Genomic DNA, 121,614 nt, shown 5'->3' on the forward strand with positions numbered 1-121,614 from the left:
AAACAGAAATCGAATCAATCAATAAATCACACAAAAAGACACAAAAAGCTAGGCGATCAGGAATAAATGCGGAAAAAAAATTATTTTACAATTAAAAAAAAAAAACAAGGAAAATTCAAGTACACATGATTAAAAAGTCTGGAAATTCATTAAAAATTATATTTTTAAATTTTCGAAAAAAAAATTTCAAAAAAAAAAAAAAATTTTTTTCGAACCAAAAATTTCAGAATTTCCAGACTACTGATGAAGATGGCAATCTCTAATACTATTAATGAATACATTCGAATGAAACATACTGTACCACTGGTACACCCTCTGCCACTCCTGATCCGCCCAATCGTATTCCAGCCATCGCAGTCGTGTCTCGCACAAGTACAGCGGTTTTCCACGTTTCAGATTTCTGTCTTCTTCTTTGTGCGCGTCGAGATACACCGTACCCCAGATGGCCGATTGACGTCCACGTGACACCAGAATCATTGATGACGTCAGCGAGATGAAGAGTCCTGATGAGGAGGAACAGCATTCGGCGTGCTGGAAAAAATGAGGGGAATTGAATGAGAGATTTATGGGGGGAAACGCGCTAAAGGCACGCCAGAAGAGAGATGGTTTATTGATTAGACATGGGAAACGGACATCTGGACATGCGGACATACAGAAAAATAGAAATATGACTCCGCCCCTTTTCGCAATTGTTCATACTTGTCAAGGCCCAAAGGTCCGGCGCCAAAGTTCAAATTCAAAACTTTGAATTTTTTTCAATTTTTCATCGAAAAAGTTCACATTCTGAATTTAAATTTTGGCGCCAACCTTGACAAGTATGGGGGAAACGCGATAAAGGCACGCCAGATTAGATGGGAAAGACGACAGACATCTGGACATGCGGACATACACATTTTCTCCAGAAATGGGCGTGACCTAAAAGTGGGCGGAGTTTCAAATATAAGTTCAACGGACATTTGACAACGGACAGAACGGAAATGTTTCATTAAAAATGGGTGTGGCTAAAAAAAGGGGCGGAGTCTGGATACGTCTATTTCAGTTCAAAAAATCCAGAATTTTTAGAGGAAAACACCGGAAATTCGAGATTTTCAAAAAACTGGGTCTTGGCACGAAAATCGTAAAAAAAAAAAGGGGCGTGGCCAATACGATTTTCGTGACGAGACTTGTTTTTCTGAAAATCTCGAATTTTCGGTTTTTATCCTCTGAATTTTCTGAAAAATCTGGAATACAAATGTTTTGATTTGATCTTTGAACTGAAAAATACTTATCTTACAGACCCCGCCCCTTTTTTAGCCACGCCCATTTCGGGAATTTGAAAAAAGTTCAATTTTTACTACAAACTTTGAAATTTTCTACCCGATTTTTGATTCTCCCATTGAAAAAGAGAAAAATAGAAGGTTAGAAGCGTTGATTAATGAAAAAAAGAAGAAACAGAAATGTTCTTGAGAGAGACACCTTTAGGGACTGTGCCATTGCCATCCAACTAGTTAACCGTACCGATTCCATTTCAGATGTATGCGTGATTCGATCGGCCGACGCGTGTTGTTGCGTCGTTTGACAACAATCGTCGAGACACAGCAATTCGCCACAGAATAGGCAGATGATCGGATTCAGGGGGCTCTGGAAAAATAAAAAATAAACCTATTTTTCAAAATTTCAAAAAAAAAAAGCAAAGTTGCAAGAGCGCTCTATCGAACTGAAGCTTCTGATCGCTCGAGAATCGAAAATATCATACATGTCAACCGGGCCGAAACGGGCCGAAACGGGCCGACACGGGCCGACACGGGCCGGCTCGTAACTCGCGTCAAAATGAATATTACGAGCTGAAAAATATACCAAAATGTAGATCTTGACGAGTTCTATGTCCGTGACCTACTACGGCCCGGATGACTATTCGTTAATATGCCGCGGGCCGGGCTAGAATGGCTTTTTTGGCCATTTTCGCGTTTTTTGCCACTTTTTCAGGGCCCGTGGCACATTAACGAATAGCCATCCGACCCGTAGTAGGTCACGGACATAGAACTCGTCGAGATCTACATTTTGGTATATTTTTCAGCTCATAATATTCAGTTTGAAGCGAGTTACGAGCCGGCCCGTGTCGGCCCGTTGACAAGTATGGAAAATATAAAAAAATTTTCGCAAATTTAAAAACAACAAGTTGCAAGTGCGCTCTATTAATGCACCTATTCACGAAGAAAAAATGCGAATTAAAATGCCACATTTTGCATTTTAATGCTATTCACGAATGCACTTTAATGTGCATAAAAAACACTTTAATTCGAATTAATCTGCATTAAAAAGCGAATTAAAATGCACATCGTGGCGAGATATCTTAATTAATGTGCATGCGCCTTTAAGATTTGTGTGTATTTACGGATTTTCTTAAAGGCGCATGCACATTAATTAAGATATCTCGCCACGATGTGCATTTTAATTCGCTTTTTAATGCAGATTTATTCGAATTAAAGTGTTTTTTAATCACATTAAAGTGCATTCGTGAATAGCATTAAAATGCAAAATGTGGCATTTTAATTCGCACTTTTTCTTCGTGAATAGGTGCATAAACAGATCCGCTCCACTGCACAATTTCTATAAAAGCTCACCTTGGAGCACTTCATACATTCTCTATGATAGTATCTGGCGAAGAGATCCTCGAAATTCGTCGGTGGGCGAAGGATACGACGTGGTTTCCATGCGAGTGGTTGGGAGACACACGGTTGCAGCTGAAATAATTGGATAATTAGAAAATGAGAGGAAAGCGCGCTCCAATGATAATTTTTGAGATTTTTTGTTGGAAAGTCGACAATTTTCAGGTTGAAAATAGTAAAAACTATATTATTGAAATCGGTTTTAAAAAATGCAGTCGTGACCTAGAATCCGACCACTCGGCTATCTCGCCACAAAATTGATGACACGAGTGCTACCGTAATACATATTTTGGGGGCGAATAAATCATGCTCATCTGCAACTGAAGAATCAATTCCATACATTTCGAAATGCAAACGATCTGTTAACATGTCAGAGCAAACTATCCAAGTCTGGACATCCGGACACACAGATATTTATACTGACAGAGAATTTTTACAAAAAACTGATATTGATATTTGCACAAAAAGAAAGAGAGACCGTGTTGACCCCCATGTCCTCTTTTTTGAATCAACTTCTCAGTTTTCTGTTCTTTTCTTTTGTTCGAAACAAGCAGTAAACTACAGTAATCCTGCAAAAAGAGCAGAAAAAACTCCGCGTTTTCTGTCAGAATCTCGGGTTTTGGGCGCCCAAGGCGCGCCTGACATTCTAGACATTGGGATATGGCACCCAAGAGTGTTCGGCATGATTTGCCTCGTTTTTAGTCTGAATTCCTGCGCTAAAAGGAAAATTCGAAAAAAGTGGTCAATCTGTGTGTCTTTTTGTCCAGAATTACTCATTTCTTCACGATTTCTTGAAATTTGAATACATATTTGTTCATCTGTGTGCCTTTTTGTCCTTCAACGCCTCAGTTTTGTTGAAATGACTTTCTATACAGATTTCCTTCTTTAAGCGCTATCATTCACCGAGTTCCAAAAGATTCTCGTCAATCTGTGTGTCTTTTTGTCCAGAATTACTCATTTCTACACGATTTCCAGATAATTAATGTCCATCTGTGCGTCTGTTTGTCCCAACTCAGTCAACTCTGGGAGAAGGATGATAGTGGTCAAAATGACTCATTTCTTGACAATTTTCATCAGTTTGGACAAACTCTTGACTGAATTTCTACTATTTAGTATCTATCTGTGCACCTGTTTGTCCTTCAAATCCTCAGTTTTGTCAAAATGAGTAATTTCTTCACAGATTTCCTTCTTCACTATCAAGTTTCGAACATTTCTTGTCAATCTGTGTGTCTCTTTGTCCAGAATGACTCATTTCTTCACGACTTCCAGATATTTTTTGTCCATCTGCGCGTCTGTTTGTCCTTGCAGGTCTCAACCAAAGTTATAGTTATGGCGGTCAATATGACTCATTTCGGCGCTATTTTTGTTCAAATTTCAACTCTTCTTTTCTCTGTCCATCTGTGTGTCTGTTTGTCCTTCTTCCTCCTGTCTAGTCGCCAAGTCTCCGTTTACATAACCTTCTCCTCTTCTTCGGAGCACCATCACGTGCTTCACCTTCTTCTGTTTCTACTTCTCTCTTGGTGAGTAATTCCTCTCGTCTCTAATTTTCTTGAGTTAAACTCCAGGTGGTCTTCTTCTTCTTTTTACTCCTCTACACGATGATGAATCATTTTGTTTATTTTTGTATATTATGCATCTCTTCGCATGTTTGTATTTGCCAGTCGGTCGGGCATGGCGGAAATCGATTTCATTTTATGCATATTTTTAGGACACACATGTTTCTTTTCGGGAGGAAAACTTGGCGTTGAGCCAACACAGTGCTTCCGGTTTCTATTTTCGTGGGGATTTATCTGGACGTCTGGTAATTTGGTACTTCGTTGAATTATGATCTTCTGGAGACCTAGATTAATTCTGGCTACAAATCTGACCAGATAACAAGATCTGGAGACATCTGAAATAACTAGAACCTCGAACTCCTAAATTGGTCATCTTCACAGGAGCACCAACCAGAAATTCACTAATTTTCTGGTCTTCAAGTTTCTGTGCAACTGAACATTCAGATATTTTACTCGTTCCAGTCGAAGGCACATTGTCTCGGTATCCATATTTCAGTCTCTGAAACTCTGGATACAGATGCGTTTATTTCTGTATCGGCAGGATTTCCGGATGCCCGTGTGTCTAAAGAAGGGAACAGCTAGATGCATTAAAATTTTCAGAACGATCACATATTTTTGTCAATTCTAAACTTTCTGTTTTCCGAACGCCAGGGTGGCCAGTCTAGTTCAAGCTAGATAATCAAATTTCCGTGCTGGAAATCCAAGCATTTTTCTCTATAGTCCGGATTTCCAGATGTCTGTGTATATGGATTTCTGAATGTAGATTAAAACTCCGTTAACGATTTGATTGTTCCAGTAATTTTCGCAGACTTCGAGCCCTCTCGTTCATTCATTAAAATGTTGGGCACTGTTCTAGAACGCCGGAACGAAAAAAAAATCCCGGAACGAAAAAAAAAAAATCCCGGAACGAAAAAAAATCCCGGAACGAAAAAAAAATCCCGGAACGAAAAAAAAATCCCGGAACCAAAAAAAAATACCGGAACCAAAAAAAAATACCGGAACCAAAATTTTCATTCTATTTTTTGAATTTTTTCGTTTTTCTTTCAATATGTGTTTTATAATTTATTTGAATAAGCTTTTTTTATTATAACATGATTTATTTTAACATTTTTATTATAACAAAATGCGATATTTAGTGTTTGTTGGAAAAGAATACAGAATATAACTAAACTTGGGAAGAAAACTGTAGATATAAGAAACAATTTTTAAACTTTTTTGAATTCTTCTTCTTCTTTTTCTTCTGGCTGGAGGATAACTTCTACTTCTTCTTCTTGTTCTTGTTCTTGTTCTTGTTCTTGTTCTTCTTCTTTTTCTTCTTCTTGTTCTGGCTGGAGGGTGTCTGAATCCGGAACTGGAGGGTAGACCTCAATGACATCCACCTTGATGTCACCCTTCACACGGATGTGGGTGACTTTATTGACAGCCATCCGGAATTCATAAATCTTGCTCCATTCGTCATTTACCGTGATCTGAAAAAATAATTTGAAGAAATGTAAAATATAAACGCCCCACCTCAAAAAATGAGGACCGCACAATAATTGACACCCGGATGAATGTCCTCTTTTCCAAAAAGAAGTAGCGCCGTTCTTCTTGGTCATAAATTCCGGAGTCGAACACGGAGTTGAAGACGAAGGCCTGAAAAAGATATTATTCAGGAAAAGTAAGAAGTTGAGTGAAACTAACCATTTCGGAGGGGCGTGCGCATATATGTAAAGGAATGCATAGTTTTCCCTTTTCACAGGCGAGGTCTATATCGAATCTGAAATCCAATACTAATTTTCAAAATCCGGTTATTAAATTCTCACCGTCCCCTAAAACGGCCTTCGACGAGGAACTCCGTGCCTTCGGTATGATCAGCGACATCCATCGTTGTATGAAATTCCGGTGGAGGCGGAATAACTTCCTCTTCCATATGGTTGAAAGGTATCTGAAACAATTGTCTCAAAACTATGAGAGAATCTGCAAAACCTCACCTTTTTATAACGGGAATAAGAGAACCGGCCACGGAACTTCGCATCGGATTGCAGTATGAAGAAGAAGAAGATGAGAAGAAGCGAAATGGAGACCTTATTGAATTCATCTTCCTGTTCAGCTTTGAACTTATCTTCCTGTTGAGCTTCGGACTCATCTTCCTGTTCAGCTTCGGACTCATCTTCCTGATCGGTTTCATCTTCACTGTTTTTCTCTTGATACACTACTTTCTTGTTCCTGTCTTCATCTCTGACATAAATTCCGTCGTCATCTTCTGCGGACGATGCTCCCGAAGGAGGAGAATCTGGAGGAGAAGATGATGGGGAAGGTGAATGTTCAGGAGAGCTTTCAGAAGAAGGAGAAGAGTCAGAAAAATGAATGTCTTCAAAGGAATCTACTCGCCGGTAACTGCCCATTTCAATTAGCAAGCGATTGAGCAGTTTCTCTTTATCGTAGAATCGCCTCCACATGTAATTATACATGTGACCTCCAAGGCGATGTTCTGGTGTACCGAATCTGTAACTCTACGAGTTACGGATGGCCTTCAACAAAGTCACCCATATCCGTGTGAAGGGTGACATCAAAGTTGATGTCATTGAGGTGTACCCTCCTGTTCCCCATCCAGATGCCCTCCAGCCAGAACAAGAAGAAGACGAAGAAGAAGACGAAAAAGAAGAAGAAGAAGAAGAAGAAGAAAAAGAAGAGGTAACCCTCCAGCCAAAAGAAGAAGAAGAAGAAAAAGAACACAAAAATGTTTAAAAATGTTTCTTGTATCTCTAGTTACCTTTTACACATTTAAATCGAATAAAAACTATATATCCTCAAAAATCATGTTATAATAATTAAAAGGCAGAGTGGAGAAAAAATGTATGACTAACTAAATTATAAGAAACATATTGAAAGAAAAAGGTAAAAAAAATTCAAATAATAGAATGAAAATTTTGGTTCCGGGATTTTTTTTTGGTTCCGGGATTTTTTTTTGGTACCGGGTTTTTTTTTTGGTTCCGGGATTTTTTTTTGGTTCCGGGATTTTTTTTCGTTCCGGGATTTTTTTTCGTTCCGGGATTTTTTATTTTCGTTCCGGGATTTTTTTTTCGTTCCGGCGTTCTAGAACAGTGCCAAATGTTGATATCAAAAACTCTGGTTCTTCAGCTTTTTGTGAATCCGGATCCCAAAATATTAATCATTTCGTATTTTTGGTGACTCCGAATGCCTCTATCTCAGCTGAATGTTCCGCCTGGCTTTCCAGGTGTCTGTGTGTTCGGATTTCCAGAAACCAGCTCTTTTGATTTTTTAAGCATTCATGGCCATCCATATAAAGAAAAACACGCAAATTTTGAATCTAGGAACGTAGTTTCTTGAAATTTTGCGTCTAAAATGACTTAGGCTCTGCGGACATTAGGATTATCAGTCATCTGTCCGTATTTTGGTAAATCCTGATTTCTAGGTGTCCGGATTTCCAGAAATCAGCTTTTTTGATTTTTGAAACGTTCTGGACATCCGGACATTCCAAAAAGTTGGCTATGGACGGAAACCAGAAAGTTTTAGAATTCTTTCTCCTCACGCGATCTTTCATCTTCACTAGCCGAATTCAGGCGATCTTAACCGATCTCAACCGATTTTTGTCGATTTCAAACTATTTTCAGCTAATTCCTTGCTATTTTAGTTTAATTTTCCGCAATTAATCTTCTTGTCTGTCTGTCTATACTCTCCATTTGTCCAGATGTCCGCTGGAATTTCAAATTTCAGCACTTCTCGCTATGAGTATACTCCTCCTCCTCCGTCTCCCCATTCATTATCAATTCCTTTCACTTCCGTCTCTGCGTCTCTTCTCCCAGCCTCTCTCTCTCTGTCAATGTGTGTGACAATTGAAATTAGAGAATACCTGAAAAGAGACTCCGAGAAGTAGAGAAATTCTTTATTTGCTCTTCTCGTCACCCTCCATCGACCAATTTCGAAACTTTTCTCTCTCTTTTCGACTTGAAAATACATTTCAGCGTAAAATATTTCCAGAGCCATCATGGCTTCCTACGCCTCGCTGACCTCTCAAAACGAGACATCGTTTCCCGCTGGGGTAAGTTCTTAATGGAGGATAAAATCAAAATTCATTCCGTGTTTTTGTTTGCACAGCTATGCGGTCGACTGACTTTTCGGTCGGCCGGTGCGAAATACAAGCATCAAAACCGTATAACTACACAGTTCTGTTTCTCTCACTCTCCGCTTCCATTCATATGATGTTTTCCATCAAAACATGTGGAAATTATCATTTTGAATCGATTTTATTCGATTTTGTAGAATGGAAGTCCCATTTTAGAGTTTTAGCTGGATTCAGGCAGTGTCTCAAAACTGGCGGATTCCGTCTGACTGTTTGAAATCAAAATATCCGGATGTCCTTGAATCCCGTTTTTTGAAATCTGGTTGGATTTAGGCAGTCTGTAGCTATCCGGATAGCGTCATCGGGTTTTCTGGGTCCCAAATCGTGCATACTTTCCGTAACGCCAGATTTTTCTATCAAAACATGTGGAAAATATCATTTTGTATTGATTTTCATTTCATTTTCTTCCTTTGAATCCAGTTTTTTGAATTCTGGCTGGATTCAGACCGTCTGTAGCTATCTGGATAGCGAAATCTGGTTTTTTGGATCTCAAATCATGAATACATCCCGTATACTCAGATTTGGACGGTTTGATTCCAAATTCTTCAAATTTCCAGAATTTCCATATAACAAAAAACTGATTCTAGCAGATTTTCAAAAATTCCAGATTCAAAGATTTTTTGTCCTCGAATTCCTATTCTAGAATTCTGGCTGAATTCATGCCTTCTGAAGTTTTGATACTCAGAATCTTGGTCTGATTTCAAATTCTTCAAATTTCAAGCAGTTTCTTGCTATCCATATTTCGAGTAACGGATTTTAGCTCATTGAGATTCTAGAACTTCCTGAATCCCGTATACAGCCAATCTTAAATGTCCAGATGTCCACAAATCTGAGACTTTTGAAATCAGTGGACTCTATTAGCCTTGTAACAAAGTCGGGATGCCCATAGATCTGTTTTTGTCTCAAAAGTTATTCGTAGAATCTAGACTCTTGTATCGTCTGTGCTGATGTCTGCGTTGTCCTAATGCCCGAAAACTCCGTGATCTAGGAAACCAGATCCGAAAAGTCCGAAACTCTCCACAAATTCAAATGCTCATTTTCCAGTACTCCCGACCCAACTCGATGGTAACATCCGAACGGATGGGTGCATTCGGAGAAATGCGTCACACACCGTCGCCGGGAACACAAAAGTTACGAGTCGATATGAGCAGTTCGGGGTGAGTCATTGCCTTTAAGATAGCAAGTTATTTCTTCTTTCAGATCGACTCCAATTTCAAAAGTGGAAACACCAATACTACCGTCGAGTTCAATGTCACAACAACATCCGAATAATGCGTTTCCGAGGTAGCCGCATTTTTGAAGGATTCGGTGTCCAGGGGGTTTGGTAGACGCTGATTTCGAAAATCGATGTCTTTTTCAGTTCAAAAAATGATCTTAGAAAAATGTCGGTATTTAACTTTCTGATCAACCATTTCTAATCAAAAATATAATGCAGAGATTAGGCTCCGCCCACTTTTAGCTCACGCTCACTTTAAGCTCAAATCATCGAGATAGAAATCAGTCTGGAACAAGGTTAGACCGATTCCAAATCCGGATGTCCACAGTCGGCGTGAGTATTCAACCGGTCTAGCTGTCTGTTCGTCCGGATATCGGTCAGCCACACCAAGGCAAGGCCGTTCTGATGACATATGACTCCATCCATGATTGTTTAGTCCGGATGTCCACAGTCAGCTCTAACACTGTTAGCACAGTCCGTCTAGCTGTCTGCCTATCCAGGTGTAATGGCAATTTTGGGCGTAGCTTCCGCTTACACGTGACTAAATGTGTTCTATTGATAATCCAAGAGAAATATTTCACAGGTCCATCACTAGAGCGCATTTGCCACATTTTTTCATTTACAGCGGTTTCAGCCGATTTCAGCTTGTTTGAAATTGTCATAGATTACTAATCTCCCATATTCCAGAGGCTCCCAAAGCTACACTTCCACTCGCTCCTCTCCACTCCGTATCAACATGTCGAATCGCAGTTCAACCAACTCTCAACGTCCACTCCTTCCACCACAACCACAGAATCATCCCGTTCGATTTCAACAGAACGGTGGTCAATTCCTTCAACCGTCCGTCTATATGCCGACGACACACTCACAAGCAGACTCATCTGAATCCCGGAGGAAACACGAGAAACTGTCGGATGTGTATTCACAGAGTGGGGATACTGTAGAGTTTGCGAAGAATTTGAGCGATTACGTTAATGAGAAAATTCCCTATCGTGAGTCGTTTGGATAGTTTGGATTGAAAAATATAGAATTAAAAATATAGGCTCCGCCTCTTTTAGGCCACGCCCATTTTCAACGAAACTTATAGCGACAGGAAAAAAACTATATAATTCAGCTATTTTTCAATCATTTCTGATCAAAAATATACCAAAATGTGCAGAATTCTTTCGGCTATAAGAAAATGCTGAGATTAGGCTCCACCCACGGGAATTTTCAGTGATTTCAAGATCATTTTCGATCAAAAATCATCGAAATTCGCGGATTTTCAAACCTAACCATAAATCAAAAAACTACATAATTAGGCTCGGCCCAATTGTTGGCAATTCTGCCGCACAGTTTCATATTGAACAGTGTCGACTGAATTCTGGGTATTTCCGGAGTCAAAAATTATGCTCAGAATGTCAAAATTTGAAGAAAAACACAATTTTTCACAAATTATACATTCACCCAGTCTTTTGCAATTCTGCCGCACAGTTTTATATTAAACTGTGTCGATCGACTGATGGGGACTTTCGGGCTCAAAGATAACCGAAAATTTCACATTTTTCGTTCATTTTGGCAATTTTGTTGCACAATTTTATATTGAGTTGTGTCGACTGATTCTGGGCTCAAAAACGACGCACAGAGTGCCAAAATTCGAGGAAAACTCTATTTTTCACAGAATGAGGCAGTTCCTGATGCATTACGGTCGGAAAATCATGAAAAACCGCTCAAGCACCCAATTTTTGTTTTCGCCGCACAGTTTCATATTGAACAGTGTCGACTGATTCATGGGGGTTTCTGGGCTCAAAACTTATGCTCAGAATGTCAAAAATCGAATTTTTACATTTTCAGAAGCATAGTTGCTGAAAAAACGCTTAAAATTCATCAATCTTCCTTGCAGAAATCAGTATAGCAGTTTTGACATGCTTCAGTCTCCTCGCCTTCCTTCTCATCATATTTGGCCTTCTGAATTCCCCCTTCTGCGCCGTCCAACCGATGATTCCGATCTGGTTGATCGTTGAGGGAGTTCTATTCATCATCTCCGCCACGTTTCGCATCTATTTCCTGATTCCGACGCCTCGGCGGACGGCTTATCGACGGCAACAGAGACAGTTGGGCGCCAGTTTATTGTGCAAAGGGTTGGAGGTGCTCTTCGCACTTGCCAATATTGTATGGCTCATTTTGGGTGAGTACTACAGTAATCCGTTAGATAGATTACTGTAACTAGGGATACTGTAGCGAGTAGTCAGACGACGGTATCCGGTGGCTCTAAATCTGATAGATTCTACAGTAATCTGTTAGTTAGATTACTGTAACTTGAATCCAGAGATACTGTAGCTAGGGCTACAGTAATCCGTTAGACAGGTTACTGTAACTAGGGATACTGTAGCAAATAGGAGGTAGTCTGAATCCTATAGATTACAGACAGGATTTAGGAACAAAACTACAGTAATCCATTGGCAAGATTGATGTAACTTGGAGCAAGAGACATTGTAGGTTACTGTACCCGGAAATTTCGAATCCAGCAGAAAAAATGATGTAATTCAGTGATTTCCAGGCCATTTTCTATCAAAAATACATCAAAATTTGCAGGATTTCCGGGTCTTTCGAAAAATCCGAAATTTAGGCTCCGCCCACAATCAGGTCAGGCACACAATCTATATATATATATATTTCAGGCTGTGTGTGGGTCTACGGTTCGAAGGCGTTCGTCCACTTTAACGAGGGAATGTTCGAACGACATTATTGTGAGCCAATGATCTATTGGTCGGCGTTTTTCGCGTGCACCGCGTTTTTGGTGAGTTTGGGGATGGTGGGAGTGGTGACCTAGGAATCCAAGTGAGTGGATAGTTAGGCCATCGATTTGAAAATCAAATTTTGAGTGAAAATTGACGGATTTTCATCGAATGATATCGGTGGCCTAGAAACCCAAGACTGCAAAAGCTAGGCCACCAAGTTGAAAATCGATTTAAAGTCAATTCAAACCAATTTTATTAAAAGTTCACGGCGGCCTAGAAACCGAAAATCTGGAAAAGTTAGGCCAGCAACCGAGAATTCTAGAATTTGGTCCGATTTTCATCATTTTCAATGAATTATTTCCGAGGCCTAGGATCACGAATTTCGGCCGTGACCAATATTTCCCATTTTTAAGCTCCAAATCTCAAAATTTTCCAGATATTCTACTGTGTGATCATTTTCTTGGTGATATGCCTTCTAATCGTCGGCTCCGTCAAAGAGAACTCCGCTCAGGATCAGATTTTGGACTAATTATTCGATTTTTAACTATTTTTTGTATTGAAAAATAATAATGAAAATTGCCAACTCACATGTTTATTCAAACTCGTCATCCACGTCAAGTTGTTTCTGTACGCTTTCGTCCAATAATGCGCTTTTCCGGGTAGATTCAGTTGGGCGGGGTCTGGAAATTGTCAGTTTAGGCTCCGCCCACAATTAGGCTCCGCCCAGTCACTTTTTATTATAACTGACAGAAAGAAGTTAATTTCAATTAGTTATCGACTATAAATACACCAAATTGTGTGGAATTTTTGAATAAAACAATCATATAATATGAATTTTTATATTCCAAACTGTCGATTCATCAGAATACTGTCTCTACCACTTTCGGGAACTTTTCGGACGTTTCAAAACTGGGTCATTTGGAAACTAGGACACATCGCAACTCACTTATCGACATGATAGCCAACGCGTCGTTCAATGCAACGTCTGTATTATGAACGAATTGGGCGATTTGCGTATCCAGAAGACCACAATGAACAAGAAGTTCAGATGAGAAACGGACAAAATCGAGGAGACATCGTTCGACGGTTTTACAGATTATCGCGTCCGTCGGCTGGAACAAGAAAAATAATTTTTTGCGGTTTTTCCGTCAAATTTTCGGCAATTTTAGTCGATTTTCAGCAAATTTTCAGTATACCCACCTCGATATCAGGCGATGCGATTCTCTCCATTAAATTTTCGAAGAATTCCTTATTATATGTCAACGCCTGACAAATACTCTCAACTTCTGACTGCAAGTAACTCGACAGTCCGTCAATCTTCCTCTCTCCACGACTCAGTTCTCGAATTTTCTGTGCGTCAAGTCTCAAAACGAGACAAAGCAACGTATAGGAGGAGACCCATCCGACAGATGCTCTGATCATATTCTCCGCGATTTCTCGTTGAATTTCTTGGGTCACTGATTGATTATCGATTAGTACAGACATCATTCGGACGAGTGTCGATTTCGGTTCGAGCACGAATAGGGGGATTTTGAGACGGCTGTCTGGAGAGGCGGCAGACGATTTGCCAGGCGATTTCTGCAAAAAAAAATAGGGAGAATTTTAGAATTTAGCAGTTTCCAGTTTTCAGATATTACTGATGCTTTTTTTATTATACCATTTTTTGCAGCTTTATTCTTGTAGACGGATTCAATTTCGCTCTATTGATAATCTAGTGAAAATTCCGGGGATTTTCACGGAAACTTACACTAGATTATGATTAGAGCGCTTTTGCCACAATATCAAGTTGCAAATAGCCAATTTCAAGCGATCTTAACCGCTTTTTGCCGATTTCAACCTACTTTCAATTTCAGCTCAATTTTCAGCAAAAAAGTCTTACTCTCTATGTGTCTATATGTCCAGATGTCCGGATTTTCCAACAACATTCAGAACTATTCACCTAATTGTCACTGTACTCCCGGGTTTTCCGGTTTTTTTTTTCGCATTTTCAGAAAATATCAGTCAATCCATGTGTTCGGGTGTTTCAAAAGTGTTTTTTTTTCAAGGACAAAGGGGATCGGATCGCTTAGACCTTCGCGGAAGGCTAATCTTATCTCAGGATGATCTTTGACTCTCCACATCTCGTTAGCACCTTCTGTATACATCGATAAGACGTCATCAAACTAATATTCACAGAGCTATATTCCCAGAGGGTCGCGCGCGAAATCTATGAGACAGATGTCTTCTTCTCCAAGCATCGTTCATTCTCCTCCTCACACCGTTACACCACCCAATCCCCACCATTCTAAATATGTCTCTTCTCCCAACCTGTGCCACCTTTTTCCTCCCATCCTCCCCTAGAGCCCCTACCGTCCAAATCACTCCATCCGCCACCAAACCACTAACCGCTCTCTCCGCCGAGCCCATCCTCAAGTACCTCTCCCTAGCCAAGCGGGAGCCCCTCGTGCTCCACAGCGAATCCAACCAACTCCAGCGGATCCATACCGCCACGCCATTCAACTGGCGTTGTTGCTCCATCGGTGACAACACCATCGAGTTGGACGTCTTCACCGCCTCCTGGACATTCACACCCGACAACACTGTTATTCGGAATGCACATGGATTCCGGAAGGAGGTACCCTTCAAAGGTCCTCAAGACGAAGTTATGAAGAGAATTCTGAATTACTACATCGGAAGACGTGGCACCAGGATTCAGAAGCTCTATCTGAAGAGCTATAAAGCTGTGCAACTTTTAAGGGAGATGGGGATCATCGAGAAGTCGGATATCGTGGATAAGGATGGAATTTCGCTTCGGGACAATGTCGAATTGGTTCAATTGCTGCCAGGAGATATTGCTTCGAAAATCGAGTGGAGCATGATTTAATTATACTTTAATTGTCTTATAATTTAATTGCAATTCATAATTTATTAAATAATAAATCTATATTTTCAAAGTTTGCCTACTCTCCTCTAAACCCACTGAAACCCTTGTCTCCACTAATTTGGTTTAGCGAAGACCAGCGCAACTCGGAAGACACTTGCTTCAACCTCAATGCTATGAGCTGAAAAAAATACAAAAATGTAGATGATCTCGACAAGATCTATTATTCTGACGTACAGATTGATATGGTGGTCCGGGGGCTTCACGGTATTAAGGGGTTTTTTGCAGCAAAGCTATCAGTTTCACCAAAAAAGCCATTTTTAAGGACTTTTTACAACAAAATATGGTCAAAATCGTTCTCTAAAAAATGTATTCCGCTTTCCGCCTTCTGCTATTTCAAAAAATTGTTCCCATCTAGATAAGATAAGTCAAAATGTGAAGATGTACCCTTTCCACAAATCGCACCGCCCGTTTACTACCAAAACAAGGCATTCTTCCTGTCTTCTCTAAATACTCCAACTATGGCTCTTCCAACCGTTACCACTAATCCTAAGACCCGTCTCCTAACCACCCTCTCCCTATCTAACCGCGACAAGATATCCTTTAAATCCCACCATCTCCACCGTCTCCACACCACCTTCGTCTGGCAGAGTTGCTCCATCAGTGACAACTTCATTGAGTTGGATTCATTCCCCATCACGTGGGTCTTCACAACTGACAACACCGTCATGATACGGTATCCGGGAGGGATTCCCAAGGAAGTGACACTTAAGGTTAGTCAAGAAGACGTTATGAAAAGGATTCTGAAGTTTTTTCGGTTAGAAGCTCTCTCTTAAGGGTAGGAAGGTCGTAGAGCTTCTGAAGGACGTCGGGATTCTAGAGAAGACGTCTAAAATCATTGTGAATAAGAATGGTAACGTGGAAATGGAGATCACCTCGGAAATGAAGTGGATATTGACTTTATAATTCGTTTTCCATATTAATCATTGCCTTCCGATTTACCCAATTATTAAATTATTTTCCCTACTTACCGTCACCATCGCCATCATTTCATCTGAACTCAATCCTGGCACTTTCTCTTGTTGTGTCGAGCTCGACGGCCTTGGAGACGATGATTTCTGTGAGGCCTCCGACACTTTTGCGAAGAGATTCGTCATTGTCGATAGGGTCACGTCGAAGTCGACGTCTTTCGATGTGGCAACGGAGGCCGTCATGATGTGTTCTGCAAATTTTAGGAAAGGTTTAGAGATTTTCCTTACCCGTTTTTTCAACAACTTCCTGCTATTTTAAGCCAATTTGACCTAGAAAATCGCTGTTTCTCACCTGTCATACTCATTCTCGAGTTCTTCCTTCTCTCCGGTGCCTTCATCTTTCTCAACAAACTCGACCTCTCCACAATCGCCACGGCCACCGAAACAATCATTGTACTCGTCGTGCAACTCTCCATTTGTGACTGTTGTCGTTCCGTCCAATCCGCACTTTTCCGGCGACCCTCGTAGAGCTCATTGAGTCCGCCGCCTTCTCGGGTACTGTAGTTTGTCGCGTATTTCACGTTCTTCTCGTCTTCCTGGAAGCGATAGAGTTAAAAATCTGCGAAAACGCACAATTTCATATAGAAGAATAAAAATTTGGGCATAGCTTCCGCCTACACGTGACTAAATGCGCTCTATTGATAATCTGAAGAAAACTATGGTGTTTCTACAATAGCTTTCACTAGATTATATATAGAGCGTATTTGCCACAATAGGAAAGTCATATAGCTTCTTAACACCATTTTTAGCCGATTTCAACCATTTTCAGCCAAATTTATTCGATTTCAGAAAATTTCAACCCACTAATCGATCCCAATATCCTCTTTTCCCCTATCTACCTGATAAACTGGCCCCCTCGCCTTCTGCAACAACACGTCCATTATCTTCCAAACGTCTGAATACGAAAACGGAGAGGGCGGAGTCTTCACGGGTACGTACGGCTTGTCGAGTGATATCGGAATGATCGCATTCGCTGTGTGTCGACACATTGGGCATCCGGCTTCACGTCGTCCGGTGTTTGGGACAGTGTCGTGCTGGAAAATGGGTATTTAGGGAAATTGGGTTTTGAAAATACACTATAGTTCGGCCATCAATTCTCCAGCTCCTCCGGTGACCTAGAAAACCAAAAATGCAAAAGTTCGGCCATAAACTTTTGGTGGCCTAGAACCGAAAAATGCGAAAAGTCGGTTAAAATTATAATTTTCAGCGTTTTTTTTAAAGTTTGCTGGCAAAAACTGGAGAAAACTAAGCCATCAAACGGTTAAATAGTCAGTGGCCTAGAAAACCGTCTCATGAAAAAGTTAGGCGGCCAATTGAAATCTTCTCAGTTTCGGCGATTTCGACGTTTTTAAGCCATCGATTCTGCCTATTTCCAAACAATTTTTTACTTTTTTTTTTAAAAATGATGGCCTAGGAATCTCAAAATCTGTGAATACTCGGTCACTAAATAGTTAAAGGGCCTCGAAAACCGCTAAATGGAAAAGTTAGGCCACAAACTGAAACTTCGGTAATTTCAAAGTTATCAGTCATCGATTCTGGTCATTTTTCATCAATTTACGATATTCCTTTATGATGGCCTACAATTCCTAAAACCTGGGAAAACTCGGCCACCAAATGGATAACTAGTTAGTGGCCTAGAAAAAATCTTTATTTTTCATTTTTCGCGTGACATAGAACTCCAAAACTCTTCCAGCTCACCAACGACGCTCGATAGGCATTGAAGCACTCAATATGTGCAACATGCCCGCACGTCTTCAAATCCATGCCAACCATCGGTGGCACCACGCGTACAATCGACACCGGCTCCAACGTGCTCATCCCAAGTCTCCTCTTATCCGTATAATGTCTGCGTGTCTCCTCTTGCAGGTTACTGTCCTCCTTGGAGCACTCATCATATTCGAGCAACTCTCGAATCGGCTCAATCGACGCGTCGATTTGCTCCTCGCATATGAAATTCGTGGAGAGTTTGGCCAACATTCCAAACGGCATCTCCACCGTATTCGGCGTCTCCTGCTCACCACAAATCGGGCATTCGTAAACTTTTCGATTCTGTTGACTCGGATCCACGGTGCTCACCTCGTCGGCACTCATTCCCTCGGTTTTCATCAGTTTCTTCATGGTTTGTGCGGATTTTTTCGCAGAATTCTGGAGGATTGCCTCCATCCGCCTCTTTGCCGCCTCTTTGGCAGCAGTCTTCGACGGGTCCATCGGTGACTTTCTGGCGTTTGATGATTCTTGTCTCGCAGCGAGTAAACTCTGTTTCGTCTCCTCTCTCTGGAGTTTCTCCTCGACAAGACATCTCGCCGTCGCGCTGATTTTCACGAGAATCGACATGAACCGCCCGAGATACACCAACTTGCCGCCGGTCACTTTCTCACGATCGTACTCACCGGACAGCACTTTTCGATACGTTGGAATTTGTTGGTCGAGTCGTTTCGCCTCAATCGTAAGGAGGCGTGTCATGAAGGAGGAGATTGTGAGGAGATAGTCAAGTTCGTCTTTTTTGTAGAGTTTGAATGGAGTGTGGTAGATGTTGACCATGTGGGCGTGGAGCTGAAATTTGGAGGATTTTCATCCAGAAAAATGAAAATTTGAGCATAGCTTCTGCCTACAAGTTACTAAATGCGCTCTACTGATAATCGATGTAAACATTTTGAGATTTTTAACGATTATCATTAGAGCGCATTTGTCAGATCTGCTAGATTAGAGATTACTGTAGACATATAACTTGTGTCTAGATGCTCAGAATGGAATTTGGTCTGTCTAGGCTCTGGATAACCAGATTTCCAACATTTAGAAGTCCTTTGACGCAATTTCAGCTAGTTTTTCCCAGTTTTCAGCGAAAAAGACACCGAGACAAACGAATTCAACTGAAATTCCATCAAAAGCACTAAAAATTTACCCGAAAACTGAAAAATCGGGCATATTCCATTTAAAAAAACATATATATTCCACACTTTTGTCGTCAAAACTCCTGGATCGTCGTCGTCTCATTAGAAGACGTCAATGAATTCATTGAAACCATTGGGAATTCCGAGACCGGTGACGGCAGGAGCAGGAGCAGTGGAGGAGTCGATGATTACGACGTCAGGAGGCGTGGATTCAGAAGTAGGAACGAAAAAAATCGATTTCCTTTTTATACGCGTGACTTTTCATCAATTTCCAGTACTACGATAAGATCTTGCTACGTGGCAAGATCTTATCACACCCGAAATGATGACAAATAATTCGTATAAAAGGGGAGCCGTTTCAGCGAAGAATTCAATTGGCTCCCCGACTTCGTCATGGTGCTCACCAACTGGACCGATTCTTCTCCTCTTGCCACCACCACCGCCACCACTGCTCCTGCTCCTGCCGTCACCAAAATCGTCGTCTCCAATGGATTCAAAGGATTCAACCACTTCTGAAGGCACGACGACGGCGACTACATCGTGATGTTTCACCTTATGTTCACTGCGGTTTTGATAGAAATATAATAAATTGGGTTGTTTTTTGGTCTTTTTCGTGAAACATTTCAGCATAGCTTCTGCTTACGCGTGACTAAACGCGCTAATCTGGACATCTAGAAAGTTGGCGTCGTCAGGATTCTGAATCTGTTCGGAAAATTTGATAAATACGCGCAAAATGAAAAAAAAATTGGGCATAGCTTCCGCCTACGCGTGACTAAATGCGCTCTATTGATAATCCAATGAAAACTACAGTATTTGTACAGTAGCTTTCACCAGATTATCACTAGAGCGCATTTGCCACTGGTTTTTATAGAGTGAAGGGATTACTATAGGGGATCCGGATGTCTACTGTTTGTCTGTTGGTGGGTCGATCGGTTCAGATGTCCAAAACGTGTGGTTTTGATAGAAAGTAGTGATCTTTGAGTGCTGTTCTCAAAATTTCGCATGTTTTCGGTGTCCAGATGTCCGCAAATATGCTCTTCAGCACAAAAATGTAGTTTTCTACTTTAAAAGTCTGATTTTTTTATAATTGTCAAGTCAAAAACTGAAAATTTGAGCATAACTTCCACCTACGCTTGACTAAATGCGCTCTATTGATAGCCCAGTGAAATCGTTCACAGGTTCATCATTAGAGCGCATTTTCCAATGTCTTATTTTCAGTATGTTACATCGATGTTAGCCAATTTCAACCGATTTCAGCCAATTTTTCTTCGATTTTCTTGATTTTGGCTCAAAATCACTCGCATTTTTGTAAATCTTACCTTCTGATCCCCTCTGTACTGCTCCACATATTTCACACCCAAGGTTAACAAATACACAGCCAACTGAATCGTACAATCATGGAATTTCGCCTCTTGATCGTATTCGCTGGCGAGCACCGCCACACAATGGAGCAAGAATCGCTCGGAAAGCAACATGTTATAGATTTTGGCGATTCCCTCATGCCGCTTCTTCTCGTCGAAATCAATCAATCGGAATGGTACCCAGAATGGCTCATCCGTCGAATGGCGTCCCTCATCCACCGCATTCTTCTTCTCTCTCATCTGCATTCGGGCGAAAACTTCACGGGCGTGTTTGATCGACGTGGAACGCATCATGAAGAACACCGGACACACTTCTGAATCCCAGATGGACGTTTTGAGTTGGTAGGAGCCTTGTTGGAGGTGTGTGGCACATTCGGCAGGATCCACGAAATCACCGATCTGAAAATTTGGAAAATTATGTAAAATTATCATCAGAGCGTTCTTGCTACTCAAAAAGTTTCAAAATCTTCAAATGTCACCGATTTCGAGTTAGAAAATGAAAAATTGAGAATAGTTTCCGCGTACGCGTGACTAAATGCGCTCTATTAATAATCTATATAAAAAATTCACTAGATTTCAATAAGAGTGCATTTGCCACAAGTTTGGATTGGCGATACGTTTCTCTCAGCCAATCCGTAGATCAGGGTGTCCGTATGTTTGTCTGTTTGTCCGGATGCCCCCAGAAGTGCCCCCAATTTTTTGTTGATATTTTTTAAACGTTAATTCTCAATTTTTCAATAAGTTATGAAGTTTTTTTCTGTTTTTTTGGCCTTAGAACAGATTTTAGCACACATTTTTACTATTTTAGGACAGATTTCTACTTTGTGTCTTTATTCGAGTTTCTACTAAGCGTTTTGGTATTTTCTCGGTGTTTTTCTGAAAATTCAGAATTTCTGACCCAGTATCAACTGGTTACAAAACTTGGGGAACTTTAGCTTTCTATTTCTATAATTATAGTCAAAAAATTCAAAACTCGCGCCTATTTTTAGAGTTCAATAGAGCGCATTTGCATTACCCCCAGTTAGTGTCTGATATTTACGTTTGAGTCATCAGGAAACCATAATTTTCCAACTATTTTCTATCAGAAAACAGCTATTTTGTCAATCATCTAAAATCGCTATTGCTCTACTAAAAATTTCCTTTTTTTAGATAAAAATCTCAAAAAATAAAGATTGCAGCGGTGCCAACGCGGGTTCGGTTCCAGGTGGTGGCAAAATTTTTGAATTTTTTTTACACCGTTTCGAATGGATTCTATCAATTTTCCACTAAACTACCATACCTCCTGCAAAATCCTCTCAAAATGTCGATCAATCATTTCACTTCCGCGAGTTCCCTTTTCCGAAATCGCTGATCTCAGTCTCGAGTAGGCTACATTTCCCTGCGCCATACAATTCACCATTTCCGACCGATAATGTTCTTCTGATGTGGCGCCCGAATTGACGCGGACGGCGATGAGTTCGGCGATGAGCTGGAAACATACAAATCTTATTTTCCCGCCAATTTTAAGAGCTCCGCCCACCTTAAACATTCCCCAAAACATGGGATCAATCCACGCTTGTTCTCGAATTACAATCCGTCGCTCAATCTCCTCATCATCGAAAATGCTCGGATCGAACTCTCGATCCATCTCGATTTCTCCGTCTGGCGCGACGCCGGCAGCGGCCAGATGACGTCGAATGAATTCTCCGACGATCGGCATTCGTGGATCACGTGAGTGATCGAATGGCGATGGAATACGGTAGTCGATGGTGAGCTCCGTAGCGAATGACTCGTGTGTCATTATGCTGAAAGTGTTGGAATTAGGTTTGTCCGGATGTCCAGTCGACAGAAAATTCACTCGAAAAAAAAGAAATTTGAGCATAGGCTCCGCCTACGCGTGACTAAATGCGCTCTATCGATAATCTAGAGAATAGTTCCACTAGATTATCATTAGAGCGCGTTTGACACGTGGAATGTTGTCTTTCCGTGCGTCCGAGTGTCCAGATTGCATAATAAAAGCGCTCTACCAAAAGTTCAGCGGTAAATCTTGTTTTTGTTCAATAGAGCGCAGTTATGACATAACTGAAACCGTCGGACAAATAAAAATGAGATTTTTCTTTGTAAAAATTTCCTTAGAATCTGGCATAGCGCACCGAAAGATGATGACCATATGCTAATTCCGAGGTTTTTACATTAGATTATCATTAGAGCGCATTTGCCACAATAACAAGTTCCAAATAGCCGATCTACACCAATGTTCAGCTAAATTTCAGCGAATTTCAGACGATCTTAATTTTTTATTCAATTTCCTACCGATTTTTTCCCAATTTTCGCCAGATTTTGCATCTCAAACTCACTCCATAACCTCCTGATGTCTAGCCTTCTCCACCTCCGTCATCTTCTCCGTATACCCCAGAATACTCCGTTCAATCAGAATCGGTTCCTCTTCAATCATTCGTCGATACTCTTCATACATCATTCTCTTCTCCGGTGGCACCACGTTCCCATCTGAATCTTTCTCCTCAACTCCGCCCAATATTCTTCTCGATTCTTCTTTTGTCTCCACATAATTTCCCCTCTGAATCTCAATACTTTCCGTCAGATTGAACGACGTCGTCAACGCCTTCACAAAGTGCTCCTTATCGATATGGGCGGCACAGAATCGGATCAAATCAATGTCGGGCGTTTGGAATGCGCTGCTCACATTCCATTGTGAGTAGATCAACGCGGACATCCGTGCTTGCGCTCCATTGCGAACCCACATGTTACAATTGATCTCGGCGCGTGCTACTTGGATACGGAGTGGATGGATAAGGAGTAGGCGGATGAGGGTTTCGTCGCGGAGGAGGGTCTCCGAGATGTAGTCGTTGAATTGGGGAATGTCGTGGAAATGTGTCAAGGCGGTGGATATGTGTCTGGAAGTTTCGAATTTACGGTTAGAATATCGATTTTGTCCGAAAAAAAAAAAGAAAATTTGGGCATAGCGTCCGCCTACGCTTGACTAAATGCGCTCTATTGATAGCCCAGTGAAAAATTTCACCTGGTTATCATTAGAGCGCATTTGCCACAAGTCTGAATTTGAGTAAAGGATGTAATCTCATGAAATTCTGTCTATCTGTTTTTCTGTTTGTCTGTTTATCCAGATTTCTAGATGTTTGAGAAAACTTTTTCAGTTTCTCCGGATGTCCAGATTTCTTGATTTTGAGAAATCGGATTTTTTTCTATTTTATCCGTCCAAATTTAAGTGTTTCTGAAAATCTATCCGTTTGTGCGTCCGGATGTCCAATTTTACTTGTCTAAACGTCAAATTGTGTGTCCGAATATCCAAAATTCAGGATTTCGGTGATTTTTCCTCATTTTCCGTGAGTTTCTATCAATTTTCACTCACCTATGCAACGGAATATGAAAAGTGACCGTATACGCCTGCGCCCTCAACACATTTCCCCAAACTTCGCGTCGTTCGTCTTCTGAAGCGATCGGAAGCAGAATATGAAACCATTCGACCAATTTCTCTTTGCAATGAGCGAAAAATCGTCTGGATCCATCGCTACTTCTCTCCTGTTGAATCGCGGCAACAATGTTGAAGAGGGTGACGGCTAGGGTCTCAAATTCCAGTGTGTACGCTCTGGAAGTAAAATCGCTGATATTCAGAAATTTCTAGCCAGAAAAATGAACATTGGAGCATAGCTTCCGCCTACGCCTGACTAAACGAGTTCTATTGATAGTTCAGTGAAAACTACTGTAATTTTCACTAGACTAACAGTAGAGCGCATTGGTCACATTTTGGAACTGAAAAATTCGATTGCATTCGGTCAAGTTTGCTTTAAATATGAATAATCAAGAGGATGTCTGTGGATTCGTATGCAATAACGTCGTATTGCAGAACAGCCTTATGGGAAGTTTTCAAGGTGTCAAGCTTCGCCAACTGTGGGCAAGGGGATGTCTTCAATAAAAACAGTCAATCGATAGACAACAAGGATTACTGTATGTCTGCCTATCCATATGTATGTATGTATGTCGGGCTCTGTTGACAATCCACTGAAAATTCCGGGATTTCTATCAGAAAAACCGCAATTTTCACTAAATTATAGTACGCATTAATCACATTTCTCGCCCCGATTTCAGTCATTCTTTCATCAATTTCCATCCAATTCCTCCATCTGTCCGTCCAGATGTCCCTTACCTCTGCACCTCCTCCCCGGCGTCATGCTCCAGTGCATTTCCCGAAATGATCCGCCATATCGGATTCATTCCTTGCATTTCACACATCATTCTCATGTATGATCCACCGAAACATTCCACATCAAATACCGAGTCGACTGCCAGCGATGTGTGAGTGAGAACGTTCTGTATGTCACCCATGACAAACCAGTAGCCGTGTTGGCTGATCGCCTGGAACAAATGGGCAAAAATTGAATTGAAAAACGAAAATTTGGGCATAAGCTCCGCCTACGAGTGACTAAATGTGCTCTAGTGACAAACTAGTGAGAATTCCGCGATTTTCACACAAGATTATCATCAGAGCGCATTTGCGACATGGTTCGATTCAGAATCCGCTCAACTCCTTACCGCATTTTTCAACATCGTCATAACACTCCACGTCGGGCGGCCATCCATCGTAGTCATATTCAGAAAACGCTTATTCTCTTTGAATATGTTCTGGGGTTCTGGAAAAAGGAAATCGACTTTTTATGCTAAAAATCACTCCAAATTCAAATTTCCCTCTCAAAACTCACTCAAACTAATATCCGAGTCGACGAGTCTCTCACATATCATATATCTTGTCACCTCGAAAATCGTCTTAACCAATTGCACATTATCATTCAATTCTTTGCATAACGAAGCCGATGACAACATTTGAACGGTCACGTGGACAGCTCGACTACACGTTGGCGACACACGATCCTCATTGCGGTGGAGCGCGTTTTGACTGATGCATAGTTCAAAAATCACTTTTCCACAGATCGGATACCATGTGAAGAAACGGTAGGCGAATGCGTCCTGGAAAATGGAAAATTTTGTGGAAATCCGATAAAAAACGGTGAAATTTTAAGCATAGTTTCCCCCTACGTGTGACTCAACGCGCTCTATTGGTAATTGGTGTGAAAATTCCAGGATTTTCCCAGGATTTACACACCAGATAACCATTAGAGCTCATTTACCACATCTGATAGATTGGGGATTACTGTAGACCCATGACTTGTGTCTAGAATGGCATTTGGTCTGTCTAGGTGTCCAGATGTCCGAATTTTCAACATTAAAAAGTATTTTAACTCAACTTTTCACAATTTCAGCCAGAAAAGGCACCGAGACATGTCTATCTGTGTATCTGTATGTCCAGATTTCGAACATTTGGGCATAGGCTCCGCCAACGCGTGACTAAATGCGCTTTAAACATATATTTATCGCTGTCTGTGTATCCAGATGTCCCCAATTCCTCTGTCCATACGGATATCCCCACCAACTCACCCGATACCCCGGTTCCGACAACAAACTCAGTCCAAAATTGACCAAATTCTGTGGGAAAAGTTGTCGATTTATCCAGAATATGAGTTCATCTAATAGTGTGAAGCACTCAATCTTCTCTACAGTATCCATCAGAACGAAGCGTTGAGTTTTCTGCGGCAAAACGGATTCACGGTCGTTTTTGAACATGTGGTAGGTACGCCAGTCCAGTGACAACTCGACACGTCCCGATTCTGAATCTTAGATGAGCGTTGGGAAGAACTAGTGTGCTCTATTGAGAAATAAGCCAAGCCCACTTTGGCAATTTTTCTCCAAGATTACATTAAAATAGCTTCAAATCGTTAAAAATTCCAAAAATTGGGCGATCTGATAAACGAAGATCCGCCACTTTTGCAAGTTTGCCACACGGTTTTGTTTCCGGCTATTTTTTATCCTGAATTGCTTCAAAACCTCCCAAAATGGGCGTAACTTAAAAGTGGGCGTGTCCTACTTACCATCATAATGCTCTCCCGTTTTCTCTGTCAGAGCTTTGTACAAATCCTTGTTCAACAGAATCTCCGAGACTATGAGACGCATCGGACCACCGTAGTTTGAGCATTCCTGGAAGAAAATGAGTTGGTGGTCTAGAATTCCGAATGAAAATCGCTGAAAATTGAAGACAAACCTGCAAAAAATCAATAATATTCTTCGTCCTCTGTGCGTCTGCCGCTGAAAATGCGCCAATGTCGAATTCGGATCGTCGGAGTGTTGGCTCCGCCTCCTGATGGAATTGCTCCTCGGCTCGTTGGAATCGACGCGTCTAGAAAATGACTTTTTTAAAATTTCTGGCTGAAACTCCACATGAAAAATGAAAATTTGAGCATAACTTCCGCCTACGCGTGACTAAACGCGCTCTATTGATAACTATATGAAAATTCCCGGATTTTCACGAAAATTTCACATCAGATTATCATTAGAGCGCATTTGCCCCAGTTAGGAGAACTCGTCGGACTATTTTAGGGGTTCAATCAGTATTGTCTGTCTGTCTGTCGGTTTGTCCGGATGTCCAACCCCGGAAAACCCAAGAATTCTGACTTTCTGGATTTCAAACAACGTCGGTTTTTTTTGATTTTTGAATTTTCTGTCTGTCGATTTGTCCGGATGTCTGAAGGCCATAATAATTTGGGTATAGCTTCCGGCTACCCGTCAGTATTGTTGGGAATTCCAACTTCCGACTTCCGGGCTTTTTTTCACTTCCAACTTCCGACTTCCGGATAAGAAATTTCACTTCCTACTTCCGACTTCCGGATAAGGAATTTTACTTCCGACTTCCGTCATTTCATAACTGTGGAATTTTCGAAAAATATATTTTGCAGAAATACATGGAAAAATGGTCTAAAAGGACAGAAAATAGGCTTTTCTTCAGCCAAAAACTAATTTTCCACTGATTTTCGGCAACTTTATGATTTTTCTCTTGGAGTTTTGGAATGTTTGCGAAAAAATCGAATTCCGACTTCCTACTTCCGATTTCCAACTTCCGACTTCCGGGCTTTTTTTCACTTCCGGCTTCCGACTTCCGGATAAGAAATTTTACTTCCGACTTCCGACTTCCTGATAAGAAAATTTTCACTTCCCAACATCTCTGCTACCCGTGACTAAATGTGTTCTATTGATAACACATTTCAACGATTATCATTAGAGCGAATTTCTCACTGTTTCATTTTCAGTTTGTCTATTTTTAGCCAATTTTCAACCGATTTTTCGGATTTCCTGTCTGTCTGTCCTGATTTCCACCTACCCATCCTCGATAATCCAAAAACATGCGAACAACGAGTTTCGTAACAATATACTCTGCCATACACACATCCGTCATATCGTATTTCGGTCGTTTCGACTCGTCTCCATGCTCCGGACAATTTCCCGACTCCTTAATCACGTCTTGATTTCCACAGTCACAAGCTCCGCCCTCTCTCGAGAAGAATCGAATGTAGTCGTGACCGACGTGTCCGTTGGCGTCGAAACACGCTTCGCACAGTGACATACCTGGGGAAATTACGGTTTTTGGACGCTTTTCGCAAAATGGGGTTTTTTTTAAACTGAAAATGTGACTTACAAGGTGTGAAAGCACACGTATTACATCGATACGCCACCGCCTCGTTCTCCCAGATTGTGTTGCATTTTAGAGAGAAGTTGACTTTGGACACTGCAAAAAATTGGATGTTTTAGATGGTTCAGAGCATACTTGTCAACCGGGCCGAACCGGGCCGACACAGGCCGGCTCACGTCAAAATGACTATTATGAGTTGAAAAATATACCAAAATGTAGATCTCGACGAGTTCTATCTCCGTGGCCTACTACGGGCCGGGCTAGATTGGCTTTTTTGGCCATTTTCGCGTTTTTTGGCACTTTTTCCCGGCCCGCGGCACATTAACGAATAGCCATCCGGCCAGTAGTAGGTCACGGACATAGAACTCGTCGAGATCTATATTTTGGTATATTTTTCAGCTCATAATAGTCATTTTGACGCGCACAGGCTCCCAAGCTTCCAATACGCCAAGCAATGCCAGAAAAAGACGCGTCAATCAAGTAGCTGGCGCAAATTCGGACGATTTTTCGAAAATTTTAGCCTTTTTCGATCTTTTGTTCTGTTACATTTCACGGATTGTTTTTGTTAGAAAGACATTCCTTAGACTGAGAGACGTTCAAAAAGTGTAAAAACTTTAATTTTGGTGGAGTAAATAAAAAGATACGGCCGTTTTCACAGTGAAATTCATGAAACTTTAAAAGTATAGAACTCCTCCTACGCTGAATAAAAATTCAACTTTTTGGGCTTAATAGACTCGAAAAACACTAACTTAAAAAAGTTCGGGAATTGTTTTTGGAAAAATTGTCACAGACACTTTAAATTCCCAAAAAACTGCATTTCAAGCCAAAAAATGGGGTCTAAAATTTGAATTCGCAAAAATTGCGAAATGCGTCAACAAAAATCGGCAAGTGCGCAAACAAAAACACGCGAAACGCGCAACACCGCACCTTGCTTTATCGGAAGCGGGGGAGACTGTGACGCGAGTTACGAGCCGGCCCGTGTCGGCCCGATTCGGCCCGGTTGACAAGTATGGTTCAGAGATGTGGATTTTCAGCTAGAAATTGTAGTTTTTCGACTGAAAATGTTGATTTTTTCAAAATTTTCAAAATCATCAGCTTACAACCGCGCTCTACCGAAACTGAAGACAATTGTGTGCGAAATTGAGAGAGTCGGAGAAAAAAATAAATTTTCCAGGGTATTTCGGTGGAGCGTAGTTGTAAGACGAGATAATGGGATTTTCAGGGGAATTTCCTAATTTTTGGCTCCAAATTAGGGAATTTTGAGATTGGAAAATAAAAATAAATGCTAGAAGTTATTTGGACTGAAAATATTAATTTTCAATGCAGGATCGTGGATTTCTGACAATATTTCCTTGTTTTTAGCTCGAAATGTGAACTTTTAGTATCTTTTTGCAGACTTAAAATTTTTTTTTTCAAATGCGTTCCACCGAAATGCCATTGAAGAATGACTATTTTCTCTGGGTCTCCTAATTTTGCACACAATTTTCTTCGGTTTCGGTAGAGCACACGATTGTAATAAGGTTTCGGTAGAGCGCAGTTGTAAGAAGCGTACCGTTCTAATATAATTTTCAAATTTTTCAATCATTTTCAGCCGAGTTTTTTCCGATTTTTTTTGATTTTTCAATTTTTTAAATAAAAATATCCCCCACTAACTTTTCTCTTTAAACTCCAAATACGGTTTTCCCTGTGAGATGAGAACTCTCAACACTTCGAACTCCTTCTCCTCTGAATACAGTCGTTTCGTAATGAATAAATCCAAGAAATCATCCAACATTCGTGCTTTTTGTCTCGTTTTCTGATCGAATTCCTTCCAATTATCGATTCCTTCGCATATTGGATATGATTTTGATTTCAGTTCCAACGCGATTTCAGTCCAGTACTAGAAATTGGGAAATTGTGTGGTTTCGGTGGGGAAACCGCACGGTGATGCCAGAACTACCTATGCAGACGCGCTCTATTGACAACAATGGTACATTATTTGCGTCACGACGAACATTCGAATTATTTTTCTTCATTCGAAAGTTCACCGTGCCGCAAAAAATGTACCATCGCTGTCAATAGAGCGCGTCTGCATGGGTAGTCCTGGCATCATCGTGAAATCACAATGATTTGACATGGAAATCGTGGGAAAAATATGGAAATTTGTTTCAAAATGCGATTTTTGAGCTAAAAATTGATTTTTTGATGAATTTTCTTTAAAAATCGTGTTTTTCAGTTGGAATTTCCTATTGAAATTGTTAAAAACCCAGGTTTACCGGGAAATCAAGAAAAAAACTCTGGAAATAGCTAAATCAATACTTTTTTCTGAAATTACCGTTATTTTGAGTTCGAAAATTGTTAAAAAAATATCCGGATTTTTCAGTGAAATTTTTTTTTTGAGTTTTTCGTCTGAAAATGCAATTTTTCAGTGAAAAACCCGGATTTTTAATATTTTTCGGACTCAAAGTATCGAAAAATTCGATAAAAGTTTTAATTTTCCATTTTTCAGAGTTTTTTTTCTAGATTTCCAGGTGGAGTTTTACCCTGGTTTTTAGCAATTTCAATTGAAAATTTCAGCTGAAAAACACGATTTTTAAAGGAATTTCATCAAAAAACTCAATTTTTAGCTCAAAAACCGCGTTTTCAAGCATATTTCCACTGTTTTTCCACGATTTCTATGCCAAATCATTGCAAAATTTATTTTCTCTGTTCATACTTTCACCGCCGGGTAGACATCCTCCATCGTCGACGTATCGGCGTCGAAATTCAGAAGCGGCTCCACATACCAATCGGTTCGCTCGAATTTTGGTGTGTACTCTAGATTTTTATTTTATTCAAATTTCAGATATTTTCAGACTTTTCTAAACGCTATAAAACATACTTTGCGACGACTTTGACGACGACCTATCTAACCCATCCTCTTTCTCCGGGCCCACAGGCTCGCCGGGTGGCATTTCTGTCTGGAAATACTAGAAAATTTTAATTGTTTTATCAATAAATTAAATTAAATCAACTATCAGCAATTAATTGCCTAAAAATCCAAAAAGGATGAAATAAGTGGTGAAGGGCAGCAATGAAGAAGACGAAGACCACTCGGGAACGACGAGAGAGTATTGTGGGCTGAAGAGACGGCAGACAGAACAGAGAGAGAGACGTCTCTCTTCTCTCGGTCTGTTATTGACGGGAACACCACACCACCCACTCTACTAGGAGAAGGGGGAAATAGGGGAAGAGAGAAGGAGGAGGAGGTGGAGGAGGGTTAGACAGAAAAAGCTGGAAGAGGAACATGTGATTGTTGATGAGTCTACCTATTAGCCGAGCATTTTTATCACAACTGCGCTCCAATGGAAACGAGAGAGTATCGACGAGAGACGCAGAGTTTTTTTCTCGCGCCAAGACAAAGTTTCACAGTTTTTAAATCTATTTTCGATGTTTTTCATAATAATTTACAAAAAACTTCGGAAAATAGCGAAAATAGGTTGAAATCTGTGAAAATACTCAGGGTCTCGAAAAAAAATAAGTCAAAGCTGAATTTGGCTCCGCCCACAACTAGACCACGCCCACGTTCCTGAGAACACTACACTTTCTCAGACGGATGAAGATGATGGGACAAAAAATGGACAATTTGAAGATTTTCGAGAAGAAAAAAAGAATTCCGACGTCTAAACTACTCTAAAAATGATATCTAAGCTCCACGCACAACTAGGCCACGCCCACTTTTTAGCTAATTTATCGACAAGACTAAATCTCTTCAGAAAATTGAGAATTTTCAACAATCAACAAAATTTGGTGCTTTTAGAGCGTATTTGGAGTAATTTCAACTGCCACAAAACGGTATTTTTCAGGCGAAAAAATGTTCAAAAAAAGTTTTCAAAAAAGATTTCTAAAATTAAAAATAGGATATTTTCAGGGGAATTCGAGTATCTGGAGATCAACATTTTCAGCGAAACAACAAAGAAACTGTGTCTAAGCCACCGCTCGTTTCACGCCTAGTTTTTGGATTTTTCAAACGAATTTTGGGTACTTTTCTGTTTTTCGATGATTTTTCACGGTTTTTTTTACATTATTATACCAAAAAATCATTAAAATACCTTCAATCTCACCAAATTCCAACGAAAATTCAATTTTCGTGGCAAATAATAAAATGTGGAACTTGTCCGAGAGGAGTACACGCCCCGGTCGTGGCGAGACCCAAACCGGCGGGAGAAACAAAAATTTGAATTTTCTCTCAATTTCAGCATTTTTAAAGTTTTTTTGTTGATTTTTGTTGATTTCCAACCGTTTTTTCTGGATTTTTTTCAAAGAAAAAAGGTAGAAACCGTAAGTTTTTTGTCTGGAAATGTATTTTTTCCGGAAAAACCCGGATTTCTAACATTTTTCGGGCTTGAAATATCGAAAAATTGGATATTTTCACGGGAATTCGAGGTTCAGGAGATTAAAATTCTCAATGAAACAACAAAGAAACTCCCTGGAAGCTCTAAAATTCTCAACTTCCACAACCACCACTCATTTCATGCCTAGTTTTTGGATTTTTATTAAAATTTTCTGTTTTTTGTGCTATTTCGATGATTTTTCCCAAATTTTCACATTATAAGGACACAAAATGATCAAAAACCCATTAATCTCACCAAATATCTGGAAATTCCAACAAAAATTCAATTTTCGTGGCAAATAATAAAATGTGGAATTTGTCCGAGAGGAGTACACGCCCCGGTCGTGGCGAGACCCAAACCGGCGGGAGAAACAAAAATTTGAATTTTGTCCCAATTTCAGCATTTTTAACGATTTTTTTGTTGATTTTCGTTGATTTCCAACCGTTTTTTCTGGAATTTTTCGGTAAAAAAGAAGAAAAAAAGGTTTCCAGATTTCAAAAAAGATTCCAAAAATGGCGGCCGAATGGAGAAACTTCGACAAATGGAAAGATTTCCGTGAGAAACAGAAGAAAACGTCAATTGGTACTCAAGAGGAAGAGGAGGGTCGAAAGACGCCGACAAATGTAAGAAATGGGAAAACTCCGCCCATTTTCCGCAAAACGGGCGGTGCTTCTCGATTTCTGACCGATTTTCGAATGTTTAGAGACTTCGAATCGCGAAAAAATCGCTGCCAAATCTCGAAATTATCAACTGGTTAAATCAAATTCCACCTCAGATCGAGCACCACGCATTGCCACGTGTCATCGATTTACCGCCAGAAGACATTCAAAAAGAGAAAAAAGTGTACAATGAGACGTATCGACAGGCGGAGAAGTCGATGGACACCACACTCGATTCGAGCTCTCACATCTCACCGTTGGAGGCGAAAGTACGGCGAAATTTCAGTGGAAAATTGGATTTTTCAGCGTTTTTAGGTCGAAAATAGGGAAAATTGTCGAAAAATCGTTAAAAAATCAAATTTTTTCCTTAAAAATGGTATTTTTTTAGTCTGAAAATCTGATTTTTGCAATTTTTGACCCAAAAATCGGTTTTTTTATTCAAAAAATTCGTTTTTAACAGGAAATCCCATTTTCTCTTCGTAAACTTGAAAAACGACAATTTTTCCGATGTGAAAAAGACTGAAAATCCGTTTTTTGAGACGAAAAACTGAAAAGCTGAGTTCAAAATCCATTTTTTCTTCGAAAACTCACTAAAAAGTGATTTTTTCGCGTTTTTTGACTGAAAAATGATGGAAAATAGCGAAAAGCGTATTAAAATCACATTTTTCGGCTTGAAAAGTATAATTTTTCACTCTAAAAGCCTGAATCTTGTGATTTTAAACCGAAAATCGTAATTTCAGCCCGAATTTTCACCAAAAATCGGTTTTTTGATTCAAAAAATTCATTTTTTAGTCAGAAAATCCGATTTTCCCTTCGAAAACTCACTTTTTTGCATTTTTTGACTGAAAAATGATGGAAAATGGCGAATAGTCCTTTGAAATCGTGATAAAATCAAATTTTTGGCTTGAATTAAAGAAAAATCCCATTTTCGTCCTAAACATCGATTTTTAAAGTGAAGTTTTTAATTTTTCAGTTTGGAACTTATAAAATTCAATTTTTTTTAAATAGGGAGAAATCTAACTTTTTAACTCAAAAAATCATTTTAAGAGCAAATTTTATCGATTTTCTCGCAGTTTTAAGGCAAAAATGCTGAAATCCGTTTTTTTGTTTAAAAAAACAGAAAATCTGAGTTGAAAATCGATTTTTTGCTCTGAAAAATCAGATTTCTCACCAATGAATTCGTTTTTTGACCTTAAATATCTCTAAATCCCATTTATGAGCAAAAAATCTATTCTTTGGCTTTGAAAATCTATTTTTGCTAAAAAAAAAATTAATTTTTGAGCGAAAATTCTCATTTTTCAGCCTAAAAAATTCATTTTTTTGCTCAGAAATCCTATTTTTACCTTCAAAATCATTTTAAAAGCGATTTTTCTCGATTTTTCACAATTTTTATGTCAAAAAAGTGATTTTTCGCTGTGAAATTTACTGAAAATCCGTATTTTGAGAAAAAAGCTAAAAATCTGAGTTCAAAATCGATTCTTGCTCAAAAAATCAATTCTTTGGATGAAAAAACTCAATTTTCAGCCTAAAAATTCATTTTTTTGCTCAAAAAGCTCATTTTTGCCCATGAGGTCAATTTAAACGCGATTTTTCACAATTTTTATATCAAAAATCCCCCCATTTTCAGCTCAACGAAGTGCTCTCCCCACTGGTTCTCCTCGGAAACAAATCCGAGTTAGAGACGAAAGAGACGCAGAGAATTCAGGCGATTCGAGAGAGTTGGAAGACGAAAGGAATGACGGATCCATCAGAGTTTCCGAGACTTCGAGTCCCCGAGAATTATGATGAGGATCCGAGAATTCAGAAGGCAGCGAAACTTGTCGAAAAGGAGATTAAAGTACGGAAAATATGATGGTTATAAGGAAAAATTGAAAAAAAAGGGCCTAAAATTCCAATTTTGCTGGAAATAACATTGGTAAAATCGGTTTTTTGCTGAAGAATTGGACTTTTTTAGACATTTTTTTCATTTTTAAGTTAAAATCGACAGAAATCGCCTAAAATCTGCTGAAATCAACAGAAATCGATGTTCAGAAGCTACATGATTTTCCTATTGTGGCAAATGCGCTCTAATGATAATCTAATGAAAGCTACTGTAAAAATACCGTAGTTTTCACCCAGATTATCAATAGAGCGCATTTAGTCACGCGTAGGCGGAAGCTATGCCCAATTTTCCAACTATTTTCAGTTAAAGAAATCACGTTTTTAGCTGAAAAATTGATTTTTTAAAGAAAAATTAATATTATGTTATTTCGATCAAATTTAGTCCAAAACTGACAATTTTTTAGTGAAAAATCCCGTTTTCCAAAGAAAAAATTGCATTTTTGATCGAAAATTATCGATTTTTCCTTCAGGAATTCAAGGATTCAAAACTGAAAGATATGGGCGGAGAGTTCGGTACGGTAGTCGATGAGCAAGAGGAGTTAGAGATGAGAGACGCAGAGGAGATCATACAGGAGTACGGTAGTGAGGATAACAGATTCGAGGCATCGGAACTCATCGAATACAAGGATTACGATTGGTGTATTTCGTTGAGAATCGATAGGGAGAAGACGGGCGATCCGGCGATTTTCAATGTTAGTGGGATATCAAAAAATCACCGAAGAAAAACTATTTGTTCACGTTTGAGGCCTAAAATTCTAATAAAAATAGATACTCTGGCAAATGTGCTCTAATGATAATCTGTTGAACATTCGTTCACTCAGATTATCAGTAGAGCGCATTTAGCCACTCGTAGGCGGAAGCTATGCCCAAATTTTCATTTTTAGTCTACATTAGACCTTTTTTAACTGAAATTTTGGGCATTTTTCTGAGCTTTTTCTTATTAGTAGTGAAAAATTGCCTGAAATCGGCTGAAAACTGCTAAAATCGGCTGAAACCGGCTGAAAACTGCTAAAATCGGCTGAAACCGGCTGAAATTGGCTGAAATCGGTGTTAAGAAGCTACATGACTTTCCTAATGTGGCAAATGCGCTCTAATGATAATCTAGTGAAAACTACTGTAGAAATACCGTAGTTTTCATTGGATTATCAGTAGAGCGCATTTAGTCACGCGTAGGCGGAAGCTATGCCCAAATTTTCATTTTCAGTTTCAATTTGACCGTTTTTTGACGGAAATTTTGAGCCTAAAATTTCATTTTCTCATTTCCAGCTGCTGATCTACAGCTACAAATGCGGCATCCAACGTCTTCCCCTCTCCCAACAACAAATCGACTCATTAGGCACCTCACTTCTCATGAAATACAAACGGAATCCGGATGATTCGATAGAAGTCCTTCCGATCTACTCGGCACTCCCATCGACTGGATTACTCAGTCTGAAATATCGAACGAATAAGGGAATCGAGTTGAGAACCTACGGAATTGTGAATTTCATCGATTTTCTGAAGGATCCGGATCATTCATCGCATCGGACGATGATTTGGACGGATGCACTCGGACCGATCTATTTGACGTCGGCGGATCGATCGAATATCCGACGGAAACTTCAGATGACCGAATCGAAGATATTCGCACCGCTGAGAATGATTCAGATGACTGTCAAAGGGGATTTCAATTCGGCGTTAGTAAATGTCTCTCATAATGGAGAGCTGACGTCGTGGGGATTCTGAATCGGTTTTCAAATTTCGTCTAGCATCGAAACGGGCGGAGTTACGACGACTTCCTCTGTCGCATGACTCAAGTTTTTGAACATTGTTTACTAGATACTCTGGCAAATGCGCTCTAATGATAATCTGGTGAAAGGTTTTCACTCTGGTTATCAGTAGATCGCATTTCGCCACGCGTAGGCGGAAGCTATGCCCAAATTTTCATTTTCAGCATAACCATAACGTTTTGAAACTGAAAATTAGTAATTTTTAGTATTTTTTTTAGTTTTTAGTGAAAAATTGGCTGTAATCGGCTGAATACGGCTAAAATTAACTGAAATTGACAGAAATCGGGTAAAACCGGCTAATCGGTATTAAGAAGCTACATAACTTTTCTATTGTGGCAAATGCGATCTAATGATAATCTAGTGAAAACTACTGTAGAAATACCGTAGCTTTCATTGGATTATCAGTAGAGCGCATTTAGTCACGCGTAGGCGGAAGCCATGCCCAAATTTTCATTTTCAGACTAAAAGTTCGATACAGATTCAGAATCCTGACGACATCAGTTTTCTTAATGTGAATTCCCATCTCCTAAACGATGAAATTTCCAGAATAATCGCATCAGGAACAATGGTGAAATGGTCGATAGCATCGTTTACGCCGCTCGTCGAGGAATCTCAAAAAGATCCGAATATCGGAAGGAATTTGTGGCCGGCACGCATTATTCGATTCGATGATTTGTTGTTTGACAGAGAGGTGCTTAGACGGCTCGGTTTCAGCGAGAAATACTGAAAATTTTCGGATTTTTCGGTTAAATATGATATATTTTGCATTTTTCTAGCTGTTAGAATCCGAAATTTGAGAAAAAAAATAGATGACTTCGATAATTAAAGTTATTTTTTCAAATTTTGGATTCAGACAGCTAGAATTGCAAAATATATCATTTTTTGAGCGGAAAATCTGAAAAATTTCCGGTTTTAACAGCGAAATCCGAAATTTTTGAAAAGTATCTGAAAACGGCTAAAAACGGCTAAAAACGGCTAAAAACGGCTGAAATTGGCTGAAATCGACAGAAATCGATGTTCAGAAGCTACATGACTTTCCTTTTGTGGCAAATGCGCTCTAATGATAATCTAATTAAAGCTACTGTAAAAATACCGTAGTTTTCATTGGATTATCAGTAGAGCGCATTTAGTCACGCGTAGGCGGAAGCTATGCCCAAATTTTTGAGCACATTTTGCGAAATTTTTCAAAATCCCCCATTTCCAGATTCTCCCACGCGAACGTCACCACCGTGAGAATTCCGACTTCTTCGTGAACAATCCGAACGGCGGAACCCTTCTCCGCTCCCACTCCGAACCCGACATCCAAGTATTTTGTGGTCCAAATCTCACAGGAATTCTGAATTCCGCCGGTCCGACGTACGCGACGAAAGGCATCCATTCGGCGTTCGTCGTCCCATTCTTCATCGACGGAAAATTCGTTTTCTATGAGGCGCTGATCGCCGGACCGCCCCGAGTCGTCATGCTTATCACCGAGGGACGATACCTGAATTACTGTCCGAAGACGTGGCCGCCGACGATTCAAGCGCAACAGAATGCGTATCGAAAAACGACGGTGGAGAAGCCGTGGGTACGGGCGGTGCCACGTGAAATGTCTTTCCCGGAGGATCGACAGAAATCGATGAAGGGATTCGAGGAATTTCATTTTGATTTCAAAATTTAAATTTTTCTATGTGGCAAATGCGCTCTAATGATAATCTAGTGACAGCTACTGTAGAAATACCGTAGTTTTCATTGGATTATCAGTAGAGCGCATTTAGTCACGCGTAGGCGGAAGCTATGCCCAAATTTTCATTTCGATTTCACAATTTTTTCAAAAATTTATATATAGTTGTTCGGTACACAAATTATTTGTTTCTTCATTTTTCTTTTTGCTATAAAAATAAATCTCAATCCTTGACACACTCGCGTCCCTCATTGTCAAACGATCCCTCCAAATTGAGCACTCCGATGTCGACCCATTGATCGTCAGTTGGAGTTCCACCGTGAATATATTTCTTTGGGATGACGAACTTGATCTTGCGGGAGCATGGCTGGAATTTAAAAATCGATAATTGCAGCAATTTTGGGAGCGCGGCCATGAAAAAGTTCGGCCATCAGAACTTTTTTTTCGCTGACGCAGTTTTATTTCAAAATTCGCACAAAAAGTGGTCAATTGCTCCTCCGAGAGGAGTACACGGTCGAGTCCAAGGGAGCGCGCTTGCATTCACTTCATTTTTCACATTTTTTACCAGAAAAAAGCGTAAAATTTGCCATTTTGAGAAAATTCACTCGGATTTCCCAGTTTTTTAATCGATTTTTGATAGAAACGTTCCGTTTTCAGCGGGTTTTTGTGCTGAAAAACTGGAGAAATGGGTTTTAGATGGCTGGAAATTAGATTTATCGTGTTCTTTTTTCAAGCTTGAATTGAGAAAATCATATTGAAATGGATGAAAATTGCCAGAAAATCAAAAAAAATTAATTATTTTTTAAAATGTGTGATATCTCTCTAAAAACAACCTCAAATCGTGTTTTTACCTAAAGATTGATTTAAACCGCTGAAAACCGTTAAAAACTCGACAAATATCAGAATTCCCGGAGGTGGCCGAGTTTTCGCACGGCCCTTCGTGCAAAACTTCGGCAATGATGAATTATACAAAGAACTTTTTGAAAAATCGGCTGCAAAAATTAGCGGCCCACCCCCTCTTACAACTGCGCCCCACCGCAAACGAGCGAGTATCGGTGAGAGAGACGCAGAGTTTTTTCTCGCGCGAACAAATATTTTTACCATTTTTGACCTATTTTCGCTAATTTTAAAAACAAATTGCATAAAAACTTTTGAAAAATAGTGAAAATAGGTCAAAAACTGTGGAAATCATTGTTGGCGCGAAAAAAAAATCTGCGTCTCTCGCCGACACTCTCTCGTTTGCGGCGGGGCGCAGTTGTAACGAATTTGCTCGGCTAATATAGCAGATGGGATAATTCATGGTGACCGAGGTTTTGCACGGCCAGTATTCCAGTTATAGAATTGAAACAACGCAAGTGGGCGGAGCTTCAGGAGAACCGTGCATATTTAGGTTTCCTAGGTTGGAGGCCGCAAATGTTTGGCAAATACTCATTTACTACCTGCTCATTTACTACCACATGCTCATTTACTACCTTACTCATTTACTACTTGAACTCTTTTACTACCATTTACTCATTTACTACCGTTTGCTCATTTACTACTATTACTCATTTACTACTATTACTCATTTACTACTTTAGAGCGATATTCTGGAATTCACTTTTCACCATTCTCTTAGGCTTAGGTTTCTTAGAAATTTGGAAAAAATTGACGAAAACGGTTATTCATCGTATTTGTCAATTGTTTTCCAAATTTCAAAGAACCCTAAGCCTAAGAGAGTGGTGAAAAGTGAAGTAGTAAATGAGCAGTACGGTAGTAAAAGAGTAAAAGTAGTAAATGAGTAAATGGTAGTAAATGAGTTGAAGTAGTAAATGAGTAAGGTAGTAAATGAGCAATTGGTAGTAAATGAGTAGGTAGTAAATGAGTATTTGCCCAAATGTTTTGAACAATTCTTATTAGATACTCTGGCAAATGCGCTCTAATGATAATCTGATGAAAATGTTTTCCCTCAGATTATCAATAGAGCGCATTTCGCCACGCCAAGGCAGAAGCTATGCTCAAGTTTTCATTTCTAGACTAATTTCGACGACATTTATCAAATTTTGAGAACAAAATCTCTTAAAACTCCTTATGACCTAAGTTTTCCACGGCCAGCAGTACTAGTCATCCCCTTTCCCTCTCCCCCACTACCGTAACCATACCGTTTGCTCATCTCTACACTCGTGCCAGATATACAAAACGGGATCGATTGAAGTCAGCTCATGAGTGCTTCCAGTCAATGCGAATGCTCCATCCTCGCCAGTCCTCTTCTCATCCAAAGTGTCATCCGGATCCGGTCCCGTATCGATATCCACAATTCTCACTTTTGTATTATTGGCAAACGCGGTACCGCACTTGAGGACACCCTTCACGGCGACTCCTTGCTTACGCATGGCAACGGCCACTCCTGCCAGCAGGAGCATGGCGAGAACCCACTTCATTTAGCGGATCTGGAAATTGTTAAGGGTACTGTAGCGGAGGAAGGATTACGGTAGAGAGCAAAGGTTCGACACCCGGAAACTTAAAAACCTCTTAACTCCCTTAGAATTCAAAATTTTCAGCCGATTTTTGGCGTAATTTGTAGAGAATTTCAAGGGCTATCTAACTATATAAAAAATTTCCAGAAACTGAATATGCTCGAGTTCCTGGAGCTCTATATAATGCTGAGTTAATGGGATCTAGGCTAGGTCACTGTTTTTCAAATCGCCCTATCTCCCTTCGATTTCAAGATTATAAGTCGACTTTTTACTTTAAATGTAGAAAATTTTAAGGCTCAGTAAACCATTATAAAATTTCGTGTAACTTATGAAAATGTGGGATGGAAAACTGCTCCGAGAGCTCGAAAACGACAAGTTTTTGATATTTTTGAAAAATCACCAACAATCTTTGTGAGGTCTAGATTTTACCGTATTTTACAAAAGGGGTTTAGAAAATTCATACGGTTCGAACCGCCTATAACATTACTCCATTTGTGTAGTTAACAACTTTTTTGTAGTACATCACCTTCCTGGGTTACTGTGCCCTTTCCTGCTGACTCTTTAGTGCGTCGCTGTTCTGAGTCTTCAAATCGACGAAGGTACAGTACCCCAGGGAAGTCTCGTACAGAAAAGTTGTCAACATTAAAAATGGAGGTAACAACTTTATCCAGTTACTGACTGGTAAACGTTGAAAGTCAGCGGATCAGTTCTGATGTTACTGTAACCATCCAAAATGAAAACTGCGGAACTGAGGTTAAAGACAGTCAGCGATTTGAGGATGCTACAGTAATCCATAGGTATGCCATATATAAAAAAGTTTAAAACTATTTTATATAGCCCCCGACCTCATCTTTGGGATAATATGGCTTGGAAAACTGGAAGCTACCAAGGACTGTTTCGCTCAAATCGTTTCGCGCTGCCAGTGCTACAGTACCCCAAGAATTTGTTCTAGAAAAAAAGTCCACGAAAATCTAACAAGAGAAGTCTTCGAAGTGTCTTCTTTCAAACGGCTCAAGAATTCGGTCCATGATACTGTCGAGTCCGTAGATTCCGAATCTGAAGTAAAATTCCGTTAAATCCTTCAGAGAGCCGAGTTATGACCCGTCAAACTTTTCCTATGGTTAAGTTTTTTTTTGCGGAAATGCTTAGGTAGACATTCCGGCAGTAAAAGCTTAACCATAGACAACGTTTGACGGGTCATAACTCAACTCACAGAAGAGTTTAGCAGAATTTTATTTCAGATTCGGAATCTACGGACTCGAAAGTATCGGGGCCCAAATTTTTGAGCCGTTTGAAAAATGACTTTCCTTGTAAGAGTCAAAATTATCTGGTACACTTATGAGCTCTTTAATATGACATAAAACTCTAAAACTCCAAAACCTCAAAAATTTTCGTAAGAGGAAAAGCTAACCGATCGACCGATCAAAACGAATGACTCTCGCCGCTAACAACAACACGAAAGTATAGGTGTTTACTCCCGTCGAGAGAAAGATACAGAGAGAAGAGACATGGAGAAATAGTATGGGAAATTGAGAGAGACGAGACATTGTGTTTCACTGATAAAACGATCATTCGATCGGGAGAAAGGGGGGGGATAGCGCTGTTTTGTTATCAATTCGAAATGTGAATTGGTTGTTGGTTAAGCGGTGTGGAAGATGGAGGGGGAGAAAAAGTGTAATGGAAGGGTTGGCACGTTTTTGATATTATTGGGAAGACGAAGGGTGAAAATAGATAACAAGAAGTGAGGAATCATTGAGCAGTGCTTGAAAACATGGGAAGAAGGTTTAGAAAATATTAAGCGGGAGAATTTAGGCTCAATGTGGAGATAAAGAGCGATTCGTTTTTCTGGAGAAAAATAAGGAAAACAGTACCGCTCAAAAGGTTTCAATTTTGCCTGTTTTTAGTGAAAAATGACTAAGTTTGACAGTGTATTTCGGTGTCACCTGAGTGTCCGACGAATTTTATTTTGTATGGGTTGGACAGAGCAAAAAGAGCGCATAATTTGTAGTTGATCATTTTTTTAGTAGGGACACTATCGTGAAAGTTACAACTTGTCAAAACTCCAGAAGTTTGCTAATATGCACTGAAATCAGTCGGTATCAGGGAGAAATTATTTTGATAAACTGCAACTTTCATGGTAGTGTCCCAACAAAAAAAATGGTCAACTACAAAAATTATGTGCTCTTTTTGCTTTGTCTAACCTATACAAAATAAAATTTATCGGACAATCAGGTGACCCCGAAATACACGGTCAAAGTTGATAAGCTTTTGAGCGGTACTGTAATTGAAACAAGAAATGCTACAAAGACAGAGAAAATCAAAATATACATAATTTCTGGAAGAAGACGTTACACAAGTTCCACTGTATTCTGCTTCCGTTGATGTTCGTTCTCCTGTTCACACTCTTTTTCGAGCTCATCGAAATTTACTCCCTGAAATTGGAATCATTGGAAATTTCAGCACAGGCCACGCCCTCTCAGCTGTTCTTACATGAGCCTCTACAATTGCATGATTCTTCTCAGCCTCTGCCACGTCCGCATTCAAATGATCAGCACAAATGTAATGAACGAATCCGCATCCCATGGAATCGCCAATTATGTTCACAGATGCACGAAGTCGGCCCCTATAAGGAAATACCGTAAGAACTCTATTTAGAGGCGTCGAAAAGATTTTTTTCCGTTTTCCGCCTTCAAAAAACTGTATTCAGCGCAACGCTGTTCATGTTGACCATCGAAATACACGGAAATGAATTTGGAGGGTTTAGTGGTCAGAAAATATGTTTCGAGACTTCTCGATTGAAGTTGATTGAGAAAATAAACTTACAAAAACCAATCGACTGCCAAAATAAGAGAAATATCATCGGCTGGAAGATCAAGAGCAGTGAGGACAATTAGCAAAGTCACCAATCCAGCCGAAGGAATTGAGGCGGCACCAATTGAGGCTAACGTGGAAGTTATGGATACGGTCACGAGTTGACCAATCGATAGTTCGAGTCCATTTATTTGAGCAATGAAGATTGAGGCGGTCGCTTCGTAGAGCGCAGTTCCGTCCTGATATTTTTGTTTGCGGTTTCCTATAGTTCCCATTTGCCGGTGGTTGACCACTCGTTCAAAGTTCCGCCCGGATACGAGAAATGGGTCTTGTTGCGACTGCTGCTGTATTAAAACACTTTTATGGGTAAAGTACGGCAGAGAGCCGCCGTAAATCGAAATTCCGCAACCAGACCACCACACCTCGTCCCCGGACCGAACTTTGAGCGAGTGGTAAGCCAACGGTGAACGGGTAATGGCAAAACTTAATTACGTGATTATCTCTCAAGATTACTGTATCTACTCACCATGTTAACCATAGCGCCCACTGGCAACACAAATTTAGTCACCCTCGGATCGATGCCCAACTTGTTCAAACATCTGAAAGTGACTGGAAGAGAGGCGGCACTTGATGATGTGCCCAAAGCGGTCATAATCGCTTGTCCAAGTCCCTTCAAGAATTTGTATGGATTGTGACGAGTTCCAATGAAATAAATGAGTGGGAGGGTGATGAATGCCTGGAATCGAAGTAATTTGTATATTCCCCGGAAGTCCAGATGTCCAGACCTGAATAGCCAATCCGAGAATGACAGTGAATACAAACAATCCTAACATCCTTGCCGTCTGCCATAAGTCTGACACCTCCAACATTTTTTGGGCTATCAACGAGGGTATTCCAATTGGTCCCAACCACATGATCATCATTACCATTCTGGTGATAACAACGTCGAGTGCGTGGAATAAGTCAGCCAACGGTTTCGCTTCATCCCCTATTTTTGAGATAACAAGACCCATAACTATGCAGAACACGATAATTCCTGGAATAACATAATTAAAGGAGGAGTGAAGTCATATTTTTTTATATCAGATTCTGATACTTCAGAAAATTCTGAACAACTTTCATCATTGCAGCAATGATTTCTTTTTATTTCTCAATTTTTCGTTTTCTTTCTTTTTTCAACAAATTTTCGTGTTTTTTCTTCTTTTTTTACGATATAAATTGAAAAAAACAGGAAAATTTGTTGAAAAAAGAAAGAAAACGAAAAATTGAGAAATAAAAAGAAATAATTTTGTCCGAGAGGACTACACGGGGGCGAAATTTCGCGTGGGAAAACTCTTCCATCTAGGCTCCTTTTGAGCCGGGAAAACGTGAATTTAGGGCATTTAGAGCGATATTTAGCACATGCTCCAATGATGAAAGTTGTTCAGAATTTTCTGAAGTATCAGAATTTGAAATAAAAAAATATGACTTCAGTCCTCCTCTTAAGACTTGATGGGCACAGTAACCTACCCAATACATTCATCCCATCCACATATCCTGTTTTCGGCACCAACTGTTGTACACCATTCGAACTGGTGTGGTTAACATAGTGAGTTTGTACCTGGGCAAACGTCGCTTTCATTATGTTCTCCGGAAACGCATTTCTGAAAAAAAGTCAATGAGAAGTTGACTTATCCACAAGAGTTGCATAGAGTTCCAATTTCCGGTGAAGAAAGTTTCACTTCCATGCAACTCTGATATCTACAGTACTGGTCATAAAGAATGCGGCACTTGCAGTTTTAGTTGAAATTGACTAACTTTAAGAGTGTGTCATGGTAAAACTAACTTTCTCACAAAGTAAATTATATATAACCATACAGAACAAAGGAAGACCTTTATTTTTGTAGTTCACAATTTTTTTGTACAGACACTCCCTAGAGAGTTATGGTCGAGCTCAAAAATCACTCTGTTTCCACTGAAATTGGTCGATTTGAGGGAGAAATTACTTTCTCGAAATGTAACTCTCTAGAGAGCGTCCGTACAAAAAGTTGTATACTACAAAAATGAAGCTCTACCTTTGTTCAGTATGGTTTATACATAATTTACTTTCTGGGACAATAAGTCATACCGTTACTCCTTCTCAAAGTTAGGCATTTTCAACTGAAAACGCCCAAATTGTGTATCTTACTGCACGGAACTGTATCTACCAGAATTGCATAGAGTTCCGATTTACGGTTTAGAAATGTTCACTTATTTCCATGCACCCCTGATATCGACTTACCTAAACAAATCCAAAAACTTCTGAGCAGCGGGCTCATTCGCAGTTGCTCCCTCCTCGATTCCCATTTTCTGTTTGATAGTTGGATCACCTGGATGAATGATCGAAACGACAATGATTCCAAGAATAACTGCATGCGTTGTGGTTATCGCATAATACATGACTGCACGCGAACCAAGACGACCCGAGGTTTTCCCGTCGAGTTGGGAGAGTCCTTCAAACATATTTCTTTGGCTATATTAGCACGACACGCGTCTTACAACCGCGTTCTACTGAAACCGAAGAAAATTGTGTGCGAAATTGAGAGGCTCGGAGAAAAAGAGAGATTTCTAAAGGGCATTTCGGTGGAGCGTAATTGTAAGGGCTGTGCCGAGATAATGCAATTATTTTCAAAAACTGTTGTTTCCTCCTCACCTGACACAATACTTGCAGCAATCAAGGGTAACACCATAACCTTTAACATATTCATGAACAGTTCTCCCGGAAAACCGACATATCTGATAACGTCTGGAGATGGTTCTAGATTTCGAAGGATTCCTCCAATTATGGCACCCATTATGATTCCAGCCATTGTCATTAGTAGTAACATGTTCTTTGTGAGCCATGATGTCCATCGATTCACTGTTTTATTGGTTGACATTCCCAGGAGCTGGAAAAAAGTAAATAAAAAGGTTACTGTATTCTCCAGAAAGATTTTACAACGATTCAAAATGTTAATTTCGCAAATCTTCTCTGCAGAACTTCTGCCGCCGCGTAACTCGCTCAAAATCCAATATTATGAGCCAAAAAATATACCAAAATGTAGATCTCACTACGGGCCAAATGGCTAGTCGTTAATATGTCGCGGGACGGGAAAACAAGCCAAAAACACGAAAATTATTTTTAAAAAACCGTTCTAGCGTCCGTCAACTGTCATAAAAAGTGATGTTTCCCCTCTGGAAATCGGTCGGATTATAATGGAAGGACGACCAAATTCAGGTTCAAAAATGTTTCGGAAAGTTTTCTTTTTTTGAATAATTTTGGATTTGAATATGGAAATATTGGAAGAACGTCACATTTTTTATTTTCATTTCCAAAAATACACATTGTCATCAAGAAAGGTAAAATATTTTGCATATGTAATTGAACCACGCAATAGATCACGCATTGATAAGAAGGTCTGATCGTACCTATTGTCAAAATAAAAAAGTTCCGACATGTTTTCTCACGTCTGAATGATAATTTATAATAATGCGCGCAGTACAAAAAAATCAAAAAAAGAATTGCCCCAAACCAGGATCGAACTGGTGACCTTTAGATCTTCAGTCTAACGCTCTCCCAACTGAGCTATTGAGGCGGTGAAAGAGAGAGACCGGGAGGGCGTATAAGAGGGGGGGAGAGAAACCAAAAATTCGTTTTATTTGCGTTTTATTTCGAATTTTGCTTCAAGAAAAAAACCGTCATGTGATTCTTTATTTCAAATTTTCGTTCCCATTCCCACCTTTTATAGTTTCCCATTATTTATGATCGCGTTCCCAGCCGCCCCCCTCTCAACCCTATTATCACCACTATATAAACCAGAGGCCGCTTCAGTTTTTATCAGTTTCAGACCCCCTTCTCTATATTTTCCTTTTTTGTTCCCAGTATTCTCTACAATTATTTCGTCTGCTATGACTGCCCGTGTGGAGTGACGATGTTCAGTTATGGATACGTGGAAATGAAGAAAATATAGGAAACGTATGCCTAACTGAGTATCATCACTACGCAATATGGCTCTTTTGATTATTTTAAGTAATTTTTGGGAGGTATTGGATAGTTAATTCAATTTAATTGTATAGGATTGTTAATTATAGAGTTACTTACAATTAACCTGTCTCAAAAATCCAGAAAACCACAGAACGTGGAGCTTGTTCCTCTTTTTCTGCTCATCTCGCTCTCCCCGTTGAAGTGTCTGGTTGAAAATTAATTTTTCCAAGAACCTTTCTCTTCTCCTCTAATCAACGGAAAAGAATATGAAAATTCATTAATCTCAGTGTACTTTTAAGTTGTTACTCGTTGTACTTTAACCGGAAAAGTGGCGAAGCTGAAGTCTTCGGGTCCCTCGAGACGTGATTGGTGCTTGTTGATAACAAGAATGCATGTGATTCTCTTTAATTTTTATATATTTTCTGAGAAACGAATAACAAAAAAGTGAATGATCAGTTTTTAATGAGTTATGAAATCGGCCAAAGAGAATACATTGGAGCTGAAGGGAGAATGTTTTGGACTAAAGACAGACTAAAGACTACACCTCCTCCGATTTGAAACTACCGTAATTAGGAGCTTCTGGAGCGTAAGGGAAAATTGTTTGGACCGCCCATACAAGACAAGACTATACTTTCCGTGTCAGACGTTTCAACTATTGTACCTCATAATTCATATCAGTAAGAACTCTGTTGAGGTATGTGCCGCTGGTGAATGTACTGACTATGAGCAACCCTTGTCTTCTCATATAGCCCAGAAGATTTTCAAGTTCGCTCAACTAGACTAAAACGATTTGTCATAAGGAAGTCCGAATGCAGACAATCTGAGCTTACCGTCAATTTGAGCAACTTTCAGACAGTCTAATCGGATCTGAGTTGATTTATACGATTTCAGGCGATCTGAGTAACTCATTGATAATTAAAGCGACCCTGACGCCTGAGATATCCGAACGTGTCCGCTGGTTCACATCTAGACAAAAAACAAGTGAACAGTAAAGAACAACGTTTGGTGATGGTGCTACAAGTGTAGTCTAACTAGACTATTTAACTATTTTAATGTCACCGAGAAGAATCAGCAGAGTCCACGTGTTGAGCTGCAATTGGTGAAATCAGCGATTCCGTAACTCTCCGTTGATTTTGATTTGTTATGGTCAGAAGGATTGGGTCTTTAAGTAATATACATATTGTTTCCCCTGTTTTGTTGAGTTTCTGAGAATCTTAGGCTATACTGTGGAATATCCCTTTAGCCAAGACCATACTTAGGGAGCATCGGGCACTGGTCTTGTGATTTAGGTCATGTGATTTGATATGCAATCTGAGATAAACTGAAAGTCATGAGCGGATTTCAGCCAATCGGTGTTAGACGATTTCAGACAGTTAATTCATTGTATCTTTATTCTGAGAAACAAATAATAACGTGAGCCAAATTCACTGTATTCAGAATATAATACCCATTTCGAGCATTGTCTGCTTCACTCTCTCTTCTTGTGTCATATTCGCTCTGAAACCTCTTTTCTCTCTGTCTTTTCTTATTCCGGGGTAACTTACCTCTTCTTCTCCTCCTCGCTTTCTCCCAACCCGAAATTTCCATTCCATACTGTCAATAAATCAAATATTGATAACCAATAAGTTTGGAGGGATAGTACAAACAACGCGATTCCCCATTTGGCGGATGACCCCTGGAGGTACAATTTGAAGGTGATGAGAAGGCCAGCGATAACAATAATAACGAAAAATAATATGAAGACAGCTTTCAGACAGTTCTTGTATCTCACATGAAATACTGGGGTGGCGGGGAGGGAGATGAAGACGATGATCAAGGAGGATATGATTTGAAGGAATAGGAAGAAGCACATCATCTGGAAGGAATATAGAATATGGATTCCTGGTCCTGGAATCTAGACTCACCTTCATATCAGTCACCAGAATACATCCTGCTGTCATAACGCCAATTCTGACAATCAAATCCATTCCAAACATCACCATCAGACACTTCTTCAACTCCGCCATACGGATTACTGTAGCAACGAGATACAGTATGGCACAGTACCCCATTGTAGCCAGGGAGACGGATTGCAGATAAAAGTTGTCGAGTTGTATGAAAGACTCCATCCCGGAAATCACCAAAAGAGCGAAACCCATTAAAAAATAAAAGACGATCGCAATAATTGAGATGAATTCTCCACATTCTGAGAGGCCCATGACGACCAGTGAATGGGAAGAAAAATGAGATGATGGAGAAGAATGAGGAGAAGTGAAGCACACGGAAAAGGGCCCTTCCTTCACCTGCTTTTGCTAATCCATCAGGTCCCTGGAGGCGGTGCTTGTTGACAACAAGAATGCATGTGATTCACTATAATTTTTATATATTTTCAGAGAAGCGAATAACAAAAAAAGTGAATGAGTTATGAAATTGGGGAAAAGAATAATATTTAACTATTAATGTCCCTCATTTTCTTTGCCCATCGGAATTCAAGTCTCTTCTTGTGAATAATATTGCACGATTCTGATTTTTTTTTTCTTTCTTTATTCTCCCTCCCCCTTGCCCACCTATTTTTTAATTCCTTATTTCCCGGTTTCCTTTCTCAGGTTTAGTCTCGTGAGGGACTTTACCTGACCTCCAGTGACTTTTTCTGTATATTTAAATAGTTAAATAAAATATCAAATAATATGGAGTAGACTGAAGACTACAACTACCGGAATCAACTTTGGAAGACGAGCAGCCATGACTAAACCTTAAGCCAAGCATAAATGTCCTTCTAGAAGTCACATGCCGCGTATCCATCTATCCAAAAATGAGGTCATTTGAACTCTCGAATTTCCAATAATTTCAAAAAAAAAGTACGGTGAAATGTAACAGTTTTCGATGGTTTGGTACATAGGGAGAATAGGACAATGAAACGGCATCCTTTTGCAGGATCATAGTATAGGACGATCCTTCTTTTTTCCCATTTTTTGGACCCATTATCACTAGAAAGCGTACCGTCGAAAACTGTTACTTTTCACCGTATTTCTTGGATTTGTTGGAATCTCGAGAGTCCTTTTTTTTAAGCGTTACCCGTCATGTTTCGAAGTCTTCTTACTACGTGTCATTTTGTAGGAACACTTTTTATATAAAATCTAGAAAGTACGGAAAATTTGAGAGCCGGGATCTCGACGTTCATGATAGATGACTGAAAACGCGTCGGTCACATTGTTTGTACTGTCTTGAACTATCATGGTTTGGAAGCGTTACCCGTCATGATTCGAATTCTTCATACTACGTGTCATTTTGTTGGAACACTTTTTATAGAACATCTTTTCAGTCATCTATGATGAACGTCGAGATCCCGGCTCTCAAATCTTTCAAAAATAGTAGAGATGGTTGTGATTCTCTTACGAGTTACACAGACTTTATAAACAATATTGCTAATTATGAGAAAGAGCAACATTTAAACCAATCTACCCATACACTAACACACTTTCATAGGCCGAGATTCGTCTCAAATGCTCCATCATTCTTACCCCAAACGTTACCGGTCAGACTCGGTCAGGTGATCTGCGAGCGGTCCGCTAATAATACTCATAGAGACAAGTGCGAGCGAGTGATTAATCATAAATGTGAAAAAGTCGGCCTGTGTTCTCATTGTCCTTCTCTACTCCAGACAGTCACCTGACAGCCATCTGTCACTTATCTTCCTGGGAAATCAAATAGATGACGACGAATAGACCACGCCCCCAGTCCAAATGAGGTCAGACCACACTGTCCTATTGTCTCATTAATGCTAACACAAACCACCTGTTCACTTATCTCAATGGGAAATCACATTTTATGTTCTATCCTATTAGACCAGCAGATGGCGGCTTATGTTCTAGACTCCTCCCACTGTCCCCAGTCTCCTCACATTATTTTCTTGGCTCAGTCGTCTACTATTTCTCTGTACTGGATGGTGACTCATCTATCTTCTTTTTTATTGACCATCTTTGAGATATCCCCATAACCATGATTTATCTCGTTTCTCCCTATTTGCTCACTAAGATTACAAATTAGTGTTTTCTTAGATTCACTTTCAGAAACTTAGATTCACATTTAAAATTGATTCTTAGAAACCAAGGTTTTTGAGAAAGTTTTGTCATGATAGTTCATTTGGTTGAAGGCGGTGGGTTGGGTCCTTCGGGACTTACTATAACCTGATGTTGAATGACTATCATAGTGAATTCACAAATTTGAATTGATTCTTAGAAACCAAGGTTTTTGAGAAAGTTTTGTCATGATAGTTCATTTGGTTGAAGGCGGTGGGTTGGGTCCTTCGGGACTTACTATAACCTGATGTTGAATGACTATCATAGTGAATTCACAAATTTGAATTGATTCTTAGAAACCAGGGTTTTTGAGAAAGTTTTGTCATGATAGTTCATTTGGTTGAAGGCGGTGGGTTGGGTCCTTCGGGACTTACTATAACCTGATGTTGAATGACTATCATAGTGAATTCACAAATTTGAATTGATTCTTAGAAACCAAGGTTTTTGAGAAAGTTTTGTCATGATAGTTCATTTGGTTGAAGGCGGTGGGTTGGGTCCTTCGGGACTTACTATAACCTGATGTTGAATGACTATCATAGTGAATTCACAAATTTGAATTGATTCTTAGAAACCAAGGTTTTTGAGAAAGTTTTGTCATGATAGTTCATTTGGTTGAAGGCGGTGGGTTGGGTCCTTCGGGACTTACTATAACCTGATGTTGAATGACTATCATAGTGAATTCACAAATTTGAATTGATTCTTAGAAACCAAGGTTTTTGAGAAAGTTTTGTCATGATAGTTCATTTGGTTGAAGGCGGTGGGTTGGGTCCTTCGGGACTTACTATAACCTGATGTTGAATGACTATCATAGTGAATTCACAAATTTGAATTGATTCTTAGAAACCAGGGTTTTTGAGAAAGTTTTGTCATGATAGTTCATTTGGTTGAAGGCGGTGGGTTGGGTCCTTCGGGACTTACTATAACCTGATGTTGAATGACTATCATAGTGAATTCACAAATTTGAATTGATTCTTAGAAACCAGGGTTTTTGAGAAAGTTTTGTCATGATAGTTCATTTGGTTGAAGGCGGTGGGTTGGGTCCTTCGGGACTTACTATAACCTGATGTTGAATGACTATCATAGTGAATTCACAAATTTGAATTGATTCTTAGAAACCAAGGTTTTTGAGAAAGTTTTGTCATGATAGTTCATTTGGTTGAAGGCGGTGGGTTGGGTCCTTCGGGACTTACTATAACCTGATGTTGAATGACTATCATAGTGAATTCACAAATTTGAATTGATTCTTAGAAACCAAGGTTTTTGAGAAAGTTTTGTCATGATAGTTCATTTGGTTGAAGGCGGTGGGTTGGGTCCTTCGGGACTTACTATAACCTGATGTTGAATGACTATCATAGTGAATTCACAAATTTGAATTGATTCTTAGAAACCAAGGTTTTTGAGAAAGTTTTGTCATGATAGTTCATTTGGTTGAAGGCGGTGGGTTGGGTCCTTCGGGACTTACTATAACCTGATGTTGAATGACTATCATAGTGAATTCACAAATTTGAATTGATTCTTAGAAACCAGGGTTTTTGAGAAAGTTTTGTCATGATAGTTCATTTGGTTGAAGGCGGTGGGTTGGGTCCTTCGGGACTTACTATAACCTGATGTTGAATGACTATCATAGTGAATTCACAAATTTGAATTGATTCTTAGAAACCAAGGTTTTTGAGAAAGTTTTGTCATGATAGTTCATTTGGTTGAAGGCGGTGGGTTGGGTCCTTCGGGACTTACTATAACCTGATGTTGAATGACTATCATAGTGAATTCACAAATTTGAATTGATTCTTAGAAACCAAGGTTTTTGAGAAAGTTTTGTCATGATAGTTCATTTGGTTGAAGGCGGTGGGTTGGGTCCTTCGGGACTTACTATAACCTGATGTTGAATGACTATCATAGTGAATTCACAAATTTGAATTGATTCTTAGAAACCAAGGTTTTTGAGAAAGTTTTGTCATGATAGTTCATTTGGTTGAAGGCGGTGGGTTGGGTCCTTCGGGACTTACTATAACCTGATGTTGAATGACTATCATAGTGAATTCACAAATTTGAATTGATTCTTAGAAACCAAGGTTTTTGAGAAAGTTTTGTCATGATAGTTCATTTGGTTGAAGGCGGTGGGTTGGGTCCTTCGGGACTTACTATAACCTGATGTTGAATGACTATCATAGTGAATTCACAAATTTGAATTGATTCTTAGAAACCAAGGTTTTTGAGAAAGTTTTGTCATGATAGTTCATTTGGTTGAAGGCGGTGGGTTGGGTCCTTCGGGACTTACTATAACCTGATGTTGAATGACTATCATAGTGAATTCACAAATTTGAATCGATTCTTAGAAACCAGGGTTTTTGAGAAAGTTTTGTCATGATAGTTCATTTGGTTGAAGGCGGTGGGTTGGGTCCTTCGGGACTTACTATAACCTGATGTTGAATGACTATCATAGTGAATTCACAAATTTGAATTGATTCTTAGAAACCAGGGTTTTTGAGAAAGTTTTGTCATGATAGTTCATTTGGTTGAAGGCGGTGGGTTGGGTCCTTCGGGACTTACTATAACCTGATGTTGAATGACTATCATAGTGAATTCACAAATTTGAATTGATTCTTAGAAACCAAGGTTTTTGAGAAAGTTTTGTCATGATAGTTCATTTGGTTGAAGGCGGTGGGTTGGGTCCTTCGGGACTTACTATAACCTGATGTTGAATGACTATCATAGTGAATTCACAAATTTGAATTGATTCTTAGAAACCAAGGTTTTTGAGAAAGTTTTGTCATGATAGTTCATTTGGTTGAAGGCGGTGGGTTGGGTCCTTCGGGACTTACTATAACCTGATGTTGAATGACTATCATAGTGAATTCACAAATTTGAATCGATTCTTAGAAACCAGGGTTTTTGAGAAAGTTTTGTCATGATAGTTCATTTGGTTGAAGGCGGTGGGTTGGGTCCTTCGGGACTTACTATAACCTGATGTTGAATGACTATCATAGTGAATTCACAAATTTGAATTGATTCTTAGAAACCAGGGTTTTTGAGAAAGTTTTGGTGGGTTGGGTCGTTCGGGATTAGTGAACTTCGTTTTATCGCGATGATTGAACCCCTCAGAGGATTCTGACGAAGACACCACCCAAGTTCAATCAAGCTTGAGTGTTCTGCGAGAGAAGCCACATTTTGGATCGCAGGTTAAATGTCCCAGAATACAAGGACAGAAAGAAGAAGCTGATGAAGGACCGTCTCTGCATCACAAGGAAGACATCCCATGCACTTCCAACACGAAGTGCATGGGAAGCCATTATTGCTGGAAGAAGACTCATCACATCTCTATGTGTCCAGAAGACATCGAGATCAAATGGGGAAGTGTCAGATGTACAATGAAACATCTTGTACGTGCATCAACTCAAATTATGATCATTCGAATGTTTCAGAAAACCGCTCCCTTTTTGAAAAATTCGAACAATGCAACGACGGATAACGAAATCAAGGATCGGACTCAATGACGAGGACAATACGTCTGATGAAACGATGTGAGGCGACTCGGATACATGGAAATCGAGTTTGTCAGTCAATGGATTCCAGAATTGTAAGTTATTTTGAGAAATAAACTTTCAGACTGAAGTTAGGCTGCAAGAGGACTGTAATTATCCAGGCGGGGGTTTGAATCCTCCCAATGACATAAAAATCTGTAAGGGGTCGTTTGTCATTGCAACAATAGGCAATTAGGGATATATATTCTCCTCATCCACCATAGTCGAGCATGTTCTTTATTAGATAACCAAAAAGTGTTATAAGCAAAAATCATCAAAAATAAATAACGCCTTTATCATCGATTAACTTTAAAGTTAAAGTGGATTTAAAGTGGATGATTGAGCAAGAATTGTTGAACAGCGTAATACATCTGTGGTGCTCTCCATTGTGGCGCCATATGTCCGGCTCCGCGGATAGTAATGAAGCTGAGCCCATCGAAGAGTGTCTTGAATCCGGCGATTTGTCTGTCGAACTTCCATGGAGTCTTCTTCAAAGTTCTACGGAGTCCCAACTGATCGGAGAACTGCTGTCCCATCATGAAGTTGCATGCCATGTCGGTGTCACCGTAGTAGAGGAGAACGCGAACGTGGTTCTTGACGATCTTCTTGATGAATGGAGTCATGTCGGTGTATTGCTTTTGGTAAGTGGTGGTCACCTTGTCGCTGGAATTTAAGATTAGTTCAGAATGGTTTATATTGGCTAAGGTTGGCTGAGATAGTCTGATATCGACTAAGCTAGGCTATGATCAGTTCAGATCGTCTGAGATCGGTTAAGACAGACTAAACTTGATTAGGATTGGCTGAGAATGTGTAAGCCATGTCTGATTTACACTTCCCGGAAGTTAGCAGAAAATGTCTCATATAAACAGAAATGCATGGCTAATATAGTCTATGACGGATAAAGTTTGCCTAAGGTATCCTGATACCGGTTAAGTTGGGAAAAACTTATCTAAGCCAGCTGCAAATTGGCTGAAGCTCACAGTTGGTTAAAGTATTACATTGGCAAAACCATGTTTAGGTGTTGTTATCAATTGAATAAATTAGTCATCTGAGGCATCTTGACCAAAAATATTTATGGTTCCTGCTCACCTCTCATTCAGTAAGCTACAATCTCCTGCTCTTACCTGCAAATATCCCATTTTCCAAGGTTGAATGGAATGTGGATAGCCTTGCGGACCTTTGGATCGTTCATGTAGGAAAGCATCTCGGTGTCGTTGAGGCATGGAACATCGGCGGTCAGTGGCTTTTGGGATTTGTTCTGGAAGTAAAGGAAGGATTTTGGTTTGGCGGTGTAAAGGGTCTGACGATTTTAACTTAGGCATCGTAGATAGCTTAAGATCGGCTTTTTCAGCCTCATTGTAATTTTTAGTCTAACTGTTCTGAACCTTTAGCTTGAGACTTGCGGATCACATACAGGACTAGGTTCTATCTTTCCTAGTCAATAATATCCTGCTTGGTCAGCCGTAAGGATACCTTATCAGACACAAACTGGGCTATCACTTCTCACTTACTATCACTATCTCTATCTTCTATCATCACTATCCCTCAACAGATCTTGTCCGATTTCAGTCACTATCCTAGCTCACGGTGTTTCAATCAGGCGTAAAAATAGACCCGATTTCTGGTTAGCTCGAAATTTCTGAATTTAGACACCAACAACGGAATTCAAACTCGTTTTCAGTCAAATTTTGAAGTTTTGGACATCCGAATATACAAAAACACAATTGGATATTATCCTGACTGAAAATTGTGAGATTCTGATGACTTTCAGACTGAAGGTGTTCATTTTCATAGTTTAAGATGTCTAATTAGTCGATTTCTGTGTTTCTGGATATCCGGATGTCCAAACTGTCGAATTTCAGGCAAACATGTCGTTTTTGACCAGTTTTCAGTCAAAAATCTTTAAAATCTTAATTTTTAGTCTAAGCTCTACCAATTTAAAACGCGCTCAACTTAGGCTAGTCGATCGGCAGGATTACAGATCTCTTAGTCATTATTAGCCAGCCAAGATTCGTTTTGACAACAGAATCACAGATCTCAAATTACATAAATCAATGTTATCTTTTTTTCAGATGATGTTGGCCGATCTCAACCGATCTCAACCGATTTCAACCGATTTCAACCAATCTCAGCCGATGTCCGCCGATCTCAGCCGATCTCAACCGATGTCAACCGATGTCCGCCGATCTCAGCCGATCATAACCAGTCATAACCGATCTCCACCGATCTCCACCAATCTCCTTCCCTCTCACCTTCAAAAATTGGTACAACTTGCTCTTCGTCTGATTCTTCAACTGCTCATCGAATCTAGCCATCGCTGGCGCGACTCCTCTCAACATGTGGCTCATTCTCTTGCTGTTCACCGATGGATTTGGATCACAGTCTCTGTACAAATCATATGGATTGAGACCTCCAAACCACAAGAACTGGAAGATATCCTCGACAAGAGTGGCGCAGTGTCCGGCGACTTGAGTCAAGTCACACGAGTCAATGCATCCAGAGCAGCAATCGCGCTCCAGCGTATTCCAGATCTTCTCATCAATCAATCCGTGTCCATAAGCGAATCGAACAGAGGTGTCGATGTTAAGCTTCTCATTGACATATCCATTTCCAAGTGCCATTCCCTTAAGGTTGATTGGGAAATCCTTTTGGCCATCCACAATACGGGCAGTCAGTGTTGGAACGTAGACTCCTCCATAAGACTCTCCCATAATGAATGTTTGATGATGACGGAATTGTGGGAATTCGGTGAAGAATTGTTTGACGGCTTCGTAGTTTTCAAGGGAGGTCAAGTCATCGTTAGTGGTGATGTTACCATCGGTGGCGTACGAGTATCCGACTCCGGCTGGAGACTCGATATAGACGACTGAAGCCATCTTGTTCCATGAGTACTCGTTCTCTCTAAGTGTCTTTCCGTCCTCGTTCGCAACGTATGGTCCCATTTCGTTGAGAAGTCCGTCGAGGGAGGAGCATCCGGGTCCTCCGTTGAACCAGAAGATCAGTGGGTCGCTGGATGGCTCGTTTTGGGATTCGACAAACCTGGAAGACGAGGGAATTGCGGATAAGGGAAATTATGTTGTTAGTCCTGGTGTGTGTACGAAGCGCTGAGCTTACAAGGGAAGAGAAGCGGCTTTTAAACGGTCTACAAAATTGGTTACATGTATTTTCGACTACGTAGATTTCATTTCTGCAATCAGAACCGGCTAAATGACTCTGGGAGCCGAGTTATGAGCCCTCAAACATTTTATATGGCTATTTTTTTCACATGGATTTCCGATTCGGCAATAGTATACGCAAAGATTTTATCATTTTTCCAACGAGTATTCCTTAAATTTCTATGTAAATGGTTCTTCTGTTTGTGTATCTATGAGTCCTGATTTTAACAAGCCGGTGCATGGTATATCTATAGTACTGACAATAAGTCATATTCTCGACGGACAACTTCCGAAAGATTGGGTTTTCCAGGAAAGTCTAGATATCTAGAAGTCCCAATATCCGGATGTCCAAGGGCCTATATGTCAGTCATCCTACATTCAGGCCTACACAAAATGCCACTCTATATGTGTCTGGCTGTCCGGATGTCTTCCTACTTTAGTCGTGTAGCCTCGCACTGTTGCGTGAAAAAAAAGGATTCCTGGAGAGTTCATAACTCGGAGAAGAGCGAATTCCAAAAGTTTTTGGAAGCCTACTGAAGTTTCATCAAGATCCAAAGGTTTATAATCTTCAGAGTCGCTAATCTCCGCAAAAAAGTCGCTAAGGTGCAGTACTATGCAATTTCCCCAGAACGTTTTAACAATTCCTTGCGTCAACCTGGATTATTTCAACTACGGCCTCTTCCCCCTACCTCAACTCCTAAAAACCTTAGAAATTCTCAAAAACACAATTCTTCTACAGATCGATATGATTATTTTGAGCATTCTACTGATTTTCAAAATTTCTGCGTCCCATCCAGCCCACTCACCAATAATGCAATACATGGTTATCCGAGACTTGGAAGAATCCAGAGTAGTGCTTGAAGTTCGGCTCGAAATCCAATCCTGGCAGATCTTTGATCTCCTCTCCGACGGTCAACCCGACGATGAAGGCAAGAAGGAGTAGGGTCTTCATACCTGCAATATCCTTATGATATGAACCTTATGATGTGAAAAACTAGAAAAAAGAAAAAAAAGGTTTTCCAGAAAATTCTACGAAGGTCTGGTGACAATGTCCCCTCGAGAAGCAAAGTGATGTCTGCTAGAGACAGGATCGGGTGCAAAAGAAGGGGGCGGGGCTTGGTATCCTTTGCCTTCCTCCTCCTTTAAAAAAGGGGCGTGGCTTGCAGGACGGCTAGACAAAGGACATGTCAAGGACACATGTTTGAATTCTACAAGTCGGCGGGACTTAGAGAATAAAAGAAATATCAAACTTCAAAAATCTATTAATCAAAATGGTTTGGTTAGGGCAGAAAGATCGGAAGAGCAATGAGCTGGAGAAAGATGATAGAAAATATGGTGCCATTCTGCAGAAGTTGGTCTCATCGGCCAGTAGGATCATGGATTTTGGTTCATAAACAAGGAAAAGTTATAGGTGACCATTGGTGATTGGTCTTAACAAACACAGATATTTCTTTGAGGTGGTCAGAGTTCTTCTGCTTGATCAGTAGGTTTGGGAGTCAAAGTGTTGGAGACTACAGAACCGGTGAATAAAATGTCAGGCTTTCGAATTATGACTCTGGAAGGAACAAAGTCACATTAAATCCGTTCTACGACTGTCACCAAAATTAGGTACCCGAATTTCAAGCTGATACATATAACTGCAATACCTCAGTACTCCAAAGGGAGAAATAGTGTACAACTTGCAGTTAAATTGTTTGGGGGAAATTAAGGATTAGTTTGAAGATATTCGAAGCGTTATCTATAATTACATAACTGAAAAAACAATGATTAAAAAAATATATTCAGTTTTGGAAAGATAACTCTTGTATTTACCATGATATGATATCTAGAAGTGGTTTCACTAGAAAAATTCAAGAGAAATTGTGCATGTCATTCTCTGGAAACTCAAAAGGGCTGAGCTAGACCTAACTTTTATGAAAATATCAGAGATAGACCCACGTTTCACTCTGAATAATTCCCATGTAAGCTGAGAAAACTAATGATTCCAAATATTTATTATTTGCCTTCTAGGCCTAGTGTTAAGGAACGGGGTCAAATAGGTCAAAGTATGAAATCCATGTCCCTCCCTACGGAAATGCGAAATATATAGCAGCAACTCCCGTATTTTAATAGGTATCAATTGAACATCAAAATTCCCCAGTTCACAATAAATCAGATGCATAAAACTCGCCGAGATCTTGATTTTGGTATATTTTTCAACTCATAACATGGAATCTCGATGTTTTCAATGTCAGAATCTGTTAAAAAGTCAAATTTTGATTTATTTCAGCATTTCCGTCTCTACGCGGCTCCTTTTTTAAGAGTAACTGTTGAAACCCATATTTCTTCCCTTTCCTTCAAAATAGAATTGCGCTGCCTTCACCAGATTTCAATTTCAGATATCTGGTCAACCTCATGACCACTTTCCTTCATTTTTCTTCAAATTCCCACCAAAAAGCTTTTATCTTTTATCTTTCTGAATGTGTTGATAAGAAGAAGAAAAAGTGGGGCCATCATCCACTTTACACAATAAATCAAATCGAAATATCATCATCAAAAAAGAGATAGAATCAAAAGAGAGGACAGGGTTTTTGCAGAGCTCATTGGCTCCATCGAAAACACATTGATAACAGAAAGAAGAAGAAGATATTTTAGAAGAAAAGGGGGACCGAAGTGATTGATTGGGGTCACTGATAGCGACTGGCACCACCACCTTCTAACACATTGCTGTTAGGGTTGACGAGTCGATGGGCCATTGGTGTCCGAGTCGGTGCCGAAAACGACGAAATGAACTTCCGAGGCGGTGAGGATCACGAATTTCTGGAAGAATGGAGGGTAAGGGTATATTATGCAGATTAACATGGGGAATTGGGCCGTTTTCAGTTAAAATTGTAAAACTTTGAGAGTGTGTCATGGTAAAAATCTACTTGATTGTCCCATCAAGTAGATTTTTAATGGATTATACAAATCAAAGGTAGAGCTCCATTTTTTTTTAGTTAACACCTTTTTTGTACGGACACTGCCTAGCAAGTTACATATCGACGAAATAATTTCTCCCTCAAATCGTCTCATTTTAGTGCAAAACAGAGTGATTTTTGAGCTGTCCCCTTAAAAAGATCATAAGGGGACTGTCAGTACAAAAAAGTTGTCATTTCCAAAAATAAAGCTCTACCTTTGTTTTGTATGGTTTATGAATAATTTTTATTTTGGGGACAATCAGTAATACCGTAAAACACTCTCAAAGTTGGTCATTTTCAACTAACAAGGCCAAATTATATATCTTACTACTTACCTGCGGATAAGTCAACAACAACCTGGTACAATGATTCAAGTAGGTAGTGAACAGTTGGTCTCGATATTTTCTTCTGAAAAACTCCCATATATGGTTGAATATCACAAGTTCTAACCCATTAGGTCTCAACTTCCACACCGAGACCACTCCAGCCGCCGTGAGGGAATACAAACTGGATTTATCGCAAGCCACATCGACAGTGTATTCAGATGGTCCAAAGCATAGTTGGTGGGAGGGGTTTCTGAAAGACATCTGGATGAACAGAGTGAAGGATAGATAGACAGATAGATTTGGAGCTGAGCTAGCAATCAGGGGATCCAAAGTAGCTACAAGCAACTGGCAGAACTAAGTCATCCGGATATTCAGACATGCAACCTCAGAACCCAAAAACATTCCCAAAAACGGATGGAACGCAGGGAGTATCAAGTAGACATCCGGACAAACACAGACAGACACACAGAATCTTTACTAATAATATTCAACAGATTCCGTCTGTTTGTCGAAAGCCATAACTCGCACCGTAGTGGACCCCGATTTTAATGAAACCTGTCCGGATGTCCACACGGTCCTTCAACTCACTTCGGTTTATCCGTCTCCCAAATCGAACATGTCTGCGAAGCCTTATCAAATATCATCAGCCGATTTTCCCCGAATTTTTTGATATCTCCTTTTGTGAGTGGCTGAAAATCCTATTTTTCCTATTTTCCAGGTCTGGCGCACCTGAGACGCGTTTTTCTAACCTTCTCCGTCTCATAACTCTCATAGTCCAGTGGTGAATCTGGTGTAAAGCTGGAAATCGATTTGTTGGACACCACGTGGATACGATTTTCAATTATATAACTGGAGATGATCGGGTTGAGAAGAGGAGAGCACTCGAGGAGTCTGGAAGAGTTTTTTGCTTTTGATGGCCTAGAATACCAAATTTCTTACTTTTCCTGCGTCTCTAGCTTAGTGACTATCCCTGATGAGTTCATTGTACATATATTTCCATTTAAGACCATCAGAGACACAATTTCTCGGGATTCATAAATAAGGAGTTTATCGAGGTCGTCGATTTCCATTACCAGGATTTTAGAGGGGGAGAAGAGCTGGAAATGGAGAAATTAAAGATGGTGAGACATCCGGACACTCGGATGCACATATTGACATACAAATAGACATTCTAATAGTCCAGTACTCGACAATTGCAATATTTGAATTTTCTGGACATCCGGAAATCTAGACAGATAGCTACAAGACATTTGGATACCCGGACACACAGACAGATACATACTCTATAACTTAGAAACTAACCGCCACGAAGTGATGACTGGAAAATAGCTGAACCTTCTCTTCCTTGAAAAAGCTGTCCGGTGGAATCTCATGTTTTATGCTTTTCTGAATTTTTAAAATATATTGGAACCGGGAAAAGGTGTGCCCTACCAACAAGTTCTTCAATGATCTCAGTTCTATAAAGTAGCGATTTTGTTCAGGGATGTGTAGAAGGAGAATGAAGACATTCTGGAAACATTGGGTTTTAAATGTGTCAACTGATAGACAGCTAGAAAATAACCAAGAAGTATTACAAGATAAACGAATAGACTTTCTGGACGACATATTTCTAGCACAGAAAAAACGGTAGTCAGTAACAGAGATGCATGGATGTGAAAATGCAGTTCTGGTCAGGAAAAGAAGTATTAGCACGGCACGCATCTTACAACCGCGCTCTACCGAATCCCGAAGTAAATTGTGTGCGAAATCAAGAGACTCAGAGAAAAAGAGACATTTTTCAAGGGCATTTTGGCGGAGCGCAGTTGTAACAACTGTGCCGAGCTAATAGCTTCACAAGCCCGAGTCGAGATGGAGTTACAGGTCAATTCATATATCACTAGTACGGAAATTTTGCACTGATTTCAAATTTTTTTTCCAATTTTGCAGAACGGTGAAGTACTGTGAAAAAAGTTATTCAGGTTTTTGAGAGATTTCAGTACTAGACGTCACGTAAATCGTTAAAAAGTGGATTCAACGGGGTTGAAATGAAGTTCTTTGAATTCATCAGACAACTAAGCTACTGTATAGTTTAATTGTTTGTCCTCGGGACATTCTGTTCTAAAGGTGGTTAACAAGCGGAAGCCGCTGTTGTCTTTTGTCCAAAATCTCAATTTTTCGGGGAAATTGTACATAAAACCGAGAGCTCCATTTTTGTAGTTGACACCTTTTCTGTACGGACGGTCCTTAGCGAGTTATACATCACCAACGCTTAAATACGTCATTTTCTAACTAGCGAGGAACGGGCGGTACAAAAAAGTTGCAAATGGCGCAGGCTTTATAGCTAGTACTGCAGAAGTTCATTTTGACTAAACATTACCTTGTTTATCCATAGAGCGCACTTTCATCATTCACCCAATATCTTATTCTTATTCAAATCACATAATCCTAAAGTATGCTGTATCCGATTTCACGGTATGCAACTTTTCCCTTTTGTCATCCAGAACTATCCCATTCAATCCAATTCGAATTGTCATAGAAAAGGTATAGAAAAGGAGAAGAAGACGATCCGAAAGTGAAATCTCTTTCTCTGCGTCTCCTCGATTCCCCTGCTATTTCATTAAGGAAAGTCTCGACCGAAACGACAGAAATTTGTGTCGGAATATAGGAGGAGAAGGAAACTTAGACTGTCTCGTCTCTCGTTCTCGATTCTATTATTCTGTCTCTTTTTCTTTATGACCATGTTCAGTGAATAGTGTCGACGGTGGCTACTATTAATTCTATGTATCTTAGTACTACTATATATGTATAGTTAAGGAAATTATCGGGTTTTTTAGTTGGTTTTGGAAAATCTAAGAACAGAAAATGAAAAAAAATCAAGGTTCCTCAGTTTTCGAAAGTTCATCTCCGAAAACGTTAGAATATTCGGATTCTGGTGTGCCTATTGGTCTGAATTCGATAAAAACGGTAGGAGACCTGGTTTTTGAATAATTTTCATTTAAAAAACATATTTTTCATTACTTGTGGCTATAATAACTGATTTTCTGCATATTTGTCAGATTTCGGTTTTGTCCTTTGATTTAAAAAAGTTTCAAGAAGATTTACAGAAAATAACATCTGTATGTGTTTCGAACACTCGAATTGAAGCCAAACTTACTAGTTACTTAACAATTGTCTCCTCACAAAATAAATAATTAATGAGTCAGTCATAATTTTAAAATTTAAAAAAATTTGTTCAAACCTTGCCGAAATTCAATAAATTGTGTGGAACCTTCATCGTTTTGTCAAAATCTGGACATTTCTATTGGGAATATATATTTTGCTGCTAAAAAGTCGTCAAGTTCTCCTCATTGTAGCTCAGCACTGTTCTTACAGCTGCGCTCCTCCGAAATACCCATGAAAAATGTCTAATTTTCTCTGAGTATTTCAATTTCGCACTCAATTTTCTTTGGTTTTGGTAGAGCGTGGGTGTAAAAAGCGTGCCGTGATAATATTCAACCTTGAAAAATAAAACTTGCAAGCAGATATTTAGAAATGACAGTGTGATGGAAAGATACTACTATACTATAGGTTTTATAGTAGAAGGACGATAATAAAGCTGAATAATTTTTTTCTGCAACTTCCAAACTTTCCCGTTCCCCTTTCTCAATTTCAAAACAATATCTCTCTCTCCAATAAATGTGTCAAAACTGTTTGCTTTTCCATCCCCCTCTCACTTTCTCATCGCCCCCTTTCCTCAATTCCCTTTTTTTCTCACCGCTTTTCTCTTGCTTTTTATTCATTTTATTCTTATTTTTCTCAAAAACCATAACCAAAAAGCTCTTTCAGTTCGCCCTAAAAATGCAATGGGACGTCTGAAATTCACAGTTCGGAATGTGTTGATTCCTCTATTTCTTGTCTATTTTTTTCTTCACATCGGGGTCACCACATGGAAGTTATTCCAGGTAGATAGTACGAGGATTGGCTATGAGGTAAGATTTTTGGGGAAAAGGAATTACGGAAATTCAAAAAAACCGAGAAAAACAGGGTGGGGCGCCTAGGACGCGTTCTCAAATTAGATTTTGACAGAAATTGGCGCACCTCTAGCGCGTTTGAAAAACCACAACGGTTTTTAATAGCGGATAACTTTAGGTTACTGAATAACGCTGGGGCGCCTGCGACGCATGGCAAAATCTTTTTTCCCAATTTTTTTTCTAAAATTTAACAAAAAAGCTCTATATTTTATCTTTTTTACCAGAATCTCCGAGATGGCCCACTTCTGCTCAAAGGTGGAAGGCCTATGAGAAAACCTGGTGTGATTGAAGCAGTCGGATATGGAAAGTTGTCGGCAATGGGTTTTGGAGGGAAGAGGAAGAGTAAGTTGGGTTTTTTAATTTGAAAATCAAAAACGAAGAAGTTCTTAAAAAAATAACTTCTGGAAATCGAGATGCTGAAATTCAAAACTACTAAAAATTACTGAAACGTTAATAAAAAAACTGTTTTAAAAAAATAAACTAATCAAAAACACTTGCAAGAAAATAAGCAAATTGTCCAAACTTTTAGTGGGAAAGTTTTTTCGAGCGGCAGTGTTGTCCTCTCGGGCACGATATTTTCTCATTTTTTCAAACGAGAAATTGGGAAAAATTTTGTCCAAGAGGATTACACGACCAAAACTATTCCCCGAAGGCTCCTTTTGAGTCAGGAGAACGGGAATTGTGGCGTTTAGAGAGATTTTTAGCGTATTCGTCAATTGAAAAATATGACTTCAGTTTTCTTTTGAGGAAACAAAATGTTTCCACTTTTCACGTTTTGTTACAATAATTTCTAACTTGTGAAAATCAGATAAAAGCAATTTTTTCAGAACCAAAACAAGTTCATCCAGTACTACAACCAAAAGACGAAGGTGTTCCAAAGTTATCGGACAATGTGAAAACGGTAAGTAACAAGTTTTATTGAAATATGAAACATGACCTATATCATTGAAAAGCTTAAAAAACGCTGATTCCAAATATATATTCAGTATTTGCGTTCGAGGTCTGGTATTCGAGAAAAACAAGGTTAAAGTTATGAAAAAAGGCAAAGCATTACTTTTTCAAAACGCGAAAAGTGCTTCAATAAAAATTCTCAGACACCTTTTTGCCGTTTTGGAAAGGTCGCAAAGGAATTTTGACATTTTTCTCGAATTACAGACATCGAGTTTTTCGAATTCCAGACACATATTTAGAATCAGCGTTTTCTCAGCTTTCCAATGATATAGGTCACGCCCCATATCTCCAAACTGACTCCATGGCTTTCCCTGGTAAATCACAACGATTTTTAATTAGAATTCTCACGTTTTTAGGTTTTTAATTACCGTAGTTAACATACATACTCAAATTTCCAGACCCTGATCACCGAAGCCCAATCCGTCCTCAACAAAACCTCCGAATCCTCCAATTTCATCTACGTAGTAATGATCAACAAAGCTTACGAAAGAATGACTTTAAACTGGATATGCAATACAGCTCTTATGGAGGTAGGTCTATTCATATCAGCAACCACGCCCCACCGAACATTTTATATTTAAGAACGTGCACAATCGAACCCTTATAGTCACCATGGACCCGTCGACTTGTCTATCTATAAGAAGTCAATGGGATGAGACGATAAAATGTGTCTCACTGGAGATAAATAACTATAAAAACGGCTATGATTGGGGACGGCAGCAATATATAAATATATTGACGTTACGAGCGAATCTTATGGAATTGTTGACGGCTAATGATATTCCATATGTGTTGATAGAGACGGATGCTACGTGGTTTAAGGTAAGCAGGAAATGCGCTCAATTGATAATTTTTGTAAACTAACCTATACCATCGTAAAGCTGAGAATACGCTGATTCCAAATATATATTCCGTTTTTGCCTTTGGGGCCTGGTTTTCGAAAAGAACGAGGTCAAAGTTTGGACCACCGATTTTCAGGACCCCCTCCACCTGTTCGCCAACAGAACCACCGCCGAAGAAGACTACGATATTATCATCCCAGTCAAAGGTTATGATGGTGGAAGCTGGGATACCCTTGCATTTGACCCGATGTTAGTAGCAACTACTAACGGATCGAAAATGTTTATGGAGGAGATGAAGACACGGTTGAATTCGGATAAAAAGCTTTATGATCAAGTTAGTTTTTGGAGAAAATAAGAAGAATTTGATTTTGAGAGAGTTGGTACCGCCATTCAACACGGTGTTAATAAAATTTTCCTCGACTGACAAACTGATAGCATAAGATATACAGTATCGTTCAAAAATATATCATATTTTCCCTTTCTCAGTTGAAAATGACCAAGTTTGAGTAGGTGTTACGGTATCACTAATTGTGTCACAAAGTAAATCATGTATAAACCATACAGAACAAAGGTAAAACTTCATTTTTGTAGTTGACAACTTTTTTGTACGGACACTCCTTAGAGAGTTATAGTCATTTTAAGGCAACAGCTCAAAAATGACTCTATTTTGCACTGAAGTTGGTCGATTTGATAGAGTAATTACTTTGTCGAAACGTAACTCTCTAGGAAGTGTCCGTACAAAAAAGTTGTCAACTACAAAAATGAAGATCTACTTTTGTTCTGTATAGTTTATACATAATTTACTTTTTGGAACAATCAGATTTATCATGACACCCTCTCAAAGTTGGTCATTTTCCACTGAATTGTATATCCTACTGCACGGTACTGTATAAATTTGAAAATTTCCTAAACATTCAAATGCCATTCCTTCCCCTCACTTTATAAATAATTAACCACCTCCTCCTCCTCAGGACGTCATGAATCAACTATGCGCATCTCAACACAACGGTCTGATCTGTCGACAGTTCGACTACAATGAGGTGGCAGATGGCAAGTGGTCAGTTCCCTCTCTTTTGATCTACCACCGAAAAATTTGAATTCTAGGTACAAGATGGATGAGACGTCGCGTGTCACTCCGTTCATTTTGAACAACAATTTCAATTCGGGGACCAAGAATAAGGAGACGAAGCAGGCACTCAATGGATTCTGGTTCCTGGCGACAAGGACTAATCAGTGTGTCATTTCGAAAGTGACCAAGTTTATGGAAAAGTATTCGGGGAGGTAGAAAGCGAAAATTTCCATTTTAATATTGACAGAGATTTTCTGGTGGTACAATTTTTTCGGGTTTTTATTGTTAATTGTGATTCTGATTATAGTTTTGTGATGATTCGTTTAATAAATGTTTTTGGTTGAAATAGTAGAAAAGGAGCTGGAACTAACAAAAGTACTGGAATTTTCCGGCTGGAAAAATTAATTTACTAAAAACAGTGAAAATTGAGGGTTTTACATAAAAATTTTCAGAATTTCAGTTGGAAAATGACAAAAAATTATTTTTGAATTTATGGCGGTTTTCAGTCAATTTTTCAGGGTTTTAGACGAGATTTTCAGTCTTAAAACGCCGAAATTCAATCTTCCACCTATTTTGAACCAACTTTGAACGATTTTCACCTTAAAACAGTCAAATTGTGTCTGAAAACGCTGAAAACGGATTTCAATCCATTTTAAGTCAATTTTAACCAATTTCAGTCAATTTTTTGATAAAAACTATCAGAAAAAAACAAAAAATCTGACTTTCAAAAATTTTCAATCACTTTTCCGTTTGGAAACGCAATTTTTTCAGTCTTATGACTTTTTTCAGTGGTTTAAGACGATTTTTACTTTGTTTCAACAAATTTGAGACATTTTCGCTCATTTTAAGTTAATTTTTTTCAAAAAACTTCAATTCTTCCAGAGTTGCTTATCAGAATCAGTATTTTTTTAAACATGACTCAAAAATTTAAAAATTTAAAGCCTAAAACCAATCTTCTAGCTTAAAAACCATCCGAGTTACAGATTTTCAAAAAAATTTAAAAAATACATGCAAGCACACTCTCGAACTATGCACATTCCAACAATTATCGGCTTCTAGTTATTTTTTTCAGCAAGATCTCAAAATTCTGCAAATTTATAGCAGAAAACCAGATCTTTAAGTCAATAACTAAAAAATTTACATTTTAACCGCTACATTTTTCAATACACAAAAAATTCCTTCCATCTCACCCTCTCCCTATTATAAACCGCCTCAAAAATCGTCTTCGTCTGCACCGGCTTAATATGAAACGAGGCGTTCCTTTGTGGCTGGTCAGCAAGCCACTGTTGCAATTGTATCCGGTGTAAATGTGCACTCATGTGACGGAGCACACGCTCCAGAGCACTTTCCGTGTAGGTCGCTTCTCGATAGGTAGGTGGGAGGTCCGCGAGGCAGGAGAACGACTTTAAAGGGGGAAAAATATTTTGGTGTTCGGTGGAGCGCACTTACCTCCATCTCAATAAACTCAGTTTGCACCCACTTGTCATAGGTTTGATCTCCTCTTGAATCTGTCTCACAATTCTTCTCTTCCAATGTTTTTTGTCTGAAAATCCGCCAGAATTTTAGAATTTCAGATTTTTTGGCTCCACCTACTTCCTCACATCAACCTCTTCCAGCTCATAAGCCGGTGGAATCTCTAACACAATTTCCGGTTGAGTTGATATAATAAAAAAACATTTGGAGTTTTTAGTGGAAATGTTTAGAAGACACTCCTCGTCGCAGTCACTGATAGAGGAGAGGTCTAGAATAATTGGAGATATTTTTTGGGACTGAAAAAGAGAAGTGTCTTACCCGAGAATAAGTCATCCATATTTTAGAGAAGCAGGATGAAAACATAAGTAAGGCTATGTAGGTCAATCTAAACTTCGGGAAAGGTTTCCAGTTGAATGCGCATAGTTTAGTGGTGTATGAATTAGAAGGAATTTCCAAAATTTCTGTCCATAAATATGTAGGTTTGTTTGGATGTCCTGCAAGCAGTATGGAATTTTAAATTACATCATTGCCCTGAGGGAGGCGCACTTGCATGAAGTAAGTTCAATGGATACGTATAAACAATTGGAGATTTATGTTCACTTTTTCTGTAATTTTCAAAAATGCAACTGTGTACACTGTTTGGTAGAGCACATTTGCATTATACGGGATTTACTTAATTTTCCAGATGTCTTTGTACATATGTCCGGTTGCTAAGTTATCTATATTTTCGTACTAAATACAAAGAAATGATGTGCTTGTCCCAGATTGTTTGGAACTGAAAATAGTTCTCCCTGTATAACACGTTTCAACAAACCTCCAATTTTTAGTCAACATGTTTTATTTGTTTGCAATACAACTCGGAGAAATTAACAATGAAACTTTTCTAACCAACATTTAAAGGTGGTAAATATCATAACAATGATGCTGGACAATAAAAAATATATGAATGAGGAGGAATCAGAATATTGCTTCTTATTTTTGCACCTTCATGCTAGATACTCCTTGAGTTACGTCACCAAGACCGTTGTCGTTGTCATCCTTCTTTTCAAAATTTTTAATGATCCGATGGTACTTAAGTTTATAGTGATGTTTAAATCTGAAAAAATTTATATTTAAAAAAAATTTATATAAAATATAAACTTGTCCAAACATGAATCCGATAATATAACTTTATATTTTCTAGCCAGTGTTATCGCTTGTTCAATGCTCATATCTACTGGTGATATACCTTTCCATCTTTTATTATAACTGCAAGCATCGTGATATTTTCATTGTGAACATCACGGAATAATCTGATCCACTTACAAACTTTTGATATCGGCTGCCTCTCTTGCTGACAAAGAGTAAACAGTATTTATTGCTTTGTTGAAGACGTCTTCATCGTTTGCAAAATCATTCTGCTTATCTTCAGCCCCGAAGCGGCTCTCGATCAGAAACTTCAAAAGCCCTTGTATTTCTTCTGGTGTGAACTCGGGATCTGTTTTCCTTTCAAAACTCACAATGGTTCGGGGGTACTCAAGATTATAGTAAATTTCAAAGCTGAAATTTAATAAAATTCTTCTTAACAGTTATATAAAATATAAACCATCGCAAGCATGCATCCGATAATATAACTTTACTGTCTCTAGCCATTGTCATCGCTTCTTCAATGCTCATATCTACTGGTGATATACCTTCCCAATTTCCCTTAAAACTGTAAACATCAAAATATTCACTTCATAAACATTAGGTAACAGACTGATTCACTTACAAACTTTGCATACTCTCCGCCGTTCTCCCTGACAAAATCCGGACAGATCTTGCACTTTCGAACGCGAGTAATTCGTGTCTAAAATAGTGTTTTTCGTTGTCAGACCCGTAGCGGCTCTCGATTAGAAATTTTAATAGTCGTTGTTTTTCTGCATCTGAATACTTGACCATCACGCTGAAAATTCAAAATGCAATAAACTTCCTCTGAAATTTAAGAAAAAACATAAGCATAAAAGAATAATAAGTAAATGGAAATACACTGCATAGGAGAGCACACAAATAGTGACTTTTTTTACCTGACTCTTCTTTTTATGTTAGTTTTTTAATTGTACGATGACAATAAAACGACATAGGAAGTGTGATTACAACATGTATTAATGACACATTTAACGACGCCTTTGTGTGCAATCCCAAACATTGATAAAAGTTGCGGGAGAAGAAAAAGTTGTTTAAAATTTTTGTGCTGTCGACAATTTTTTCATACTCATAGAAGACTAACTAGGGAAGGCCCTCGAGTCAGTGTGGAGATATGGGTCGTAACCTATATCATTGAATAGCTAAGAACACGCTGATTCCAAATAGTCAGTTTTTGGCCTCGAGGCCTGGTATTCGAGAAAATCGATTCCAATGATATAGGTCACGACTCAAAAAAGTAAACCTCGGCAAGAAATCGTTTATTGAAAGGACAATCGCAAAATTTACAAAAATTCGAATCGTTCAACAACACTTCAAGCGCTAGTCGGCTTTGGTCCATTGTTCGTGAGAGTGGATGGAGCTGGGCCTTCTGGAGCTGGAGCATCTCCTCCCTTATTCTTATTGGATCCCCATGCAAAGACAGTTGGATAGGCGGCTGCAGTGAGGTATGGGGAGTAGACAGATGGATAGGCATAGGCAGATGGGTAGTATGCTGGAACAACGACTTGTTGAGTCGAGAATCCGATCATCATGGTGCAGAGGAGGATGGCGGCGAAGCTGAAAATAAAAATTTAAAATTTTGGGCTCTACATTTAAAAAATATTCTGACTTACCACTTAGCGAACATATTGAACTGAATGAAGCGACTTGAAGACGAAGACGATACTTTCTTTCAATTTTTCTCAACTATATATACCTGAACAACGGATCAAAAACTAATAAATATTACCGGTTACTGTATTTGCACAAGTTGTTGGCACATGCCACTGCAAATATTGGGTGTTCTTCTTGTTCACTACTATGTGTGCTCCTTGCCGACAAGGAGGGGGAGTTGGAGTGTTTTCATATAAAGTTTGTGTCATGCTCGGATATATTTTGGAGATAGATAAAGAATATTGGGTATTATTCGTTCATGGCACTGAGCCGACGGGAGAACAGCAGCTTCTCATTGCAAAAAAGTTCTCACATACTCAACTCGCTTCAAAATGAATCTTATGAGCTGAAAAATATACCAAAATGTAGATCTCGAAGAGTTCTGCATTTAGGTTTAGCACAAGGTCTGGCTTAGGATTCTTTATTATGCCGCGGGCAGAGCTAAGGTCCCAAAAAATGGAGCCAGTTAAACTTGGGTGAGTATAGACAGTTACAGTCTCCCGCGTAACTCGCTTTAATCTAAGTTTTATGAGCTGAAAAATATACCAAAATGTAGATCTCGGCGAGTTCTATTTCAGTGATTTGTAACGCTCCTGAAGCTAGTCGCAAAAGTACCACGGGCCTAGAAAAATGTTAAAAAACCAAAAATTAGCGTGGCTCGCGGCACATTAACGAAAAGCCATCCGACACGTAGTATGCCACAGTCCTAGAACTCGCCGAGATCAACATTTTGTTATATTTTTCAGCTCATATTATTGCGTTTTAAGCAAGCCACGGGTCGGCCCGATTTGCAAATATGGAAAGAATGGTGGGGGAAAGTCAGAAGTACAAAATAGCTTACCAGTTTTAGATAATCATTATGATATCAAAACACAGCGGTTCACAGGTTTTATTCATACTTGTCAACCGGGCCAAAACGGGCCGGATTTTCAGCTCATAATATTCATTTAGAAGCAAGTTACGAGCCGGCCCGTGTCGCCCGTTTCGGCCCGGTTGACAAGTATGGTTTTATTGGTATTAGAATGCCTTTTTGGTTTCAGAACATGTCCTACATTTGAAAAAACTGAATAATCTTCAAAAAGCCTAAAAATCTGCAGAAACGCAATAAAATATCAACCTAGCAATTACCACAGCACAAACCTATTCATCAAGGTATCCCAGCACACAAAATGAAATTTTTTAGGCCAATTCAGAATCCGATTTTTGATCCTTATCACCCTCTCCACTTCCTTCTCCTCTTCCCCCATTTCCTTACCTCACACTTCCCCATATTTTATTCTCTTCAAATCAATAATACCTGAGAATAAGACACTGAATAAAAGAAAGGACGAGGAGAGGGAAAAGTCAGTCGTTCTCTTTTTGGGAAAACTTCAGAATTCAAAATGAAGTTGACTCTGATACTATTCTTATTTGTGGCGTTTGCCAGTCCAGTCGCCGCGCAGGGAATTGTGAGTTTACAATTTCAGTTTTTGGCATCGATTCTAATTTTTTGATTTTTCGAGTCAAGTGTGATTTTTCAGGACTTCAACACCTTATTTTCAACATTCGTAGCTGATTTGCTAAAAACTATTCAACAGATGATCTTGGAACAACTTACAGGAACAAAGGTATGTTATTTTACTGCGCTTTTTTTCAGATCGTTGTAATTGTATTTAGTGGAGCGCGTTCGCCGTCTCAAAATTATTCCAGTCGAGTTTCAGGCTCCCGGAGCCACTACTACACTATCTCCTGCGGTAACAGTAACAGATGTGGTTACTGTAACTACGCCTGCACCGCCAACGGAAGCTACTACAGTAGTAACGGTTACAGATGGAGTAACTACTGGATCCACGGCTACAGTAGGTTCCACTGAATCTGCTGCTACAGTGAATGGAACACCAGCCATCACAGATGGACCAACCACGGAAGCCGCTACTGCAGTAACAGGAGGATCGACAACAGAGGAAGCTACTACGGTAAATGGAACTCCGGCTACAGGAGGCTCTACCACAAAAGAGGTTACCACAGTATCTTCTGCAACCGGTGGATTGACCACCGAGGATGCTACTACGGTAGTTGATGGTTCAGGTTCAACCACTGACACCGCTACTACAGTAAACAAAACACCGGCAACTGGTCTCACAACTGAATCCGCAACTACAGTAACCGGATCCACAACAACCGGGGAACTCACAAGCAAAGATGGTGCTGATCCGAATGAAGGGTCTACCACGGTATCAGGATCTCCAGCTACAGGAGTAACCACTGAAGCTGCTACTACCGTAAAGGAGACACCGGCAACAGGAGGCTCAACTACAGAAGGGCCTACCACCGTATCAGGATCCCCTGCTACAGGAGGATCTACTACTGAAGCTGCAACTACGGTAACAGGAGAACCAACGACAGATGCACCTACTACACTGGCAACCGCTGTACCAACTGGTAGAGACATCACTGAGTTCACAACTGTGAGTTATTTTTGCTCAGATAGTTTTTCTACCAAAAAAGTGTTCAGGAATCATCTAATTCTGCTACAACTGAGGAGCCATCAGATACCACAAAACAACAAATGTGTAGTAAGGTATAACTAACTAGAAACGGTCTTGGGAGTTAAAGTTAAGGGACATGACCTATATCATTGGAAAGTTAAGAAAATGTTGATCCCAAATATATATTCAGTTTTTGCCCTCAAGATTTATTATTCGAGAAAAACAAGAGAGAAACAAAAAACTTTTTATTAATTACAGAAACCTAATGAGACCTCCAACTCAACGTCCTCTGAGGGACCGGATGCCACTACAGTAACCTTGTCTACTCTCCTGACTACACGGGTTGGTAATTTGAAATTACCTGTTTTCACCGTTAGTTATTTCAGAAATCTGGCATGACCCAAAGCAATGAGGTGACAAAAACTCCTGATAGTGTTACTAATAGCGACCCCGAAAATGGAGGTGGGGTTACTGTAACCGGAACCCCTCCAACTGCTGTAACTCAGACTGAGAATCCCTCTGCAGACACCACCACTACCGATAGAGTTGTGAGTTGCATTTCATTAAGCTCCGCCCCCATGCAAATGATTTTTTGCAGAAATGCGAATTGGAAAATGAAGAAGTAGCAGTAGAGGAAGAGATCACTAGACCTCCATCAAAAGCAATCAGAAATAAAAGATCATTACGAGTGAGGGCTGATAGACATTATTGATTGGATTAATTAAATTTTTGCCAAACACGAGAACCTTTTCTTTTGTCAAAATTGATACATTAAATCCAATTAATAAACTCTTTTTACTTTAAGTCAAATACATAGCAAAGAATGTTATAGGAAGAAGACGAAGGAACCGTCAGTACAGAGCTGACAGAAGGAAATGTGGATCCAGTTGGATCAGAGGTTACGGTAAGTTTAAGGAAATAGGAATAAATAACTATAATAAACATGGCTCAGTCGGTCACTATTTTATAAGAGCACACCTAGGACTTGACGCTACCCGATCCATGTGCATGACCTATCAAGCTGTACTCATATTGGGCACTCACTTAAGCTCAAAAACCTAGTTTGTATCAATTAACAACCGAAAAAGTAAAATTTTGGCTCCGCCTCCCCTAGCAGGACTACTCGAACTACTGCTATAAATCCCTGTAGTTGCATCTCGTCCATATTTATTATGTTTTGGAGGCAAGGCCTAAAAACAATTTTTCAAGTCTGCTATGATTACAGGAATCTCCCACGTCATCAGCAGCGTCTGACACCACCACTTCCACTATTAAACCAGCAGAAACAACGCTCTCTCCTTCTCCTTCGTCCTCCGAATCCTCCATCTCCACAATTCCATCTGCAGAAGCTTCAACACAAGCATCAGTCGCCACTACATCAACTGGATCACCATCATCTACAGTAACCACCGTGTCTACAGTAACAGGAGATGTGATGGTGAGACAAAAGAGATGGATAAAAGTGGAGGACATGGGAAGTTAGCTTTATGTCGTCTGAAAATATCACTGACACTTTCTAATTTGATCCTTGAAGCCTGTTTTGTCAAGAGTTCTTAAAAAAACACAATTTTAGACTGGTGAACTTCAAAAAATGAGTAAAAATGTTTTAAAACTTATTTTGAACAAAATATTTCAAAATCTGGGTCTATCTGGGCCTCTCTAGAGCTATTCTAACTCAGTTTTCGTCAAAAATATATCAAAATCTGTGGAGAGTCTCTCAAAGGACAAATTTCAGACAACAGCTTCCACTCCTTTGTCTTCTGCTTCTTCCTCATCTGCTTCATCAGAGTCCTCTAGCTCCGTCGCATCTTCCTCTACCACTGCCGCTGGATCCGTCATCAGTTTGGTTTGTAACTAAATCGAGTTTGCTTTTTACCAATGTGGTATTTCAGTCCACAATCCTATCATCTTCTTCTACACCAATCGTGTCAGTGTCTGAAAGCACAGCTTCCTCTTCTACTGGATCACCCACATCTACCTCTGCCAGCTCTGTGTCTGCTGAATCCACGTCATCATCCGTAGCTAGTTCTGTTTCATCTGGATCCTCGTCTTCTGGATCAGTTACCACCGGGTCTGTTCAAACGCCAACATCTCCAGCGACTTCAGCTATTGTATCGGATATTACTGTAGTAAGTGCAAAAATAAGGATTTGGGAGTAACATGTTCTATATCACTAACGATTAACTGTCAGAAACATTAAGACAATAATAAGAACTGCACCTACTACTACTAGTTTACCATTGTCTCAGTGAAAATTAAGACGGAAGTAAGATTATTTTCGACAGTATGAAACTTAGGACAATAAAACAAAGTTAATTAGTTGTAAAACTACAATTCAAGCATAACAAATTCCTTATATCGGGTACCAGTGGGCCTGAAATCTTTTACAGGTACACTGGTACCAGATAAGGGATTTTTTAATGCTCAAATGCTTTGTCTCACTGTTGTAAGTGTCATACTGTCGGAAAAACTGCTCTGAAATATAATTTTAACTCACTATCAGTTCGTAACTTTTTTGGTATAGTCTAGTAATTCGACCCATCCTCTTCTGTTATCGTTCCCTCTTTCCAGGCCACGCCCACTACCACTTTACCACCAATCACTTATAGCCGGGAGCCCACAACAACTCCAACATTGGTAAGATCCAAATTTTCTAAATTGTTTCCTCCGTTCATCAAGAACTCCTACAATCAAAACATGATTGGTTATAGGCCCCAGTAACTGCGTCAAGCTCACTTGCACCGTCTACTCCTGTCACCTTGCCACCAATCCTCGAAACTTCTGCACCATCAATTACACCAGTTACCTTGGTAATACCAACATTTTTAATTCTAATACAAAACTTCTAAAATGGATATTTTCAGTCTCCAATCTTCGAACCAACGCCAGTCACTCTTCCACCGGTAAGCAACTTCAAATTCCAAATGCCAATTGATTATTTTCAGATCTACCTGACACAGTTGCCACCGGTATATTTTAAACTTTTCTTCCAGACTCAGTGAGAAATTATATATTTTCAGATTTTCAACAGTGTGGAGAAGTCCTCATCATCTTCTGAGTCATCATCTTCGAGTAGTAGCAGTGAGGAAACAGGGGTAAGTACGCTATACCGGACTCTTTTACTTGATTGTCTTCGTCTCCACTCAATTTCTCACACTATTATACCGATCTTCTTATAATTTCGTCATTTTTTAGCAGTTTAAGTCAAAAAGTTCAGTAAACACGTCACATGCACGCCAATAGATTGAATAATGCCCATTAATCCATAATTTGTCCTAATATTTGGACTGAAAATGCCAAAAATGCGTCACAGGCACGGATTCAGAGCGTGTCTCAGGTGCGCCTGTTAGAACGTGACCACCAGGACACTCCCATTTCTTAATCCTGATGTGCTTTTCCAGAATCCCCGCCCACACCGTCCGACTAGACCACCACGCGGCCCTTTCCCAATCCAACCGGACCACCCATTCCCTGTTAAGCCAACAAAACCAAATGAAGACAAGACACCTTTCAAAGTGAGAAGACTTCGTCATAAGAACAGTCAGCACAAGCATTTGCATCACAAGAATGAAGGGAAGAAGGATCAAGATAAGGAGAAGGTGTCGGATGCACTGAAGATTGTGAAATTCGATTTGAAAGGAGGAGATAAGGAAGGTTTTGAGAGATCGAAAAGAAGTGTGGACTTTCCTAAAGGACATTACGTGTCTTACATGAAAGACGGCATGCACTATGTTAAATACACGTTTGACTGAGAAAGTTTTGAAATGATCAAATGAATATTTTAATCTTAAACATACCTTGTTCACTTGGCATTCTCTATGAATCGAAAACAAGGAATCTAACTAGGGAAGATCATAGAGTCAGATTGGATTTTTTTGTAATTTTTGCGTGTATGAAAATATTTTTTTGTTTTGCCGGAGTTTGACCTCGTTTTTCTCGAATACCAGGCCTCGAGGACAATAACTGGATACATATTTGGAATCAGCGTTTTCTCAGCTTTCAAATGGTATAGGTCACGTCATATAACTGACTCTATGACCTTCCCTAGTAAGTTTGATTATAGAGTCTTAAAAATTAGTAAATTGTATGATATCCGACATATTGCTGGCACAGACAGCAGTTGGTAATGTGTCTACCCTCTAAACCAAGGGATCGTTTGCATGGCCGCTTTCAAAAAATGTTACTGGCAATCCTTCAAAACCACAATCGTTCACTATCCTATGTCTGTATATATGTACCTTAATACCCGAATGTGCAGCTGTCCCGATGTCCAAAATACTAAAAATTGGAATTCTGAAGTTCCCAGATTTATCGCCTATCTGTTTGTTAGTATAACTGCTGTACTTAGGTGTCCGTCTAAAAGTTATCAAGTCCAAATGTGAATTTTTAAATGATTCATTAGCCTAGAGCTTGCAACCTGCCGGTCTGTATATCCTACTGCCCAGCTGTCCGGATGTCTAGAGTACTAAACATGGGTGCTAGTACATGATAATTTAGTCAGAATGCTCGTCGGACAGTCTGCACGAATTTCCAGATGTCCAGATGCCAGAAAATGGGAGTTCTCTAAGCATTCTGTATCTACATATGTATACAGTTTCCTCATTCAGAGTTTTAGACTGTTTCGTTCTTTTTTAACTCCTCAACTCCCTAACCGAATATATTTTTCATTTCCACCATCCCACTCCATATCATTTTGTGCCCTTTATCATTTCATATATATTTCAACGCCGTCCATTAATTTGTTATCGTGATGATGATCGTTTCAACACACGCGTGATGATTTTTATGACCTTTTCCTTCTTTCCTCTTTAAATTTCCAAATGAAAACCGTGGCTTCTTGCAATAATCAAGAAACTGTGTGCGTCTGAAAGTCGTAAAATGATTCACACAACATCCTGCTCCGTTTCAAATAATTTCATTTTTGCACAAACATGGTGTACTGTAGTTTCAAGCTCTACAGTATCCGAACCCCTCCAAATTTATTCACAATAGTTCTCAGTATCACACGAGGAGACTTCGCAGACATATCTCTCGGCTACAGTAAACTGATTCACGTTTTGCCATCCGACTGAGATCACGGAACTCGCTTGTTGGTTGAGGACAGCGGGGCTGGTGGAGGATTGTTGAGGGAACCCGGGGTTCCAGAAGCTATCGTTTGAGTTTACCTGAAACTGCAAAAAAGGGTTATGATAAGGAATAAGGGGATCTGTGATTAGGCTTTTGAAAAACTCCGCTAGCTTCAAAACAAAAAAGTTACAGATTTTGGAAAGTTTTCGAAAAACTCAATTTTAAAAAATCCGTTGTATCTCCTCAGGCTTTCAGTTTTACTGGATGACGTGTATATTTTCAGAATCAACTCGTTCTTAGCTTTCAAAAAAGTATAATCGTGCCTAGATTTTGTCTGAATCAGGTGTCGCCACGAAAACTACAGTACCTCATCTGGTTTTCGTGGTGAGACCCAACTTGAAGCAAACATAGGCATGGTTAGACTTTTCTGAAAGCTAAGAACACGCTGATTCTAGAACTATAAGTTTTGCTTTAATTTTGAAAACCGCCCGTTTCAAAACGGTGTAACTCAGCTAGTTTTGATGTTAGGCAAATTTTGAAGAAATTTTCAGAATCTTCACGCCTTCATAACAATGTATGTTTTGTGATTTGTTAGCAGTAGGATGTGCGGTTTAGTCACACAAAAACTAACAATTTCCATATTTAATATAATTGGAAAGCTGAAATCCCAAGGATTCTGAATCTGATCTCAAATTCCTCCTACCATCTAACTCACCGGTACTAACGCATGTCCAACCGGTTGTTGCCAAAAGTATCCACCATTTACATAACTCAATCCGATATGATAGATATAAGGTTCAGGGAACGAGGTGTCGTTTTGGATCAGCTCTGAATAATCGATTAAAAACAGTTTTCTAAGCAACTCCCTACTCACTAAACACAAAATCATGCTTCTTCTGATTGTATTCCGTCACCATGTATCCCATTTGAATCATATTTTGGCACGCGAATTTAGCGGGTGTCCATCCGGCTGTGATAGCGACAGGTCGCAGGCAGACACCGTATTTTTGGGAGGAGGCGACACCGAATTGGTCGCGGTATTGGTGCCACAGGTTGGAGCAGTAGCAGTTGGCTGGAATCATTTTAGGCTCAGACGTTTTCAGTCGGGTTAATAGATTTGATTCGATCAAATTTTGATATAATAGTTAACCTGAAGTCGGCTGAGCTAGGATATCATCGGGCGGTTAAAATCCGCAAAAATCGGTAAAGATCGGCTAAGACTGGTTGAAATGGTCTAAGATGAATTGAGATCGGCTTAAATAGCAGTTTGTATTAGTTGCAAGATGCCATGGTTATAAAACTTCCACAATCTAAAACACGCGCTTCATCGCGCACAAATTGAATGCGGCTAGGTTATAGTCACTGACAGAGTTGGCGGAAGGCGGAAAGCGAAATTCCGCGCAATCCTGATCTCCACCGGTGTTAACTGACAATCACCGACAATCTCAGCCGATTTTAGCCGATTTCAGCCGATCTCTAACGATTTAAGCCAGTTTTAAAAACTCGTAACCGCTTTTGTTGTCAGTTTCAAAATGTCACGGTTTCTAAACGTCCCCCATCCCCACTTACTCTGCACCATTGCCGCCTGCACTTCTCCCACCAAATCCTCATCTTTATTCGTGAAATTAAACCCGGGGCTCGCTATCTCCCCGATAGCCTTCAATATATCCTGATCGCCTGTCTGATCGAAGGCCACTGTCGCAATGTTCACACCGGAGGTCTTCAGCCTTTCAGCTATCGGTCGGGGGTCTCCCATTCCATCATCATTATAAGCGGATGCATAGATTAACACGAATTGTTTGTAGTTTGAGCGGGTGTTGTTTTTGCGGCCAGCGGTGAGCACTTGTTCCGCTGCGGCAATTCCTCTGGAAATAGAAATTATGTGATGGACATCTAAACTGGTCTGACATCGGCTAAGTGCGCTAACAACAGTTTTTAAATTGGCTAATATTGGCTAAAATCGGTAGAGATAGGTTGAAATTAGCTAAGGTTGGCTGAGACTGTTTGAGATCGCATGAGATCGGTAAAAATGAGCTAAAATCTGTTGAGATGGTCTAAGATGGTCTGAGGTAAGCTAAGGTAGGCTGAGATTGTCAGTTAGGGCCGGTTGAGATCAGGGTTGAGCTGAATTCATTCCATCTTTCGCTATTTCAAAAACCGCGTTCCCTTTAGAAAATCCAAAATTGCGATTTCAGAATTAACTGCAAAATTGGGATATATAACAGGACAATAGATTTGAATTCTGGCGTCTTAGATTTTGTTGCATGAATATAAAACTAGTGGTCTCTAGGCATCCAGACATAAATTCTCTTACTTTGCCAAATAAACCTCATCGGAACTGCTCAAATGGGGAAGGATACTGAAGACACTGTTGAACAAATCGTCTGCAGACTGGAATCGGTTTAGGTCGGCTTGCTGAAAACATTATTTGCTGGGACGTTTAAAAACGGTGTCACTCTGGCGCAGCAGTCCGAGACGTAATTGTAAGCTTGCAGAATTGCTTTCCGTCGTTGGTCCCTTACCAAAAAAGACTTGGATGAGAGCCAATTTCAAATTTTACGTTAATTTACGCCTTGCACTGCTGTGCTCTGAGTTCAAAACGTCCTCCCAAACCAATATTTCTTACAATATTCGCCACTTCATTATAAGTGACCAATCCCACTCGCGTCGTCCGTTTATCAGCATAATTGTTCGTTCCGATCCGCGTGCCACCACCGAAAACTGTCACGATTTGGGCAGCCACCTGATAAGTAATGTAATAAGCATTCGATGGCCGAGTTGAGCTCAAAAATCAAAGTAATCTGGTTCAAAAGTTCATTGAAACAGGAAGTTGGTTATCGTTTGAAAGAAGGAAAGTTCTAGATGACATTTTATGATGAAAGAGTTTGAGAAAGCTGTTTTTTTTCAGTTTCAGCGTGTTGTCACTTTTCAGAAAAGTATAATCAAGCCTAGAGTTGCTTTAAATTGGGTCCCACCACGAAAACTCGCTGGTGTACTGTAGTTTTTGTGGTGGGGCCCGATTCAGAGCAAACCTAGGAATGAATATACTTTTCTGAAAGTTAAGTTTTCAGAATCTCCTCGTTATTAGCTTTCAAAAAAATATAATCATGCATAGATTAGTTTCAAGTTGGGTCTCACCGCTAACACAGCACGGATTACTGTAGTTTTCGTGTTCGGTGCAAACCTAGGCATGATTATACTTTTCTGAAAGCTAAAAATGAGGTGATTTTAAATTTCTTTGCTTCATTAAGTAAAATATGAGACTCAGGAAGAAATATAAGGTTTAGAAACTTTTATGTATTCGAGTTTTTCAGCTATGAAGTTGGTTTTAAGGTTGAAACATAGAAAATCAAAAAAATCTACTGGGTACCTCCGTCAACCCCTCCTGCGTCATTCCAATTGAGTTATCCACCACAACCACTACATCCAACCACAAGTTGATCAAGTCATGTCCACAATCTCTATCCGTCGGAGGGGCGGAGCCAATAGATAACGTGGCGAAGAGCAATAGATACGTGGCAACTAAATGCCACATCTGAAAAGCGAAAAGTAATAAAAAACGGAAATGATGTGCGCTACTAAACAATGACAAATTTTTTAGTGGAAAAATGAAAACTAATGAAAATTGAATTGTAATTGAATTTTATGTTGATAATGATAAGACTGAACTGCATGTGCCCACTGACATCATCATTTAATAGTCGCAATTGACAAAAAAAGTTTTTTCAAAATGTCAGAATTTTTTTCCTCCGAATGTCAAATGTGACGACTTAAAAGGGTGGGGCTGACAAAATAACGTTTTCGATAATATCAGTACTTCCTTTCCAAACAATTTTAATGGAAAAAACTCCAAATATTGGATCATCCTATTTGGTGTACCCACTCTCTTACTGATAACGGGCGGCGGAGAATTATGGCTTATCAATTGGCGAGTAGGGAAAACTCGGCATAAATAACGCCCACCGATTGCCACTTTTCATCATTTCTATTATCTATTCGTCGGTTTGGCTTCAATCAAGTTTTAACGGAAATTTCTGCTTTAAAAAAAATTTGTTCGGACAGTCTGTAAGGATGGTCGTGGCATCAGTGACAGTGTTAATTATCAATTTAAAGTATTTTTGCCTTTTAGTACTGTAAATTCTGCACATTTTGAAACCAAAACCACCTCGCTAGCTTCAAAACGAAAAAAGCTACAGATTTTCGAAAATATTCAAAAATTCAATTTTACAAAATATGTTTTATCTCCTCACGCTTTCCGTTTTACTGGATGACATGTACATTTTCAGAATTAACTCGTTTTTAGCTCTGAATCAGGTCTCACCACGAAAACTACAGTACCCCAGCGGGTTTTCGTGGTGGCGCCCAACCTAGGCATGATTAAACTTTTTTGAAAGCTTAAAACAAGCTGACTTTAAAAATAAAAGTTTCATCGTATAAAACTCAAATAGTGAGAAATTACATCAGATTTTAAAACGATCAATCTTCGAAAAGTTTCGGAAATCTGTAACTTTTTTCGTTATGGAAATAGCAGCTTTGTTTTAATATCAAAGTGTGCGAAAAAAAATGGGACTAGTTGTAAAAAAGAGAAAATATTAGGAAATACAGTAACCAAGTGGGTCCCGAAAAATTCAAAGATTTCGAAATCTATCAATTAAATATGAATTTGAAAACTAAAATTACTTTGTGTTTTCATAATCCGTTTTTTTCTTTCCGTTTCTCCACATGCTTTAATCAAATGTACACCAATTTCCAGCCATGTTCAAACTGGTAACTTTGGCGCTGACCTTCACGGCTCTCGTTTCTGCCCAGACTGGATGGACTGATAGCTGGGACTACCCCACCGTAGACAGCACCCTCGGGGCCTCAACACTTCGCCCAACACCCGGAGGTACCAACGTCGATCGTGAATGTGGAGGAGATCTCGCCAACCTATGGCTCGACGTTGTCGTAGTCGTCGACAACTCCAAGGGAATGACAAATGAAGGAATCACTGAAGTCGCTGCCAACATTGCTACAGTTTTCGGAAACGGTACCAGAATCGGAAACCAATACACCGACCCACGATCCACCCGTGTCGGATTGGTCACTTATAACGGAGTCGCCAATGTGGTCGCTGACTTGAACTTGCTCCAGTCGGTCGATGACTTGTTCAACACTGTCTTCTCCACTTTGAGCTCTGTGAGCAACTCGGATGACTCGTTGTTGGCTAAGGGAATTGGAGCTGCGGAGGCTGTCTTGCAGAATGGACGACAGAGCAATGTTAGAGGAAACTATAAGAGATTGGTCATCGTTTATGCATCGGCTTACAAGTGAGTTTGGGTTTACGGTGACATGTGTAGATTTACGGAGGTTGCACGATTAAATTCCTTGTATCAAAAGTGCATTTGACTGATATCGTCGTTTCACACTAATTAAAGTATATTTTGTGATGTTAATCTTTCCTTAATCCTCTTAAAATTACTGATATCAAACGCTTTTAATGTTTTTCGCACTTCAACTTTTCTTACATTTCAGGGGAGAAGGAGAGAACGACCCAATTCCAGTGTCCGACCGTCTCAAGTCATCTGGAGTGGTTATCTCCACCGTCGCTTTCGACCAAGATGGTGATGAGGCTCTTCTCGCCGGACTCGCTCAAATCGCATCGCCAAACTATGCTTTCACCTCTAAGGACTTGAACTTGGTTGGAGAAATTCAAGGAACTGCTCTTCAGAGTGAGTGCGCTCCTTTGCACCGCCTAAATTAGTAATCTAAATGTTCACATAACATCTTAGTGGGCCACAGACTTCCTTAACCCTGCTAGGTTAATTCCAAACAATGTTAACCGATCTATATCAATTTTCGTCTGCCTTAACCGATCTTACAAGGGAAGTCTTTGGAGACGCCACTTTCAAACGATCTATAAATTTGGACATAGGTACATTCGACTACGCATATTCCATTTCTGCAGTCAAAATCTGCTAAATGTCTCTGTGAGCCGAGTTATGAGCTCTCAAACTTTTCATATGGTTAAGGTTTTTCACACGGAACTCCAAATCGGCGAATAGTGAACGCAAACGTGTTCACCTTTTTTCAACGTACGAGTGGTTCAGTGGTAGTGGGTCAGTGTAGGGGGAAGTAAGGCCATGGTTCGGCCCCGAGTAAGGCCATGGTTTCTTTTTTCTTTTTTTGCTTCTTTATTTTATCGCTTTTTTCTCTTTGTAAAAGATTTTTACGGCGAGAGTGATTACCTAATTTTCAAAAAGTATAGAAAAACACATTATCAGTAGCAAATACAGTTTAATGTCTATTCCAGGGATGACGAATATTATACGAAAATTCACAAAGATAGTTTCCATATTATTAGAAAAATCCTCACAAAGTTCACTGCAGTTACTTATGAAGTGAGAGAACGAGAAAATAAAGAAGCGAAAAAAGAAAAAAGTAGGGTCGGGGCCGAACCATGGCCTTACTTCCCCCTACACTGGCCCACTACCACTGAACCACTCGTACGTTGAAAAAAGGTGAACACGTTTGCGTTCACTATTCGCCGATTTGGAGTTCCGTGTGAAAAACCTTAACCATATGAAAAGTTTGAGAGCTCATAACTCGGCTCACAGAGACATTTAGCAGATTTTGACTGCAGAAATGTAATATGCGTAGTCGAATGTACCTATGTCCAAATTTATAGGTCGTTTGAAAGTGGCGTCTCCAAAGACTTCCCTTGTTAAACGTTTCAGCCGATCTCAGACCAGAGTTGAGCGGAATGCGGTTTTTGAAATATCGGAACTGACAATGCGTTGACATTACAGAAATCACGAACCTTAAAGTAGCAAACAGTAATCAGACAAATACAATTATACAATTTTAGTCAGTTTAGCCAACACTGAGCCGTTTTTCACCAGTCTTCTCTGTTCTCAGACGATTTCTGACAATTTTTCACTTGTTTTAAGCGATCTTAGCCAGTCTTAACCGATCTCGGCCAACCTTAGCCAATTTTAGACCACCTTAGACCATCTTAACAGGTCTTAGCGGATCTCAGACCATCTCAGACCGTCTCAACCGATCTCAGCCAATCTTAGCCGATCGCAACCGTTCTTAGCCGATCTTAGCCGATTTTAGACAATTTTAAACCATCTCAACCGGTATTAACCGATCTTAGCCAATCTTAGCCAACCGCAACCAGTCATAGACAACTTTAGACTATTTCAACAGATCTTAGCCGATCTTTACGAATATCAGTCAATTTCAGACTAGTTTACCCGATTTCAGCCGAATAGGTTAACTAGTATTTCAAAATTCAACCGACCGATTAACCAGAAACATGTAACCAAAATATAATTCCAGCCAACTGCTTCTGCCCCAACTTGTGGACTCAATACAAGGCCAACTTCGATGATGAGAACTCGTACAAATACGGAGTGTGCATCCGTGCCGCCACCATCTCCTCATCCTGGACCGCCGCCAAATTCGCCTGCCAAAATCTTGCCCAGAGCGGATTCTTGGCCACTGAATACGATGGACAGAAGCACAACTTCCTTTTCAGTGAGTTTTGCAGTCTTAGCCAAATTTAGCAAATTAAATAATTTATTTGAATTTATTATCTGCTAGCTCATGTTGCCAGACTTCAATGACTACAAACTACACATTTTCCAGGAATCGCCCAAAACAACACCGCCTTCTCAGCACCATACATCTACCACATCGGATTGAGCTACGTGAATGGAGGATGGAACTGGCAACAACCAGCTGGATACCCACTCAGACCGGTAAGTTATCAGTACACCAAATGAAGTCAGATGCTTTATATGATAAGGATCTGATAATAGTCTAATTAGACCAAAAAACCAACTTTTTTCCATTTCTAGTTATCCGGATACACCGCCTGGAACCCATCCTATCCAAAGTCCTTCTCCAGCAACACTGGAGTCGTTGAGCAGCAATTCAGCTCTGATTTGACTGTCGGATGGCAAAACATCAACGGATACAGTGTTGCCGAGTACTACATGTGTGAAGTCGCCTCCTGTGATACTGAGAAATACTGCCCATAATTTTATAGTAGATTTGAATTTTTTTGAATGCTCTTGATGTTGATTTAATTTTTTTAAAGAATTGCTGAATCGGTATGAAGGCTTTAATAATGTTTTTGTGTCCGGGAATAGAGGTAACATAGACCTTAAATACGAAGCACTGCAGAATATTCAGAGGAACAGGTAATAAATTCCTGTAGGGTTGCGTTTCCAGATGCGAGGCGGTCGCAGAATATTCTAGAAAAAATCTTGCATTATGGCTGACTAGGAAAGGTCACGTAATCCGTTTGAAGATATGGAACGTGACCTATATAATGAGAAAGCTGAGAAAACGCTGATTCCAAGTATATATTCAAATTTTGCCCTCAAGGACTGGTATTTGAGAAAAACAAGGTTAAAATTTGGGAAAGTCGCGAATTATTACTTTTTTAGGCATAAGGCGACCCAATGCTCCAAGTACCTTAAAACCTGATTTCTATGGAAAACCAAGACTTTCAAAATTATGTTAATATGTTAAGATTTGGTTGGGTTTGCAGAGAAGATGTACATAATCGCTGACACCACCTGTCATTTCTTTGTGAGTAATGGTATTCCCAGAGCACTCTACAGATAGCTCCGGTCAATTAGCACGTCTCCGCACAACCCCTCCCTCACATCTCTTCAGTATTCCTCCCATTTGTCTCTGTCCTCAACCTACCCTTATTATTGATTTCTTTCTGCCCGAGAAATGTCTGTTATACCAGTACAGTATGACATTTTGAAGCCGATTCTGTCGTACATGAATCCAAATAAACGGTTAGTTATCACTCCTGTTTACTTCTTGAACTAATCAGTTACAGATTTCAAATATCTCTTCGAATGCCTTCAATCAGCTCTTTAGAGAGCAGTATAACGCTGAAAATCGAGAATTTGACGTTTACAAGGATGGATACAAAAGTGAATGAGGTCTCCTACCGACTTGGTGTGTACCGTGATTACGGACGCAACGAAACTCCTTACGATGTCCTCCGTATGAATCAAGGGGGAGGGTCTTCAGATGACATTGATCAATATGGACTCATCATATTTTCCGGAGTGAACAACGTACTTCCAGGAGATATCGATTTGAGAACAGTAGTTCACCCAGATGGTTGGTTTAATACGGACGAATCGGAACAAAACGTAGTCCAACAACTGAGAGTTTTTAAAATGTTGCTGGCTGAACGCTTGAATCAGGAATATATTGAAGATGACGAAACCAGGAATGCCGGAGTTGGTGGACCTTTGAATGATCTTATAGATTCATATCGAGAAATTACATTGAACGCATCTGCAGAACTCATTCAAAGCAGGATTCAATCACTTCAGGATCGGCTTAGAGCTTTTTCCAATCGTCGAAACAATCAGAACCTGCCGTATACTGCCTTGATTCAATTATCCGTATATTCTTCAAAAGGCCGTCAGATACAACGTGTTGCATACAATAAGTATCTTTATGAAGCGAGAAGGACGGTACACACAAAATTGTTTGGAAATCGTGGTTCAAATATATCAGTGAAGAATCTGAAAATTGAGCCGCATTCTCCGTTTTCAAATCACATTCTTCGTTTTCCCGCTGGAACAATCTTGAAAATTGAAAATTTGGAAGTTTCACACTGGAATTCACTTGCATTTGAAAGTTTCAAGAATGTCATTCATCCATCATCTTTTCCAATTCAACGACTCAAAATTTCTAGTAGTATTTCTACTGCAGATTTTCGGCACATCATTGCGAGAGAGCCAAAAAGATTGATTATCAGTAATAATACCAAAGAAAATTGTTCATGGACCCCGATTCTTTCGAATCTGACCAACCGAAGAGTGTACTTGGAGAATGAGAATAGACTGAATCCACCAAATAATTATATGGATTTGATCGAGAATTGGCTGCAGCAAGGGCGTCCGTTTGGAACCTGTTTCTATATGGGAATCAAAAACGAAGAGACCGTGAAGCAATGTTTGGAGACTTTGAGACAGAGAGAAGAAGTTGTTGCATCTTCTGAAAAGTGAGCGTTTCTATCAAATCCTTACGGACTATATTGATTTTTTCAGACAAGTTCAACTCCGAATCAACGCTTCATTGATACTCGAAGTTTGTTATGAAATGGCTGAACGACGTGAGAGATTACAGAGAAATGGCCCATCGAAGTGGTGGCTGAGATTAAGAGTTGTTCGTGGAAGAGATGATTAATCGTCTGCTGTTAAAAACTTCATTTTAATCTTTAAAAACAATTCATTTTAATTGCAAATCCTGGCAATGATATCTGACAAGGAAAACTAAACTATTCAATTTCTTCAAATGGGCGGTCCACTTTTTCTGAGAAACAGGATCTGATAAACATCTTCCCAAATTATAAAATTCTCGTTTCTTTATTGTTATTACATATAGACTCACATTTTGAAAATAAATTTTCGTGATTACTCAACGTTGACTCCTAAAGGCCCTCTAAGACCCAGAGCAAATGTTACAGCGCGATTTCACCAATATTCCAAGACCAGCTCACTTTAAGCGTCACTTATCAATTCAATACAATATTATCAATCCAATACAAAAATATAGACCATAAACAAAGCTAATAAGTGATAACGAGGGAGCTGGGTAGAAAAGTTTGCTGGAGAAAAAATGGTGACTAGTTGCCAGAAAGTATAAATAAGTTTCGTTAGTTCATAACAAGATTATAAAAAAAATAAATAATTTAGTGGCAGTGATCAAAATGTTTTTGAAATATTAAGATTATGAAATATTGAAAACTTTATTCAACACATCTTCACGCATTCTCACAATAATTATCGGTATCACACGCGACTTTTTCACAAATGAAACGGAACTTGTTCGTACAACTGACTGGTGTCCATGCAGTCGTTCCATCCGAGTACTTCATATCAGCAACGCATGCGGAACGTTGTGGTGCAGCACCTGAGTTCGGGTCGAGCTGAAATTCAGAGATATTGGGTTTGGGGTTCAACTAGGTGGTTTGATTTACGGGAAGCATTGGTCTGCCGTCTGGCTGATCCCAAAACCACACGCCGTTTAGGGTAACAAGTCCGTTGTAAAAAGCGTTGACTGGAGAAGCGGAGATTGAGTTGAGGTAGGCTGGAAATGTGTGAGGAATTGGAGAATTCTAGATGGTTTAATTTTTTGAAACAATTTTACTTCTTAGTACTGTAAATTTTGCAGATTTTGACATCAAAACCACTCCGCTAGCTTCAAAGTGAAGAAAGTTACAGATTTTCAAAAATTTTTGAAAATTTTTGAAAATTCTGAAATCTGTTGTATCTCCTGACGCTTTCAGTTTCACTGGATGAAATGTCCATTTTCGAAACCAGCGTGTTCTTAGCTTTCATAAAAGTATAATCATGCCTAGGTTTGCTCTGAATCGAGTCCCATCACGAAAACTACAGTACCCCGGCGTGTGGGACCCAATTTGAAGGAAACCTAGGCATGATTATATTTTTCTGAGAGCTGAAAATGAGCTGGATCTGAAAATATAACTGACTAACCAAAATTATATGCTCTCTTCTGTTGATCCAACTCATTCACCAAATATCCATTTTGGAAGTTTTGATGACAGAAATGTCTCGCGGTCTCCCTATCAGAAACCATCTCATTCGTTGAAATCAGACATGTACCATATCGGTTCTGTGGCGCGTACAGTGGGTACTGATATTGTGCCCATTGAGATTGACAAAAGCAATTAGCTGAAATTAAAGAAGATTTGATGCGCGTCAACGACACGCCAGGAGGTACTCACTATCAGTCATTGCTTTTAAAATCTCCTGAGTGGCATTTCCATCGGCCATGGCAAAGGCCATATTGTCACTGGCAATATTTTTGAGATAGGATTGGGTGTCTGAGCTGGATCCGGTGTTGACTGTGACCACTGGGATTCCACGGGCTTTGAGAAGCTTGGACACGTCTTTTGGTGGGTTCTTCTGGTAGGAACTGAAAATATTGAGAAAGTTGACACCGTGAAAATTCAAAATTTTGAATAGCGCCAAAGTGAGTGGAGATACAACGGCTTTCTCTCTCTCTCTCTCTGATGCTAACAAACATTCAAAAAATGACTTACCCATGAACCGATGTGAAAACAATCACCATTTTCTTATAGTTATCACGGAACCCTGCGGTCGAGTTAATCATGTTGATGGCAGCGTAGAGGGCGCTGTAAAAATGAATGTTTGAAGAAAGCCGTAGCTAAATTCTGATAAGAACTGTCTAAAACTTGGTTAGAAGTTATGCGGCGGTTGATTAGCACTACAAAGAAACTTACGTATCCATTTTACTCAATGTGGTCCTTGCCAATGGCGTCATTTTAAGACGTTGAATTTGACTGTCCAAGTCGGCCCATGATTGGAGTTTGTAGAAGTCGGCTACCTAAAAATTTAGTTATTGAATGAAAAATTGCTCTCTTATACAATTTGGTCAGATTTTGACGTTAACATCAATTACTGGAAACAAAACATTATCGGGCTTCAAACTCAATGTTATGAATTGAAAAGTATACCAAAATGTAGATCTTAGCGAGCGTGTGAGATATTTATGAAGGCTAGAATAGATTTTTTAATTTTTTGCGTTTTACAAAGCATCATCTCGTTCCAGAGGCCTCAAAGTAAATTATTGATCTAGTAGTCACCAAGATCTACATTTTGGTTTATTTTTCGGCTATATAACATTGCGTTTTAAGCGACTTACGCGTCAATCGACGATTAAGGCTGTGTATCACGTGCCCATGACGAAGCAGCAAAATGAATTTGATAAATATTCAAATTCGCCTCCACGTTTAACGAATTATTCAATTTTCCCGCCAAAACGTTTCAACACCAAAAAAAACTTACATCCGTCGCATTATAATTATAAGTGATAAATCCAACTCTGGTACTTCTCGGGTCAGTATACCCCGTTCCAATTTGAAGGTTCTTATTGAATAAGCCAGAAATTGTCTCATAAACCAAGTTGAGATTCATAATACTGCAGTTGTCAACGATAATCACAACATCTAACCAAAGACGTGTCACATCTGATCCGCATCTTCTATCACTTATGGAGAAAGTGGTGGAGATGGCTGGAAAATGGAAATTCTGCTATTTTCAGATTGCTAGTTATAATTTTCGTAAGGTATGATGCATTGTATGCAGACACCATACACCATATCTCACGACAATTTGAGCTAGCCAGCTGAAAATTTGGGCATATGTGTAAAAGCACACGGGGAATTTAGTGATGGCATTTATTTTCAGAATGGAGAGCAAAATTATATTGAAATGTGAGTGAAAAAATCAGGATTCTTAGTTATATGGCTAGAATAGTTTTCAAATGAATAAGAACTCACCCAAGCAAAGCAAGAAAGCTCCGAGAAATCCTCTCATCCTGATTTCCTCCGAATTTTTCGACAAGCAATAAAAAGAAACAATGAAAAATGTGCGGTTTCTGCTGCTCCTGGAGCAGTGCTCCACAATCAACCCATTTTAATCGCGTTGCCATTTGATAAAACGGTGATAAAATAATTCACTGAGTGAAGTGAGTACAAACTATATTAATTGATGACATCATACCTGCTTTTTTGATTTTTAGACTTTCAAAATTAGAAAAAAAAGAAAAATTAGAAGACCAATGTTATGTTTGCTGACATCCGTTAATATCGGAGACGCAAAGAGATACGGCGGGTTTTATATACGCCCGGTGTGGTCGTCTCTCTCGTCCGCCTCATTGGCTCAGTGGCAGAGCGTCTGTCTAGTAAACAGAAGGTCGCTGGTTCGATTCCAGCATGAGGCACCGAAAATTTTTTGTTAATTTATCAAGTTTTGCATATTTATTTGATTGTGAATTTCAAGTTTTTCTTGAATGTTTAGCTCCGTGCTCAAAACATGTACAGTTTTCGCATAAATCGAGTACTGTACGAACACTTATAGGTGGCCCTATTCTGAAGTTAACCAACTTCGAATTTTTATTTGAAATATTCAGTGTTTGACACAAGCTGTTGTCCCTGGACTCGAATCAGGCTAAAAGTGTCTGTACCGGTAGTTTTGTACTGTTTTATCAGAGTAAATCGTAACTGAACCTAAAGTTGACATTATACTCATCACAGTATCAAATTATCGGTACTTTATGGTTTAACGGGTGTTTATATAATAGACGGGTGTTTATATAATAGACGGGTGTTTTGAGAATTAACGGGTGCAATACCAAAGTCTAAGAATAAACGGGTGTTTATAAATCATTTTTTCAGTAGTTTTGATTTTTTCTGTTCATTCACTGTTTCATAGGGCTTCCATCCGGGCAGGGTAAAATTCGGGGACCCGCTACCCGCCCGGGGGGCGCCCCCCGCCCCCCGGTTCACGTTTATGCGTGACCGGGGTCATAGGGTTTTCTGGCAAAATCGGAAACGAAACTATTGTTTTTTTCACGAAATTGTTTAAAGAAATGTTGAAATTTTCGTTTTCGAAATGCTGTATTTTTCACGCGTAAAGGTCAACGGGGGGGCCGCGGGCGGGTGGCGGGGGGCCCGCCCCCCGGGCGGGTAATGGCGGGTAAATTACCCCCCAGATGGAAGCCCTACTGTTTCCCCATTTATTGCTATTTTCTATCGTTTTACATACATACTTTTAATAGAAGGTAAGAGTGTTTGGGATGGGGTAGTGATAGTTAAGTGGGACTATATTAGTTTAGAATGGTTTAGATCGCCTAAGATTGGCTGAGATAGTCTGAGATCCACTAAGCTAGGCTATGATCAGTTCAGATCGGTTGAGATCGGTTAAGACAGACTAAACTTGATTAGGATTGGCTGAGAATGTGTAAGTCATGTCATCAACAATGTTCTGGAACTGGTCTATCACCTCAAAAATTGCGGATATTCTGCTCAAATCGAAAAATGATGTGTTAGAAATGTTTCCACACTTATTAGCTCCGCACAGTTCTTACAACTGCGCTCCACCAAAATGCCCTTGAAAATTGTTTCTTTTTCTCTGCATCTCTCAATTTTGCACACAATGTTCTTTGGTTTCGGTAGAGCGCGGTTGGAAGAAACATGCCGTGATAATACAGTACAGCGTATCGAGTAACAACCCTTCATCAGTTTTACGCGTGCGATGCTAGAAGACACTTATCAGTGATTGGGGACCAAATAATTAAAAGTATGTATGTAAAACGATAGAAAATAGCAATAAATGGTGAAACAGTGAATGAACAGAAAAAATGAAAACTGCTGAAAAAATGATTTATAAACACCCGTTTATTCTTAGACTTTGGTATTGCACCCGTTAATTCTCAAAACACCCGTCTATTATATAAACACCCGTTAATTAAATAAACACCCGTTAAACCATAAAGTACCAAATTATCTATAACCTTTCCGGTTGCTCCTCTCTCAGAAAAAAATAAAATCAAAAACCATTCCCCACCCTTCTTACCAACCTACAGAGACCTCCTCACTAATACACCAAGACCTTTCCGAGTCAGTGAGTAATAATTCTCTATATTTATCATTTATCATCATACCGACTCCTTGCGTCGTCACTATTTCGAATTAGTGTCTTATCAGTGGAGTCGAATTGAATAAAAGGTGTCTAACCAGCATAGTTTTACGATTTCTGAAAGTTTCAAGCATGCTTTGGACAGTGTTACTACTGGTCTTGGGTAAGTTATTGATTGATTTGGGGGTCTAGGTCAACAAACAAAAAAATTTCAGCTACCACCACGCCCACACAATCCCAGATAGTCACCGATAGATCTTGTGGAAATGACTTGTCTCGACTATGGCTCGATATTGTTTTTGTGGTGGATAACTCTAAAAATATGAATATGTACAAAGTGTTCGACACGATCTCCAGTTTATTCAGTCCATATGTTCAAATTGGAACCGGTTATGATGATCCGAGAAGTACCAGAGTCGGATTTATCACTTATAATTGGAATGCAACGGATGTGAGTTTTTGGACATCTGGACATACAGACACACGGACTATTATCACTTTTTGTATATTTTGTTACGGGCGGTCCACAATATCCAATTAGTCGGACACACCGACAGACCGATAGACCAACAGACAAACAGACAGACAGAAATACACTTTTTTACATCGAAAATTGCGATATCATGCCGAAAAATGATAGCAATAGTGTTTTAAAGCAAAAACTATGATTTGAGCCAAAAAATGGGGTTTTCAGTTGATTTTGACTCGGAAATCGTGTATTTTTTGTTGAAATTGGTGAAAAATGACACTTTTGCCGGCCTGGTGTGCCTGCGACGCGTTGGTTGATCTAGACTAGTTTACGTCAAAAAGCAAGGTATTAAGATGAAAAACAAGTTTTATTGAGCATTTTCACCTCAAAAACCACGTTTTTCAATATAACATTGCTCTAATATGATGTTTTAATATAAAAACTGTTATTTTACAACAAAAATACTATAAAACCTATGTATATTTTGTAACAATGTCACAAAATTCCTTAGTTTTACTATTGAAAGCATATTGAATTTTTTAACAAGAATTCAATTCCGGTACTGTACAGAATCTGGTCATCCAGATAAACAGAATCCTTCCAGGTCGCCGACTTCTACAAACTCCAATCATACTCCGATTTAAGCAACCAAATCCAACAACTCAGTACTACTCCCCTATCACGTAGAGATGAGACTTATATTGATACCGGACTGGCTGCAGCTATCCGAATGGTCAACGCCACTCAAGGTCTAAGAGATAATTATAAGAAAGTGGTAGTGTTTTTCACGTCGCAATATAAGTGAGTGGTGAGAAATTGCAAGTACACCCTACCGAAATTTCGTTTCCAGCTACTACAACACGTACCCGGAAGATCAAGCCAAATTGCTGAAGTCCTGGGGGGCTACACTGATTACTGTAAATACTGGAGGGGATGATAACACTCAAGAGAACTTGCATGATAAGATTGCAAGTAAAGGAATGGCGTTCATGATGTCCGATGGGAATACTACACAGGGGTTGCAGAGGGCGTTGTTAGCTAGTGAGTCGCTGCTCAGCTAATTGCCATTTTACTGACAACGGGTTTAGCATCAAAATGAGCGTAATGATGACTGGGTTTGGTTGAATTCGGGTCTCACCACGAAAACTACAGTAATCCGTCTTTGGAAAACAAGCTTAGGATAAGATTTTCGCAATATCGAGTGGTTTAGTTGAATTGGGAGAGTTGAGACACTTCAAACAAGTATAATCATGACTAGAATCTGAAATTTCGGAAAATTTGAGAAATTCTTAGGTATGCCCACGAAAAGTATAGTAAGCAGGCGGCGCCTGGCTGGAGCAATGTTTTAGAGTTAGTTCAGACCATTTCCTATCTAATGTCATCAAAGTCAGTTGATAGTATGAAAAACTGAGAAAGTTACAGATTTTCGAAACTTTCGAAACTTTTCGAAAAATCAAAAATCACTAAAACTACGGTAAGCTTTATTTAGTAGACAAGTTTAGTAAACTAAGTACCATGAGTTCGCTGGCTAAGCTTTAGACTCCGTATCTGCAGTCGCTGCTCAGTTAATTGAAAAATGTGTTAACATTATAAAATACCGTTTTTTATTAAGGCAGTGTTACTGTTAGTAAAAGGGTTCGAAACTCGAAATTCCGATTTCGCACAATTCTGACTGCAGTGTAGCGCATTTCCATCATGTTTTAATAGTTATCTTGCCGGACACCATCAGTCTCCCACAGTCCTAGACAGCCCAAAAGCCGTATCTAGTCGTCTTACGCGTGATCAGCCCTATACATGTAGCTATTCTATTCCAGCCAACTGTTTCTGCCGCCCGGATTGGTACCAATATCACTACCCACTGAAATCCACTGATATCTTCTCTAACTATGGAGTCTGTGTGTACAGACCTGCGGTGGCTATGAACAGAATCAGTGCTCAGAATTATTGTCACACATTGACAGATACCAGTTATCTGGTTAGTGAGCTGGATCAACAAAAGAGATCTTTCAATTGGGGTGAGTAAGAGAAATCGGGGATATCTTCATTTCAGATAAAAATCCGATAAAACCAATCAGTCTTCAGAATATCTCAACTCCAAGGGAAGCGACCCAACGCACGCCTTTTATAATGGACTCACTAGCTTCAATGGTTCTTGGTGGTGGGATCAACCAAATGGAATGCCCATGTGGCCACTGAGCCCTTATTCGGGGGCAGCACCACAACGTGCTGGATGTGTGGCTGATATGAAGTACTCAGATGGCACGTATTCGTGGACTCCAATAAGTTGCACAAACTTGTTTAGGTTTTTGTGTGAAAGTGTTGCTTGTGATACGGATAATTATTGTGAATTTTAAGCGTTTTAAGAATGGTTTTGTAGATATTTGAAAGGAAATAAATACTAGCTAGCGTGTGATTCGATAAGAATGTTTGAAAGATCCTTACGAGAATGGCCACGGGAGATATGACGACCAAGGAAATAATTTTTAAAGATTTTTACTCGAATTTTGGAGTGAAAATTACTCGAAATTTGGAGTGAAAGTAAAATTTTAGAAATAATTGGACAGGTCTAACAAGGAAATGTTTATTTTATTAAAATGTTTCTCGAGGTAAATAAAGAAAAGAAAATTAAATTATACAAATATCTTGACCAACAAAACCATCGCTGCACTTATCATCGGTCCTTGACTCATAGCAGAATTGCAGAAATCCTTTTGACAGTAGCAATCGACACGTTTTGCAGTGTATCCTGAAGTGGAGTTGCTGACTTGTCCCAACTCATAGCATTGGTTGGTAGGGATCTGGTTGTTATCCTCGCGGAGGGTTGCGCAGCCCTGGAAACAAAAATTGAGAGCTTTCAGGAAAGTATAGTCTTGGCTAGGTTTGGGTCCCACCACGGAAACTACAGTAACTTGGAGTTAATACTGTATTTCTTGCTAGTATGGTATTTTTCTCGAGTAGTACATTAGTTTCTGCTCATATTTCCAAAAAAGTTCTCAAAAACCAAAAAAGTTACACATTTTCGGAAATTTGATGTAGATATTCAAAATCAGCTCATCTTCAGCTTTCAGAAAAGTATAAAAACGCCTATTTTCTGACCATTTTTATTTTTTATGTCTCGCCACGAAAACTACAGTAACCCGAGACTTAGATCCACTCATTTAAAAGTTCTCATTGAGTTTATTCCAAAAACAATGATTTCAAAAGATCAAACTCAAAAATCAAAGAGTTACGCTACATTGAAAAGTTTCCGGGCTACGGTAGTTTTCGTGGTAGGACTCAAAGTGTTTCAAACCAATGCATGATTATACTTTTCTGAAAGCTGATAATGTGGTGAGTCAGAAAATATTTGTTTGGATGTTTCTGGGTTAGATATTAACGTTTTATGATGCATACTAATTTTTAGAAATTTTCGAAATGTTTTGAAAATCGGTAACATTTTTAATTTTCAAGCTACAAGCTTCATTTTAAGCTTAAAAAGGGCAGAATGGAATGGTAAAGCAAAGAAAAATCCATCTACTCACCTTGGTATAAGTAGTCCATTTCAAGTTGACACCACTGTAGCCGATTTGGTAGACTTCTAAAAACGGTTTTTTTTCGGGAACACTTTTTTAAATACTCACTAGCTCTCTTAAGACAAAAAGTTCCATTAGAGCACATGTCGCTTCCAGAAGTTTTCTTGCAATCTCCAAAGAGCTGGAATTTGGGAAGTTAGGCCACAAGACCTCATAAAATTCTGACTTACACTATCAATACTGATATTCAGCTTGTTCAACGCAGACTTTGCGAATCCCGGTATCTTTTCAGCGCCACCGCATTGGTGACATTTGATGGATGACACTGATGACGTGGCAGTCATCAAAATTATCAGAGAAATTAGTAGAAGCTTTTCCATAGTTTGTTGTAACAGACGGGAAAATAAGCAAATACGAAAAATGAGAAAAAGTGGAGAAGGCTGGTGTCTTGTGAATATTTGATGGGCGACACACGGGCGGTCGCTTGACAACATTTGAATTGTTGCATAGTGTCCCTATGGAGATGGGACAGGGGGGAAAGGGGGGTCATATGACCAAAATTGTGAAACCGGAGAGGGTAGACTGAAGTTTATGGAGGAAATTTGAAAGAGAAATACTGTAAGGGCTGCCTGACGGCCTAACTTCCCGAATTTAAGTTTTTCAAAGATAGAGATAAAGAGAAGACTTCTAGTCCGGCTCGAGGCACATTAACAATCCGCCATCCACCTCGTAGTAGATCACAGACATAGAACTCGTCGAGATCTACATTTTGGTATATTTTCAGCTCATAATATTGAGTTAGAAGTGAGTTACGCGCCGGTTCGATTGGAACATATTAGTTTTGGTTTTTTTTCAGTTGAAAAGGTCCAACTTTGAGATTGTGTCATGGTAATACTGGTTGAGCCATCAAGTAGATTTTTAATGGATCGTACAGATCAAGGGTAGAGCTTCATTTTTGTAGTTGACAACTTTTTTGTACGGACACTCTCTAGAGAGTTATGGTTATTCTTAGATGACAGCTCAAAAATCGCACTATTTTGCACTGAAATAGGTCGATTTGAGGGAGAAATTACTTTGTCGATACGTAACTCTCTGGGGAGTGTCCGTACAAAAAAGTTGTCAACTACAAAAATAAAGTTCTATTTATGATCTGTATGATCCATTAAAAATCTACTTGATGGTACAATCAATATTACCATGACACAGTCTCAAAGTTGGAGTATTTAAACTGAAAACGGCCAAAGTTCATATCCTATTGAACGGTACTGTAAGTCACGCCCCATCTCCTTTTACCTTTTCAACTGAAATAACCAAAACTTAATATACTTTTGAGTGGTACTGTATATACTTTCAAATATGCCCAATTAAATGGCGTTGTTGGAATTCGCATAGTTCTTTTCATTGGCTAGAAGTCTCGGTCTGAAAATTCTGGAATCCCTTGTAAGCGAAACCACTTGGAAGCTATTATACCGTTATTGAATCACTCCCGTTTTTCAGACAGTTTTTTTTTCAAATTTAGACATACTTGGACATTGGAACCTCTTAAACTTTCAAACTTTTAAAAACCTCTGTTTCAATTCGTCCCGATTTCGAAAAGTCTTGATTTTTACCTTTTTACTATGGAAAACTTATGAATTTTGAGGTTATTCAAATCTCCCGATTTTCTTATTAAAAAATAAAAGAAAAACACATTTCAATAACCAAATTTGACAGACAGACATTCTCCCGGCTGGATAATAACAACAACATGTTATTGTCCACTTCCGTCAACCGTAATCCGTATGATTCAATTATGGGGGAGACTTATAGGGGTATAGGCATAGACACACCGCTTTGCGAGACAGACAGCCCATTTTTTAAAATTATTTTTATTCTACAGCACGTCACGGTTCTTTTAACCGCGCTCTACCGAAACCGAAGAAAATAGTGTGAGAAATTGAGAGACTCAGAGAAAAAAAATAGATTTTTCAAGGGGATTTCGGTGGGGCGCAGTTGTAAGAGCAGTGCCGAGCTAATAGTTAATTGGTTAGATAATTAAAAAACTCTTTTTAGATACCATGGGCCTACGCATATCCTGTCTTGGTGGTTACCGTCCTCCAAAAACGACCAGTGCAAAAAAGAAGAAAAAATTGATAGAAATGCGCGAAGAATTGGAGAACATGGAATTTAATAAAGTGAGTTAATCATTTTAATTTTTTATTTCACACAATTTAGAATTTTTCAGAAGGAAATGATAATCTTTGAGAGATTGGGAATGGGGGAAATAGTGCTGGATTATGCTTCGTTGGACGAGACAGAGGCTTACAAGATATGCGAGTTTTCACATATGGTCAATAAGCCTTATGAGACTAGTAGAAAGGTAAGTACGTTATTTTTGTAGTTGACATCTTTTTTGTACGGGCGGTACCTAGGGAGTTATGGTCAATTTAAGGGGACAGCTCAAAAATCAATCAATTTTGGACTGAAATGGGACGATTTGATTGAGTATTTACTTTATCGATACGTATCTCTCTAGGGGGTGTCCGTACAGAAAAGTTGTCAACTACAAAAATGCAGATCTTCCTTTGTTTTGTATGATTTAAACATAATTTACTTTGCGGGATCATCCGTGACACTGTAACACCCTCTCAATGTTAGCCATTTTCAACTGTAAAAGGTCCACTTGTATATCTTACTGCACGGAACGGTACTGTACATACTTTTTGGGATTTTCGCTAAAGTTACGGATTTACAATATTATGTTACTGTCTAGAACAGTGTGACTATCTCACAATAAGTTCTTATTAGGAATGTATGTAGACCATTCATTTTTCATATTTGTAGTGGAAAATTTATTTGTATTGCTCCGTATCGCATCGGTGTATGGCTCCGGATCATTTCAAAACCAGACGTTTCACCTCAAATTGAGCAGAAAATGTCACATTTTTCAAAATCCGAACTACCTTTGAAAAACCAATTTTCAGAATAGAATACGCTACAAAAGCCGGCAGATAATGGATGGTAGAATTTTGTTGGCCGATTTGAAAAAACTATGGAAAACAATAAAACAAGATTATGAAAGGTTTTGTGTCAACTTCTCGGAGGAGGACGAACAAGAGGATGTTTTGAAATATGAATTTCCGGTTAGTTTCAACACGTCTTAAAGGTGCACTGTTGTGATATTTTCATATCATAATGTACAGTACTGGCCATAAAGAATGCAATACATGCAGTTTTTAGTTGAAAATGGTCAACTTTGGGAGTGTGACACGGGCTCCCTGAGAGTCTCACAATATTGATTTTTTATGGAGTGTATAGATCAAAAATAGAGCTTCATTTTTGTAGTTGACAACTTTTTTGTACGGGCACATCCTAAGAAGTTATCAATCGTCAAAGTAAACAGCTCAAAAATCTCTCTTTTTAGCACTGGAAAATGACAACAATTGTGAGAAATTTCTTTGACGATTGATAACTTCTTAGGATGTGCCAGTACAAAAAAGTTGTCAACTACAAAAATGAAGGTCTACTTGTGATCTGTATAGTCCATAAACAATCAATATTGTGAGACTCTCAGGGAGAAAAACTGCATGTATCGCATTCTTTATGGCCAGTACTGTATGTGTTACGGCGAGTTGATTTTCTTACTTTAAGAATGTTTTAATTTGGTGCACAGCCCGCTCTGAGAGCGAGCGCCGGAAAGTTTGGTGTGTTGGCCTAGAAATTCGACATCGGCCGTGTTGATTTTTTCAATTTTTAGGGTAATTTCGATCATTTTTGATGCATTCTTCAAGTGTTAATAGAAAAACACTAAAACTATCGGAAATAACGTTAGAAATAGCAGGATATCAAGGCTGTCAGAAATCGCGGCCGTGAAGAGCCGCGGTTTTTTCCTGAAAATCTCAAACAGCCGCGGCTTTCTAGAGTTTCAACTGAAAACATGACTTGATATACTTTTGACTTTTTTGGTACCATTCTGACCACCTGAGTTCGACCCCACTGATGCCAAACTTTTTTTGGGCCGGCCGCGGCTTTTTGAAATTAAAAAAAGCCTTGCAGCATACTGAAAAGCATACTGATTTTACCGGGGTGAAATTTCTAGAACGTTCTTACTGACCAAACTTTCCGGCGCTTGCTCTCAGCGGGTTGTGCGCCAAATTAAAAAATTCTTGAAGTATGTAAATGAACTCGCCTGAACGCATACATTATGTTTGTTGTGAAAATATAATAATTGACCACAACACGCAATTAAAAGTTCTAAATGTGTATATTTCAGGGAGTACTTGTTAAATACCACTACTTGATGGTCTACTTCCGTTTCTTCTTCCAAGACGTCTATTGCACTCTTGCTAAGCAGCAAGAGATTGCAATACTAGCGTATTCGGAGGCGGGTTTTTTCCGGAGACTGTTTGAGCAGACCGTCGAGAAGATGGACGACTGTGAAGGAGATTTCATCGATACATATCCAAAGTTTGTGGAGAAAATGGAGGAGAGAATCAGTCAGTTGGAGTTATTTTATACTGAAAATGTTCTGGAGATGCATGACGCGGATCAACGAGTTTTTTGATGGAATATTTACAGCTCTGGGGGTGTGAACTAAAACCAAATGCGCTCCACTAGACTTTAAAAAAAATTTTTAACTCGCTGTTTCGTTGTGGCATTTGGATACACAGTTTAATCAACCAGCAAATTTATGTCAGTTTTCCTTCATTTTTTGTCAGGTTTCTGACTGTCTTTTTGAGATCAATTCTACTAAAATATAATTTAAAAAATTTTCAGTGGAGCGCGGTTGATTTTAGTACTCACTCCCAAACATCGTGTTACAGCCCCATACAACCCCGAACAAGCTGAAAATTATATAAAAGTGTAGATCTCGGCATTTGTGACTCACTTTCTGTCAATTTTCGCGTTTTTTGACGCATTAACGATTCATCATTTGATTCGTAATAGTCCACAAACCTAGACCTCGTCGAGATCTACATTTTGGTATATTTTTCAGTTCATGATGTTGAGTTTTAAGCGAATTGCGCCTTTTTTTATAACTTCACTAATTACTCAAAAAAATCAATATTTTCAAAATCAGCGCTCCAAGAGCTTTTCAATGAATATAATCATGCCACACCTCCCTTCGCTTTTGGGTCCCGCAGCGATTTTCCGATTTTTCGATTTTTTGGGTTACTGTAGTTTTCGTGGCGAGACCCAACTTGCTCCAAACCTTGGCATGTTTATACTTTTCTGAAAGCTCTCAACGAGCTGAATTTGAACATGTTATTAGTTTTTAAAAAGTTTGGAAAATTTATAAAAATTTATTTTTTCGAAAATTATTTTTTCTATGTTATAATCTAAATAAACGTTATATATTTATATAATTCTCTTATTCAACTCGTTTATAGTTTCTTTTTGCCAAAATCTGTCGCTTCTTTCTCCTCAGCACTTGCAAATTTTTGAAGCATTCACAGGCGGTGCGAAGCGACTTCCGGGAATCTAACTGGGGGAAACAGAAGCCGCCTTCGGATCCCTGAAAATGTCTGTCTGTGTGTCTATCCAAAAATGTCCTCCCTACCTGATCCTTGCATTTCTCGGAGCAAGCCATTTGTCTAGTCTCACAAATCTTCCCGTTCAGCGGTGCGATGTATTCATAGCATTTGCAGCTGGAATTTTCAGAATTTTTTGACATTTTTTAGGATGCTCATCAATTCTGATGCATTTTGTGCAATCACCATGCAAAATTTTGTTGAATTTGCTTAAAAATAGCGATTTTAGGGACAATTCCAAAAAAAAAGCATTTTTCTCTCACTGTGTATTATGCCTCCCGCTTCCTCTCGGTCGCCGCTGCAGTCTCCCCTTCTTCACCGTCTCCTCACCCTTCTTCTCTCACCGCATCGGTGGTTCAGTGGTAGAATGCTCGCCTGCCACGCGGGCGGCCCGGGTTCGATTCCCGGTCGATGCAATTCTTTTTTTGTTTTTTTGAAACAGTGTCATTTTTCATTTTTTGCTTTTTGTTGTTGTAAAACTCACCTAAAATTGAAGCCATCCCATCCGATACAATGACCATACCAGAAATTGTCAGTTTTACACACTTCGTCACATGCTTGATGATCCAGAAAAGTGCACGCACCTCTGTAAATAAGGTTGTTGGAAGGTTTTTGGAAAGTTTTTCCCCGCCTAGGAATACTTAATGAGGCGTTTCGTTTTGTGGTCGAAAATGGTCAGGCGGCGCGAAAAAAATCATGGAAAACGAGATTTGAAACGCGTCGGAACGAATTATGGGGGAATGGCTACAAAACGCGCGGGAAAGTATAAGGTATTGAGACAATGGAGGTGTAACAATACGGGTGTTCTAAATTGTGGCTTGGTTTGACTGTCAAAAAGGGGTTTATGGCTTGTGATTATAGAAAAGTAGGTGGAAAGTGTCTAGTTAAACTAGAAAAATCTGAAAAAAATGAGTGTTCTTTTCACGAAATTTGCAAAAAAACTTGTATGAAAATGGTCTGAAAAAAGGTTTTCTGATAAAATGTAATAAATCTGAAAAGCTAAAGTCTTGAGAATTTCAAATCCGTTTCTGAATTCTATCTAGGACAAAAATGGAAAAGATACAACGTTTTGAAGGGTGTCTAGTAGAAGAAGAAATTCTAATACATTTTCAGAATCCTTGTGATTCCAGCGTTTTAGACACATGTATTTTTTTGGGTAACGCCACATAAGTGAGCCAAGTTTTACCTTGAAATTGAGAATTGCAATTTTTGGTAAAAAAGCCGCGCCCGGTCGCACAATTGTTGACACGGTGACAAAAAAGACTTGCCTAAAATGTTACGTGTATTTGTCGTATCTTTCAGTACATACCAGAGTTGTACGGAATGACATTTTTCGATTTCCGGAATCCGGAATCCGGAACCGGAATGACGAAATAACTCGGAATTCCGGAATTTCGGAATACGGAATCCGGATTCCGGACAACTCTGACACATACCGCGACGCGTGCGCAACGCGACTTGGAAAAAATTCAAATCTGTTGGTTGCGGACCTTTTTTTTGTTGAAACTGCTCATATTTGAAAATTAAATTTCTGGACTTCTACACCTCCTGAATAACCAATGAACAGATTTGAATTTTTTCCAAAATAATATAATTGCGTTTTTCAATTTGCTCATTAGTTTTCGAGAAATCGATCAAATTCCGAATTTCTTTCAATTTTTTGTTATTTTCTCGAGAAATAATGAGCAAATTGAATAACCGTCCTACAGAAATGTGTAAAAATCTCCGGAGCACGATTTGAGCTATCATTCGTTGGATAATGTTGAGAAATGAAAAAATCCCGTAGATTTTTTCGAAATCAAAATGAAAAATTGCCTTTTCGACCTGAAATAATATCTGAAACCAGGATTTTTTGGATTGAATGGTTGGATAATGCTCTCACAAAAATTCTAAAACTGAAATTTTCTTACTTTTGACCTTGAGCTGTTCGCTAAAAATTAAAGTAATAACGTTTTAGGCCTGCAAATTTCTCAAATTTTTCGTTTCATGAGGGTAGATCAAAAATTTCCTTGCAGTTCTTACTCGGAGTATGGGAGACTGTGAATTGTCAAATTTTATTTTTTCAAGCATGGCTTAAAATTTTTTAAAATTGTGAGCCTAAAACTTGCTCAAAAACTTGCTGAGTTACAGATTTTCAAAAAAATACAAAGTATTCATCCAGATACACTAAAAAACTCCTCGAACTATGCATTTATGAGATCCTAGTTTTTTTCCTTGCGAAATCTCCAAATTCTCGCTCGTTTATAATTTAAAACCAGATCTTTAAGTCAAAAACTAAAAAAGTTATAGATTTTCAAAAACTTGGAATTCTTAAAATTTCCATAACTTCCTATTTTTCAGGCCAAACTCAAAAATTCATAAACTTCAAGAGTCCGCTAAGCAAAATCTTTCACATAAGCATAATTATGACATGTATTGATCATTTTTTTCATCCCCATAACAGACCGTTACGACTGACACTAAACAGGTGAAATAATAGCTAACTTGTCATTCTTAGAACGTTCTTGCGCAATTCCCACTATTTTGCCTCCTAAAATAACCAAAAAAGCTATAATTGTGTACCTTTTCTAGCCTAGCTGTGTCAGACCCGTACACCATGCCCCACCCCACATTTCAATAAGTTCATGGAATCCATTAGGTGACTTCATTAGAGCAAAAAAGTAAATGAGTCGGGCCTTGTAATGCAAAAATCTGGATATCTGGACACACAAACATACAGACAACCCCCCCCAAATCTATTCCAAAACCTTCAAAAATCATTCTCTTTACCTTATAAACCAAACTTTGTACATAGGTATACTACAATCTATCCAATAACCCATTCCCCTGAAAAATGACTAAAAAATGACTGAAAAAAACCCCATTTTCAATTAGTTTCCAATCTCGGTCTTAGGTCAAAAGTCAAAATCGTCTATTCAATTCTCTTTCTTCCCATTTATGACTAACCCATAAAATCTACGAACATGTCTTTCAAAGAAGAGGAAAGAAGACCGTTTAAAACCCCTTTCAAGAAAACTGTTTGATAATTGCAAACGGGGAGGAAGAAGAGGAGAATTTGCACGTTTTTTTCTTTCCGTTTTTGAATAGAGGCTAGAATGGAGGGCCACTTGAAATCAAAGGTCGATTGGGGGCGACTACCCATTCAAGAAGGGCAAAAACTGTTTTTTTGGACACTTTTTTTAATACTCCACGCTTCATACAACCGCGCTCTACAGAAACCGAAAAAAAAATAGCGTGCGAAATTTAGAGATTTGGAGAAAAAGAGGCATTTTCCAAGGGGGTTTCGGTGGAGCGCAGTTTTATGAACTGTGCATCGTTAGGAAGACAAAATTTTTGAATCACGCGGTTATCATAAGCTGGTAGAGAGCTTTCGAATGAATTGAATTTTTGTTTCGAGACCCAAAAAATTCCGCGTTGTTCAAAAGCCCAAGCATCAATTCTACAATATTTTTTACAATTTCGCTGTGAGACCCAAAATTGCACTTTTTTCAAAAATTTTCAACACATGCCATGATTATACTCATTTGAAAGCCCTCATTTAGTTGATTCTGGAGCTATAGAAATTTTTGAGTCTGACCTGAAAATTGGGAAGTTATGGCAATTTTAAGAATTTAAAATTTTCGAAATGTTTCGAAAATCTGTAACTTTTTTAGTTTTTCACTTAGAACTCTGGTTTTAGGCTATAAATGAGCAGAATTGTGAGATCTTGCAAAAAAAAAACAAAGAAAAAATAATTAGGAACTGAAAAATTTTGAAATAAGCATAGTTCGAGAGAATTTTGAATTTTTTGAAAATCCGTATTTCGGTAAGTTTTTAAGCTAGAAAATTGGTTTAATGCTTAAAATTTTCCAAATTTTTTAGTCATGTCAATAAAAACCGAAATTTGTTCAAAAACACTTGAAACATCAACTCCCAATCTTCAAACTCCAAAATTCTGTGATTCTGGTAGCTTCGTACCAATAAAATCGAATGTAGGCTTAAAAAAATGCATAATTTTAAGTGCTTTCAGGAGCGTGGACTTAAAATAGTTTTAACAGAAGAAAAACTCTTTAAAACACATATTATGTGCTTAGATTGACTTTTTGATCTGTTTGGACTCCGGTTTCGAAAAATTTAGCACTTTTTTCCTTTTTTGTCCTCTCTGACTACAAAAATCAAACCACCTCAAGTTGACCGCTACTTATCTCAAACCGCAATTTTCTCAAGTTTTGTACCCCCTTTGTCTATTAATAACTAACCTGACCCTGAACGGCTGCCATAAGAAGAGAAATGCGAAAAAGAGGAAAAGCATGGCGGCGTCGAGATGTCGGGGCGTGAGACGTCTTCTAACTTCTTCTAACTTCTTCAGAAGATGAAAATGGAGGGAAGGGGGCGGAGCCTATGAATGATACTTGTAAAAGGGAGGAAGGAAATAGTGAAAGTGAATGAATGGGTTGGAAGAAGAGGGGGTGTCCAGAAGATTCTAGAAAAACGAAGAAGAAAAGATGAAGAAACTGTAAACATTTTTTGTTTCAGTTATGGTTATGGCTATGGTTATTGAAACAGAGAGACCTGCCTGCCGGGAGAAACTATGATGTCATTCTAAATGTCTGTTGGTGTGTAGGGGTTGTCCAGACATAGTTTTTCTCATTGATTTCTGCCGTTTTTAGCTAAAATTAGAAAATCGTGATGAAAATAATCATCTAATAAAATATAACAGTGCAGAAGAGATGTCAGCTGGAAGTTTTTCATGTATACTCTCCTAACTAATTTTTTTTTAATTTTCAAAAAATTACTAGCTGTACACGTTTACTTGGTAACTATGCAGTACCGCTCAAAAGTGTATTAAGTTTTGCTTTTTCTAGTTGAAAATGCCCAACTTTGAGAGTGTGTCATAGTAAAACTAACTGTTCCACAAAATAAATTTTAATGGATCATACAGATCAAAGGTAGGTCTCTATTTTTGTAGTTGACAACCTTTTTGTACAAACACTCCCTAGAGAGTTACGTATCGATAAATTAATTTCTCCCTCAAATTGTCCCATTTCAGTGCAAAATAGTGCTATTTTTAAGCTGTAGCCTAAAAATGACCATAACTCTCTAGGGAGTGTACGTACAAAAAAGTTGTCAACTATAAAAATGGAGCTATATTTGTGATCTATACACTCCATATGCAATCAATATTGTGAGACTATCAGGGAGCCCGTGTCACACTCCCAAAGTTGACCATTTTCAACTAAAAACTGCAAGTTTCGCTTTCTTTACGGCCAGTACTGTACATTACGAAATGCCTTTTTTTTAAAGACCTGACAAAATGCTTATGTTTACCATTTTATAATTTTAAAATGCAATGTTTTGAAAAATTTCCGCCTGTACACGTTAACTTGGTAACTATACATGTTTGAGATATTATTGAACCGTTTTTTTTTCCAGACGTGCACAGTAATTGTTGCTAAATTTATAAAGCTCTACGAAGCCCCAAGTACTTAAAGACTTTCTCTAGTTGAACCTGGAATTAAATGGAAATTTTCACTCCATTTTCAAAATTCTTTTGCAAAATGTTTTTGAAAATCCATTGATAATTTCTTCCTCTCTTCCCTATTGCTCTCAAAAACCTTCCTCTTTCATCATGAAGAAAAAGTTCGGAGAATCGTTTTCTATGCTCTTCCTCTCTCTCACTCATTAATTTCTTATCAGTTCATACATTTCACCTTTTGCTCTTTTGTTGGTCTAATAATCACCTTTTTGTTGAGAATTCTACAGTATCCTGTTCTGGAATTAATTTATATAGTTTAAAATTGTTTTTGAAAATTTTGTTAGCATAAAGGATTTAAAAACACATAAAATAAAAAAAGAAAGTGAATTATCAACTTGTCAAAATCTATATGCATCGATTGCCCAGCCGCCGATATTTTCGTAAAAATGGAAATCCTGTAATTACCAGATACATACACCTGAATTTGTTGTCTGTCTGTCCCTCTGTCTCTCTGTATGTCTGGAATCTGGATGGCGAGCTGTCGATATTTGTATAAAAGTGGAAGCCCTTAACAAACAGATAAGTCTAAAACTGTTCTTTGTCTGTTACTCCGAATCTCCGGAAATCTTTTTGTGTCGATGGTAAAATAAACAGTTATGGATTTTTGGAATGCTTCATTACTAATTGAGAAAAACAACAAAATCTCTTCAACATCTACTCAACAAGACGCGGGACGCTTACAAATGAAGATCGACTCATCCCCACAGTTCTCCGCAAACCAGTCGTGTCCAATACCAATGCTATCAACTCTGTACTGCAGACAGTTCCCGTCTTTATGGTATTTTGTCGTCTCAAAGTCGTCACTCGACCCATCCAACCATTTGATCTTCGCGTTGGCTGAAGTCAGAGTGCCTCCGAGCCAATACAGTCCCCAATCTGCATAGAGCTGAGCAACGAAACGATATTCGAGGAAACTATGGATGGAGGTCATATGGGCGTTTATTGATTTGCAGTGATTTTCAGCGTCTTGGAAATTCTTTTGCTGTTTGACAAGAGTATAACAGTGGTTCTGGTAGTTGTAGTCACAGTTCGAGTGGCAATCTGAAAATCTGTTCTATACCTCTGTTGTGTACTCCTCGTGGACAGTTTTTTTCATTTTCCTCATTTTCTGAGGTTTTTTCAAGACTAACAACTTACATTAAAGATTGCAAGCAATTATCGTAAATTAAAACTGAAAAAATGTCAGAAACAGTATTTCACCGAGTTTTCATCAATTTCTGTCATTTTTTCATTAAAAACTGGGTGTTGCTAAAGTTATCAATCAGTTTAGCACCTCAAGCAGCTTATTTCACAAAAAATCCACAGAAAACGGTAAAAACAGATGCAAAACTCAACCAAAACTAGTTTCCACCTTGTCCACGAGGAGTACACGGTTTGATTTTGCGGTTTCAAGACGGAGCACATAACTAGCATATTTATGATGGTTCTTACAACTGTGCTACGCTGTAAACGTTAAAAACTCGATACTTATCCGTGTACTCCTCGTGGAAAAGAGGCAAACACTGTGATGAGTGTGTTTTCACTGTTTCTAAAGTATTTTTATCGAAAAATGCTCAAATTTTGAAGGCTATATGATTTGCAATGGAGCATACTTACCTTTTTGAGTCTCCTGAAGCTCACAAACAAATGGAAGTGTCTTGTCACACGACTCGCTCTGCCATTTTCCGGAGCCAACATTCAACTGAACACATACGTCGCCACTGGGGATTCCTGCAAGAACATCAGGACATCCGGACACACCGGCACACCAAGTGAGCTTACCTCCGTTGAAATTATTATAGCCGCCAAGCATATCAACGTCGTCCCACTGACATTTACCTCCCCCGCACATTAAGCCTAGCCACGCTGTGGAGACACCGGCGTCTTGGAGGAATTGGACGAGCGCGCGGTTGTCCTGAATAATGTTTCAGATATTTATAGATTTTTAGATGTGAAGAAAGCTGACGTCGTGAGGATTCAGAATCTGTTTTCAGAATTTACCTGGGAACAATTTGAGCGGAGTTACACAGGTTTTAGTTTGGAAATTTTCAAAGTTCGAGTTAATTACCTTATAACTCTGCTCATTTGTCTTTTAGAAAAAATCTGAAACCAGATTGAGAATCCTCACGACCACGTCTTTCTAGTCATCCAAAAATCACTCACAACAGCATTTTTTGCCAAACCCATCACAGCGCCACCATTGAATCGACAAACTTTCTCCGCATTCGAATAACTTTTGTACTGTCTGACCAGAGCTAGACACCTATTGTTGACCATTTTGAATCCGCTGGCACACACTTTTTCAGCGGTGGAGAAGGAGGTGTAAGCAAGGAGAGGAAGGAGGATGAGAAGGGGCTTCATCTGGAAAAAATCAGGTGTAGGGGGAAATTTTTAGGGGGGAAATAGGTAAAAAGAAGAAAGAATGCTCTACTGCTCTGTCACGAGGTGCCTATCAACTAACACTGAAAATCTTGCATAGCTAGATAGACCATTGGTAATAGGAACCGCAACGCAACCGCAACGCGTCAGTGACAATTTCATAAGGGACTATTAGCGACGAGTCTTTCGGTACCTTGGTGGCCACGACGGTCTGGCAGAGGTTTAGGCTTAGTCATATTGCCAGGTTGGCCACTGTAACTATTTCCAGTGTAAGTTTTCTTACATTTCTCAAAAAGTTTATTATAAATTATGTCATTTTTTAATCAGCGCGTCTTAGTTAGTATTTCAGCCAATTTTCAGCAATTTCAACGGTCATTGTAACTTTTGTCAGTGTAACATGGTCAGTGTAAGTTCGTTCCGCCTGCAAATTTTTGATAGACTCCCCGACAAAATTTGGAAGTTTTTGGAATTTTGTAAGGAACACACGTGCGATTTGCATGATATAGACTTAGAATAAGGAAATAGACACCGTCAGAAATCTTAGACACCGTCAGTGACGCGACCGCACCGCACCGCATACCCCTAAATTTAAAAAAATGCGAGCCCCTTGAGTGGTACCAAGAAATTATACCAATCCAAAAAATCAAATATAATAAGAAACCCCGTCCACTCACCCTTTTATACTCACTTCTTACTGTAACTATAATCCTTTGTGCAACATGCTTTCCACGTTGCAAGTCATCTTATCATCGTTTTGATGCAACAAACAAAACGATTAAAATAATTTCCACGACAAATAGAATACTGTAGAATTCGAATAAAACTAATTTAATCTGAAAATGGTTTTAACTAGCCAATCAGAGAGCAAAATGTGAAATGTATGAACTGATAAGAAGTTGGTGAGTGAGAGTGAGAGTGAGAAAGGAAGAACATCCTGTTTAGAAATAGATGGGGATGTGATTCTTTCTATTTATTGTGTAAGAGAAAGAATTTCGGAGAATAATGGGAAGTGGGAGAGGAAGGAATTATCAATGGATTTTTTCGAGTTGATTTTGTTTCATATTAGGTTTTTGTTTGTATGAAGTGTACGATATTTCATGCTGAATAATTTTTTGTTACTTCAGATTTTAGTGAGAGTTGTTTAGCTTGCTTATTGTTATAAGCGTCACAGAATATGTCTTTCTTCTCTCCCTTTCTCTGGCTATTTTAAATTGTTTCTCGATAGTACCTAATTTTTTCAAGGTCATACTATTTTGTATAGAGTTTGTATATATTTTCACTTTTGTAGTTGACAGCTTTTTTGTAAGAGATCCGTTTGAAAAGTTATGACCTATAAAAGTCAGGTGGTCTTAAATTGACAGACAGTAATTAGTTTTTTGAAATGTCATTAACAAATTTTCTGTCTATTGATCAAATAATTTGTAATTATAAAGGATTTTTGACGTATATCTTATCTGAAATGTTGCAGTAAGTATTTTTACTAACTTTTACAATTCCAAGTAAACCGTCAACTACTTAGAAAATTAAAACTGTTGAAACCTTCTAACATTTTGCATTCGATACACGTTTTTAAATAGTCTTTAGTATGCAGAGCATCTCAACTCACTACGACATTCCACAGCTGTTCCTATGACTATCCCGCCATAATACGGTAGTACTTAGGATTCTATCTCACCATATCACACATTTAGATACTCATTTTTTATAGTTGACAACTTTTTGCAGAAAACTCCCAAATCAGATAACTTTCTTCAAGTTGGAAAATTTCATGACAAAATTTGAGCATAATATCCTTTAGGAACCCTGGAGTCGAGTAGATTGATCCGGAGACAAACAGACAATCTTCATAAGAACATTTGTCTTTTTTTTATTCCAATAAACCGTTTTTAGTTATCGTTGAGTCTTTTTGTGAGCTTGTAATTCTAACTTTTATCTTAAACATTTTGAAAGCATGATTGTGGTAGCTCAATAACATAACTTGCATTTCATAATACTTCATTTATTACTAAATTCACATGAAAACCAGGTCTATTCAACAAGACGCTGGCCGTTTACAAATGAAAGGAGTCATTCCTTGACAATTCTGTCCATAATAACTAGTACCCAACGATCTATCATCAACTCCATACTGCAGACAATTTCCATCGATGATAGTCTTGCCGAACGAGAATTCTCCCTGGGATCCATCCAACCATTGAATCGGTGAATCATTAGAAGCACACAGTCCACCAATCCAATATTGTCCCTGGTTACGGTACATTTCAGCCAGGAGTCGGAATTCCAGGTAGGTGAGAACAGAGGTCAAGTGGGAGTTTAGCTTCTTGCAGATGTTTTCAGCGTCGGCAAAACTTTTCGGGGTAATGATTCGCACGTAGCAGTAGTTATTGTAGTTTACTTCACAGTTCGAGTTGCAGTCTGGAAAAAACTCAAATTATTATCAATAGAGCGCAATTTCATCCTCACCTCTCTCCGTAGGCGGTAGCTCACAAACATACTGCATAGGCTGATCACAGGACTGACTGGTCCATTTCCCGGATTGCGAATCGAGTATCACGCATTCCTGGGAGCTGAGGGGGTAGCCAGCAGCGAAATTGTTATAGTCATTGAGGCCATCGAGATCATCCCATTGACATGTCGAAGTATCGCCATTAGAACATTTCAGACCAATAAACACATTGGCGACATTCCAGACGGAGAGGAAATTGACCACCGCTCGATTGTCCTGAAAAACATGAAAGATTTTGGGAAAAAAACGACACACAGATATATGTATTACCACTGCATTCTTCGAGAGCACTACCAGGCCACCTGAGTTAAAGCGGCATGTCTTCTCAGCGTCATAATACATCTGAGGGGTCTGCATGAAAGCGAGACATTTGTTGTTGACCATCGTGTAGCCGTCGCGGCAAACTTGCTCTGCATCGATATAGGAGAATAAGACGATGGGTACGAGGAGGAGGAGGTAGGGCTTCATCTGGAAAAAAAGTTTCATAGGGATTTGGGGGGAACAGTGACAATGACGGAATCGTAAACACTGAAATCACAAAGGCAGTAACAAAAGCGTTTAGGTTATGCTACCCGATTTTTTCGTCAATGTCCGTGATCAAAAGGAGGACGTCAGCGGCTCGCCAGGTTTATCGCGGACATTGCCAAAATTGGTCGTATCTCGATTCATTTGAACTTTTTTGAGAATTTGAAAACAGTTTCAGAATCCTTGTGATTTCAGCTTTCCGACCGCGTTTGGACTGGCTGCAGTGACCCTATAGTAGCCATACAGTAGTCAAGTCAAGATTGCTGAGCATTTTATAAGATTGTAAGCTATTTCTATAAGACATTAAGTTATCAGTTTCCTGAAATCGTTATCCTATAGCCCAGCAGTCCGATGCATCTAACGGCAAGCTTATATGATTTATAAGATACCACAGAACCGCGACGCAACCGCAGCGCTGTCAGAAGCAGTGACATCTTTGAACCCCCGACGCAACAACACTGCCAAAAACAGACACCGTAAGGTTTACCAATTTAGTTTTGTCAAATCATAGCCCTCAAAATATCAAACCGACAAAAAAACCAAAACGCAACTAAAAATCTGAATACTTCCTTCTCACCACTTCCTTTTATACCGAGTCTTACTGTAGAAATTGCAAAAATATTCGATCTTTTGTCTCCACGTGATTGTCAACACACTGTCAACGAAACTATTTTGCACAATTCGTTTCGAAAAAAAAAAGATAACAAATACATAAACAGTTTTGCAGGAAGAGGGTACTGTAGAATGTTTGAATGGCATCTAAATATATCAGTTACGGAGCGAAAAATGATAAGAAATGAAAACTTTGGGACAATTTTGACCTGGAGCTTAGATGAAACTACAGAGTTTAAAAAATTCAAAAGTATCGAAAATCGTTAGAAAAAAACCCGAAAAACATCGAAAACCACGGAATTTGGGCGGGGGGACTAGTTTTTTCGAAATTCGGATTTTAGGCCACCAAATTAGTCCGAATAGTCATAACAAAGATGACAGTCCACTTTCTCGATCAATAATACAGTTACTTACTTACTTACTAGGGAAGGTCATGGACTCGGTCTGGAGTTATGGGTCGTGACCTATATCATTTGAAAGCTGAGAAAAAGCTGATTCTAAATATATATTCAGTTTTTGCCCTCGAGGACTGGTATTCAGGAAAAAGAAGGTCAAAGTTTGGAAAAATGACAAATTATTGCCTTTCTAACACGCGAAAAATGTTTTGAAACTATCTAGCGATTTTCGCGTGTTAAAAAGGCCATAATTTGTCATTTTACCGAACTTTGACCTTGTTTTTCTTGAATACCAGACCACGAGGTCAAAAACTGAATATATATTTGGAATCAGCGTTTTCTCAGCTTTCCAATGATATAGGTCACGACCCATAACTCCAGACCGAGTCTATGACCTTCCCTAGTTAGTTACTTAGTCGATCCGTTCTTCGCTCAGTTGGTGTGGGCGCGGATCACAGCTATCCATTTTTTCCGATCTTTGGCGATTGTGCTCCAAGGTTCGATCAATTGAGTTCGTTGTCGCACTGAATGTCAGTTCTGAAACCCAAATGTTCCCTACATTGAAAAAGCTCCGCCTTGAAAAATCTTTATTCCAATTTCAGAAAAAAATACAAATAGTTCCGATATATTGGTTACTCCATCACTCTCTCCGGCACGTCTCGAATGTACAGCTCGTTGGATTTTGGTTCCTGGAAGAGAAATAATAGAGATTTTGAATTTTCTAGGCCACCAATGTCTTACCACCATTGGGCCGCCGCTCTCCACAGACTCCGATGATCCGTCTTTACTATTTTTGAGTCGTTTCTTCCGTTTGATGAGCGATAGTTGAGACTCGTATTGAATTGAGGAGATGTTCTTGAGAGTGTCGTCTGGGCTGACGGTGTTGATGAGCTGGAAAGAATGTGGGGGGACGTTTTGAAACCGAAAAATATTTTTCCTCATTTTTCATACTTGTCAACGGGCCGGCTCGTAATTCGCTTCAAACTCAATAATATGAGCTGAAAAATATACCAAAATGTAGATCTCGACGAGTTCTATGTCCGTGACCTACTACGGGCCGGATGGATGTTCGTTAATGTGCCGCGGCCCAGGAAAAAGTGCCAAAAACGCGAAAATGGGCAAAAAAGCCATTCTAGCCCGGCCCGCGGCATATTAACGAATAGCCATCCGGCCCGTAGTAGGCCACGGAGATAGAACTCGTCTAGATCTACATTTTGGTATATTTATCAGCTCATAATATTCATTTTGACGCGAGTTACGAGCCGGCCCGTGTCGGCCCGTTTCGGCCCGTTGACAAGTATGTCATTTTTGAAACGTCTCGGTTTAGAATTGTCCCGGTTTCAAAATATTTCAGTTTTGAGACATCCCGTTTTCAAACCAACCAGTTTAAAACCAATCAAATCATTTTTGAATTCTCGTGGCCTAGAAACCCAAATTTAGGGATTCTAGGCCCCGCCTTAGAAATTTTTTGAAAAACTCGGTCACCACTAGTTTGAATCGTTTATTTGTTGTTTTTCATCTATTTTTGAAATGTTAGAAATGATTTTCAGTGAAAAACTCAATTTTTGATCCTTAAAAATCTTGAAAAACTACTTTTTTTGCTAAAAAATCTGCAAAAACCTCGAATAATTATTTTTTCTTCGATTTTCATGATTTTTGGCCTCTTTTCCCAATTTTCAATTCAAAACATACCATTTTGTGATTTTAGGCCAATTTTGACCGGGGGACTAACTTTTGCAAAATTTGGATCTCTAGGCCATGGAGCTTAGATGATAATACGGGGTTTAAACAATTTAAAGGTATCAAAATAGTGAAAAATGCCAGAAAAACAGCGAAAACCACGGATTTTGGACGGGGGGACTAACTTTTTCAAAAATCGGATTTCTAGGCCACCTACCTAATTTTCAATTTTATACTCTTTTTGAAGCGTTTTTCACGCCGAAATCGAATTTTTTAGTCTCCTGGCATAATTCACTCACACTTTCTCTCTCCTGCCGTTTCCTGATCGCATCCTCCTGTTGTTTCCGTCTTGCCAGCTCCTGAGCCCGTTTCTTGATGATATGCTTCTTGGCGGCTATAAAACAATACAGTACTCCCCATGTACACAAGTGATTTAACCTACCCGCATACGGATCATGATCTACCAGTTGAACGTCTCCAAGCTCCTCACTACTAGTAGACGTTGACCGTGTCAGTTTTGCGGCGTCTTCCGATTTTTTGAGATCTTGTTGCTGGAGAATCAACAACTAGATACAGTATCGCTCAAAAGGTTATCAACTTTGACAGTGTATTTCGGTGTCAACTGATTTTCCAACGAAATTTATTTTTGTATGGGTTGAAGAGAGCAAAAATAGCACATAATTATTTGTAATTCATCTTTTTTTTTGTTGGGACACTATTTTGAAAGTTACAGATAATCAAAGTCATTTCGGCTCTATTCCAGTTTAGATGTCCTTTAAAAACTTAAACGTCCCTTAAACACTTAAACGTCCTTTCGCACTCTAATTTTATTAAAACAGCCTTTTAAAAGTTTAGACGTCCCAAAAACATTATTTAGACATCCCTTGAACACTTTCAGTGACTTTTAGTGTTGAAGGGACGTCTAGACATTTTTTGGGACGTTTAAATGTTTTGTGGGACGTCTCAATATTTAATGGTTTCAAGGGACGTCTAAGTGTTTTAAGGGACGCCTAAACTGGAATAGAGCCGCCATTTCTCCCTGAATTCGACTAAGTGCATATTAGCCAAATTTTGGAGCATTTTACTTTGACAACCTGTAACTTTCTAGGTAGTGTCCCTACAAAAAAATTGGTCAACTACAAAAATAATGTACGATTTTTTCTCTGTCCAATCCATATAAACTTGAGTTTATCGGACAATCAGGTGACACCAAAAAACACTCTCAAAGTTGGTAATTTTCCATTGAAAGCAGCCAAAGTTGATAACCTTTTGAGCGGTACTGTATCTTGTTTCCAAAATATACCGGTTTCAAAACGTCCCAATTGCAAAACGTCCCATAATCACCTGTTTATCTTCAATCGCCGTTTTCTCCACTACTTTTCCCTCTTTTTCCAGATGTTCAGCCGACTTCTCTTGCGACTTCTCATCAGACTTTGATTTCTCCAATGACTCCACAGAATTCGATGTTTGTGTGGGTTCCTCGGCAAGCTATAAATGACTAATTTGAAGCCCAGAGTGGAAAATATTGTCAGATTCAGAATCAGCTCGTCGAGACGCGTCGATTGAGTATAATCATGACTAGATTCTGATGGAATTTGGTGGAAGGTCCCGACACAAAAACTACAGTACACTTTTCGTGGCGAGACCTTAAAATCCAAAACCTCAAAGTAGCCCATGATTATACTCGTTCGACGCGTCTTGACGAGCTGATTCCGAAAATTGCAATTATATCCCACCAATTTCTCCTCCTTTGTTTTTTTCGTCGCCTCGGCGGGCTCTTTCGGCTCCTCCTTCGTCTTTGCTATCTGCTTCTCTCTCTTCTTTCTCATTCTCACTCGATTTTCTATAATTTTCCGACGTCGTTCCCTCTCTAGCGCTGCCGCGTCTGGCTCATAATTGATCGGATTGGGTTTACCGCCGGATTTGGTGGTTGATTTCGAGGTGTTCAGCGTTTTGTTGGCGTCTGAAAATCATGAAAATCATAATCCGGCTCTCAAGTTTATATAGACTTTGTAAATCATAATAAGCGATAATTTTTAGGATTTCCGGCTTAAAATAAAGCGATTCTTAAGCAAATTTCACAAGGTTTAAGCCAAGAACGATATATTTTAGCCTTTTAGCAAAAAATAGAAAATTTCGCGTTGAAAATCGGTAATTTTAAGCCAAAAATGCAAATTTTTTACCAAAATTTATCCGAAAAATTACTTTACTGCAATTCTTGAGCAAAATTCACGAGTTTTCGAGTTGAAAATCGGTAATTTTGAGCAAAAAAAACGTAAAAAATTGGTTGAAAACAAGCAGAAAATCCAAATTAAATTTTTTTGCAAAAAATATGAAAAAACGAAACATTTCCTACTTGTTGATATGATGTCTGCAAGTTATGGGATTTTTGGCTGAAAATCGTCAATTTAGGCAAAAAACCCGTAAAAATCGGTCAAAAACTAGCGAAAAATCATTTTTCTGCTATCTTTAAGTATAAAATACCAAAATATCACTATCCCTATCACTATCCCTATCCTTATAGCTATTGCTATCGCTATTGTAAATCCACATGGCTTCGTAAATCACAACAAAGCTTTGTAAATTTTACATCGCCCTCCGTAAATCTACAGCTCGCGCCTCGTAAATCTACATCAGGAACTGTAAATCTACAATTTTTCGCCGTCAGCTTATTGATACCTCCGTAAATTTACACATAGCTTTGTAAATCTACACCAAACACCGTCTACCCATCATCAGCGTCTTCGTTAGTTTAGTGAAAGCTCTTCCCCCGTAAACCCACATATAGCTACGTAAATCTCCCTTGTAATTCTTCCCTACTCACCCTCCTCCTCCTTTCTTTTAGTGAATTTC

General features: G+C 39.1%; 26 protein-coding genes across 26 annotated transcripts; 10 read left to right on the forward strand and 16 right to left on the reverse strand.

Moving 5' to 3' along the window:
• Window positions 1-237: 237 nt before the first annotated feature.
• GCK72_003813 (uncharacterized protein) lies at window positions 238-2,990 on the reverse strand (the record flags this gene model as incomplete). The annotated part of the gene is made up of 4 exons (XM_053724261.1): window positions 238-531; window positions 1,498-1,620; window positions 2,604-2,723; window positions 2,925-2,990. The coding sequence occupies 4 exons, from the start codon at window positions 2,988-2,990 to the stop codon at window positions 238-240; spliced, it is 603 nt and encodes a 200-aa protein (XP_053588455.1).
• Window positions 2,991-9,392: 6,402 nt separating this feature from the next.
• GCK72_003814 (uncharacterized protein) lies at window positions 9,393-12,795 on the forward strand (the record flags this gene model as incomplete). The annotated part of the gene is made up of 6 exons (XM_003099076.2): window positions 9,393-9,487; window positions 9,531-9,614; window positions 10,234-10,538; window positions 11,429-11,713; window positions 12,207-12,325; window positions 12,703-12,795. The coding sequence occupies 6 exons, from the start codon at window positions 9,393-9,395 to the stop codon at window positions 12,793-12,795; spliced, it is 981 nt and encodes a 326-aa protein (XP_003099124.2).
• Window positions 12,796-12,806: 11 nt separating this feature from the next.
• Window positions 12,807-14,672, reverse strand: GCK72_003815 (uncharacterized protein; the record flags this gene model as incomplete). The annotated part of the gene is made up of 4 exons (XM_053724262.1): window positions 12,807-12,946; window positions 13,213-13,378; window positions 13,467-13,844; window positions 14,616-14,672. 4 exons carry the CDS (start codon window positions 14,670-14,672, stop codon window positions 12,807-12,809), a joined length of 741 nt encoding a protein of 246 aa, XP_053588456.1.
• GCK72_003816 (uncharacterized protein) lies at window positions 14,557-15,129 on the forward strand (the record flags this gene model as incomplete). The annotated part of the gene is made up of 1 exon (XM_003099125.2): window positions 14,557-15,129. The coding sequence occupies one exon, from the start codon at window positions 14,557-14,559 to the stop codon at window positions 15,127-15,129; it is 573 nt and encodes a 190-aa protein (XP_003099173.2).
• GCK72_003817 (uncharacterized protein) lies at window positions 14,689-30,873 on the reverse strand (the record flags this gene model as incomplete). The annotated part of the gene is made up of 22 exons (XM_053724263.1): window positions 14,689-14,970; window positions 16,158-16,348; window positions 16,450-16,693; window positions 16,997-17,191; window positions 17,856-18,710; window positions 19,453-19,581; window positions 20,368-20,808; window positions 21,689-21,877; window positions 21,929-22,193; window positions 22,746-23,303; window positions 23,777-24,013; window positions 24,572-24,780; window positions 24,958-25,055; window positions 25,125-25,389; window positions 25,858-26,087; window positions 26,349-26,454; window positions 26,519-26,653; window positions 27,632-27,876; window positions 27,947-28,036; window positions 29,594-29,819; window positions 30,636-30,736; window positions 30,801-30,873. 22 exons carry the CDS (start codon window positions 30,871-30,873, stop codon window positions 14,689-14,691), a joined length of 5,364 nt encoding a protein of 1,787 aa, XP_053588457.1.
• Window positions 30,874-32,804: 1,931 nt separating this feature from the next.
• GCK72_003818 (uncharacterized protein) lies at window positions 32,805-38,261 on the forward strand (the record flags this gene model as incomplete). The annotated part of the gene is made up of 7 exons (XM_003099146.2): window positions 32,805-32,915; window positions 33,068-33,220; window positions 34,579-34,788; window positions 35,303-35,524; window positions 36,099-36,508; window positions 37,148-37,292; window positions 37,806-38,261. 7 exons carry the CDS (start codon window positions 32,805-32,807, stop codon window positions 38,259-38,261), a joined length of 1,707 nt encoding a protein of 568 aa, XP_003099194.2.
• A 226-nt stretch (window positions 38,262-38,487) lies between these two features.
• Window positions 38,488-40,684, reverse strand: GCK72_003819 (uncharacterized protein; the record flags this gene model as incomplete). Its single annotated transcript, XM_003099077.2, has 2 exons — window positions 38,488-38,631; window positions 40,406-40,684. The coding sequence occupies 2 exons, from the start codon at window positions 40,682-40,684 to the stop codon at window positions 38,488-38,490; spliced, it is 423 nt and encodes a 140-aa protein (XP_003099125.2).
• Window positions 40,466-40,738, forward strand: GCK72_003820 (uncharacterized protein; the record flags this gene model as incomplete). Its single annotated transcript, XM_053724264.1, has 1 exon — window positions 40,466-40,738. One exon carries the CDS (start codon window positions 40,466-40,468, stop codon window positions 40,736-40,738), a length of 273 nt encoding a protein of 90 aa, XP_053588458.1.
• Window positions 40,739-43,068: 2,330 nt separating this feature from the next.
• GCK72_003821 (uncharacterized protein) lies at window positions 43,069-46,428 on the reverse strand (the record flags this gene model as incomplete). Its single annotated transcript, XM_053724265.1, has 8 exons — window positions 43,069-43,152; window positions 43,211-43,343; window positions 43,544-43,875; window positions 44,058-44,267; window positions 44,317-44,567; window positions 45,041-45,174; window positions 45,792-46,002; window positions 46,203-46,428. 8 exons carry the CDS (start codon window positions 46,426-46,428, stop codon window positions 43,069-43,071), a joined length of 1,581 nt encoding a protein of 526 aa, XP_053588459.1.
• Window positions 46,429-49,053: 2,625 nt separating this feature from the next.
• Window positions 49,054-49,621, reverse strand: GCK72_003822 (uncharacterized protein; the record flags this gene model as incomplete). Its single annotated transcript, XM_003099129.2, has 2 exons — window positions 49,054-49,368; window positions 49,418-49,621. The coding sequence occupies 2 exons, from the start codon at window positions 49,619-49,621 to the stop codon at window positions 49,054-49,056; spliced, it is 519 nt and encodes a 172-aa protein (XP_003099177.2).
• Window positions 49,622-55,418: 5,797 nt separating this feature from the next.
• On the reverse strand, window positions 55,419-59,199 carry GCK72_003823 (uncharacterized protein; the record flags this gene model as incomplete). The annotated part of the gene is made up of 4 exons (XM_003099152.2): window positions 55,419-55,755; window positions 56,217-56,350; window positions 57,345-58,131; window positions 59,054-59,199. 4 exons carry the CDS (start codon window positions 59,197-59,199, stop codon window positions 55,419-55,421), a joined length of 1,404 nt encoding a protein of 467 aa, XP_003099200.2.
• Window positions 59,200-60,956: 1,757 nt separating this feature from the next.
• GCK72_003824 (uncharacterized protein) lies at window positions 60,957-62,579 on the reverse strand (the record flags this gene model as incomplete). The annotated part of the gene is made up of 4 exons (XM_053724266.1): window positions 60,957-61,046; window positions 61,519-61,770; window positions 62,259-62,400; window positions 62,449-62,579. 4 exons carry the CDS (start codon window positions 62,577-62,579, stop codon window positions 60,957-60,959), a joined length of 615 nt encoding a protein of 204 aa, XP_053588460.1.
• A 2,751-nt stretch (window positions 62,580-65,330) lies between these two features.
• Window positions 65,331-68,576, forward strand: GCK72_003825 (uncharacterized protein; the record flags this gene model as incomplete). Its single annotated transcript, XM_053724267.1, has 8 exons — window positions 65,331-65,456; window positions 65,723-65,840; window positions 66,326-66,399; window positions 66,848-66,979; window positions 67,032-67,271; window positions 67,428-67,625; window positions 68,263-68,348; window positions 68,396-68,576. 8 exons carry the CDS (start codon window positions 65,331-65,333, stop codon window positions 68,574-68,576), a joined length of 1,155 nt encoding a protein of 384 aa, XP_053588461.1.
• A 900-nt stretch (window positions 68,577-69,476) lies between these two features.
• Window positions 69,477-70,170, reverse strand: GCK72_003826 (uncharacterized protein; the record flags this gene model as incomplete). The annotated part of the gene is made up of 5 exons (XM_053724268.1): window positions 69,477-69,488; window positions 69,551-69,763; window positions 69,810-69,903; window positions 69,954-70,101; window positions 70,152-70,170. 5 exons carry the CDS (start codon window positions 70,168-70,170, stop codon window positions 69,477-69,479), a joined length of 486 nt encoding a protein of 161 aa, XP_053588462.1.
• A 635-nt stretch (window positions 70,171-70,805) lies between these two features.
• GCK72_003827 (uncharacterized protein) lies at window positions 70,806-71,594 on the reverse strand (the record flags this gene model as incomplete). The annotated part of the gene is made up of 4 exons (XM_053724269.1): window positions 70,806-70,929; window positions 71,139-71,372; window positions 71,419-71,526; window positions 71,584-71,594. The coding sequence occupies 4 exons, from the start codon at window positions 71,592-71,594 to the stop codon at window positions 70,806-70,808; spliced, it is 477 nt and encodes a 158-aa protein (XP_053588463.1).
• Window positions 71,595-72,310: 716 nt separating this feature from the next.
• Window positions 72,311-72,624, reverse strand: GCK72_003828 (uncharacterized protein; the record flags this gene model as incomplete). The annotated part of the gene is made up of 2 exons (XM_003099094.2): window positions 72,311-72,554; window positions 72,611-72,624. The coding sequence occupies 2 exons, from the start codon at window positions 72,622-72,624 to the stop codon at window positions 72,311-72,313; spliced, it is 258 nt and encodes an 85-aa protein (XP_003099142.2).
• Window positions 72,625-74,032: 1,408 nt separating this feature from the next.
• Window positions 74,033-78,870, forward strand: GCK72_003829 (uncharacterized protein; the record flags this gene model as incomplete). Its single annotated transcript, XM_053724270.1, has 16 exons — window positions 74,033-74,098; window positions 74,171-74,257; window positions 74,351-75,097; window positions 75,145-75,210; window positions 75,377-75,460; window positions 75,505-75,666; window positions 75,717-75,806; window positions 75,951-76,022; window positions 76,344-76,556; window positions 76,854-76,964; window positions 77,011-77,247; window positions 77,690-77,755; window positions 77,830-77,928; window positions 77,983-78,087; window positions 78,139-78,213; window positions 78,520-78,870. The coding sequence occupies 16 exons, from the start codon at window positions 74,033-74,035 to the stop codon at window positions 78,868-78,870; spliced, it is 2,631 nt and encodes an 876-aa protein (XP_053588464.1).
• A 1,227-nt stretch (window positions 78,871-80,097) lies between these two features.
• Window positions 80,098-85,194, reverse strand: GCK72_003830 (uncharacterized protein; the record flags this gene model as incomplete). Its single annotated transcript, XM_053724271.1, has 8 exons — window positions 80,098-80,283; window positions 80,901-81,013; window positions 81,060-81,257; window positions 81,755-82,050; window positions 82,500-82,600; window positions 82,812-82,928; window positions 83,556-83,720; window positions 85,027-85,194. 8 exons carry the CDS (start codon window positions 85,192-85,194, stop codon window positions 80,098-80,100), a joined length of 1,344 nt encoding a protein of 447 aa, XP_053588465.1.
• Window positions 84,941-88,212, forward strand: GCK72_003831 (uncharacterized protein; the record flags this gene model as incomplete). The annotated part of the gene is made up of 5 exons (XM_003099147.2): window positions 84,941-85,494; window positions 85,700-85,896; window positions 87,509-87,706; window positions 87,818-87,930; window positions 88,030-88,212. The coding sequence occupies 5 exons, from the start codon at window positions 84,941-84,943 to the stop codon at window positions 88,210-88,212; spliced, it is 1,245 nt and encodes a 414-aa protein (XP_003099195.2).
• A 706-nt stretch (window positions 88,213-88,918) lies between these two features.
• On the forward strand, window positions 88,919-90,400 carry GCK72_003832 (uncharacterized protein; the record flags this gene model as incomplete). Its single annotated transcript, XM_053724272.1, has 3 exons — window positions 88,919-88,986; window positions 89,031-90,215; window positions 90,262-90,400. 3 exons carry the CDS (start codon window positions 88,919-88,921, stop codon window positions 90,398-90,400), a joined length of 1,392 nt encoding a protein of 463 aa, XP_053588466.1.
• A 577-nt stretch (window positions 90,401-90,977) lies between these two features.
• Window positions 90,978-93,576, reverse strand: GCK72_003833 (uncharacterized protein; the record flags this gene model as incomplete). The annotated part of the gene is made up of 8 exons (XM_053724273.1): window positions 90,978-91,142; window positions 91,194-91,303; window positions 91,711-91,908; window positions 91,962-92,152; window positions 92,280-92,372; window positions 92,481-92,584; window positions 93,046-93,272; window positions 93,540-93,576. 8 exons carry the CDS (start codon window positions 93,574-93,576, stop codon window positions 90,978-90,980), a joined length of 1,125 nt encoding a protein of 374 aa, XP_053588467.1.
• Window positions 93,577-95,811: 2,235 nt separating this feature from the next.
• On the forward strand, window positions 95,812-98,502 carry GCK72_003834 (uncharacterized protein; the record flags this gene model as incomplete). Its single annotated transcript, XM_003099164.2, has 6 exons — window positions 95,812-95,842; window positions 95,895-96,130; window positions 96,753-96,949; window positions 96,999-97,189; window positions 97,963-98,163; window positions 98,231-98,502. The coding sequence occupies 6 exons, from the start codon at window positions 95,812-95,814 to the stop codon at window positions 98,500-98,502; spliced, it is 1,128 nt and encodes a 375-aa protein (XP_003099212.2).
• Window positions 98,503-98,778: 276 nt separating this feature from the next.
• Window positions 98,779-100,040, reverse strand: GCK72_003835 (uncharacterized protein; the record flags this gene model as incomplete). The annotated part of the gene is made up of 4 exons (XM_003099071.2): window positions 98,779-98,979; window positions 99,670-99,725; window positions 99,769-99,841; window positions 99,891-100,040. 4 exons carry the CDS (start codon window positions 100,038-100,040, stop codon window positions 98,779-98,781), a joined length of 480 nt encoding a protein of 159 aa, XP_003099119.1.
• A 1,677-nt stretch (window positions 100,041-101,717) lies between these two features.
• GCK72_003836 (uncharacterized protein) lies at window positions 101,718-104,203 on the forward strand (the record flags this gene model as incomplete). The annotated part of the gene is made up of 4 exons (XM_053724274.1): window positions 101,718-101,834; window positions 101,885-102,019; window positions 102,624-102,782; window positions 103,913-104,203. The coding sequence occupies 4 exons, from the start codon at window positions 101,718-101,720 to the stop codon at window positions 104,201-104,203; spliced, it is 702 nt and encodes a 233-aa protein (XP_053588468.1).
• Window positions 104,204-111,343: 7,140 nt separating this feature from the next.
• Window positions 111,344-113,025, reverse strand: GCK72_003837 (uncharacterized protein; the record flags this gene model as incomplete). The annotated part of the gene is made up of 4 exons (XM_003099111.2): window positions 111,344-111,726; window positions 112,282-112,395; window positions 112,447-112,579; window positions 112,828-113,025. The coding sequence occupies 4 exons, from the start codon at window positions 113,023-113,025 to the stop codon at window positions 111,344-111,346; spliced, it is 828 nt and encodes a 275-aa protein (XP_003099159.2).
• Window positions 113,026-115,075: 2,050 nt separating this feature from the next.
• Window positions 115,076-116,017, reverse strand: GCK72_003838 (uncharacterized protein; the record flags this gene model as incomplete). The annotated part of the gene is made up of 3 exons (XM_003099083.2): window positions 115,076-115,458; window positions 115,507-115,765; window positions 115,820-116,017. 3 exons carry the CDS (start codon window positions 116,015-116,017, stop codon window positions 115,076-115,078), a joined length of 840 nt encoding a protein of 279 aa, XP_003099131.2.
• Window positions 116,018-121,614: the final 5,597 nt, after the last annotated feature.

The sequence above is a fragment of the Caenorhabditis remanei genome, chromosome II (genome assembly GCF_010183535.1).
Source record: "Caenorhabditis remanei strain PX506 chromosome II, whole genome shotgun sequence".
Lineage (NCBI taxonomy): Eukaryota > Metazoa > Nematoda > Chromadorea > Rhabditida > Rhabditidae > Caenorhabditis > Caenorhabditis remanei.